Raw genomic sequence first — 144,179 nt, 5'->3', positions numbered from 1 at the left:
TTGAAGCGCTGAAATAAATGTTGTCGTTGTTTTCAAAATCATCACCATCACCTTTGCTTTTTCATACATCACCAATGTAAATAAAGGAAAAATGTAATCTGGTTCCATGTTTTGTGTTAGTGCAGACACAGAGGTTCAAGCCCTCAAATCGCACTGTGTGTTTATATGGGGAGATTTGCTGTGTGTTGGCTAAGATCCCATAAACCTTCACCAGTAATATATTTCTGTAAATTATTCCAAGCATCCAAAAAATTCTCCAGAATAATCATTTGAAAAGCACTTAAGCATTTATCACCTAAATTACTTTTAATAGTTCAGTACAGATAATCTCAGCAATGCTTTTAAACAAAAGTCAATAATGATAATGACCATCGAAAACTCTGAAGCCCGTGTTCTCTACCGAACCAAACTCCGCAGCCTATCACCCAATCCTTGCTCGGCTCCACTGGCTATCCGTCCCTAAGTGGATTCAGTTCACCATCCTTTCCTAGCATCAAATCCCTGCATTACCTCGATTCATGTAGCTTAGTGATTAGAGTGTGAAGTCATCCACCTAGGTAGAAAAAACAGTAGACCGGGTTATTTTTTAGAAGTGGAGAGATTGAAATGTGTAAGCGTCCAGAAGGACTTGGTGTCCTTATACACCAATCACAGAAAGTTAGTCTGCAGGTGCAGCAAGCAATTAGGAAGGCGAATGGTAGTTAGCATTCATTATGAAAGGATTAGAGTATAAGGGTAGGGAAGTCTTGCTTCAACTGTATAGGGCCCTGGTGAAACCACACCTGGAATACTGTGGGCAGTTTTGGTCTCCTTATTTAAGGAACAATGTACTTGCCTTGGAGGGGGTGCAGAGTAGATTTACTAGGTTAGCACCAGGGATGAAGGGGACGAGTTACGAGGATAGGCTGACCAATTTGGGTCTATATTCTCTAGAATATAGACGAATTAGAGGGGATCTTATAGAAACCTATAAGATCATCAAAGGGTATGATACAGTAGATAGTGGGAGATTGTTTCCCCTGGTTGGAGAAACTAAAACCAGGGGTCACAACCTTAAAATCAGAGGCCAGCCCTTTCACACTGAGTTGAGGAAGAACTTCTTCACTCAAAGGGTGGTGAATGTATGGAACTCACTACCCAAAGGGCTGTTGACGCTCAGTCCTTGAACATATTCAAGACTGAGATAGATAGATTTCTTATTGCAAAAGGGATTAAGGGATATGGGGATAGGGCAGGGTTGAGTTAATAGCTGGAGTTAGATTAGAAGATCAGCCATGATTGAATGCCGGGGCAGGCTCGAAGGGCCGAATGGCCTACTCCTGCTCCTACATGTTATGTTACTCCTCGCAAGCGAGAAGACCTGGGTTAGATTCCCAGCAGGGCGAAAGGTTGGGCAAGTTTCCTTACTCCACACACTTCTGTTTACCTAGCAGTAAGTAAGAACTCAGTTGTTAGTCGATTGGCAGATCACTTTTCCAGTGGTAATAATTCCTTCAAAATAAAATAAAAATAATTTGATCATTCAATCTACTACTGTTTGTGGGACACTGCTGTGCGCAATTGTCTGCCGCGTTTCGCCCACAAATTATACAGTCAATTCACTTTACATTATACTCTGTGAAGCACTCTGAGACGTCTCGAAGACATGCTAAGGCGCTATATCAAATTCAAGGATTATTATTATGATGTTGCCATATCCCTACCTCTGTAACCTCCAGCAACCCTATTTTCCAGGCTGCTCCCTCCAGTTAACTAATCTACCTCATTCTCTGGAATTCTGTCCCGCAGTTCGTCCCCCCACATTACCCCCTCCCTTCCCACCTTTAAAGCCCACCTTAAGACCGAGTGTGCTTTCAGTTATGTTTCAACTTGGGCTCCTAGTCAATTGTGTGAAACGCTTTGAGATAATCTCCTGATTTAAAAAGCGCTATGTAAGTTGTTGCTGTGTAATAAGAATCCTTACATTTGATACAATGTCTTATCACATAATTGAAAGGTCTCAAAGTGTTTTCTAGGATTTACTATAAATTATAGTGATTATTGGTAGATGAATTCAGCAGCCAATTTGCACACAGCAATATCCCACAAACAGCCATGAAGTGAGTGGCCAATTTTTATCTGGGGACTGTTGTCCAGAACACAGGGGAAAACTCTCTTCTCTTTTCAAATAGTGCCATGGGATAATGTTTACCTGAACAGGCCAATGGGACCTCGGTTTAATGTCTCATTCGAAGGTGGCACCTCTGACAATGAGGCAGACCCCAGCATTGCACTGAGTGTGAGCTCAAAGTTCCTATACACGGCTTGAACCCACAACTTTCTGACACCGAGGCAAGAATGCTACCAACTGAGCCAAACTGACACCAGACAGTTAATTATAGTAACAGTTGTAGTTCACTTATTAAAAACTACTAAAAACTTAAAAATCTTAAGAGCATGGAATGAGGAAAGGCCATTTGGGGCCTCAGCAGTTCACACATCCCTGTATCCAATGTAGTGTTTGTTATTCAGTCTGTTTTTTTTCCACAAAATATGCAAAATGAGACTTTCTGGTTTCTCAGACAAGCAATATCTGCCGCAAGGGGCCAGGTTGATTAATCGTTGCAAAGTGTTGGCAACTTTTCAAAGGCAGCTGATAATTTTTCTGGAATCGTCCTATCTTAAAAGCATCAATGAGTTCAAGTTTTAATTCAGTTAAGAGGTTCAACTCCTGCCAAAACAACGTTGTGAAGGGAGAAGTGTCGGGGACAGGGAAGCTGCGTAGAATCCCCATTTGTTAGCAAACCATCTGGTGTTGCTATATGGCTCTCCAGAGAATATACGCTCTTAAAGGTGTTAGATTGAAATAAAACCCCAAATGATTGTTGTCCACACCACTAAAATGTTGCTACATCAGGAGTTTTACTATCTCAAGACTGGGTTCTTCAGCATCGCTAAGTGACAGTCTTTTGAAAAAGTTCAAGTTAGTGTAAACAGTGAGGCTGTGGATCAGAGCCTTGTGATGGAGTGTGCAGTCAGCCCCAGGTCATCATTCTGCCATGAAGCTCTGACTGCACACATTGTCAAAGAAAGGTTGAGTCCCACGATCACTTCTCTTATCTGAGCTAAAATGTGCTTTTAAAAAGATTCCAGTCAAACAAATTTATCGTGCAGATACATTAAGTGCTCTCCATTTGGAAACGTAAGTTTCATTTTTTTTGTGTGTGTGTGTAATGCTTGTTTGTTATAGGCTAAATAGTGAAAGATCACTACCTGCGCTTCTACTTAGCAGGTAGTCATTTTAATGCTCTTTAATTTAGAGTCTGCCATAAATTGAAACATATTCATTGTAAAGTGAATTTCATTAAAAGAAGGTTTCAATTAATTTTCAACCAGAAGCCCGTCTTATCCTCAATTTGTTTTTATTGTAATGCAGTTGTTTTACCGTGCTTTTATCAACTTGCACACCATTGTTTCATTTTAAGAATCCAATTGTCCTTCACAACAAATCGGTTTACAAAGGAACTTCATGTTGCTGAGAGCTGTGGTAAAACCCATGAGACATGCAAAGTTGGGCTTCTTGACAAAACTTTTATTACTGCCCTGAATCTCAGAACATCAACAGAAAGAAGCATCCATTCCTTTTGTCAGTCACGCTCTCAACTGGTCAACTGTTGCAGACTGAGTTTTGAGCTTTCCACCACACCACTGGAGCAAAGTGGAAACTATCAATATATATATGTATAATAATAATATTTAATAAATATATATTTGATATTGTGACTTATAAAGTCAACGTCTCATAGCACTGCCCAGAGTTTTTCTTTGAAGTGATATGTTGATATGTGTATTTTGTGACAGTTAAGTTTACACAACAACAACAACAAGATTACATTTGTATAGCGCCTTTCACGTCAGGAGGACGTCCCAACATACACACGGCAGCGTCCCACCAAGAGCCAATTTTAATCTGAGGAAATGTTAGTAAAGATGCCAGGAGAAATTCCCTTCGCGAATATTTAATGTCCACTTGAACAAGCATAAGCAACCTTGATTTAATGTCTCGTCTAAACCAAGGCATGTCTGACAATCCAGCACTCTCCTAGGCCTGTATTGGAGTGTCAATACTGTTGCACTCATAAATAGTGTCTGTATCTGTCGGAGAGCGTCATGCTTTCAGATACCCAAAGCAGCAGATTCAGGATTGTGACTTACAAGTTTAATACACCAAAAAGTATTTCTTTACACAGCGGTTCATCAGTGGCTGAAAAAAGGAAGAAGGGTTGAGGCCAGGAGTATGGGCTACTTTAAGAAACAGCTTAATACTGGAGTGGGAAATGGCAGGGTTGGAATCCTGCAAGGAGAAGGTCAAGGGGCTGAACCATCTGAACCTTTCTCTCGTGTTCTGATAGTTTATGGTTCTGGTGACTTGTCTTGCAAAGCTTAGGATTTATTTTTTCCTCTTGTGTTTTGCAGCAGTGAAGAACTTGCCAAGTTTTTGTTCCAGCTGACGAGACACTGTAGTCAATTGACAGCTTCTGTTCAGAATGCGACAACCCAGATAACAACCAATTCAGAGCTGGTAAGTGTAGAGCAACACGTTCCTCCCTCTATATTGCCTGAACTCCACATTTTGAAGGTTCATATTTCTCAAAACTATTCTTTCGATATGCACCTTTCAGAAACCAAGCCTAGATTAAACGTGGACACCTCACAGGCTATTCTTCTTCCCCCATTGACTTAGAATGTGGGAAACGTTTCAATTTTACAACTTACGTTTATGCATCACCTTTCACGTTGGTAGGACATTTCAAAGTGCTTCACAATGTTGGATGTGCACCTGAGCTGGGGTTGGAAGTGAAGAGGGGTAGGGGGAAAGATAATTGAAAGTGAGGGTACGTTTTGAGACGTTCCTTGAATTAAATTAGATCCCAAAATGTTTGTTTTGATTTTCATTACAAACATCTGATATACCATAATATAACATCTTGCTTATGTAATCCTGGAGAATATTAGGCACATGATGGCTAGAAGACATCATGGCTAATTTTGTCCTTAAAAGTAACTGAGCGAAAAAATGTTCCATCCGTATATAATAATAATCCTTGCATTTGATATAGCGTTTTTCACGTCTTCTAGGCGTCTCAAAGCGCTTCACAGAATATACTGTAAAGTGAATTAATTGTATATTTGTGGGCGAAACGCAGCAGACAATTGTTGGAATTCCAGGTTCTATCATTCTGTCTTTTTATCCAGAGAGTACTAGACCTAGACTCGGACCAAAAATCATCTTTGCTCGCCAGCGACTTGGCCACTTGTGTTGCGAAATTGGAGAAAGAAGTTGGAAGGTTCAGCAAAGTTCTGCTAAAGGTAAAGCAAAGCGCTAAATTTATGCTATGGTTTTTTAAAAAAAAGAAATACAAATTAGTATGGAGATGCTTGTTTAAGCAACAGCTTCCCCTGTAGGCCTAAATAAAACTCTAGGTGTCTTTAAGATATAACCTGGATAACACTAATGTGGTGACAAAAAGATAGTGAGGGTGTGGGAGAGGTCAAGGCTGGATGTTAACACTACATCAGTCATTTGAGAACTAACAACATACAGACAGGGACTTGCCAGAAAGTGTCACTTGAAGTAATTAACTGTTAGAGTGGGAATAGGTTTGCAGAGATCCAGCAAATGGAGTATTAGTGTCAGCAAAGAATCTGTTGCTGAACGAAGCCATGTGGAAATGTAAGGAATCTCTGGATGGAGCCCAGCAAAGGGTGACTTATTATTTAGAATTCCCATATACAAGCCTGCAAGTATGTAAGGCGGCACGGTGCTTAATGGAGCAACGTCTGTGAAAACAGAACCTGCACTGGGAGTGTTTTGTGAAGTGCCTGATTTGGAATGCTTTCATTTTTTTTTAATCTTTCGATGGGGAAGGTGCAATGAATTAGTTCTCATGAAAACTGCCTGAACAGAGAACCACGTTGCTTTGACTGTGGAAGCTTTCGTGTCTATTTCCTTAACTCTTGATTGTTGAGCTTGAAAGGAAGCATCCAGTGTTTCCAGGCAATCATAAAGCCAGAGCAGTGATGATTGGCAACCAAGCCAATCTGCCACATTTTGCACATCAGTGACAGAAGCAGTCATTACTGTCAGCCTGGCTTAATTGGTAGCACTCTCGTCTCTGAATCAGAAGGTTGTGGGTTCAAGACCCATCTGAGGACGTTGAATTCACATTATCTAGGCTGACACTCCAATGCAGTGCTGAGGATACGCTGCGTTATTGGAGGTGCCATTTATGAAATATTAAACCAAAGTCTTGTCTGCCTGTTTAGGTGGACATTAAAGATCTTGTGTCACTATTGGAAAAGGCAGGAAGTTTCTTCTCGTGCCCTGGCCAACAATCACCCAGATAAAATAGGTCATTCACTTCATGACTGTTTGTGGGACATTGCTGTGCATAAATTGCTGTGTTGGCCTACAAAATATATGGTCAATCCATTTTACAGTAAATCCTCTGAAGTACTTTGACACACCTTGCTGATGTGAAAGGCACTTTATTAATTGCAAGGATTTTTTAATTTAGTGGCAGCCAACAGACATTTGTAAGCAGAGCTCAGAACAGTAGTATGCAATGACTGAGTTTGTTCATGTAAACAGTGCTGCGGTTCCTGGTGTGTTGGTGTCTGAGCTTTGCTTAACATTTCTTTGAGGTGAGCTAAACTTTGAATAGTATTCTCCCATTAATACAACAACTTGCACTTATATAGTGCCTTCCACACAGGGTAGCGTCGCAGAGCGCTTAACAGTGGCAGAGCCTTACTCTGAGCTGGAAGGGGAGGTGGCTGTAAGCACGGTCAAAGAGGAAGGTTTTCAGGCGGGACTTGAAAGAGAGGAGAGAGGAGGAAACGCGGAGGGATTGAGGGAGAGTGTTGCAGAGTTTTAGGGCATAGTGGCTGAAAGTGTGACCTCTGATGATGGGGTGGAGGGTGCGAGGGACAAGCAGGAGGCCGGTGCCAGTCGAGCGGAATCGCTGGATGATGGACTGGGGAGTGAGGAGGTGGGAGTGGTAGGGAGGTGCCAGAGAGTGAAGTGATTTGAACACGAGTTTGAGGATCTTGAAGTCGATCCATTTGGTGATGAGGAGCCAGTGGAGCCTGGTCAGAACTGGTGAGATGTGGGTAATGAGTTTAGTCTAGGTAAGTATGCGGGCAGCAGAGTTCTGAATGAATTGGACCTTTTGAATAGTTGAGCTGGGGAGACCGGCGAGGAGGGCGTTTGAGTAATCCAGGCGCGAGGTTACAAATGCATGCACGAGGATTTCGGCTGCATTTGGAGAAAGTTGCAGTTGGAAGCGGGCAATGTGATGGAGGGGCAAGAAGGCAATCCTGGTCAGGGACCGGATGTGGGGGAAGAAGGACAGCTGGAGGTCAAACCGGACTCCTAGATTGCGCACTGGTTCGGTGAGTGTGAGGGAGAGCCCAGGAGTGTTGAGTTCCGATCCGCAGGAGTGAAGACATTGACGGGAACCAAGGAATATGGCTTTCGTCTTGTCCACATTCAGCTGAAGGAAGTTTACACTCATCCAGGCCCTGATGTCTGCCAGACAAGCTAATAGAACATTGGCGGACCTAGAGTTGGTACTAGAGGAGGTAAAGTAGAAAGATGTGAAAAGCGCTATGTCAAATGCAAGGATTATTATTATTATTATTTGTGTGTCATTCGCATACACGTGGAAGTTTACACAGAGTAATGACATTACCCAGAGGGAGTGTTCTCCCACGAGTACCCTCTTGTATAAGACAGTGATGCTACATGGAATAGAGAAAGGAGAGGTAAGTCAATGCAGTACTTTGATATGCCAAGGCAGCAGGACCAGAAGACAGATGGGTTCAGTGCATGTTTAGGACAGACACCAGAACATATTTCTTTACATTGAGGGTAATAGCTGAATCAAGTTACAAGGGCAAGCGGCTAAGGCCAGAGGACTGGACTTGTTCAAGAAACCACTCGATTATTATTACAGTGGAGGATAGCAACATAATGCAATTTACATTTATATAATGCCTTTCACATCATACCTTTCACGTCTCAAAGCTCTTAACAATGCTGGATGGGCATCGGCTGGAGGTGTGAGCCAAGGAGATGGGGAGGGTGAAGATGACCGAAAGCGAGTTAAATAGGAATGTTTTGAGATGTGCCTTGAACAAAGGATGGAAGGGAGTAAGTTGGAGAGACTCTGAGAAACGGTCCCAGAGAGTGGGGCAGAATAGCAAGACCAGGTGAAGTGAAGAGACATTGAGATCAAGTTAAATACATGATCAAGAATATTGTTGCTGATATGATGCTGCAAATCTAGGATTCACAACAGTGACTAGTCTCATCTGCATTTTTGAAACGCTATAGTTACACTAATCCATCTTAGTTGCAGGATGACCAAGAGAGTGTTCCTAGTCGTATTCCGTTGTCACAAGAATATTTTGGTCGCAGTAGCCAATTGATGAAGAAATTAACAATCGTCCTCTTTGGAACTGGGCTCGTCTTTCTCCTCGGAAAACTGCATCTAAGAAATGTTACATTGTAAGCCTTTGGAGTCTTATTTGCCAGTATGTTTCTCTTCCCTTTGATCCAGGTGATTTCAATGTTAAAACTCAACTCAACAATATGCCAAATTCTGGACACTCTGGAATGCTATATTAATAGAGTAAATCTGGACCCGGGTGTAATTTTACATGTAATGATTCAATGTCATTTACATTGCTGCAAATAACTGTTTGTTGGCTTAATATACCTTGGGACAACAGTATGGTGATCACCAGGATTGGCACCTGGAAGTGTACAGTATCCAGGTCATTTGTTACTTGTTGCTGTATGCGAGGGAGCCTGTTCTTAACCATTCTGTAGTCAAGTCTATTCTTACACTACCTGGAGCAGGAGGTATGCTTCCTTGCTTCTGTCAGTTTGACCTATTGATGCTGCTGTGTTTGCAAAGAGGGTGTTCTTGCTTGTGAGGGCCTCTAGGAAGGAGGAAGGAGGTTGCTTTATAATAATAATAATCCTTGCATTTGATATAGTGCTTTTCACATCTTCTCAATGTCTCAAAGCGCTTCACAGAACAGTAAAGTGAATTGACCGTATATTTGTGGGCGAAATGCGACAGCCAATTGCGCACAGCAGTGTCCCACAAACAGTCGTGGATTGAAAATGACCAATTTATTATTGTTTTGTTTGGGAGGGATTATTATTAGGCGTGTGGAGTAAGGAAACTTGCCCAAGGTTTCGCTTTGTTTGTGCTTGAAGGCTGAGCATCACTCACTTCAACTTAGATGCCCTGTAGGTCCTTTATCCATAGGCTATTGGTGGAGGAAGTGGGGTAGCCCTGTAACAGAGAAGCATTCTTTCCTGCTGTCAAGAGTGGGTGTTGAATCAGTCTATGTATTGCAAGGAGTCCTTAATTCCCCAGCAAGCAAAGGAGCGAGTCAGTCTGAAATGTTTGCAACGCCAGTCTGATGACTCAATGTCATGTGAAAGTTTCTTTGGTTCCAAAATCATTTGAATTGAAAATACTTGTTGTGACTTCTATGGTGGAGTCCTGTAGCTTAGTGGTTAGAGCACTCGCTTTGCAATTGAGTGACCGGAGTTCAATTCCAGGCAGTGCGAAACCTTGGGCAAGTTTCCTTACTCCACACGCCTAATAATAATCCCTCCAAAAAACAAAACAATAATAAATTGGTCATTTTCAATCCACGACTGTTTGTGGGACACTGCTGTGCGCAATTGGCTGCCGCGTTCGCCCACAAATATACAGTCAATTCACTTTACAGTATATTCTGTGAAACGCTTTGGGACGTCTAGAAGACGTGAAAAGCGCTATATCAAATGCAAGGATTATTATTATTATGCTACAATACTCCCTTAATGAAGAACAATTACCGAAAATGTTGTTTCATTAGCAATAATGATGTTACAAGTTGTCAAACACATTACATGTCAGACTTATTGATTTATTAAAAACAAAGTTCCTAATCTGAACATTGACTCTGTCCTTTCATGACACTCTTTGAATGTGTTGCTAATCTAAAGAGGGTTTTCATTTGAGTTCATTCAACTTCTGACCCCAAACTGGAAGACTTAGTTTGCCATCATATCTCAGCTAGAGAACAATCATCATGTTCAGGTCTTCTCCACCAGCATTGTAAATATGTTCCCTGGTGATGGGGAAAGGTAAGTGACGTCTCCTTGGACTGTGTTAGAATGTTGGAATTGAGTCAACCCTTCTGTGACTACCTTGATAGTCCAGTTCCTGAGCCAGGGCACCACTGCTGATAGACCAGCCAGCCTGGCTCAGTGTCAGGATTTGTCCTGTAGCATACTGGTTAGAGCACTTGCCTCGCAAGCGAGAGAACCTGGCTTTGATTCCTGGGCAGGACGAACCGTAAGGCAAGTTTCCTTACTCCACACACCTCTGTTTACCTAGCAGTAAGTAGGAACCCAGTTGTTAGTAGATTGGTGATATCCAGGGTTAACAATCCATTAAAATTTAATTTTAAAAAATAATAATTTGGTCACTCAATCCATGACTGTTTGTGGGACACTGCTGTGTGTAATTGGCTTCCAAGTTTCGCCCACAAAATATACAATCAATTCACTTTACAGTATATTCTGTGAAGAGCTTTAAGACATCTCGAAGATATTATAAGGTGCTGTATCAAATGCAAGGATTATTATTATTTGGAGAGACACACCAGTTACTAGATACAGGGATTCTTCCTACTTTGCTCCCATAAACATTTTGTCGTCAAATTATACAGTCAATCCACTTTAGTGTATATTCTGTGAAGCGCTTTGAGACGTCTCAACAACTTGATAAGGCACTATGCTAAATGCAACTATTGCTATTCTTATAAGAAAAAACCCTAATGGGTGGGATGGTCTTAGCTGTCCAAGCAATAGGAAGCTTGCCAGTGCTCTCACTGGCACTCTATGTGGTTTTAGCTAGTTAAACTCCAGCAGTACCCCAACAGACATTCTGGGGTCCCCAAACCTTGGCTCTTGTCAACCAACGCCTGAAACTTGCCAGAAGTTGGGTGTGACCCTATGGGGAAAGAATGCGCATTTCTTTCCAAACATTGAGAAGTTTCCATGCCGAGGAGGTGTACATATGTGGACCTCTGCTTGGTTTGGGTAATCTTAACTATTGTGATGGATTTCATAATGTGTCAGACACCCGGGTGACCACAAACATCCACAAACATTAGTGTAACAATCCAAGCAGAAGCTATGAAGTTTCCACTGTCAGAAGTGCTCTTATTACACCACATGGGGGCGTAACCATACCAAGCCTGCACTGGTTATCTTGTAATGCAGTCCACCTGCAAATGTTTTTGCAAACTAACCACATGAGAGGCCTTGGGAAGTCAGAACATGAGCAGTTAAGCTTACAGGAGAACTCTACAGAGAGTCCTGTAGCTCAGTGGTTAGAGCACTCGCTTTGCAAGCGAGAGACCTGCGTTCAATTCCAGGCAGTGCGAAATCTTGGGTAAGTTTCCTTACTCCACACGCCTAATAATAATCCCTCCAAAACCCAAAACAATAATAAATTGGTCATATTCAATCTAAGACTGTTTGTGGGACATTGCTGTGTGCAATTGGCTGCCGTGTTCGCCCACAAATATACAATCAATTCACTTTACAGTGTGTTCTGTGAAGCGCTTTGGGACGTCCTCCTGATGTGAAAAGCGCTATATCAAATGCAAGGATTATTATATTATTATAAAATGGTGCAAAAATGAGGAAAACTGGGCATGGTTGTCATCAAACCAGGTAAGTACAGCAGCAAATCTCACCCTTCCACTTGGATCACTCAAGCTCAATGGCAGTTCAGAATGAAGCCCCAGATAAATTCTGAGACGGTGGCCCAGGTTTCATTAATGTATTGGAGTTGAAGCACTGAGCTGAAAGTTTCCGTACCAGTACCACTAGAAGCTTTAAACAGCTTGAAGGACTTGATACAACAGCAACAACTTGCGTTTATATAGTGCCCCTCACACAGGGTAGTGTCCCAGAGCACTTTATACTAGGTTTAATTACTGCCAGACCTAACCTGCAAGTCCTGTTGGGTTATTCGGTATTTGTCATTGAGATGAGTGTCAGGATGACCCCCCTCCAACCCCAAATCCCGGAGCCACAGCTACGTTAACATTGTCCATTTCAGCTGGAGTCCTGCTACCAATGTGCGGATTTTGTGGAACGTGCTCTGAAACCAACCATAGCATAGTTTAGGTTAATGGAAATAAAAAACAGGTTGGTGGGTAAAGGCGGTGGTGGTGGATCTGAGGAGATCCTGTTTTACAAGCAGAACCTTTCATCAGAAAATGTCTTTTATTACAAGTTTATCATCACAAGATTGTGTTTTTCCTGAAGCAAGACCTACATAATTCCCTCTGCAGTGACGTGTAGTTGTCGCCCTGCTGCACAAAGATTTACCACTCAGTGCCATACCAATAGATGCTTATGTGATTTTTCCAGGATTTCTTTGTTGTAAAATTAGCTTTGTTTATAGAGTTCATTTGTGAAACCATAGTGAACATCAATCTTAGGCTGGATGTTCTGTTTTTATTAACAGGATTGCAGAAGGCGGGTGAGTATATGATGGGATGAGGGGTGGTGTTGGTAGGGTGTTGTTCAGGACGAGGGAAACCAAATAAAGCTGTTTTGAATTCTGTAATTTTACAATTCTACGTGTTCAGAGAAGTTGGCGATTAACACAGAATTAAAAGATGGATTCCAGTACCTTAGTGAATAGAGGACTTGCCTCGCAAACAAGAGAACCTGGGTTCGATTATAGGGCAAGGTGAAACCTTAGGCAAGTATTCTTACTCTGCACACTCGCCTCTATTTACCTAGCAGAAGTAGGAACCCGCTTGTTAGTCAATTGGTGAATTGCTTTCTGGGGGTAATAATATTCCAAAAAAAAATTATTTGGTCACTCAATCCATGACTGTTTGTAGGACACTGCTGTGCGCAATTGGCTGCCGTGTAGATTCTGTGAAGCGCTTTGAGATGTCTCAAAGATGTGATAAAGAGCTACATCAAATGCATGTATTATAATATCAATCTAAGGAGGTTGATGGCATAGTAGATTTGCAAAGTGATGTCAACTCAAGGGGTTCACTTGTGTATAACCCACTCCACACAGCAGGATTTCTCTTCAGCCAGGAACATAAATAGAGGCTGATCTTGAAGAGTTTTGTTGAGACTTTATGTATTTATTTATTTTGTCAGCCATGAATCTGACGATCACGATGCTTAAGAGTTTCCAAACCAATCTGAGAATTCCATGAGCCGGGTTCGCTCATTTATTAAAAAAAGATTAAAAATTAGTGAATGTTTAACTAGGTTAGATGCTGAGAAGGGTCCCGTCTGTCCAATTTCAGAATGCCAAGGTTCCTCACTGGGATTAATAATAAAGGGTGATAAAACAAGTAGCAGCAGCGTAGATATGATGGGCCGAATGGCCTTTTTATGCTGGAAACATGTTTCTAGTGGTCTGGCATTTCCATGACTGACACCAGTTAACCTGATGCCTGTAGGTCAGATGGTTACCAACAATAGTGACAAACGTGGAACAATTTTTTTTTGGTTGGCACCTGGATGTATAAATGAGAAGAGGAGCCCTGTGTTCAAGCCGGTGTGTTACATTTAACACCTCAGTGTTAAATGTAACTTCACTAAATGTTAAATGTAAATTCACTGTGAGAGAGAGAATACATGATGATTTCAGCTACTGTCAACCCAGGTTAAAACGTTGGGGCTCAGATGAGGATTGAATGGGAGTTGGTCTTTAATGAACTTGTGTGCAAAAGAGGCACACGTCCCACTCTCCAAAACTCTTAAGCCTCAGTCAGTATCGGGACTCGTTCTTTGAAAAAGCAGCTGTTGGTTTGGATTTTGTGACACTGACTTGCGATTCTGTCTCTGCAGTCGGGTTGGAGGGGTTGCAGTATTTTTTTTTAGACCTTGCAATCTTTTTAGCCTCTCTTGTCCAGTGACTTGTTTCATTATCCGATATTAGTTGGACAAGGTGTCATTTGTTTCGAGATTAATGTTGTAGATGATAGTGGGATCGGAGGAGTATTCATTCTCACCCTAGTACAGTAATGTATGTGGGGTTTTTTTTTTGTTACAACATGTGCCCGGTTGGACAGTCGGTAAATACTGGTTGGTTGGTTTAGTAATTTGTTTACCAAAGACATTTGTTTTTTTTTAAAAATCCTTAAAACGTGTGCATTGTTGTTTAACTCAGGTTTAATTTCCATATATCTATATATATCTATAGAGAGAGAGAGAGAGAAAGAGAGAGAGACTCACTCGTCCATCCTTACAAGTGACCACTGTAAAAAGGATCTAAGCAAAGGCCGGTTAATACGGAGTACGAGTGCAGTAAAAAGGGAGAGATAATATAAGGGTCGGGGTCTGGGATGAGTGTGCTATCCGTCTGGGACTAGATCAGAGGATTTAATGCCTCTAATTGGCCTCCGTGTTGCCATGAGCCTCATTTGTCCTGACCAGGACCAGGCACTTAATAAGGTTTAACGTCGTTAATCCTTTAGCGAATGATGTTCCCGACAAACGCTTTCTCCTGGTATTTAATCTGACAAAACCCACCAAGTTCCCGATAGCAGCGCATTGCATTCGCAGCCACTGGAGATTAAAGCGCCCCCAGAAAGGATTGCAGGGTTCAGCCGCTTTCTTTCAGCAGAATGATTATTGCTGCGATTGGGGACATCTCCATCCGGATTGTAACCGTACGATTGAGTGCCCTTAACTTTCAATGTTCCTTTTGCATTTCACAGTGTAGATACAGATCCGATCTGTCACATTGGGAGAACGCGAGAGAAAGAAAGAGAGAGAGAGGGAGAGAGAGAGAGAGGAAAAAGCCCTTGTTGCACGTTACATCTCAATGAGCTTTCTCTTAAGTTATGGCGAGGCAATATGTGCGGTTGTGCGGTCCGAAACATGCGCTGTTCTAAACACTGAATGGAAGAAATCCGACTCGGAGGCAAAACACGCACTGCCACCGACACCGTAAGCCAAGTTACTCTTTGTTAACCACACATATCGCACGATCTCCATCTCCTTTCCAACCTCCACTGTTAGTTAATCGAGAGGCTGGAGGGGTTGGGAATCAAATTCGGAATGGCTGGAACCGGTTTCCTTCTCGACAGTGTCCTTTTACGCGTGTTTTTTTTTTTTTGTTAACGCTTTCATATGTTGCATCTTCAAAAGCACGTCGGAGCTGCTAAAAGTACACCTTCACCACTCAGATTTCCTCTCTCTTTCGCTTTTGATGGGTGTCCGGGACTCCTGTTCTTTGTGCAAAAAANTGTTTGCACATAAATACAACTTGTGATCTGGATGAAAGCGCAGCGCTGCTCGGTTTGAAATGTGCATTCCCTCCAAATATTGCACCTGTTAGTGGATATCACATTAATGCTTGACAGAGGTTGGTAACTCTATTAGTTTAGGGATTCGCTTGTTAAGCCCTTTCGGCTCCCGGAAACTACTAACAAATGTCAAGTTACAACTGAAACGAATTTCACGTCTTGCAGATTTGACGCGGAGTCACTTTGTTTGGGATGAAACATAACGCAGAAGGATTTGGGGGATTTGGGCTGTGAGGAGGGACAGAGATTTTTTGATCAGATATTTATTTCGTTCTGTTAGTGACTCGTGTTAACACAAATGAGATGGGAAATACTTATTTAAACCACTACAGTCCTTTAAATAACAGACAGAAAACTGCCTTCAAAATTAAGGTGTTTTTTTTAATCGCCCAATTTCGTACGCACCAAAATGCAACAAAAAAAAGTAAATCGAGACCGGGTCCGTTTTGTTGCGTTTATGCCTCAGTTTAACTGGAATCTAATGCACTATGTAACATTTTCGTTCCAGGGTAACAAAGTCGAGAGTTTGAGCATTTCTATCCAATGAACGACATTTGAAGAGTGATTTATTTGGCAATTGTATTTGTTTGTAAGTAAGGGTGTTTGGGAATTTGCTGGGAATATAAACTTTCTACATCGCAATAAGGGTTTATTACAATGATCAATTTGGGTGTATATGTCCTTTCCTCGTACATAATTTTGGCATTAAAATGCATAAGGGGGATGACTCCTAACTGCACGATGTGTGTGTCTGGACCTTTCACAAGATAGTCTGAACTACTGTTAAGGACGCTATAGCAGAAGCAGTTGTTTAGCCTTTTACCAGTCACTGGAACTGGTGTGTTACAGTTATTGATCTTTGCCTTTACAAATGGAGCATTAAATTATGCACAAGCGACAGTTTGTGCATAATTTAATCGCGGAGTCCTGTAGCTCAGTGGTTAGAGCAGTCGCCTTGCAAGCGAGAGACTTGGCTTCGATTCCCGGCAGTGCGAAGCTTCCTTACTCCACCACACGCCTGACAATAATCCCTCAAGAAAAAAAAATGAAATAATAATTTTGGTCACTCAATCCACGACTGTTTGTGGGACACTGCTGTGCGCAATTGGCTGCTGCGTTTCGCCCACAAAATATCCAGTTGATTCACTTTACAGTATATTCTGTGAATCGCTTTGAGTCGTCTCGAAGACGTGCAAAGCGCTCTATCAAATCCACGGATTATTATTATTTAACGTGATCCGTGCAGCACACGCAATGAGCTTCTGCTCTGACAAGGGTTGACTTATATTTTATAGATAAGGGAAGGTGCTTATAGAGTATCCCAACAGAGCCTGGATCGACAGAAAACGGTACACGCTTCACCGGGAGAGTGAATCCTAGGGCGAAATCCAAGGCATCATCATCATCATCATCATCGATGGGATCTTGCCAAAGAGTTTTACCCTAATACATCAGAGACCTATGGGGTGGGGCGTAGATTGTTAATAATACAAACAATAAGATGTCTCAAAGCGCTTCACAGAATATACCATAAAGTGATCTTGAGGTGTGCACACCCAGAACTGTTTATAGAATAGGTATTGTTAGCCTGGGGGTATCTCACTTCAGCAAATGTAACTAACACACATGCTTCGACAATGTGCAGATGTACTTTTTACAATGTTGTTCTTTTACAGGACGTTAATTCCCTTCAGGCCGTCTGTGCCTGTTCCTTGCAAATAAGATGTTCAGTGTGAAGTTCTCAGTGCATCGTCAGTGCATCGTTACTGCATTTTCTTTTGGGTGTGATAAACCTCAGATCAGGTGTATAGTATTTGACAACTATTAGCGACAATTGTTAAATCGAATCCTCAAGACCCCCTTCTTAGTGGTTTCTGGGTCTCCTCACACTGGTGGGAAAAGGGAGAGAGAGAAAGAGAAAAAGAAAGCAAAATAAAATTGTTACACACTGGAAAGGTTCCTCTTTATTCCTCAGCCTCGAATAGCTGAGGAATTACTTTCTTCAAGTGTAAAAGAAGGAGAACTGATCGCCTGTTCCCATTCTCTGATTTATTTCCGGGAAATGCGAAGCGGATTCGAAAAAGGTTCGTAGTAACATTGAGTATCTCTGATCTGGAGTCGAGTCTGAATTGCGGGATTCGCTCAGATGCGAATCACACGTTGTAGATGTAGTTTCCAAGAGTGTAAAGTTCTGACCAAGAGCCGGACAGCAACGTGGGTCTGTGCTGTCTGCTGTCTGAATGTTACTTCAAATCTTACATTACTATTGGGTCTCCCAAGTATTGTCTCGATGAAATACTACATTATACTTGAAATACTGCCAAATGACCACTTTGACAGAACATTCATGCAATAGTTTTTTTTTAAAAAGAGCTTGTATAGCTGCACATTTCACCGAGATGTTTGAGGACTGAGTGCTCCTACGTAAAGTAAATGTATGTGCTTCAGTTTAGTTCAAGGCTCGACCTCCCTACACAAGTCTGCTCTTAAGAACACACACAGAAGGACATTCGCCCCATCGTGTCCCTGTTGGTTCTTTTGAAAGAGGGTTCAATGCAGTCCCATTTTCCCCACAGCCCATCAGATTATTTCTGACTGTAACACCACCGATGCCATACAGGCATTGAATCCGTGAAATCATTTCAGCCTTTTAAAAATCCATATCCAGGCCAGCAGATTCAGAATATTTAATCTTAGCTTCATTTAAGATGGTTCTGGGCTGCTCTTGAATTCGCAATAGTGCATGTTTTTTTGTGTGTCGTAATGAGCCGACATGAAGTGTATTTTTTTCTGCAAAAGACCAACAACACCTGCACCGACGCCAATTGCCTTCAGCATGTGATCGACTTCAGTGATCCCAGTGGAAATCGGTGACAGCGCAGTGCTGACACTGTGTGGACGAGAGACACTGTGTGTGTGTGTGTGTGTGTGTGTGTGTATATATATATATATATATCTTTGCTCGTCTGTAACAGATACAAATCTCGTTTCAAAACTCCAGCCGCATTTCACATGCTTTTTTTTGAAAAAAATACGAAAATGACTATTTTTAGTTTATTCTCCGAATTGAGTACATTCTTAAGGGATAGGATATCCTCAGCGTTCACCAAGACATTAGTTATAATCTTGATAAACTTGAAACTTGCGTATTACTGTTTATTTTAAACTGGATTACTCAGCTGTCACATTTGTAAAAAAAAACGAGTTTTAATACAGTACAAGGCTCATGGTTAAAATTCCACGTCGCTGTAATACTTCATTGATTTTATCCAGGAAACCTTTCTTTTAATTAAAAAAACCAGACAATTTGCCTATGTTAAATAGTACCATATTATAATGGGGAACAACCTAACGCAATAACTACGCATCTCTCTCACTGGAGAATATATTAACTCTTGAATTTTGGTGATTGTACGTTGAAATCCCAACAAGTGCAACAGTTTTGTGTTGCTATGTGATCATATTTTAGAAGTGAACGAACGAACCCAGTTGAATTCCCCTGGTTCGGTTTCGGTTTTCCACTTGTGCAATCCAAGGAGCAAATGGAGTAAATCAGACTGTTTTTTGAAAACGTCAAAATAGCTTGATTTAAGTGCAAAATAGTTTGCATGTAAAAATATAAACGCCAAAAATGCACACTTTTGTAAATTGAAGTGCCAACACATGCAAACACCTGCGTATTTTTTTAAAAAAAATCAGCTGGTATTTCAAATGAGTCAGATTCGCGTTTTTGTGGGCGACAGTGTATCTTAAGGTTGTTGGCAAATCAATTCCAGGAATATAACCAGATCCAAACGGCAACGGTGATCCATCCGAGTGAGCAGTTCCCACACTTAAAAGGCCCGCGTCAGGGAAACTGCTCATAAGGCACTTCAGAGAGTTGTTAATGGTTTTGCAAGGAGTACCCTGATGTAGTTTTGATCTCCAGATTATCCCGTGCGCGTCTCTGCCTCTGTCTCTCTGTGTGTGGGTGGCAATGAATTTAACAGTCCGCTCGGTGAGTGTTGTGGACTGGGTGTGATTGGGAAGAAGTGGACACTGATTGACCAGCCTGTTGATCGGGGCTGGCAGGTGACCCTCACCTCCCAGTCTCTCTTCAAGCACCGCACAACTGAACGTTATCCCTTTACGCCAAACTCAGATCAAAGATGTGAACTAATGGATTGCGACAAAACCTCGGGATTTTCTACAAGTTCAAAGGATCCGGCAGATAGTGTTGCCCAGTGACTAGATCTGATGCAGTATCGCCCCCCACCACACTCTTTGACTCTTTATTAGAAAAAAAAATCAACAATATTGGAAGTGCGTTAAATTAAATTAATTCATTCCATAATCTTGAGTTCAGTCATTTTTATTAAGGAAAACAAATATATCCGTATCAGCAAAGTTAGGTACGGATTGTGCGGATCTTGTTCATTACCATGTGCCCTATTAGTCCCCAAATTAGGGATGGAATCGTTTATTTGAAACCTGACCTTTTCGTTTTATTTAAATCCACGTTCATCATTAACAGCACGAGTTTGGTTTATTAATTTGCTGAATGCAAACACGTTCAACGAGTCTCGACAACATCCACAGTTGAGCCCATGTAAATCGTGTGGGTATCTCGTCTCTCTTCCACCCCGAAGCAATGTAATGTACGACTGCAAACGCCAATAAGAAGCGCATTCTTCCCATGATCTTTTTACGAATCGAGCATTAATTCCAAAGGGAGCAATTCAACACACGTTGTTGCTGAACGCGAAATAGTATCAAGACGTCTACGGTTTGGGAGGAAATTTGGGGGGTGGAGGGGGTGGGGGAGGTTAGAGAAGTGAGACTTGTTTAAAGAAGTTGATTGGTTCACCTTTTCTGACTCGCTGTGAAGATCAGATCAGAGGCGGTGAAACTTGGGAAGATGCTGCCCTCACGTCCCTCCTCTGAGGGTGATTGATGGACTGCTGACGACTTGCTCCGTCTTATTGTACCTCGGCTCGTCCACATCATCCCAGCCCGACCCTCCCATCCACCTCGGGGAAGCCCGGACACACCCAGCCCTGTGCCCACCAGGACCCGAAGGCAGCCCCACCTCTGCCACCACACCCACCTGCATCTCCCACCCAAACCCACAAGCGAACTCGGGTCGGCATCTGCAAACCGGATTAGTGGCCTCAAAGCCCTCGGGACACTTTTAACAGAAACCTAAGGGGTGGAGGAAAAAAAAAAGAGAGAGAGATCCGATTTGATGCCAACGCCGATGGGGTCCTTCGGAGACGGGACAAGAGGTCGGAGTTGCCCCCAGTGGCACTTCGCAGTCTGAGAGAGCGATTCCATGGCATTGCTTCTCCCGAACCATGACTGATGTGGTCAGGATCCGGTTTAAAGCGTTGCTAATATGAACTCCGTGCTCTGGGGCCTGTGGCTGCCTCTGCCTTTGATAGTCTTGTGGGTCACACCCCGAGTCTACTCGACATGGTGGTAAGTCACTCGATTTCAGGAATGTTTTTGGAGGGGGAAAAGGCAGAGTCCCAGCAGCTCCAGTGGGGAGGGAGAGCTGCAGTCTATTTGCACTGTAACTTAATTCACAGTTGGGACTACCGGGATCTCCCAATGCTCTCCCATTTCTACGGTGCTGAAAGCACGACGCAGACAACGACAAAAGCGCACAGAATTTACGCCCGATGTCCTTTTTTTTTGGTCTTTTTTTTTAAAAAAAAACACACGAGTTGGGAGATTCCTGTCTGAAAACTCCAGTATTTTCGTCTCACACGTTGCACACTCGCTGCAGAATAAATGCTGTTTGAAGCGCTTTGGGATGTCCTCTCACCCACCCACTCCCACTCCACGACGTGTAAAATACCAAATGTGAGAATGGTTAAATAATAATAATAATATTAATAATATTAACAATCGTTGCATTTCGATTTAGCGCCTTATCACGTCGTTGAAAACTCTTTGGATTTGACCGTATTTTGTGGGCGAAACAGAAATGAAACGAGAATTGTTGCATTGCTCAGGTTTTCGACTTGGGGGGGTGTGGGTGGGTGGGTGGGTGGGTGGTGGGGGTGGGGGGGTCAGCAAACCTTTTGGACAGTGTTGTCAGAGGAAGGTATTGTGGCTTATGCAATTGATGCCCTCCAAATAGGTCCCGCTGTTAATAAATGGTTAACCCGACAGGGAGAAACGACACCCTCCATCATCTCTGGAGCACGATTTGCTGGAAGAAGAGAAAGGGAGTTGGTTGGTGTGCAGTGAGAGTGATTTTACCGAGCGATCAGCATTTGCAGTAGCAGTAACATGGGTTAACTCACCCCAGCTATAGTGGCAGTAAATATCAAGCAACACGAAGGATCGAGAGTGCGAGGCTTTTTGCCTTAAACATTACATGGCGTTTCTTTTTCTTTGCAAGTTCCGAGTTTAAGTGGCAATTCACGGTTGCAAGGGGTCAGTGTAGGGATGGTGCAGACTTGCTGACCGCAAGAGACTCCTCTGTGTCCCGTGAAAACTTCTTCATCCCTGCAAAAAAAAAAGTGAGAATTGATTACAGTTTAAAGGAAATATTTACAAAGCATTTTTTGTTGCTGTTGATATAAAGAATCTGCGTCGAGGATAGCGGTTAAAATAGCGTTCATGAAACAGCTAACTTTCTGTCCACACCCGTCCGCACCCCCCATCACCCCAGTTTCTCAGTGGATTGATGTTTTATTCGTAAATGATATGTTTTTTTAAAAAAAATTATGGGCTCCTAACGGGCGAGTGAGAGATCTAATGCTTCACGTTTTTTTTAAATTGCAACACTTGTCTTTAATTTAAGTGCGACATCTGCAGTACTTTGTATTTAGTCTTTAATTTAATCTGGTCATCGTGCAGATCAAATGCACATTTTATGAAAGCCGTAAATGTGGAGAGAGAGAGTGAGAGGGGAGGAGGAAAAACACGCTTAGATGTCATATTAAATGACCTAAGTTTCATATGCTATGTGGGCAATGCACAAACTAAGCTATGAGACGCTTTATCAGATGCCTCGCACTCTACTTGTGAGCATCGTCCAAGGCGACTGGTTTGCTTTCTCTGGTCTCTCGACTGTCTGATCCGAAGCGACAAAATGTTGAGCAAAATTTTGTAACCCATAAGAAGTTGGTGGTGGGGTGGGGGGTGGTGTGTGGTGGGAATGTGAATTTTGATGAGAAATAAAATGTTCTGCTGTTTGGGGGGGTGGGGGGGTGGGGGGGAGAGAAAATGCTGCAAAACGCTTTAAAACGTATCAGTGAAAATTGATGCTGAATTTAACGAATAACAAACGCTTATAAGTGCATAAGAAGTGGATGCCTCAGTCACGGTGTGCACAAGAAATCTTCGTTTTTATACATGACAACCGCACGGCAGTCACACATTGAACTCGGAATTGAATTCCTTCCCCTCTGCAGTGACTGGACAGTGATTCTGAACCAGGACACTGCGCTGCTTAAACAGATGTGCAACATAATCAATCCAGCGGTGAGATGTGGCTGTTGTCTCATCTGTAGGGACTGGTCTTGTTACTGCCGCTTGTTGCATGAGCTCAGACTTAAAAATCCAAATGTTCGGTTAAACTGTCCCATTGCTGCCAATTACTGAGCGGTCACCGCTGAAAGACACGGTGAAAATACTAATGCAAGGAAAACGGCAGAGGGGATCAGTTCACTAGTTTAGAGGGAGCTGTGATGCACAACAACATTCGCTCTCTCTCTTACATTTTTCCTTTGAATGTGGTGTATTTTCCCTGGAAATCTTAAGAGATTCCCTTTTCCGCCAAAAGTCTTTCTCTTTCCTAAAACTCTTTCTCTCTGATGCTCTCTCATCATCGCCCCCCTCCCTTAACACACATGTATGTTTCACGCTCCTTTTTTTCCCCTTCTGGCCTTTGGCATCCATCTTGTCTGTTATCCCATTAGTTCAAGAGAAGGAGAAGATGTTTGTAACTAGACTCTTTTTGTATTTTCACCCACAAAATATAGTCAATTCGCTTTACAGTATATTCTGTGAAGTGCTTTGAGACATCTCGAAGACTCTATAGCAAATGCAAGGATGATTTTTTTTCTTCTGATGTTCTTGTAAGCACTTTCCTTCCACATCTATTCAGCAATTTAAACATCTCCCACATGATAAGCTAGTAGGACTAGTTTTGGATCAAAGTGATTTGGGTTCCGCCGGTGGAAATGTTGCCCTATTGCATCAGGGGCAATTGCCTTATGGAGCAATGCCAGAGCACTGTAGGTGGAGCTCAGCATTTCAGGCTGTTTTCCCCCGATGAATACATGTCATGTCTTGGCTTCGTATAATCACTGCCTGTGAAGTGCAACAATATTGTGTTCTCTACCATGATTATCCTAGCTCAATTGTAGAAGACCATTCATGTGGTTCTCCCCCCACCCCTTCCTGCTCGGCACCCAACCCTGCCACTGTGAAGTGCTCAGAAGAGCGTGAAGTGCACTAGATAAATGCAAGTTGTTGTTGTCGTTTGTTTTGTTTATAATTCTCTTTAGTATCTCTGACGCAGGTACATGGGTGCCCTTGGAACACGGGTGGTTTGCGACAATATCCCAGGCTTAGTGAGCAGACAGCGACAGCTCTGTCACAAATATCCTGAAGCCATGCAATCAATTGGAGTTGGGGCTAAGGAGTGGATCGCAGAATGCCAGCATCAATTCCGCCATCACCGCTGGAACTGTATCACCCTGGACAGAGACCACTCACTCTTTGGTAGAGTCATGCTGAGAAGTAAGTAGAATTTATCTGAAAGTTTTGTAGTTGTATATTTGGAACATCTATATCCTGTTCGAATTCAGCTGCTGAGCTGTCCTTCGAGATCTCTACAGATTGACAAAATTTGATCCATTCCAAATCCACCTTAATTTGGTCCTTAGTTCAGTCCCCATGATGAGACTTAAACTCATCGCAGTGTGACTGGCTGCCATTCCAATGCCATGCTGAGGGAGTTGTTGACCTTTGGGTGAGATATTAAACTGGGGTAAAGTTGATCTGTTCAGGTTAATGTTAAAGCATTGTTTGGGGCTGGAAAAAAAAGAAAAGGGAGTTTCTCCACTCGACAGTCTGCCAGATGCTATTCACTGTTCTCTTCATGGTTGCTTGTGGGACATTTTTGTGTACAAACTGGCTGCTGCTCTTGCCTGCAAAACACTTTACAGTAAATCATGTGGAACACTTTTGAAACATCGTCCTGACATGAAAGGTGCATATCAAATATTGTTTAATTTCATTCCAATGTTCATTTTAATTTGGTAACATTATAATTTGTGTGTGTGTAACATTATTTATATGTAATGTTTTTACATATTGCATCAAAGCATGGTGTCTAAATTCTCACCATGGATAGAGTAGTATTTTCATTTGATATAATGCCTTATTATCAACTTCTCAATGCATTTCAGAGGATTTTACTTGGCAAGTGTTGACAAATGTGAAAAACTCCCTTTTTTGATTAGTGCCATAAACTGTCTCAACGTCCATCAAGCAGATGGGACCTCAGTTCAACGTCCAATGCAAAGGATGACGCCTCCAGGAATGCAACGCTCCCCCAGCACTGCACTGGAGTCTCAACCTTGACTGACGACAGACATAATTTTCAGCATCTCAAATTCAGTGTAAACCTGTTTTTCATCAAGTGTATCAGTGTCCAGTGTAATGTCAGAGGTCTGAAAGGGAAGCTTGGTAATCAGCAAAGTTACATCTTGCCGTGCCTTAAGGGAGGAAAACTGATGCCCTATTGGTTTTACACCACGGAGAGAAACTATATCTAACTCAAGCACTGTAGCCCATTGAGCTTTATTACTGACTTGAGGTGGATTTGAAGCAGCTTAGATTGGAAACAATTGAGTTCATAAGGTGATCATCATGGATCCATAACATTCTTCTATTTAAATGCAATTTACAAAGCCATTGGGCATGAACTCTGGAAAATAAGTACTTTGGAAAGGGACAGGTACATGTTTTTGATAACTTGTGAAATACACCTAAATTGTAAAAAAATGAATCATGTTTAACTCCATTCAAAACCATTAGAAAAAAGGCTTGGTTTTAAAACCTTCAAAGTATTTAGTGCAGCCTTCCCAGAGTAGTTTAGTAAATACAGCCTTTCAAAATCTCATAATGTCTGTCTGACATATTTTCTCCAGAGGACAGTAAAATCTCCACATTGTCAATAAAAGTTTAATTTATTTCAAGCAACTGTGTGAGTGTTGAAGACAGGGCAGTATATAAGTGAAACAGGATATTGGATAGATTGGATTTGTCATAGCTGTGACCCTCTGCTGTCGCACAGTAACAGAGTGCTTATTTCTTACATTCATAGCCAAACACGAAAACTCATTTGAAAATAATATAAATTTCAGACCTTGTCTTCAGGGACAAAGCAGTGGTTCTTTTTTGTGGGAGAAAAAAATTGTTCATGTGCACTAAACTCACTCTGTCAAACTTTCAACTGCAGGGAAAGTTTTATGCAATGAGATTCCCAACTGAAGACGGACAATCAGAGTTCATTTCTGCCCATTCGTTTCTAAATGGTTCCTGTAGCAAGAGCTACACATTTATATTAGATCATGTTAAAAATAAAAAAGGAGTTATTTTAAAGGTAATGCTCTAGATTCCTTAATTAAAAGAATACTAATTTGGTACATTGTAATGACATCCTGGGCATACGCAACACAACACATGGACACAGCTCTCTTCTGCTTCTACATATAACATAAAAGAGTGTCCTGTTTTTCAATTTGAAGTTCTCTGTACTTTCAGAAAAAAAGTCAGTCTTCATATTCAATTTATTGCTTATATTTTAGGTTCAGACTTTATACAGTATATACTAAGTAACATCTTTTGATAAAAAGTTTGCTCTTGGTTCCGATCAGGATTACACACACATCCATCATATCCATTACTGGATCAAGCTGTTGTTGTGTTGTTTAGTCTTATGTTGAATTCGGAGAAGAAATGTGTTACATCAAGAACGGAGCTCATGTTAGACCAAAACAACTGAAGGGAAAACGTTTAGATAAGTGAAGGAAGATTATAAACAAAACTGGACCTAAAGTCGTGGACAGTTGAGTGATGTTCTGATGTGCGTGTTATGTCACAGTGTGTTTGGGCTTGGCTTCATTCCCACATATCCCGCACTCAGTGAGTCCCGATCACAGACGTGCCAAAGGTGATTCAGACACGCTCCTGGGAACAAATTCTTTAGGAAATCTATGGCTAGAGACCATGGTTGTAATCAGACCTGTTACATCCTTGTTATGATTCTATGCCTGAGTCTTACTCCCGCCTGCTCTCTGATCCACCCACGGGTCTATCTAACTTGTGAGATAGTCATTGAACAGAGATGTATTTTTTTCTCTTATAGCCAATTCTAATACTTCACATTAATTGCTGTTCACTGGTTTTGTAGTAATATGGTGGTACTGTTACAAACTCCACTGTGAAATAGTTTTCTATTATTCCATTACAAGCAGAATAACAGATGTTTTAAATTATTCTTTACATCTGTCTTTCATGAACCGATTACAAGGTTGTATTCCGTACTTTCAGTGAACCCGGACGGACATTGTTCCCAGAGTTTACTCAGTTAAGAGTGCTTCCTGGTATTCTCTTGTCAGTGTTAGCATAGAATTATACAGATCAGAAGGAGGCCATTCAGCCCATCGTGTCTGTGCCAGCTCTTTGAAAAGAGCTATCTAAATCAATCCCACTCCCCAGAGCTCTCCCCATAGCCCTCCAAACATGTTAGACTAATAATGAATAATAATTTGCATTTATATAGAGCTTTTAATGTTAAAATAAACATCGCAAAGCACTTTACAAAATACAATCGATTAGAAATAATATACAGCATAGGGAAACGCAGCAGCTAATCTGCACCAGGACCATCCAATAAAATGATGGATGTTTGTGGGACATTGCTGTGCACAAATTAGCTGTCTCATTCGCCCACAATATACATACAGCCACACCACTTTACATTATATCATGTGAAGTGCTTTGAGATGTCTTGACGTGATTCAGCGCTGTATCAAATGTAAGGACTATGAATATTATTATTATAATGAAAGTAACCAATTGATGTAAATTTGGATAAGAAGGGACGTGTTAACCAGGAGAAAAATTCGGCATTTCTTTGAAATAACAGCAGAGAGGTCTTTTTCCAGCCAATTGAATTGTAAGGTAGATAGAATCTAAAATTAATAATTCAATCAAGGAGTGGAAATAATCTGGAAGTAAAATAGTTTTACAATGCACAGTCAAACCACTTTACAGTATATCCTGTGAAGCGCTTTGAGACATCTCAATGATGTGAAAAGGTGTTATATCAAAAGCAAATAGAATTTATATTTTTATGTAGACAAATACGAAAGACTGCCTTTTTCCTAAAGATGAAGTTTGGGAGAATAAAGTTAGACGTGAAGATATTATTTTACAAAGCAAGCTTTATTTCTTAGTTGATACTCAACTATTTAACCTAATTCAACGACATAACTTGCATTTATAGAGCGCCCTTCACACCGTTCGGCATCTCGGAGCGCTGCAGTTATTTCAAAGCAATGCAGAGTTTTCTCCACCAGTACCCAAATCCACTCTCTGGGGTTCCCAAGCCCTGGCTCTTGCCAACTTGCGCTTAATACTTTCCTGAATTAGGCAAGAAGCATTTGTGAGAGAGTGCTTACCATTTCCAACAATCCATCTCTAGGATTTCCATGTATAGGTGGGATGCATGTCTCAGCTTGGTTTGGATACTCTTATGCATGGTAAGGGTTTCCGCCCGTCAAGACACCTGGCTGACCATATAACAAGTTCTGTCCCTTTCTCCTCTCACCCTACCAACAGCCCCACCCCCCTCCACACATCTCAGAGGCATTCCTGTGTTTAGAATAACATCACCTTACAGCGTTAGTCTAAGGAACTGGTACATTGGACAACAACTTGCATTTGTATAGCATTCTTCATGCAGGCTAGGGCCTCAGATTATTGCACAATGGTGGGTTTGGATACTGAGTGAGTGGGAAGGAAGAGATGTCTGTAGGCGCAGTCGAAGAGGCAAGTCTTAAGGTGGGATTTAGGAGTATCTGTCAAGCTATGACCATGCTTATGGTTTGCAGGACTGGTGACAGTCTGCACCTCCTTATCTCATTGCAATGCCTTGGGTAAGTGTGAACCTGCCAGGCTCATGCCTCCCAGAATAGTGTTGAGCTTTAGCAGGATGAAATGAGAATGAAATGCGAATCTGTACGAACTTGTTGCATGTGTCTTTGGATTGTTTAACCATTTTGTTTTGTGCTCTCTTGCTTCAGGTAGCAGAGAAGCTGCCTTTGTTTATGCCATCTCCTCTGCCGGGGTGGTTTTTGCCATCACCAGAGCTTGCAGTCAGGGAGAACTCGGCTCCTGCTCCTGCGACCCCAAAAAGAAGGGAACCTCCAAGGACAACAAGGGAATGTTTGACTGGGGAGGATGCAGTGACAACATTGACTATGGCATAAGATTTGGGAAAGCGTTTGTGGATGCCAAGGAAAAGAAGGGCAAAGATGCTCGGGCACTGATGAATCTTCATAATAACCGAGCGGGTAGAAAGGTATGCTTCTCTTTACCTCTGGCAAACCCAGACTCCTTCTGTTAAATAGAATAAAAATAATCCTTGCATTTGATATAGCGCCTTATCACATCTTCGAATATACTGTAAAGTGAATTGACTGTATATTTTGTGGCTGAACCACAGCAGCCAACTGCACACAGTAGTGTCCCAAAACAGTCATGGATTGAGTGACCAAATTATTGGGGTTTTTTTGGACGGGAGAGAGGCTAAGGGAGGTAAATGGGTGGGAGGAAGGGGAGAGAGGCTATTTTGGGGCAGTGTTTGGGGAAACCATTTTGCTGAAGGTTTAGTCAGACGTCGTGCCCCATATCTTTTGGAGTATTTGTGCAGAGCAATTGTAATAATCCGAATGAGGGTCTCGGAGCAGCCTGTCAGCTAGTCAATGACACATACCCGGTTCCCGGCAGGATTATATATATCTGCAAATCCAGGGTACGACTCCAACATTTTAAATCCTGATGTTGGAAAATTTAAAAGCGAAGTAGATAAATGTTTGACAGGAAAAAAACATCCAGATTGAAAAATGCAGAAGATGAGGAGTTTCATTGTTTCAAAATGGTTTAAAATTGGTACTTTTGGATCTACCTTTAGTTTAAAATCTAATTTACACTCTTAATAACAATAAATCAATAGTTTTACTAACTGCTTTTTACTTTCCCCTCCTTCCAACTATACTTAGTATTAAGTTCACACGTTGGTGTTGTGGGAAGAATTGATCTCTTGGAAGCGAATATACATCTGACTGTGTTGTAGTAAACATGCCAAGTACAAATCAATTTTACCTTCCATCCACTGGGTGAGCAGAGATCTGCTCCTTCCAAGAAGAGACTATTCTACTTCTCTGGGTGGAGCAGACGCTGATCACCCAGGAGGGAATAACATGGCAGCGGTAATAGTCCTTTTGGTGGTAAGTATTCTGTTCTTTGTGGACATTGCTTGCAGGATTCCAGCGGGAACACTTTACAGTGAAAGATCTATGTTTCAAGAACTTTAGAGACATCATGTCTGTTATTTTTTTCACTCTCTGGTGCAAAGCAATTCCCACCTGGGTCTAGATTTACTCTATTGATGTAGCATTATAGAGCAATTTGGCAAATTCTTAAACACAGCCTCATGTTTTTTAAATAAGTTCTTTTAAGAATGACAAACTACCTTCAAGTTGTGACTGAATTCAATTTACCAAATTCTGGACACTCAAATATTTCATCAAGAGAAAATCTAGATCCAGGTGGAACTTCTCCCCAAATATTGTACTTGATACTCCCTTGCCCAGAGTTTAACTATTTGGATCTGTACTACATCAGCATAAGTCACAATAAGCAAACCTCTGACTAATTCCTACATTCCAAGTCTATGATTAATCCTTAGTACTTGATGAATATAGCCACTACTGCTTATCCTGGCATTGTTTCAGTCACTGTGGTGTATTGAATGTTTTTTTCCCCTCCTCCCCCTCCGTTAGGCTGTAAAGCGCTTCCTCCAGCTTGAGTGCAAATGTCACGGAGTTAGCGGATCGTGTACCTTACGAACTTGCTGGCTGGCCATGCAAGACTTCCAAAAANCCGGCAACTACCTGCGGAGAAAATACAATGGAGCTATTCAAGTCATTATGAACCAAGATGGGACTGGTTTTACCATAGCGAATAAGAACTTTAAAAGGCCAACGAAAAACGACCTGGTGTATTTCGAGAACTCTCCAGATTACTGTGTCGTGGACAGAGAAGCAGGTAAATTTCCTCCATCCTTCAATAGTCTGGTATTTCTGAATTGTAACTCAAGTTCTGTTTGACTATAACCCCATTATTATTGCTGGTGCCCAACAAAGTGTGACCTATACCCAGATTTGACATTCATATAGACATAATACTATGAAGCTGCTCTTCCCTGTAGCATATTGCCAACCCTACAATGCCTTTAACAGCAAACCTTTGAAACAAAGTTAATGTGTTGTCAATATTTGTGGATTGGTACAGAAGGGAAATGCTGTCCCCTTTCCAGTTCTGTGCTATCTGGACTAATTTAGTCCAGGCTGTTAGGACAAATATCTCCTCTCTGTTTTTGTGAGGATTGTAAGCAAAAATTAAGTGGGAACTAGCACATGGCATGAACCACTTGTAATACAACATTAATTGGCATTCTTTGGCAATTTCAGATAATTTCCTCTATTTTACTGTGACAACTTGGGTGGAAAACAGAAGTCGAACAGGATGGGGATAAGCACTAGAGCAAATTTTGCTTTACTATTGCATCTGAATTGAGCCATACCTGAGCAGGGAATAGTTTTGGTGTTGCAATAGAACGCAGAGATTAGCAGACTTTCCCAGATCTTCACTATTTGGTGGGCTGAGCTAGTAAAATGTTCCATTCATTGAGTAGAAATGGTTTTGGAGCCAGAGTTCATGAACTTTTGCTCCAGTTCAGGCTCAGATAGGTCATTTGGCTCCCTGATGAACTGTGGAGATAGTTGTTGTTTGTAATATGAGAGAGAAAAGGTGTCAACAGAGGGAAGCAACAATTCCAAGTTCTCCTATTTAAACTACTTAGACCTGGCTACATTTCTCAATCTACAGCAATTCAATTTCCATCCATTAGTTTACAAATGTTAGATCATTTTCATTCCTGTCATAAAATGTCACTTTAGCAGTTTTCGGAGCACACGGTGATCATCAGGAAAAGCAGAAAAGCTGTAAAGTACAACATGGCTCTTCTCGTCCTGCCTTAATTCCCTTGTCCTAAAGGTCTTGTTGTGAATTGGAATAGTTTATAAGCAGCAGCTTGTATCAGCTGCACCACTTAGTTCTTTGAGTTTACAGTGTCATTCGTGCAAATTCTGAGGAGTTGATCTTGTCCAGATGCAACATTTGTTCATCCCAGATGGTCAAAAGCAAAGTACATTGTCTTCCTCCAGCACAGAAAAGCACTACTAGTGAATATTTTTTAAATACATGGTTGAATTAGATGATGCTAAAGGAAACAAGTTTGCATTCTAATGGCTATTTGTCTCGAGCAAATGTGGGAGGTAGTTTTTTTTGACGGAGGGAGCAGTCTTTCCAACATCGGGTTACGTCCACATAAATCTTGGCAACGGTACTGCATTCAATCATCTCCGAAAATTTTACAGTCCTAAAGCAAACATTAGTGTTCCCTGGCAATGTTTGCATAACATCTTGCAAATCCACACTGTTTTTTTCACACTTTTTGTTGGCATACCTTTGCTTGCTTAATTTGTATGGTTATTCATTTTCCAGCGTGCCAGAATGCAATTAAGCCAAAAGAGGGCAGGAAAATCTTACTTTATTAACATTTTATTATGAGTTTTTTTTGCTACAAACCTGCTCCTATCATAGGTGGCTGACAGTATGCATACCTTTTGCAGCACTGTGGAACATGTAACTATTTATACTGCAGGTAATTATTAGTTAATTATAAAAAGACTATTCGAAGTTAATGAAGATTTATGATATTCAGAAAGATTTGGCATTTGTGCATTTTTTTAAAGTATATGTGTTGACTCGTTTGTGACATCTGTTAGTTTCATTATATACAAATAGTAAATGTGTTGAAAATGAAGAATGTCTGTGGAATATTTCCATCACATCTGCTGATAATTTACCTTTCACTTGACCTGACTGAGCTGTAATGCGTCAAAGGCAAATTTTAGTCAAATCGGCTAGACACCAACACAGCAAAGCTAATGGAAAGGACTGTCAAATTGGCAAGTCTTGTAGTTTTTTTAATATAAAAAAGCTACTGATATGAGTAGGGTGTGCTCTATAGATTCTCTTCCTCACCCCCCCCCCCCACCTCCCCTTTGTGAAAAGAAAATCCCAACATTTGATACAGCTTTTCACGTCAGGAAGATGTCTCAAAGCGCTTCACAGGATTCACTGTAAAGTGTATTTTGTAAAGGAATGGGAGACTCTTTGCCCCCCCCCACCCAATGATGATAAATTAACATCTGAGTTTCTATTGGGGAAAGATAAATATGTGGACTTTATCTAATGTAATATTTGATTGGACACCTGTGTTTTGTCAATTTAACAATTAAATTGTAGTTAAATCTTCTCCACCTCATCAGCTGGGACAAGTTCAATCTCCCATATGCTGCACCCAGTGCTTGATGCTCAAGCTCCCAAGTTCCAGCTGATTTGGATCATCAAAGCTTCCTCCAGAAACTCCAAAGAATAGGGAAGGATTTTTCTTTTGAAAGTGAGAAGTTATATTATGGAAACAGTAACCAGATTTGATGACATGTTTAAGGAAAAAAATTTAGTTTAACAAACCCATCCTTTTTGATGGACTAAATCCAAATTAACTCAATCTCCTCTCTTCAGAAAGATACTTTTTTCTTTCTTTGTCTTGGGTTTTCCTATTGCCAAACCTCTCAATCACTTAAAATAACGTCCTGTACAACTGAAACTTTCTGGTGTAGTTTTCAGGCATGTGGCGTGGTTTATTTTACATAATGGAATTGTGCTGGCCCCTTAATGATCCTTGAATTAAGCAAGCCAAGAGAAAGTTAACATGTTCATTTGGGTCCTGCAGGAATCATGGGTGTAAGTTGTATATTTTAAGAGTGATGGTCTTTTAAAAAACATCCACGATGTTTGACTTGGCCAACTTTTCCCCTCCCTCAGCAAAGGGGAACTATTTAACAACTTCTAATACGTTAGTAGCTTCCTGCTTTTAATGGTAAGTGAAGATATAGCTTGCATTTAATATAGCGTCTATAACATTAACTAGCAAAATGTCTTCTGCTTCACTATTAAACAGAGGTCCTATCTGCCTGTTTAAGTGGTTGTTAAAGATTCCATGGCACTGTTTGAAAAGTGAAGGGAGTTTCCCCTCAGTGTCCTGGTCAACAGTCTTTCTCCCCTCACCCCGCGAAAATTGATCATTCACTTCATTGCTGTTTATGTGGATATGGTCACTACACAATGAATCCCGTGAACCAATTTGGGATGTTCTCCTGATGTGAGAAGCATATAAATACTGTAAATGTGTAGGTGAACACATCAGCCACTTTGCAGAGTAATGTCTCACAAGCAGTTATGAAATGAATGGCATTTTAAATCTGGTGTATTGTTGGTCAGGACACTGATTATATGTGGGAAACGGGCAAAATGCGCCTTTCTTTTTAATTGGCTGCTGCATTTCACCCACAAAATATACAGTCAATTCACTTTATAGCATATTCTATGAAGTGCTTTGAGATGTCTCGAAGACTTACTAAGGCGCTATAGCAAATGCAGGGATTTATTCTTAAATAACTATGAAAAAAAGAATTGTGGATTTAGATCTCAACACTTCTATTTTTTCCCAAACACAAATTGTTTTTCTTTAGATTTCCTATTATCGTGGCTGTCAGATTATTCTCTACAGAACACTGCTCCATATGGGAAGTAAACCATAGGAGGCAGAAAGACTCAATGGATGGGAAAACGTTTTACACAGAATCCAAGGGGTGGATGGTTAAAGTTCTAGGAATAAGCACATGTCCAAACAGTTATATGGCAATAAACCAAGCAAACGCGATGCTGAAATGGATTGCCAAATAAGTGTGTGTTCAAGCACTGGAGTCACAAAATGCAGCTCTGGTTCATGTGACATGGAGAGCAATAGCTTTTAAAATGTGGCTTGTAATGAATTTCAAATCTGGAATACCTTTAAATTGGGGATTTCCAACTTTTTTTGATACCAACCTTTTCTTCTGCAAAAAACAACTTGCATTCATATAGCACCCCTCAAGCAGGATAAAGTCCCAGAGCGCTATAACAAACAGTTTTATGGCAATAGTTATAAACAAACAAAATTCACCAGTTACTCTTCCTCAATGTTCTGCAAATGACCACAATCCTTTGTAAAAAGAGGGCTTCATCAGAAATCATTGCAATGGAAAAGATACAATCCAGTTGAACCACAATGACTGCTATATAATGTAACCAGATACCTTTGTTAGGTCACACGTTTAGAAATAGACTTTATTCAAAAATATTACAGGGTTATTTGGTACAGAATATCATTGTGGATGTGTAACTGTGTGGGTAACGCCAAGCTATTTGAAATGATGGCATGAATGTTGCCACGTGGACTAATAGCTTCTGAGTATCTTCAAGCCTACATCAAAGCCATAGATTTATAACTATTACTTCTTGGATAAGCAAAATTTACATTTCAGTGGAATTCATTTGACCTGACATGAGGTCAAAAGTCAAACAGGTAAAATGCAAATGGCTACAAATCTTCACATAACCTTGTTTAACAAAAAGCTATGGAATTGTTTCTCAGATCCCTTGACTGAAGATGTGTTGTGCATTGGAAATTGCAATAAATTCTTGTATTGCAGTTAATGAAGAGACCATACAAACAGTTCAGGTGCAGCAGCAGAACTTAGCTTCTGATTGTTCCAGTGTGCATTTTTCAATTCAAGGGAGGCTGGATTGTCACAGGTGTCATGTTTTCTAGGACATTAAACTGAGATCCTGTTTGCCTATTCAGGTGGGCATTTAACAATTCCACAGCTCTATTTGGAAAGGGAGTTCTTCCTCGGTATCCTGCCCAACAGATAAAATTGGTCATTCAATTCATGACGGTTTGTGGGCCATTGCTACAATATTAGTCACTGCAGTTAATGGTAAATTCTGCAAAGTGCTTTGAGACATCCTCCCACCATGAAAGGTGCCATGTCAAGTTAGGTTAATTGAAGTTAACTGTGTTATCAACCTGTCCGCTCCCTCTGTTCAGCAGGCTCCAGCCTGCTCCATGCCCCCCACCCTTGCCTCTCTGCCCAAGCCCTTTGGAACTCCATCCCATAATCCCTTTGCCTCCTTCAGGGAACTTCTCAAGACCCTCCTCTTCGACCACACGTTCGGCCACCCTCCTACCCCTAACTAACCCTCCTGAACTCAACCCCCTGCTTGGGTCCAAATCCCTGCGTCTTGGGATGGACGTCCAGCGCCTTGGGACGGACGTCCTCCTGACATGAAAGGTGCAATACAAATGTAATTTGTTGTTTGAGCTGCAGCTCAACTTTAAACCAGTTAACAGGACTTGAGCAACATAACAAAAGCAGAATCCAGCCCGTTTATTTTAATCCTTGCATTGATATAGAGCCTTATCACTTCGTTGAGTCTCAAAGCGCTTCACAGGATATACTGTAAAGTGGATTGACTGTATAGTTTGTGGATGAATTTCATTGACATAAAAACTCTCTGGAAGACAAAGTCTCCACTTACCCACATGATCACAACCCGCACCAATTTTGAATGTTGCATGTTCAGAAAGCAACCCTCCAACATATTATAATATAATATGACATGCTGAACAAATTTCAGCTTAAGAGAGTGATTGCCTGTCCACTGTAATGTTACAATAAGAGTGGAAATGAATTGCCTCATTAATCATTCACAGTTAAATAGAATAGCAAGTCAGTGTTTGATATCTTTGTGAGCTATCATGTATCAGACAGCTGCATACTAATCAGATACTGGACTCTGAACCAGCAGAAATATAATCTTAAGCACCATTCAGTTACGCATTATCTGAATGTTATAGAGAAAATGCCCGTCAATGTTCAGTTGCGCGCTACAGGACAATTAATTTTGATCTCTTTACCAGGCTCCCTGGGCACAGCGGGCAGAGTGTGCAACAGGACCTCTCGAGGGATGGATGGATGTGAAGTGATGTGCTGTGGCCGGGGCTATGACACGACCCGTGTCATGCGAGTGACGAAATGTGAATGTAAATTTCACTGGTGCTGTGTGGTCCGTTGTAAGGAATGCCACCAGATGACCGACGTGCACACGTGCAAAGCTCCCAAGAGTATAGATTGGGTGGAGCGGACATGAATATCCTCTGCAGGGGATGTACGACAAACTGACTAAATCCACCTCCAATCATCCTCAACCATAGGATGTCCTTTTTAACCTCATTTATAAATGTATTGAAGCCTCCCACACTTTCTCCCCGACCCCAATGTATTGTCTTTCCTCCCTTTCTATATAGTCTCCTTTTCATCCACCCCATCACGTTTCCCATGTTCTGTATATGAGCACTCCAAGACGCTATCCTGTGTGAAGGATGCTATATAAATGTAGGTTTAGCTGTCTGTGGGAACTCTCTCCTCCCTCCCCTTGTATTTTCAATACTATTGTGAATCATGTGCCACTTTACAGATTGGGGTAAGAGTGGTCTGTCCCAACAGCACTGTGCACTTGCCAACTCTCTTCTGAAACCAATGTTGGGCACTTAAAAAAAAACAGACAGCTAGCAAGAGTTGTCTTTGAAAGTCATCCCTCTGTTCACTTGGGAGAAAACTATGTCCTCTGGAAGTCTGCTCTTGTGGCTCACCACATTTACTGAACCCCTGAGATGCAGCGAGGAGGAAAAAAATGACTCACGCTGTGCAGGACTGATTGTATTCTCCTCACATCCCTGGACCCTCATTGTACCTCACCATTGAAGAATGAGGTGAGGTGCTGGAGGGTTCCCTCTGCTGTGGAATGGTTGTACAAGCTTCAAGAAAGGAAGTGGAGAAAATGTAAATGCACGTGAGCACAGCAAAAAGTCAAAGTGGAGTTTCAACTAAATATTACAAAGACAATAACTCGACCACAAATTTCGATAGTCCATTTCCATATACTTCACCCTTATCGAGAGTCTGAGATTGAGTGTTTTTTCCTCTCAAGTATAGTGTTGGAGTTCATTTCCGTCTATGGCTCCTGTTTTCTATTGAGCCAGTATAACTGTCTGATGTACAAGTACAGTATACTGTAGTGCCATCTGTCATAAGGATACATGTATGTGTACAAGCTGCTGATATTGTTTTACGTTGTGAATTGTAGCTTGTTGTATTCTGAATAGCAAGTGCTGTAAGTAAACCATACTTTTAAGTATAAATGGCTTTAACTCCTCTCAAGAATCCACACAGGAAACCCTCAATTGATGTTTGTTTCCCTGGAAAAACCACAAGCTTGCATAGGTTTAATTCATTTTAAGTGTGTGAGGGGGAAGGTAAGTGAGCTCAGAGTAAGTTCTAGTAAAATGTTCTATGGGAATATAACTTTAGGGAGCGTCACAACAGGGGATAGAGTTTATCAATTTCTGTGAGAAAAAAAACCTCTTGAACTTCTAATTGAGAATTGCAATTTGGATATTGGTGAGATTTGAGCTCCGCTTTAAAGTCAAGAACACCCTACCACTGAGCCATCCAAACTATCACACCACAACTACTTTGGAACTTATACTTATCATTCAGGTACTGTGGAGGCAACTTCCAAGGTACATCCACAAGAAAAAGCATCAAAACAGAATCAAGCTGTGGCTCAAAACTATAGCCCTTGCCTTAGATTCAAGCTCCCTATATGATCTTTGATCTTAAAAACTTTTAAAAGAAATGGGTTTTGAAGATTTACTTCATGTTTATCTCAATTTGCCAGTAGGGCAAAATGTTGGGCAAGTTTCCTTACTCTACACCCCACTGTTTATCTCACAGTAAGTAGGAACCCGGTTGTTAGTCAATTGGCGGATCGCTTTTCTGTGGGTAATAATTCCTTCAAATTGGTCACTTCAATCACGACTGTATGTGGGACACTGCTGTGCGCAATTGGCTGCAATATTTCACCCACAAAATATACAGTTAATTCACTTTACAGTATATTCTGTGAAGTGCTTTGAGACGTCTCGAAAATGTGATAAGGCGCAATATCAAATGCAAAGATTATTATTATTTTACTCAAATCATTAACAGCTGCTCTCAGGTACACCACAGCAGGATGCTTGTTCCCTTCGCTGAGCGTGCTTCTTTCTTCTTTAAGCCATGGTGCTTGTCTTTCACCAACTTTCCCTCAATTGATAACACACTGTCATGGTCCTTCATCCTCACTGGACACACACCGCAAACTCTATTTAAGTCATGGACCTGCAGTTTTTTATTAAACCTCTTGTAGTCCGTGGACAACTTCAAACACCTCTCCCTCTACTGGGAATATACATCACAGGGCACCAGCAGTGCAGCAACTGGACAAGTTATTGCCCAATTGGGGGCTCCAGTCCAGGTGTGAAGAAAATTACAGATATTTACAATTTTGTAGCTTCTGCTCATCTCAACTCCAAGATGCTATGTACGAGCTCCAGGAAGTAATAGAACAAATGATTGTTCCAAGACACTTACATGCTGAAGCACTGAACAATGACGGAGTTTGATTCCGAGTCAGGGAGGAAAGGGAAGTGACTGTAGGCATTGTCAAAGAGGAAATCTTCAGGTGTGATTTGATGAATGGGCACAACTGAGGGATTAAGACAGGGATTCAGAGGTTCAAGGTGTAGTGGCTGAGGTCATGCCCACACATTCAATAGAGGGTCTGAAATGGGACTAGGAGTAGGAACTCTTGACTGGTTTTCCCCTCAATAACTGCGAAGCCCAAGGTGAATTTAGCTTTCCTATGTAATCCCAGTGTAGCCAAGACACCCAGCATGGACTAGGATTCAAGCCAGTGACATGTTGGTCTGAAAGATACAGCTCTATCCACTAGCTCATCAGGACTACACTCCCCACCCCCCCAAATATCTCTCAGAATGCTTAAATACTTAACTCAGTGCTTTAACATGGTTCAGAAATTGGTCTTTTTCCACAGTTTTTTTTTAAAAAAACAGAAATTTAGTGTATAAATGTATCAAATACTTTATCACATAAATGAGAATCTAACAACTTGCATTTATTTAGCGCCCTTCATGCAGGGTAGCATCTCGGAGCATTTGTACTATATACAGCACCGAACATATACATATGTAACATATACAGCCTCCAATGTGCAACTATATAACTTATATAGTTATATATAACTTATATAATGTTACTATATAACATATATAACGTAAGTAGTTACACGTTAGAAGCTGTATAAGGCACTATTACTGTGTTTCACAGCAGGAGAGCATGGAATTTCAAACAGCTGAATGGGAGCTAGAGCAGGGGAGAACAACAACAACAAAATTACATTTATAGAGCGCCTTTCATGTCGGGAGGACGTTCCAAAGCGCTGAACAGTCAGCTGTCGGGGCCCGAGCATGGGGGAGGAGTGGTGTAGGGGTGAGGGAAGGCAGAGAGGTGGGAGGGAGACCAAAGGCACGGTCGAGGAGAAGGGTCTTGAGAACAGCCTTGAAGGATGCAAGGGAGGAAGTGAAGCGAAGGGACCGTGGGATGGAGTTCCAGAGTGTGGGGGCAGAACACCCTGAAAGTTCACCCACCTATGGTGGGGCAGATTAGGCAGGAGACATTAATTGGTACTTGCTGACAGTGGGAGTGGCTGGGTTGGTGAGATTGTACAAGGTCACACAGTTGGGTGTGGTGGGGGAGAGGAAAGATCTTGAATTCGATCTACTAGGGGACAGGGAGCTGAACAAGGAATGGGGGGCAACAGGCACACAGAGCCCGGTTTGGGAGAGGTCACATTCTGCAGAGTTTGACTGGTTCTGTAGCTTGAGTAGGGAGGAACTTGGGAGTCTGGCAAGCAGGGGAATGAGTAGCATTACATATTGATTATTCCAATGTGTACTGTGCAAAATACCTTTCAAACCCATAAGTCAAAACAGCTATGGGGAGATGGAGGAGGAAGGATAGCTACAAAATTGCTTCCATTGTAAAAATGCTTCCAAAAAAACCCTAGCATCCAAATTCAATTCACAGAATTGGCTGCAACACAGACAAAATTGTCAAACACTAATGCTACATACAGAAATACATCACGAGCATTGTCTTGTGTCGCCATATAGAAATTTCACTTCAAAACATTGGGATCTATACCCCTCGGTATTCAAAAAACAATTCATTGCCGAGTTGTCATATCAGGATAGCAATCCTGTCTCACTAAATATTTTCAGATGTTCTATATTATCAGAACACAAGCTTTCCCTGGAACGTGATCTTAGGCTGATATGCTGTTAATGGAATATCCTGCATATGGTTCTGAACTTTATTAGGTTTGAGAAGATGTTCTTAAATAGATCCAGCTTTGGCCGAGCAGTGCAGCTTAGGCACACCCTGACTGTTTAGTATTATAACTCCTTCCTTCACACCTCAATACTTCAACCGTCCTATCCTGTCCTCATCGCTGTCCAGATCTTTGAATCTCCCATGCTTAGAAGAATGCAGCATCTTGGTTCTTGACACCTTTTAGGTTATTTATTTGATGCCTAATTGTGGGATATTTACTGTTGCTGGGGCCACCATCTGACATACAAGATTCAAAGTACTCGTATTATTCAATACAAAATGTTCACAGACACTAAACATGGATGAAAAAGAAACAAAACTTCTCCTTTGAGTCAAACTAGTTATTTTCCCTTTAAAGCAATTAAATTCACTTACAAAAACAGTCACTACACTTCACAGTAAAATCCTGTGAAGTGGTTCGAGACATCCAAGCAACATAAAAAGCACTTAGTAAAAAAAGAAATCAGCATTATAAATTAGTTATATTGTTTCAGTATTAAGGAACCTGCAGTATCCTCTGCATTGAAACCATTTGATCTACTATTTATATACTATTATTAGGGCTGTGTGTTATCAAGGGAATAGGTAGGGATAGAGAAGCATAACTCACACAGCTACTCAAACTGTCCAGTGTGCTATAAAGCTGGACTTTAAAAGCTACAAGATTTGATTTCTTTCTCTAAGATATAGCATCATCCTGTACCTTGAAAGTTACAGGAAAAAGTAAATGAAGATGAATGAATCCTGTCTTCCTGTGGAGAGATCTGATCTCCTTTGACGTAAATACCCAGGGGCATTTGTTTGAAATTAGATACTTTTCTTTGTGTCCTTCACTCCTGAATTCCAACCTTCCATCTCTTTCATCCACAACAGCATCAGCAAAATCATTGCAAGACGGATGTGAAAGGAATGAGTGGTAAGATGTAATAAACCATGCCAATGTCCATTGGATCACAACAACGTGCATTTAGTACTGCGTTATACAGAACCCTTCACGTGGGGTAGCTTCTCAGAGCGCTTGTCAGGTCATCTCAACACTGGTCAGAAAAATGTGTAAGATTCAACATAATGCATTAAGTTGCATTAAGTTGAGAGTACGTAGGTGTTCTAGTCAACAATCAATCAGGCATTTGTCTTATGCACACAAATTGGCTGCTCTGTTTGCCTGCAAATCCAGTCACTACATGGTACAGTATATCTTGCGAAGCACTTTGTGCCTTATATCACATTAAAATGCTAAACTGAGTCCAGCTCAGAACGGAGAACACAGAACTACACATAAATTTACAATACACGAGAAGGCCATTGGTCACTTTTTCATGCCTTTAAAAGTCCAATCCAGTCAGTCCTGTTTACCTGCCACTCCAGATTATTCCTATTTTGGAATCCTATCTAGTTCATATTTATAATATACGTATATATACATATACTCACACACACAATTATTTTAATCTCTTCCAAACAAGAACAAAGATCTGCTACTCTTTCCAACCAATTTACCGTTAATATCAATCACCTTTTTTTAAAAAAACAAGCCTCCCATGTAGCACCTTATTAAGAGTCTTCTGAAAAATGTACATATAATAATCCCATTTGATTTAGCGCATTATCACGTCACCAAGACATCTGACAGCCCTTAACAGGATGGTACACACTGTAAAGTGGTGTGACAGTGTGTGTTTTGTGGGCCAAGACCTCAGCCTTTCAGTTCCTCTAGTGGTTGCTCATCAGATACAATACCACACCATTAGCTTCATTTATTATTGGTTACACTATCAAACTGTGAGATTGGTCAATCAAGACAATACAATCAAAATTTACATTTACATTGTGTTTTACATGTCAGGAAGATGTCCCAAGGTGTTCAACAATACTGGCTTGGCACCTGAGCTGGGGGTGGGGGTAGAGGTCAGGTGGGGAGGGGAAAGATGACCAAAAGCAAGGTCAAAGAGTAGGTCTTGAGATGGACCTTGAACGAGTTGATGGAGAACTTGCCTTTAACAAGCCCAGGCTGTCTTTCATCAACCCACATATTTGAGTGATTATTATCCCGAACTATGGCCTCTAAAAGTTTGTTCTTTATCATTGTTAAGGTCAATAGTTACTTGGCTCATCAGTGTCCCTTTTTGAACATACAAATCCAGGTTCTCATTCCCAATTGCTCTACTGCAGGAAGTCGTGTCAAACCACTCACATCACCATCAGTAAACAGTCAATTCAAAATATTTATTTTCCAAAGATGCTGACACTTGCTGGGATAAATTTCTCAAAATGCACCCTTCATACCTTACCTCATCACTGTCAGGCATTCCTTTAAGTCAGAGAAACAGAGAATCTAAGAGTGTGGGCTAGAGGATTGGCAAGAGAGACAGATGGACACACGCAAGGATGATTTTGAGTCACTGAGAATATGAATCAGAAACACAGATGGTGGTTAGAGGGAAGAGCTGACTCTGAGCAGTACTATAGTAGAACTCCTGATGTAAGAAGTTGTTTGTTCTGGGTTGTATTTCATGTCATACAAGTACAATAGTACAACTGTTGCCAAATTTTGGAGAAATGCTGAAACTGAAGCCTCATCCAAATGGACAGCTTCAAGTCATTGTTGTACTTTATCCAAAGAGAAGACTACTGTACTAATAAAGGCAACAACCAGCTTCTTTCAGTTTTTAAAAACATATTAGTATAATGTAATAGATTTTTACAATAAAAGACTTGGCTATAAGAAAGCAATTTTTGTATTCTTTCTGTTCAGCTCAATTCTTTCTGTTAAAACAGATTATGTGCCCTCAATTTCTGCATTGCTTTTTAGCAAACAATTCCTTGCACTAGTTGCACCAAATGCAATCTAATTTATACACCACTTTTCTAAATATATTTTACAGGCCAAACCATTTTAGCTCTTTTGAACAACAAAACCCAAAGAATTATACTTACACACTTAGAAAATTCCTTATTGTTAGTCAATGTTAAAGGGACTTCAGTTCCAAATGTGACAGCACTTTTTACACGCTACATAGGACAAAAAAACATTTCTTACCAGGAAAAGACATTCAATGATGTCGTCAGTACACACACTTACCTCTGAAGAAGCTTAAATCATTGGCTCATGAGCCAATTTCACTTGAGTGGTAGGTAACACTCTGTACCTGGTGTAAATTGAATTAAACAACAGCATTAGCACAATATACCTTAAATACTAAAACTAGTCCAAGCTAAGCTGTATAAGTCTACTCTAGGACGCTACAATTGATTCCAGGGTTCATGCACTAGTAGTGCATTTTCAGTGTGACGGGAGCCTCTTTTTAACTGCAGATTTTGGCTTTTAAACAGTACTTTAAAAAATGTTTGTATCAAATACAATGCAAATGTGTCAATACATTTGACTTTTGTACAAATAATGTTGCGATCTTCAAACCAGAATTTACCAATAATACAATATTTAGTTATCAAGCACATTAGACCATTCAAAGTTTTATCCAACTTGTGAAAACACATCTCTAGATTTAATTGTCTGAACAGCTTCAAAGTTAAACGGTGACATCAGCAATGTTTGTTGGTCAATGAGACTTCACCAGCTACAGCACAGGTGCAGACTCACTTACACCTCGCATGTCTTTCATTGGAGGAAACCTTGTCCTTGGCAAGGCAAACCCATGCTAATCCTTAGTAGGCAGTTTAACATACAGAAACAATTCAGAGTATTTGAAGACTCGGTCAGCTAAGGGCCCAGACTAAGGACTGAGCGAACACTGCATTTAAAAAGTACTGCATTGGTTTTCCTATAAATGAAAGCGTTAATGCTTTGCAGTGGCCAATTCTAAATGTGAAGTGTAAGATTAATTTTACACCTCTCATTTCAACTTGGTAAAGCATTCTCCCACTACATCTCAATCCCACATTAGGACTTGATCTTTTAGCCTAGGCTAACATTTGAATGGAGTGCAGCGGTAGTGGGGGGTAGCGCTGTTCTTTCACAACATTAAATCAAGTCCCATCTGCATGTTTTACACAGGGATTTTAAAGGTTCTATGACATTATTCAAAAAAAAGGGCAACATAAAAATATAGTACTTGACTGGTACAGTGCCCAGGGTTTTGAAACACTACGACACAAAGCATTGCAATCACAGGGTAAAACTGCTCTCTCGTTTGGAACTATAGCAGTTGGCACAGCAACTCAGAAAAAGCCGCATGGATCGTCGATGAGAAAAATATTGAGACTGGTAAGGCTGGGATAAGGGAGGAGGGAGGGGGAAGTGCTGAACTGAGGTTGGCATGAAAGCACATTGTTACAGTGAGTTTTAGAAAAGATTGATAGAGAAGGGTTTCTCTGCCAGTGCACACGATTCATTTTTGGGATGCACAAAAAAAAGCAATTTCTCTTCAAACAAATAGGGAAGAGGCTCATAAATTGATCTCAGAGCACACATGGCGCAGGGGTAAACCCTCTCTTCGCATTAAAACAGTGCAAGAAGGAAATACAATACAACAAAAAAAGCCACTATTCCGGTTGTATTACACAAAATTTAAACTTTATTCTGGGGGGGGGGGACGACTTTTTTTTGATTTTGTAGCATTTTAATAAAGGCCCAAAAAATTAAATAAAACAACAACAACTTTCTCTGATACAACAGAAAACATGTTCACGTAAGAACAAACCATAACAGAGAATCTTTAAATCACAGATTTTCATCCCTTTGTTTTGTTTTCATGCTGTCTTGCACTCTGCAAGATGTGAACTTGGCACAAGTTTCTCATGGTAGTCAGTCCAACACAGCTTCTTTCTTCCTAGATTCGAGTCAATTGGTGCCAGAGACTGGAGGGTAAGATGCTCTCAACCTTTTCCATCACAAAGTTCAATGGAGCAAAGAGTGTACTGAGAAACTGGGGAGAAAAGTAGCAAAAAAAACCCCGAGTCACTCATTCAAGAAGAGGATCCAAGACAACAACAAGAAACATGTACATTTACATAGCGCCTTTCCTGTCGGAAGGACATCTCAAAGCGCTTCACACAACAAGAAAGGTCGAAGAGATGGGTCTCGAGTCGAGGTTTGATATGCCTAATAAATACAGAAATTACTTTTAGACATTAATAAAGGTGATCAGATCATGAGAAAATTCCACCAGGGGCTGGAATATTAAAAAAAAACTTCCAACCCATCGAGTCATCTAAACCCTTCTGAACATTACCAAGTCTTTATTTTCACCTGTCAGCTAGCGACAGAGCGTCCCATCATCAAATGTTCATTTCTGTGAGGGAGACGCATCTGTGAATCGTTCACAAATAGCGGAAAGGTCCAAATGGGTTTCATTAAAAAGCACATTAAATTTTGTCACTTAATCCCATTTAAGACACAGCACAGTAATGCTGTGCACATGACAATACAAGATGACCCTGTTAAACTGCGATCTAGTTGAGCTCAGTGTAGGTGTACTGTAGACCTGCACCATACCGGACAGGCGATAAACTCAGCGTCTGACACTAAAAGATTACCAGGCCATTAAATCACCACTGGCATCAACTCCTTCATGCATGCTATACACAGGAAGCACTGTTGGTCAGTGGTGACTGGAGGGAAGTCACCTTTTTAGCACATCCTTATAACATGGTGTTTGAGATACTGAAGCCAAATGGCTGGATTTTGGCTGGCTTGCCCTATACTGACTGCTGAATTAATTTGTGCCAGTTTTCTTACTCCACACAATCTGCTCTTCCTATTCCCTCGTATTCCTATTCCTCTTCCTGTTCCCTTCTCCCTCATACCCATCAAGTTTTAAATACTTTGTTACTTTTTGCTTCTACCACAACTTCCAGGAGGCCACAAGTACCACATTCACTGCATTAAGACGTTCCTCCTGATCTACCTTATATTGATTTTAACTCACCAACAAGTGGAAACAGTCCGTCAACATCCACCTTATCAAATCCTTGCATAATAGCAGTTCCACAAGTAATTTCAGTAATAATATTGACTATAAGGCTATTACATTTTCAGTGGGACCTATGATCTAATGTCTCACTCGCATCTGCTCATACAAATGCCCTGAGACTGGCAGCTATAGATTTCAGAGATTACTCACCTCAAACCGTTTGCTTCATATTGAGCTTGGAAAACGATCAGAATCCCCAAAAACAGAGGTCACTCCTATTGTAAGATTAGGCTAAGGAAAACTTACAGCTGTACAATGCATTTCAAATATAGTGAAAAACAATTTAAACGTGGGACTATTTCAGCTGTGACATCTTGATGGAAATCCACAAAATAAAGAGAGGTTTGCTAGCAGCTGAACTACGATTTGCATCCCCAGAGACTGAGCCTCTTACTCCAGTGAGGAGTGACACTCAACAGCAGCAACGCACACAAGTGATGGGCAGCCAAAGATTGGGAAGTGGTGACCATCCAAAATGCTATCTGCCGTCAAAGCACAAGGTTGGTTTTGTAAAACATCAATTTGCATCAAGCAAATTGGAAGTTGCACGGGTGGGACAAAAGTAATATGCATTGGATGATCTCACCTTCCAGCACATATCACACCAGTTCCAGCCGAGAGCTGGATCACCCGAACGGGTTGATTTCAAGATCCTTGCACTCTTTTTCAAATCCCTTCATGATCTTGCACCTTCCTACCTCTCCGACCTGCTTACCCCACACCCGCTGCCTCCAGTTGACTGGCTCCAGCCTTCTGCATGTCCACGTGACCTCCGTTCCACCATTGGTGGCCGCGCTTTCAGCCACTATGCCCCGAAACTCTGAAACACCTTTCCTCTATCCCATCGCCTTGCCCTTTCCTTTCCCATTTTCACGTCATGCCAACGGTCACCAACCCCACCCCCCTGGCTCGGAGTTGTGCTCCGCCACTGTCAAGCACTCTGGGATGCTACCCTTCGTGAGGGGCGCTATGTAAATGCAAGTTGCTGTTGTCATATTGATAACTTTTGTGCGGGGAGATTGAACTCGCAGTCTAGGCTGACATTCCAATGCAGTGTTGGGGGTATGCTGCATTATCAGAGGCGCAGCCTTTTGGATACGATGTTAAATCAAGGTCCCATCTGACTATTCAGGTGAACATTAAATTTTCCATGGTACTATTCGAGAAGAGAAAGGAGTTTTTCCTCAGTGTTTTGGCCATCAATCTCCCAAGTAACAAAAAAGGTCATTCCCTTCAAGTCTAGTTTGTTGGGACTTTGCTCTGGCTGCTGTGTTTGCCTAAAGGTACACAATCATTACGCTTTACCGTAAATGCTGCAAAGCTCTTTGGAACGTCTGACGTAAAAGGCACTTACATCAAATGCAAAGATAATCTCACTTTCCAGCACGCAACAAATAGCTGCAGCATTGCGCACACTGGTGCTTTTGCATTAGAACCAAACGGAGTTCTGTGTATCAGGTACAAACAACTTTATGGGACAAGCCATCATCAAACAGCACAGCTTCTGCCATGACCTTTGTCGATGCAATTATTGTGCCAATACCGAGGGATCAAACATATTTCCAAAGCTTTCCGTGCCTGGTAACTCAAAACACTCTGTAAATTCCTACAATAAAAAACACCTATTTATTTGGATCATTGTTTTTCAGACACCTGGGCCCATGAGCGTGGGACGTCAACACAAACAGGTTGACATGCAGGCAGTTATGCACAAACAAATCCCAGCCTCAACCTCTCGGAATACGAGCCTCAACTGCAACAATCTCACTCAGACCTATTGACATATTGCACGCCTCCTATACACAAAGCCTTCCCTTATACAGTGTCCACGGGCTTCGGGTTATACAAAGAATACCAGGTTACAAAGCTGGTGGTTTCTTCCTCAACTATTTCAGACACAGATTCTTACAATTTGGTTCCATTCTTGTCATTTTTTGCCAGCTTTTAAATATTAACCTTTACACTGGAGGTTTCCAATGCTCTGCAAACACAAGACCAATGAATACAAGTTCATGCAGTTTAAGATTCAACTTCAGCAAGATTCCCCAAACACAACCAAAACAATTCTATTGTATTGACTCAATGCATATCAACCATAGTAACAACACAATACTTACAGTATTTTAGATGATGAATACCAATCCTACTGCAAATACTTTTTATGATTACTCTAAAATGATAAGGATTCTTTCCTACACTCAACTTCTCAGTATCAGAATTGGAGGTGTACAGGCATTCTACTGTACTAATAATAATCCTTATTTGATAACCTATATTGCTAGAACCTCTCAAAGTGCTTCACAGGTAATTGCTGGGGAGTGACCCTTTATTTTGTAGGATAATTCAGCAGCCAATTTGGACACGCAATGTTCCACAAACACCCATGAATGACCAATCTTTGGGGGGCCAGCACACTGGGACAAAATTCCCTTCACTTTTCGATTAACATCAAAGATCAATGCCAGAAACTGTCACAAAATATAGATGACAAAACACATCACAGAATGCTTCTGAATCATGAAGTAGCGCTGTTCAAAATCACCTACGGGTACCTGTGCACATGAGGTAAGTGCTGTTTCAGAGGCATGGTCAAAATCAAGTGGCACAGCAAGATAAAGGTCAGCTCCAGAAGTCACAAACCGAACTATAATCCCTGCACAAGCGCTTTGATGTGGTTTCCTCAAATCTCCCAATTGTTTCTTCAAAATGTACAAGTGGGTTTTCTGCTGTGGCCCACATTGCGTTAAAAAATTAAAACTCTACACCGTGTCATTTCCGTCTCAACTTATTATTTACTTTGCCACATAAGGGTCACCTCACAAAAATCCTGCTTCTGGTTTGGATAAAACCGATCAGAAAGATAAGATCAAAAAGGACTTGCACCTTAAAGTACTAGTTAATTCTCTTTGCTTGTTTCGATGCAATGCCATTGATCTACAAAGGTTCTATGGCTTGGAAGGTGTGCATTCAAAACCAACAATGTGCACGTCACAGAAGGAAATGTATGAATGCAAAATTCATCTCACGTCTACAGCAAAGTGGCTACTGGTCAACTACATTTTGATCAATTGATTGTCTTTATGTCAGAGCCTTTTCATGTCTCATAAGTTGACGGTAATCTGATCACTCTGTATAATATGCGAGAGTTAGTTACGTGCTTTCTTCACATTGTTGGTCATGATTCAACAGTTATCTTTCGATGCTTGTCAGTGTAAATGACTTCTCCAGTCACACTACTGCAGAATCAGGGCTTACCTGCCTTTACACAAAAGAGAAATTTGTGTTGGAGAATTTTAACCTACTGAAACCTATGCCAAACCAGCCACATTAAGGGTTAAAAAAAGATCAAAGCATGGCGATTGTGATATGTCTACAGTACTCATAGGGACCCTCTGGGCACCCACACACGAACATCATAGTTCTGGAATCAAGGGAACTTCTATCATTAGACTTATTGAGTAACATAATGGGCGCACACGACGGCTGGAGAAGAAAGTCAAAACCTGCACAGCCCTGGCTCAGGTGGCTCAACGCGTTGAGGTCAAACACAGCCTTTCATGTTCGTGACCTGGGTTCAGATCTCAGCAAAACTTTGGACTTCAGAGTACAGCTGTTACTGGACGTCGAAGACTATGTAAAAGGAGTTTGTCACTTCAAGGCTACCCCGGTGCACTGCCGGATCAACAAAGCCACAGATCTGAAATGGCCCTTTGTGATAAACAATTTGGTTTTAAACTTTTCTTTTTTTTTTAACACGCAAGATGTTTCCGAGAAAAATAGTCTTCTGACATTTGGACGTTTTGGAGAGCGCTGAGGTCTAAAGTGGTCCTATTGGGACCAAATAAAATACTTACAGCTTTTGCAAAGACGCCCATGAGCTCCGGGAACTGGTGCGTGAGGAGTGCGAGCATGGCAGTGAAGGAGCACAAGCCTGCTGTGAAGAGGATGAAGAATGGCAGCTCCTTCTTGGGATACACTGAAACTTCATGAAACGCTGGACATGAACAGACAGCATCAGATAGGTAGAGAGAGAAACAAATAATACAGACACAGTGCACACACACACACACACATAAAAAGCCGGAGAACACAACAGAAACAAATAGAAAGACAGAAATAAAGAAAGAAAGAGATAGAAAGAAAAAGAGAGAAATAAAAAGAGAAAGAGAAAAAGAAAAAGAAAAAGACAGACAGACAGACAGACAGACAGACAGAAAGAAAGAAAGAAAGAAAGAAAGAAAGAAAGAAAGAAAGAAAGAAAGAAAGAAAGAAAGAAACAGAAAGAAAAAAAGAAAGACAGACAGACAGACAGAAAGACACATTGCATAATTCCTCCAGTTTAGATTTTCAATTCAGAAACTAAACAAACAGCAAGCTTTCAGGGTTACAAGTGAAAATAATACTAATCAGGAAGGGTGTTGAAGAGATTGTAAAAGGGAAGCCCGTATTTCATTGCTGGGTTTTTATTTGATATAAAATTAGTTCGCTGAATAGCAGTTTCATACTGTGACGGACTCAGGAAGGGACAGGAAAGCTACAGCTTTGCCTATTATTTTCCACTACTTCCAAAATTACAGTCACTTTGTTTGTTCAGATTAAATTAATTTCCAATTATTGATTAGTTTTACTGCCAAAATGTGTCTTTTTATAAGTGTAACAATGACAACTTAAAGAAGGAAAGCGTGGGACTTAAAATCTAGAATTACCAGTCAATTCTGTCTCTGGACCCAATATGGCTGATTTGGAGAATCCAGATACTGGCTGAATGAGTGGCTTTAGGAGTTTCACACATTACAAATATTCACATTAAAAAAGTCAATATGAAGATTTTGAAGCACACTCAGCTATTAAGGACTGAGGTACACGCAAATGCCATTCTTGTCACTAAACTTACATGGCAGCAGTTCTCTGTCTGCAGTCTCTGTGCAGATTGGATATGGATAGAAAAGGTGACCTTTTTCCAAAGGGTAGGGGATCATTCGGAAAGCTGAAGGAAGAAGATTGTATTGAAGTAGTGAATGCATGTTGTGAAAATGCACCAAATTCCCAAACAGTTTACAAAGTCCCTACATCGTGCTCTTAATTTTTGCTCTTAATCTTGCTGTCTTGCATTAATTAGAGTGAGGTTAGTCTGCCTTAACTAGAGCAAGGTTAGCTTTCCTCAGCTAGAGCAAGGTTAGCCTGCCTTAATTAGAGCAAGGTTAGTCTGCCTTTACTAGAGCGAGGGAGCGCATCTTAACTAGAGTGAGGGAGCCCATCATCAGCATGGACTTGAATGTTTCAAGACTTTCCATTTTATCTTCAACCCCCTCCCACTCCACGCCCCACAAAACTTTTTTCCAATGCGATCCACACAACCCAACTCAGTTCCAACCCATTCGAGGAAGCTCATCCCAGGACGTTTCAGAAACGCAACTACTGAATCTTTACAAAGTGACGATTTCGAATGCCGATCAGAACACAGACTGACAAGTAACGTTTCAAGAGGCAGAGCACGCCCACATTTTAAGGCAATAAATTATTTGGAAAAAGGACATTTAAAACATTTGATTTTTCTTTTGTATATGAAGGAGAGATGGTCCTTCTGCTGGTAACTTTACAGCACTGACAAAGTGTGCGCACACACACACACGCACACAATCATCCAAACTGCTACTACAGGCATTGAAGTGTTGAACCGATGCTTCTTCAGCAACAGGGGAGAACACGGGGACTAATTTCAAACCATATGCGCACCAGGACTTTGATGGTGAATGGTTTCATTTTTGAGCTTAGATCAACCAGGTGGTTGATTTAACCAAGCTGGGGGGGGGGGAAGGTGAGCACTAAAGTGACCCAAAAATAATTGGAATGGTTGGGTCGTGGGATTGAGTTCCACAGGATAAATTCAGTTCCAGCTATATAGGGATTTATTTTATGGGGTTAAAGTAGGGAATTAAGTCGATTCAGGATTAGAAATATTCTAAAAGGATAATGGTAAGAGAATTGCACCCAGTACACACTACAGTGTCTCATTATCACTGATGCTGAAGACTGACTTACTGGTTACTCCAGATCCACAAGACAGGCAATCTGCATTGCCACCAAGTGGCGTATAATGGAAAGGCTGGTTTGTGGTATAGGCCGTGCAATTGCACAGAAACACTGGGGACATTGTGACAGGAAAGCACTTAGTGCTAGGTTATATCACTGTCCAGTTTATTTAATGGTATAAAAAGGACAATGTCATTTCTGCCAGGATGTCTCAGTAAACTGGCGTCAGCCTTGCGCTGGTAGCCAGAGCCACATTGAACGAGTGGTAACTGTCTTTCACAAATGGGAAAGTCATAGAAACAGCAGAGAAGTACGCTGGAATGGGAAAGAAGAAGTCAAGTTAAAATGTCCATCAGTGAAAAGCACTTACTTCCTTCCCAGGTACAGTGTAATAGGTTCAGAGCCCCTTCTACTCTCTTCCAGTGTTGAAGGTGAAAGAAGGAGTATGCTATGGCCTCACTATCTCCCCTCTTCAAAATGTGTTCAGGGGGTAGTATTAAACTCTTCATTTCTAATAAGTACTTAACACAAAAGAAAATATGTGTCAACAGAAAGGCAATGCAACAACATAGACCCTCAACTGTCTTTTCTTCCCCACATCCAAGCCATGACCCACTCTGCCTTCCCTCACCTCCGTAACATCGCCCTACTCTGTCACTACCTCACCCCTCAGGCCGCTGAAACTCTTGTTCATGCCTTCATCACCTCCAGGCTCAACTATGCAAATGCCCTGCTTGTCAGCCTTCCCATCTCCTCCCTCCACAGGCTGCAGATAATCCAGAACTCTGCAGCCCATATCCTCTCCCGCACCAAACTCTGTGACCCCATCTCCCCCATTCTCACCCGACTCCATTGGCTCCCTATCCTTCAGAGGATCCAGTTCAAGATCCTGGTCCTCACCTACAAAGTCCTCCATGGCCTCGCCCCACAGTACCTCTGTAACCTTCTAACCCCCACCAACCTGCCTGCTCCCTCTGCTCAGCCGGCTCCGGCCTGCTTCATGTCCCCCGACCCACCATTGGCAGGAGAGCCTTCAGCCACTCTGGCACCAACCTCTGGAATTCCATCCCCCAATCATTCCCCCTCGCCCTCTCCTTAACCTCCTTCAAGTCCCGCCTCAAAACCCTCCTCTTCAACCATGCCATCGGCTACCCCCCTTCCCCTCCCCTCTCCCCACCTGACCCCAGCTCGGGTCTGAAATGCTGTACACTGTCCAGCGCCTTGGGACGTCCTCCCGACGTAAAAGGCGCTATACAAATGTAATCTTGTTGCTGTATTTAGCTCAAAACCTTACACTGGCAGGTCCCTTACCCAAGGTCATCTTCCCCCAGTAATATTAATCTTTATAATAATCCTTGCATTTTGATAAAGTGCCTTATCACGTCTTCTAGACGTCTCAAAGCGCTTCACAGAATATACTGTAAAGTGAATTGACTGTATATTTGTGGGCGAAACGCGGCAACCAATTGTGCACAGCAGTGTCCCACAAACAGTCGTGGATTGAGTGACCAAATTATTATTATTTTTTAAATTCTCATCTCCCATTACCCCCTCCCCCCACCCAAGCTCCGGTGTGTGTTGCAATTTGAGCCTTTGATAAGTTGCTGAGTGTCTTTGGTTCCTCTGTTCTCGGGTCCTTTATTAAAAGTGGGCTGAATAGAATAAATTAGTTTTATTCTGTTCATTGCCCTGAACCCAACAGTAGTGGTGGTAGTTGGAAGGAATATTCCTACGACACTAATAGACACAAATTTAGAAAAATGTGTTTTCTTCCTCCTTTTCACTCTCTCCTCTTTTCTCCCCCCACCCTCCATGTTCCTTCTGCTGCCCAGACTGAAATCAGCTAACTCAATACAGACTTGGGACCTCTGTTTGTATGGTTCATCAACACATTGAAAAGATGCTACCCTTTGGAGGATGCTACCAACATTCCCCTCACCCACCCCAAGCTCCACTGTGTGTTGCACTTTGGACATCCTCCTGACCAGAAAACATTATATCAGTGTTAATTGTGATTGTGTTGATGTTGTTCGCAGAGGGAAAGCTGCCAGAAACGTTTGTGTGTCTGTAGATGATGAGGTTGTGTGTGTCTGTCAATGGTGAGAGAGTTTATGTACAAGCGATGGGTTTGATGGGTTGAATGAACTTTGAATGTCCATGCCTCCTGATGAGATTTTCCAGAGCAATGTCCACAGAATATTTTGACACTTCATTCCCAAAGGAAAAAAACAATCACGCTGAAGACAATGAAGGTAAGAAACACTTACTTTGGGGACATGTGGGTTAAATTCTACTGCCCTGTGTATTGCTTCTACAGCATTCATCTCTGCAGTGCTCAGCCCTCGCCTGGAGGCAGCTTCTGGTGAGAATCTAGGAGAGCGTAAGAAACAATTTCAGTATACAACATGAAACCATGAGGATTGGGCCAGTAGGCAGTAGGTAGTCCTGTGGGTCTGACTGCAATACATGCTAATATTGGGAAATGCTAAACCTTTACAGGAACGGCGAAGCACCTTTAAGTGAAGATCAAAACACGCCGGTGCTCCCTGTGCTATACAGGGGAATGGAACCCCATACTTCACCACACAAACAATTCTCAAAAGGTTTTCATATGTGATAATTCACATTTTGGAGGGCAATGTTAGATGTGCTGTTGGAGTCACCTATTTAAAGTCTAATCCACCAGAGCTGGTAGACCTTCAGTTAAGCAGTCACTGGAGCTGGTAGTTACTCATTAAGCACTGTTTGTCAGACATCCAATACAACATGAGAGGTTGGTGATCAGATTCTGACCTCAACATCTTTACAATGACAGGAGCAATATTCAGAAAACCAGCTCCTACATAGGCTGCAATATATGGAGGCACCTACTTGTCGGAGACAGCTCTCGCCTTCAGTAGCGCTGCTGTGTAGCATATTGTTGCTGACTTGGGTAAGCTGATGTCTGTCACAAAAGAAAGCAGGAAGCCATGAATCCAGGGATGCTGATTGCAACTGAAATATTAATGTCCCTTGTTACTCTGAACAACAAGTAATTTACAAGTATTACAATTATTATTATTGCTATAGAAGCTGTAACCTAACTGCTTCTATTTTAAATGTTAAGCTCTGCAACCCTCCCACTGTTCAGATCTGTTCTTCAAACAGGTTCAAAGCCTGAAAAGGTCAAACCTTCTTTTTCCTGATGGACACTGACCTTCAAGCATCACAGCCCACACGTCACTATTTTGTGATTCACTGTTTCATGCATGACAACAGGTTCGATCAGAGCTGTTGCTTAGCGCTGCACATAGTAACCAGCACAGCAGCAATGTGAGGTCGAATATTTGAAGGTCTGTGACTGGTGCAATTGGTCACATCTATGCTTCCCTGTGCACTGCCACATCACTCATTCAGAAATAGAGCAAAAATGCAACTTGCACCGAAAAGGCCACAAGTAGAAACATAGTGTGTTTCCCCAGATTATATCTGAAATGGGAAGCTGTAGAATTTATGGGGATTTTTAATCTGAAAACTGTACAAGACAGTATCTTCCAATAATTCTGCAACAATTTCAATCTGTAGCTCCCTTAACTAAAGTTTCAGTTTGAAAGCCAATGTAGCTGCAGACACAAAGCCTGCATTGTGTACATGCTTCCCTTTACCTTTTTGTAACATCCCAGCAGTCTAGCGTTGTGTGTGTGTGTGTGAAATAGCTATTTTCCCATTCAATGCAGAGCCTATAACATCGAAACGTCTCAAAGGGCTTAGTAATTTATTGCTGTCAAGTGCAGTGACTGCGCACTTAAAGGCCAAAGCGCCAGCCACCTTACACTCATGGAAGGCCCCCACCAAAGCACAACAGGGTAAAACCCAACAGGGACACCGGCAAATGTTACTGATAAATTATTCTGAATTAACAAGAAGTTACCACTCAAAGACGATACTGCAGAAACTGGACCCGCATTGCACTGAGATCAGAAACATAAACTCCAACTCTTGCTGCACGCATATCAAAGGCTCGAATTCCCCCATAGTCTTAGCTTGAAGATGGAGCAGAATTTTGGAAAAGTGCTCTGAAAGAACTGCAGCTTCCAAATTAAGACCGAATTGGAAAATGTTCCTAAATCTTTAAATCTAAAGTCTTACGGCTGGGAGCAACAAGGCATTTCAGACTCAGATGGACAAACACTGTCCTATGTTGCACTGATACTGCAGAAATATTTGCATTCAAATGTCAGTTTTGTTCCCTTCACAGGGTCAACAAACTTTCATTTGATAAACGCTCACAACTCACCGTCATATTTGGCTAAGACGGCCTGCACATCAGCGTACGCCTGCAGCTCTAACAGTGCCTCCAGTAAGTTTTCGTGGATGTTGAACATGCTGAGGAGAGGGAACTCTTTCATCAGCTGCAAAACAGTCAAATTATCAATTACACGGAGAGGAGTGGAGCTGGAGCATCCGTCCGGTAGCACATGAGAAAAATTTGGGTTAAATTAGAACGCAGAACAGACTGAACTAACAACAAATTACATTTATATGCACACTGTCTCCTTCCTGTAGGATGACTTCTCTGAGCGTTTTCCACTGGGATGTTCAATGCTGAGTTTGGTAGGTGACCACAGATGCAGTTAAAGAAAACTAGGCTTTTTGGCGTGATAGAGAAGGTGGTGAGACACAGAAGTAGAGGGAGTTGCAAAGGGAAAGGGTGGGGGTGTAGTTGTTGGGATTAACACCACTCGCGTTGCAGACAGATCTGAAGCTTGAAATCCCTCAAGGCCACTTAGACTCTCCATTTTCACAGAGCAAACCCTCAGGTTGCCTCGTCTCTTTCTCTTAGGATCCCAGTAGATTGAAAGAAGAGTATCTGACCTCTGGCTTCTGTGCTGCAACTGTCACTCCCAGACCCTACAGCACATACACGCATCGATGACGGTACTGAATAAAATGGGATTGTTTTTACCAGGAGACTGGCTGGCGTCCTCGATACCGGCTCAGTGAATAGTTTAATACCTTCTGACCCAGCATTTTACTCAAACGCCTGAGATGCTGGTTTTAATGCTCGAAGGAAGGAGTCTATTAGAAGGCGTTGCAAACAATATTTTTGTCGCAGTCCAAAAGACAATATTTATAACAATAATCATCCTCGCATTAGATATAGGGCTTCATCATGTGGAAACCGCTTTGAAGCGCTTCACGGAGCTTTTTACTCACGTCTCTCATCATTTTCACTGCTTCTCTTGTCCGCCCCAGCTTGCGTGCACACATTGCCAACCTCCTTTTAATGTAAACTAATACGTTTGTGTCCCGCCCTGAAAGACAGAACAAGCATCGCTTGGTCAACACGGTGCAGGAGAGGAATAGCAATAGTTCACCTCACTCGTCGCTTCTGGTTCAAGTACGCCCCAAAAAAGTAACATTTTTACAACGTCTTAGTTTGATGTACGCCTTGTCACATCGTCGAGACACCTCAAAGTGCTTCACAAGGTTTTGCTGTAAAGTGTAATAACTGTGTATTCTGTAGGTGAACACCTAGTTGAAGTTTATTGGAATTAACTTTTGATGTATTGAAGGGTCTTTCTAACCTTCTCTGCCTTTCATGTCAAGAAGATATAATAATAATAATCCTTGTATTTGATATAATGCCTTATCACGTCTTTGAGACGTCTCAAAGCGCTTCATAGAATATACTGCAAAGTGAATTGACTGTATATTTTGTGGGTGAAACGCGGCAGCCAATTGCACACAGCAGTGTCCCACAAACAGTCTGGGATGGAGGGAACAAATTTTTTTTTTTGAAGGAATTATTATCCCCAGAAAAGCAATCTGCCAATCGACTAACAAAGCAGAGGCGTATAGAGAAGGAAATTTGCCCAACGTTTCGCCCTGCTGATAATCGAACCCAGGTCTCGCTTGCAAGGCGAGTGCTCTAACCACTCCATAAAGTGCTTGACACTACTGGATAGGCACCCTAGCAGGGTTGGGGGGAAGGGGATGTGTGTGTCCCTGTGTGTGTGTGTGTGTGTGTGCATTAGGGAGGGCAGTGTGTGAGTGGGTCTGTGGTCTTGTGTGAGTGTTTGGGTGCGGGGGAGAGGGAGGGAAAGGAGGAGAAGAACATTCGTCACCTTCACACCACTCCCAACAGGATTTAAATATTCCATTGCACTGGTTGATAAACCAGGCCACTCCCAGAGCATGTGTGTTTGTAGCTCTATAGCTCACTGCGTTATGTGATCTTGGAAATGCCTCGTTCACTTATGCACTGAAAGAAAAGTTCTTTTTCTCTTTCATTTCTGTACGACAGCTCAGCTGTAAAAGCAGAAACTAAGATCCTCGTCCCTTGCCCCTCAGCTCACAGTCTGGCTCTCACAACCTGTTCAACCAGCAAAATCAATAATAATAACCAGGTACTAGACATGAACCCCATCCAAGTGGAGGATTTGGCCTGGCTGAGGAGCAGATACTTACTGTGCTGCGCTTCGTACTGGGTTCCATGGTGCTGCAGTTGCTGGCTACGTCTGTAACAAACCTCCCCTGCTTTCAGAGCTTGTTTAAAAAGTCTCTCTGCCTCCACAATGGTGGTAGCCTCCTCCTCAGCCAAAAGAATGTAGGCAGTGGCACACCTGCAAGAGACAAGCAGTTTGACAAACATTCACAGATCACCAAAGCCAGTAAACATTATTTCCCTACAGTTCCTGTTGGACTTAAACGTCCACTATCCATTGGTAAAGTGATGGGGATGTGGATGGTCTTGATTCGTAATGGGAGAAATTCGCAAAAGAAACATTAGGTTACATTAAGATGTTGACGCAAATACCTATGTATTTACTACACCTGATTCCACAGACAAAAACCCTAAAGAGACACTCACTCGTTTAATTCCAAGGCTTCGTGTGCCGCTGAAATTCTCGCTTGTGGGTTCCTTTCTCTCCAAGCTTTCTGCATTACTGTGCAAACAAGAGGGTTTTATTTAAAGAAAAGGTTAGTGTCCAGATAGAAATGAATAGTCGACAAGATAATAAGAATCGTAGAGTTTTTCGCCATAGAATCCTGCCAGCCTGTGCTGGCTCTCTGTAAGATCTTTCTGAGGTAATATCCTAGGCTCAAAACTCCACCTAGTCTTAGCCTACAAGAACATTTGGCTTTAAATCTAAGACCATGCCACAATTTATTTCACGAATTACTGAGTCAAGTTACTGAGTGATATTGTAGGCTATCGCACCAGCTATTTGCCCACAAAACTGGCATGTGCTGACTGACTAATTAATTTCCCCACCCCCTCAGCTCCCTCCGCCTGCCCAACCCCAAAGTTTAGATAACCAGTCAGCTGCACAAAAAACCTTTGAGGCATCCTCTCAACGTGAAAGGCGCTGCAGAATTGCAATCTGGAGGATTAGACGGAGTATAACGCAGGTAACCAGGGAGTGACCCCGAGAGGGTCGTGGTGCAATTTAAGCATTTTCCCTGATCTCTGAAGTTACTTTACTGCTTGAAATCATTACACTGCCCACTTAAAGAAACCTCGCTCTATTGATGTAATGGGAGCTCTGGCATCAGCTGGCAGAACCTCATAGTCTCCTTTAAAATATGGTGCGCCGCTAATGGGTAAGGCAACTAGGGAAAGCTCATCCAAAACACATTTGCACTGACTTCCTGGGGGAGTGGCTTAGCCAGTTAATATTATTAGGCAGAATCGGAATAACCCAGGGAAGTATCTGGCCCATTTTAAATAAACATCACAGTGATTCCGCACACGACTGATCAATGCCTCCTTGCACACTGCACACAAATTAATTCCACGTTGGGTGCAATCACAGCAAAATGGGTTCATTCGCTTTAACTCACTAACAGGAATGAACACACCCAGTTCCTTCCATCTAGCTTCTATCCGGTCTGTAACAGAGGCAAGAGACTAGAGTGCCACTTACATTGGGTAGACGTTCACAAGATCAGTGCGGTCCATCTGATCTCATCTTTCCATCCTCCCATCACAGCATCAAGCTTTTTTTTAAAAAAGAGTCCAATGTCCTGCTCTCAACCATCTTTCCTGGCAATCTATTTCAGTCAATGATTACCATAAGTGACGGGTGAAAATATTCTTTGGGGGAGACTGAGTAAAACTCAATTGAAGGGTCAGTCCCCTTCAAGTCAGGCAAGCCGTTGGCTTGACTGATGGGTCCGTTAGTTAATCAGAGGTGAAGTCGCCTTGACGAGCGACCCACTGGACTGGAAGTGGGTGGGCGCCGATGATGTATTGAGAGAGTGACAAGAGGGGGTCAACGGGTCCCACGGATAGAGGTTGCTTGGAGGAATGGCTGTGGTCCTCCTCAGAGCCTTCCCCTTCCAACTCCCCTTAAAGTGGCGAGCTGTAGATATATTTGGGGCGGGAGGGGCGGCTGAGCCCCCTCGACCCCTCGCCACCTGCCGCCTATGTCAATTACACTGTTTTGGCAAGGCGCATTCCACGATAAATGGGATTTCGGCACTAAGTGAACAATCGGTGCTGCCTTGTCACTTCTTTTTAAGGGAGACATTTATTTCAGCAAACCTTTTACAAATATGGTCCCCACTGAGAAAAGTTCAGGTGGATGTTAAGGACCCTATGGCAAGTAGTTTTCCTCCCAGTGTTCTAGCCAACAATCCCCCCCCCCACTAATAAATCATCAGTCAGGTACTACTGTGTGCAGACTGCCTGCTGCGGTTGCCTGCAAATACACAGTCACTACAATGGACAGCAATTCCCCTGAGATGCCACTTCGAGATGTGTCAGCATAATAGGAGCTATGACCAAAACAAGGATCATTATTAAGACGGCCCATGGGTTTGTTTTAAGCTGATTCCTCAATGCTGAGACTCCAGCACTCTGGCACCAACCAATGCCAGGAACACAGAATTAACTCATAAATATTTATTTGGCAGTGCAGACCGGCCTTCATGCTGCAGAATAAATTAGTAGCTTTAGTGCAGAGACGCAGCAAAACAGAATCAATATACTGAGAGATAAACTCCCAGCAGGGAGGACTGCATACTTTCAGTCCTGAATAATTCTGCGATCTGTTTGCACGCAAGCGGCATTGGAAACACAAAGGTGATCCAATTTCATTTGTCATGTCAAAGATAAGTAAATGTCACCAATGTCAGCTAGTCCAGATTCACATTAAGTTGCACAGACATAATAGATTTTAAAAAATAAGTGACAGTGTCCTGCTGTGTTTTTCTACTCTTGTAAATACATTGCCCTTTGTGGTTCACAGGGTGAAAGGTATTTTTTAAGATTCTCTACCAAGAACGATTCTCTGTCACAACCTCAAGCAAAATAAACAATCCACCGAGATCAAAATGGTCACAGTTATCAACTCATGTGGAGCAGATTATATTTGTGGTGTTGGATCAAAATATATATATATAATATATATAGACAAACACACATGCATATACACACCCGTGGGTGCTCAGGCACACACAAGATTTCATTTGGATAAAAAAACAATATTGGGAACAATGGAAATTTCATGCAACAAAATAAAATCATCAATCTTAACAAGGAGGAGGAGGAGGCAGCAGTTAACTGTGCCCCTTGGACACCCAAATTAAAAAAAAACAATCAGAGGAACCCCTAATATAGGGTTGTACAATTTTATCGTTTTTCTAAGGGTGCAGGAACGGTGCACCTTTAGATGGCTGGATCTATAAATCAAAATGGCAAACTGGTTTCCTTTTCCTTGACTTTATTTTGTTATAAATAGTTATTCTGTAGCTTTGATCTCTGTAAATCAATTCCCACATGTGTCAGCAGATAGTAAAGGCAGAACATGGAATTTGATAGGATTCTGAGAACAAGTAGGGGTGAACCAAGAGATCAGAGTTCTGACTTCCTTTAAGGGCTGTAGTGGAAACGAGTCAATTTGTGTTAGTTTAACTCAAATGAACAAGATTTCAAGATTGGGCTTGGATGAAGAGGGCCTTTTTACCCATCTGATCTCATCTTATTTTTAAAAAAAAACGAATCCAGAGTCCTGGCCTCAACCACCCTTCCTGGCAACCTGTTCTATATGTTAATTACCCGCAGATTAAAGAAATACTTTCTGCTGTCTGTCCTGAAATCGCCCTTTGCAAATCTTGTTCTAATGTTTTGGTGCATCCTAAATTATTGTTCTGGGTTTACTTCAGTGCAATCCTATTTCAAATTAGCTATGCCCCTGGGAGGTCCCCACTTTTTCTAAGTTGTCCACTCTCAAGACTGACCCTGACTTGAAACAAATATCAGAGTTGACACTGGAAGATTAGAGTTGCACGGACAGAGAGAAAAAGGGGTAGCAACAAACAAAATGAGTTTTAAAACAGACTGACAAACATAAAACCAACAAAATCACGAAGATACAAATAATGAATGGTAGTGAAAGGCGATGCTGATCCTCAAAGAGGAAATGAAAGCTCAGATCTGCTTGAAGGCACGTAAGGTGCTTCTGATTTTAGGATAGGAAAAAACAAAGCAAGACATGATCTTTTATAAAACTCCTGAATTTTGGATTTGGAGATTCTCCTTACTGGCATCTGATGGTCGCAAGTGATCGGTTTCACACGTGAAGAAAGTCTGGTGGTCCTGTGCGGAGAGATTCATGTCATAATACGTGAGAGGTTCCCTTCCTGTTACCCACGTATACCTTCAAAGGAATGGAACACCAGAATAAAACGGAACGACGAACAGGACACACTGCGTTACAACAGTATAACAGCTCGAACCTGACACTCCCCACAACCCACACAAGGGAGGGATGGAAGAGAGCGAAAGAGAGCGAGGAGAGAGAGAGAGAGAGAGAGACAGAAATAGAGAGATAGTAAGAGAGAACGAAAGGGAAGTCCCTCTGGTTGTAAAATTAAACAGAGAAAGGCCTCCAGATCAATAATAATAATAAAGGAAACATCATCAATTATTTTGCTTCCTGACTGTTTTGTAGAAACTGTAGCTCATGCAATCGATACAAGTAGCCCATAAACAAAAAGTCCCTCCCTCTTCCCTCATGATAATGATAAACATAATAAATAAATAGAATGAAAGTCCAAAATAAACTAGATAGATGTTGGATCAGTAGGAAAGGTTCCAAAGAGGAGATATTAGGCAAATCCTTGGCTCTTTCCTATAGACTGATAAAGAAGGATCTGAGCCCAGCTTCCCACAAACAGACCTTCCAGGAGGGGAAGTGCTAGCAATTCAAGTAATATTGTTGTTGTTGGGTTGGTACAACCCTCTAAGGGGTGATGATAAATGTCATGCTCAGCTCAATAAAAGATAGTCAGTGTAAAATGAAATCAAAGCTTGCACCGACCGGGTTGCTTGGCTTAAATAGGTGACAGGGAATTACAGTACTTACCGATTGTACTCTGCTCCTCGGAATAGATTTAGTGGATTTCGCCACACCTTGCACTCTGTCAGAGTGAACAGAAGACAATTAATGGTTTGTCCTTCACTGCTCGGGAATGAACACAACACAAAACGTTTCATTTCAATTCTTTATTCGGGGACCTGGGTTCGATTCCCGGACAGGGCAAAATGTTAGGCGTAAATTTCCTTACTATTCGCCTCTGTTTACCTAGCAGTAGGTAGGAACCCGGTTGTTAATCGATTGGTAGACTGTTTTTCCGGGGGTTAATAATCCCTTCAAAATTAAATAAATAAAATAATAATAATAACTTGGTCACTCAATCCATAACTGTTTGTGAAACACTGCTGTGTGCAATTGACTGCAGGGTTTTGCCCACAAAATATACAGTCAATTCATTTTACAGTATATTCTGTGAAGTGCTTTGAGACGTCTTGAAGACATGATAAGTGCATGGAGATGGTGCATCAAGCAAAGGTGACATTGGGCAGGTTTAGGAGAAACAGAACCCTTTTCTTCTGAATATCTCTTCCCCCTCCACATCCTGCAGACCACCCATTCACTCCAGTAAAGAAAGCGAGAAGGAATGAGAAGAAAGGGAGAAGGAATGAGAAGAAAGGGAGAAGGAATGAGAAGAAAGGCAGATTAAATACTGAATCCTTGATTCAAGAACTGCAAGTCAAGACTCACAACTCTTTCTGTGGGCTGCGTTAACCTCAATTATTCAAGGCAATTGGCTTTGGGCAAATTCGTAATTACGAGTCTTTATCTGCTACACAAACTGAACTCCTTCAAATAATGAAGTAAGGGATAAGCCAACTCATCTCTTAACAATCACTCCTCTGAGGAACTAATTTGCTATCGAGCACTTGTGCATTGAATGGGCTTCGAGTATCACGGCCTCACCAACGCAACATAATTGGACCTGGAGCAGCCTCTTCATTGACGAGAGACTCGCCGGGTCATTCACTAAGTTACAAAAGCACCTGCGCCATTCAAGCCATCCTGCATAATCTTTGCCAGAATTATTTCTACACTATAAGTTACTTCACATTATCTCCCCACACCCCCCACCCACACGCCCCAACCCCTCTTCACTTTACTTGAATGTAAATCTGGATTTGAAGGATTAAACAGATTTAGAAGATTAAAGGTGATCAATGTGAAAATCACGGGCTGCTGGTAAAAGCGCACGGATCAGGCTGCCTGTTTGGAGACGTGATGGTCCCCTTTTCTGTCCCTCAACTCACCCGACTCTTCCACTCATTCAGGAACTCAAGAATCAATTGGACTTTCGTAATCTTAAACAAAACGAAAAGGCTCGGCTCTGTCAGTGAGTTACCAGAGAGAAAAAACGAAGACCTCGAACAGCCTCACAGGCACATCCTACTCTAACACTGCAATGCCGAGTGGAATTTGCAACAGTTACATTACGGCCCTCTAAATAAGAGCATTTGACTGATCGCAATGGACCTACTGTAAGGTTCGCTAAATTAAAAGTACATTTGTTTTGATTTTAAAAGTAAAATCTTTTAAATCCGTTCACAGCAGCGTTTTAAGCCACAAAGTGAACAGAGGAAAAGCAGCTCTCATCTGAATCCTTATGTTGCCTCTCACAGCAATAACGCACAGTTTCACTACTAATGTTCCCTTGTTCCACTGCAAGTTACGCTACACTAAGGAAGATCCTATGCATTTTCAATGCTAAAAGGAATCCAAAGCAGATTGATTTAAATTCCTTCTGATCCTGCTATTTTCTGCTTTGCAAACATGTTAAACTCCTACTTTGAGAACAGCACAGTATTGAGTAGGTCCTAGTGGGTACTCCGCTAAGCATCCTATTGACCAGCTATCTTCATGACTTTTAGGAAGGACCTTACTCACAAGCCTGATCTTCACACCAGTTTTCTAAAATGCTCCTGATAATAATAATAATCCTTGCATTTGATATAGTGCTTTTCACGTATTCTAGACGATCCAAAGCGCTTCACAAAATATACTGTAAAGTGAATTGACTGTATATTTGTGGGCGAACACGGCAGCCAATTGCGCACAGCAATGTCCCACAAACAGTCATGGATTTGAAAATGACCAATTTTATTATTGTTTTTGTTTTTTTGGAGGGATTATTATGGAGGGATAAACTGTGCTCTTGCAGCACGGAAGGAGGTAGTTTGGTCCATCATGCCTGGCGCTGGCTCTCTCAAAGAGCCATTGGTTTCCGGACGTCTGCTCAGTGACTGGAGTTCAAACCTCAGGTGTTGAACTGATATCAGTGCACAAGCTCCCCCTTGTGGGCACGGAGGATGGTGTGCGCTGGTTATCCAATTCACTGTTTTTGCCCAGTGTATTAATTACATCACATGAATTCAGACAGCGGAAGGCTAGACATGGTAGAAATTAAAGCACAACGGTCACTGCATCAAACTAAATGCTGGTTCGCTGCCTGATCCGTCCCAGTGCATTTTAAACCCGCCTTGAACATAGGCGACTCCCAAAACTGATCAGGTTCCTGTCCCAAGTTTTAGATCCTGCGAACGCACGGACGTGTGCACACTGGCGGCTAACGTCACAGCCCGGAGACTCGGAAATGAAACTAAAAGCACAGACAGACGTTTAAAGCTACTCGGACGATCATCTGATCGTGCCCGAGCGAGCGTAAGTGACGTTGCTCACCTGACACGCTCTGTCTGTTGGAGTCAGAATCTCCGTTGTTGGAAGTGGAGTGGCTCGGTGTGGTGTTGTCCACTCCGCCCAGCAAGGGCCGCAGGTGGCTGACCGATACCTGCTCAATAAACGACGTGCCATACTTTCGGAAGTACCACCATTCAAATATCTGCAACAACAAATTACATTTGTATATAGCGTCTCTCAAGTCCGGAGGATGTCCCAAGGCGCTGGATAGTTAGGGAATTGGACCCAAGCTGGAGGTGGAGAGCAGGGAGGGTAGAGGTAGGAGGATTTCTGAAGAGGAGGATCTCGGGAGGGGCCTTGAAGGAGGCGAGGGAGGGAGACGAAGGGATGGAGTTCCAAAGGATGGGGGCGGAGAGGCTGATGGTGGTGCAGGTCAGGTGGAGGATATGGAGGAGCCCGGAGCCTGCTGAGCGGAAGGAGTGGACAGGCTGATATGGTGTTAGCAGGTCACAGAGGTAGGGAGGAGCAAGGCCACGGAGGGCTTTGAAGGCGAAGATGAGGATTTTTAACTATCCTCTAGGGGATGGAGAGCTTGTTGAGCCGGGCCAGGATGGGGTTGATAGGATCGTGGAGCCTGGTACGGGAGAGGATACAACCTGCAGAGATTTGATCTACAGCTTGTGGAGGGAAGACTTGGGAAGGCCGACAAGCAGGTAGTTAGCGTAGTCAAGCCTAGATGTAATAAATGTGTGGATGAGGGTCTCGGCGGCCTGAGGGGTGAGGCAGTGGCGGAAGCGGGCAGTGTTGCGGAGGTGGGGGAAGGCAGGAACGGATCATGGCACGAATGTGGAGTAGAAAGGACAGTTGAGGGTCAAACAAGACACCAAGGTTCCGTCCTGGCTCAGTGTGGCGCAAAGGACAAAGAAACGAAAGCCGATGCGTGAGAATCTGACAAGGCTCCCCAACAAAATGCACAGTGGATACGCTTTACAGTAAATCACATGAAGCATTCTGAGATGGCTTCCTGAGGTGAAAGGCGCTGTGTAAAATGTAAGAATTATTTTCAAGAACAACAAAATATACAGAGCCACAAAAATGGTTTTACATTTTTTTTAAAATGCATCTTTTTTTTTAGAAAACAAGTTATTTACTCAAAGAGGAGAATACAAGACAACAACTTTCATAGTGGCTTTCATGTCAGGAGGACATCACAAAGCGCTTCAAACGGTTGAAGGTTTTAAAAGGCTTTACTTCCTCTCGTTGCAACATAGGATCATTATATTAATAACAATAAACCTTGCATTTGATTTGGCACCTTATCACCTCATTAAGACAAGAGTCAGAATGTTTAGTTTCAGCACCAGAAGAAATGTTGATTTCTGTTACACAGCAGGCTGGAATGCAGAATCCATTTCCACAAATGATTGTGGAAGTCACATTCATAATACATTTAAACACCACATTTACACAGCAGGAGAACAGGAAGACTTTTCCAAAATTCACAGTCGCTAATTTTAGTCCATCATGTGAAGCGCTTTGAGACATTCTCCAAACGTGGAAGGCACCATATTAAATACAAGGATTACTATGATAATGCCCGATTACATCTAATAGCAGCTCACAAGTGTGGAAAAACAGTGTTATAAACAAAATATACTCTTCTGCGCACAAGTAGGCACATCACACATCCCACACCTGCCGGCTCCGGACCATAAGTCTGAGTGTAAGCCACTCACCATGAACTATTTCATGGTGATACGCAAAGTGAGTCGGCAGCACAAAGAGTCTTAATCTCAAAGGGCAAGAGATAATAGCACTAAATAGTCGAATGAAACACCCCCAGCTCCAATGGAACGAGAATCAGAACTGTCTGTACCCCACAAATTTCTGTTAGCAGCATCGCAGTAACTGAGCCCAAAACAGGCTAGTGGAGAATGTCATAGGCAACATCTGAGTCACTGCTTTGGCTGATACAAAGTCTTTGGTAACTGAATTCCTAAAATCTCGCTTTTCTTCCCCCTCCCCCACTTACCATGTCTGCCCTGTTAGAAACCAAAGGGATAAAAGGGAATCGTACAATGTCAACTCCATTCTCGACAGGGGCTCCACAACTTTAGAACAAATTTTTTTGTTTCTGTACACGAGGCAACGCCCCCCCACTCCCAACCTCCCCGATCTGAACTAGGTAGTGCACATCAATAAACAAACACATTATAAATAATTACTCACACGGCACTTAGGCTCTTTAATCAGAAGGACGTCCACTTACCAGAATAAGCCCCGAGATCAGGGATGACGTGCCCGTTAGGGCGACGTAGAATTTGGGGGTTAAAGTATTCAAAAACATGCTCACTGCAAAACAAAAAGAAAGGTAAACGTCAGTAAGATTCACCTTCGGATCACAAAGATGAGGTTCTGCAATACTTGGGGGATAAACACCCGGAAACTCGATCCACCTTCAGCAAAGTCAAAAGAATCCAGTTAAAATTCCTGTCAACTCTTGGGAACATGGCTCCGGAAGTAGATTGTGAAGTCTCAATTTGCACAACTCGCATCCGTTATTAAGGGATTTGTTTAAGAACCCCCGCAAGTTAAGCCCCTGTATCTCTGTCAGTTTACAGAATACACACCATAGACTTTACTGTACTTTACTTGCCATTTACAAACACTTAGGCTCTTTGCAGCATTTGAGCTGCCTGCAGAGATCCCAAGATTGGTTATGAAGAAGGCCCTTCAGCCCATTTGATCTAATCCTCCCAGAATACCAGACTACCCTCTTCCAGAATACCAGCCTAACCTCCTCCCATCACAGCATTGAGGTGTCTTGTTTAAAATGGGTCTAGTGTCCTGGGCTCAATCACCTTTTCTGGTATCTTGTTCCAGTTATTGGTGTTTGTCCTGAAATTGCCCTTTGCAACTCTAAACCTATGTCCTATGTATGCTTCTGGGTCTACTTTTTTCAATCCCATTTAAAATCTCTTATACCTCTATAAGATTCCCTCTGCAAAGTCTCATTTTAAGACTGAAGAGCCCCAGGTTGTCTAATTGTTGCTCATAACTCATTCCATTAACACTGGGGATCATCTTTGTTGCTCTTTTGTGCCCTGTCTCTAGGGCCCTGTGCAACTATAATTGAATAGCGGAAATTAGCTGTTCACATATACACACACACACACAAATACACGTGCTATAGGGTGCATTGAGCTTCCACTTTATGTTATGAAGAACTTAGTTAATTCACACATCTGGGAGTTCAGGTCTTCCTGTGTGATTGCAATTTATCAGCAGGAACCCTTTAGCATGTTTTCAAATCATTTGCAGAGTTTGCTAAACATTGCATTTTAATTTTTTTGCTTCATCACACCCACGTTGTATAAATACTCCCTCAGGAATCCCTGCAGAATGTGCTTCACTCCCAAGTGACCACCCTCAAGGGAAAAAATCATCTATTTTTCTCTAAATATCACGTGTCCCCAGACTCACTCCACCCATTGCAACATCAAAGACGCTTTTTAAACCAACTCCAGTGGACCCGCTGCTCAGACAGTATTCCATCCTTACAGCCCTGGTGAGGAAGACTGTCAATGCTGCTTTGTCATGTGTGTTTGTGCTCACCAGATTGTCCATCTGGCTTCAGAGCCCAGCCGGCGACAGAGCTAGGAAACTGACATTTGATTTGTCTGAGCTTGATTCAAACCCAGGTTTGCAGTAGCGAGGAGTTTATAAATAAATTAATATACAGTAAATTTGATATAGCGCCTTATCACATTCTCAGAATCTCTTGAAGCGCTTTGCAGGATTTATTGTGTAGTAATTTGGATGTTCTATGTGAACGGATATAAATTTGTCCACTGCAAAGTCTCACAAAACAGTCACAAAGTAAGTGTTATCAATTATAGTTGGGAGATTGTTGGCCAGGACAACAAGAAAACCTCCCTTCTCTTCTCAAATAGTGCCATGGGAGTCTTGAACATCGACCTGAACAGGCAGATGGGAACTCGGGTTAACATCTCATCCGAAGGATAGCACCTCCAACAATGAAACATACTCCCAGTATTGGAGTGTCAGCCCAGACTGTGAGATCAGAGTCCTGACATGGGGCTTGAATCCACAACCTTCTATCTCAGAGGCGTGTGTGCTGGCAACTGAGCCAGGCTGAGATGTGTACTTTGTAGGCAAGCTCGTTCTGCAGGCTAGATTTTGCGTGGTCAATGCACCACGTTATCTAACCAAGAAACACAGATATTATCAGAGAGATCAGTAACTAACACAGTACCACAATTATTTAAGGCACAATCAAATACATTTACATCAAATGAAAAGTGCTTTGCATGAAGCTCATGCGTTTAAACAGCTGATATCTCTTTATCGCTTTCAAACGCAACTGCAAACGCAATGGCCAGGACAACAAGAAAACCTCCCTTCTCTTTTCAAATAGTGCCATGTGGGTCTTAAACATCGACCTGAACAGGCAGATGGGAACTCAGATTAACATCTTGTGGAAAGGATAGCGCCTCCAACAATGAAACACACTCCCAGTACTGGAGTGTCAGCCCAGACTGGGTTGAACAGTCTTGGTTAGAACTTATTGCAATTGCTTTGCAGTTTTTCTCCTCCTCTCCTTCCTCAGAGCTGCTTTGTCCCAGGGATTGTGACTCTGGGCAATTCCTGCAAACATACACTTGCTGTACTCCAGTGTGAATGAGGAGTTACTGGTTCTCTGGCAAGCACAAAACACTAACTCTGTCAATTACCGTACTCTTCTGTGTGTATGTGCAGTGTGATGTTTCAGTGGAAAATTATCAAACCCGCTGCATGTGTGAGAGAGACATCTTGACAATGTGATAGGCGCTATGTTAAATGCAAGGATAATTATTATATGGCAAATGTGTAAAGTGATGACAACAGCTGTGTCAAGTGATGACGGCTATGTCAAGTGATGGATAATTATATTTGTACATTACCCAAATGGTAATGTTTTGGTAATGTACAACTGACAAGAGAAATGAGCACGGTTACAGGGCACTTCTGATAGGACAATCCCAAGATTGCATCTTAGTAGCCTCTTAAGCTCTAAACCAATCTTTCCATTTGATATAGTCATTACAACATCTAAAACTTTTAGAGTAATTACAGTTACATGTAGTGACTATGTATTTGTAGGCGAATGCAGCCAGCCAATTTGTGCGCAGTATCCTCTCCATCAATCCCCCAAATAAAATTGTGTCACACATTTCATGGCTGTTTGTGAGAATTGCTGGGTGCAAATTGACTGCCAAATTCACCCACACATATACAGTTACTCCACTTTACAGGATGCCTTGTGAGATGCTTTGTGAAGTTTCAGGACTTGATAAGGTGTTATTATCAAATGCAGGACTTATTATTTTTAGTATCGTGACTGCTGCAGACTTCCTCCTCACAGCCTTCAGAAGAGGGATAAAATACAACAGATGAAAGTAAAGAATAAAGAAGTAAATATTTGATGGATAGAGTTTCCTGGGTCTGCCTGCACCATCCAGGTGCTTCATTTAGTTGTCTTATATTCTCCCTCTCGCCCCGAGACAGGGATTTGGCAGATATACCCAATGGTCTGTGTTAAGTGATGGAGGTATTGCAATACCATCTCTTCACCTAACTGTACAGCCACATTACCCAGAGAATAATCATCAACAACAACTTGCATTTATATAGTGCCCTACATGTGGGGTAGTATCCCGGAGTAAACGCCTACTCTTTCCTAATCACACTGTCACTTTCTTAAGATCTCTTCACCTAACTGTACTTTGACCATTCCACAGAGGGACACTGTGGGTTAAACAACATCATTACACTGAGATGCATGTACTTTTTTTTCTTCAAAGAGAACATGCTTGGGTTCAAAATCAGGAAGCTCAGGTTAATAAACCTGCTAATTGTATCAAGACCAAAGATGGAGCACAGTTCCAAGCAGCATTTCAGCTTTCTTCAACAGAGGAAATTAGCTATGTATTGCCATCTGTTTCAGGTTAGATGGGTGTCTGCAGAGGGGTGTGGGAAAAATGTTTACCGCTTGATGGATGCTTGTTATTCTTGGACTGTATTTTTCTCCATAGATGCAAAGCCAAATCAGATACATCTACAGAATGGAATTTGAGGAAATAGCTTGGATGGCAGAGAGAAGAGTGCTCCATTTTTGGTTTTGGTCTTGTTTCAATTATAAGCAGCTTTAATAACCCAAGCTTCCTGATTTTGAAATCATTCATGTTCCCTTTGAAGAAAAAAAATGTACATGAATTCTCTGTGCAATGACGTTGCTTGATCCACAGTGTCCCTCTGTGGAATGGTCAAAGTCGCTCTGGAGTTAACACTACACTGGCAATGTTGAAAGATAAAAACGTCAGGAAGCTTTAGATGGATTCTGAGGAAATGCTGGCAGATATTCAGTGATTATAACAACTCTGTGAAGTAACCGTCTAAACAAGCACATTTGGATTATGGATCAATTCACAAGCCCCTGTTATTTCATACTTTCACCCCGCAACAACAAACATCTCACAATTATTTAGCGGTATTTAATATAGTGCCTGCCTTACTACATTGTTGAAACGTTTCAAAAATGTTCACAGGATTTACAATCGTGACTGTATATAAGCAGGCAAACTACAGCCCAATTTGCGTACAGCAATGTCCCACAAACAACCATTAAGTAAACAACCAACTTTATTTGAGAGATTTTTGGCAAGACTCCAGGGGAATGTTGCAATTCTGACAAAGTTGCATTCTCCCCAGCACTGCACTGGAGTGTTGGCCAAGACTGAAAACGCTGTGTCCTAACATGGGGTTTGAACCCACAACCTTCTGACTCAGAGCCAAGAGTGCTACCAACTGAGCCAGCCTGGTACCGGCAAAAACATTACAAAGATCTCAACTATTATTTCCTCCAGTATAATGAAGGTAATCATTGGAAACCTGATCCACAGTAAGCCAATTACATCATTAGATTAACTGATTTAGGCAGATAGAAGATTTACCTGGAGAATGAAGCCTTTAAGGACTGTCCTGAGACTCAACACACAAAATAATTTTTGAAAGCCTTGTTCAGATGGTACCATCAATTAAGAAATGTTGTGTAATTTAAGGTTAACTGAACCTTTCCTCCAATCTACAAATGATAATCTTTTCAGAGCTTCACAGAGAGCAAATGAATACTCAGCAAACACTGTCAGTGTTTTGATATCCCATGTGGGCTCTGCGCTTTGAACGCCCAGAATACACATCTCTTCAGGAAGCAGGGTTATCCAGATCAAAATGAGAACCTCAAAAGTTCAGAAATAGGGTAAAAAAAAGCACGCTCACATTTCTGATGTCTGGAATGGATCACTGTTTTTTGAGTGATTGCTAGTTGGCAAATTCTTTGTGAAATTGTGGTTCTTCAATGTTTGCAATAGGATATGGGGACTGGTGCTGACTTGGGAGTTTCTCACAGCATCTTGGTCAACAACCTCCATATAAAACTGAACGTACATCTCAGTTGTTTCCAGTACATTGCTGTGCACAAATTGGCTGCCACATTGGTCTGTAAGTACATAGTCAGTACACAGGAAATCCTGCAAAGCGCTCTGAGACGTTTCGAAAACCTGATAAGGCGCTGTACCAAATGTTTGTTTATTTTGCTTATAAACTCTTCGCTGCAGCGAACCTGGGTTTGAATCAAGCTCAGACCAATCAAATGTCAGGTTCCTAGCTTTGACGGTGGCTAGATGGGCAATCTCAACCCATTTGCTAGCGAGCACAAACACACGCGACAAAACCACAATGTGGCATACGTCGGCGGTCTCCCTCAGCTGGGCTGTAACAATGGAATTCGGAGTGGGCTACAAGTCTACCTGTACACCAGCTGGGCTAATCTACATTGTTAGGAAAAAACTATATAATCCCAGACTACCCTTGTCTTCAACACTTTAATTTATGACTATATTAGTGCCTCTAATACACCTCTATGGAGCACTACCTGGCTGGTGGAGAATTCTCATAACTAGCTTTCTTCAAAGTGAAGTACAAAACACACTATATTTTACCATTCGGCTGCTGCGTGCAAAATGGTTGCTTTGCTTGGCCATGAAACAAAACAGTCACTATAATTTCCAGTAATTATTAATGAAGCACCTCAGAGATGCTTTGATGTGCTAAGAGTCTGCAGGACAGGAAAAAATACGTTTAAAAAAAATTATTATTTGCAGTGTTTATAATAAGATTTTGTGCATTTGATATAACTACTTTTCATGTCATCAAGATGTATCAAAGCACTGCCTAGGATTCACTAAAGTGTAGCGACTGTGCATTTTGTGGGTGAACACGCCAGATAATTTGGGCACACCAAAGTCTCACACAATCATGAAGTTACTGGTAAGGCAGATGGGCCATAATCAATTGAGTAGTCATGAACCTGTGAACAGCATTGAGGTAATTTATTATTTCTCTTACCTCTTGAAAGACTAAGAGAAGAGAATTGCAGTGCGACTGTGAGCTCAGTGAGTGATGCACAGTATTGGCACCTAGCGAATCAATGCTTTATTTTAAAAAAAACACAGAAGAAAGCGTCTGACCTTTCACAGCCTGGCGACATTGTGGAATACTAGCCTGCATCAACTACAGGGCTTGCCTTTAGTAGCAGGACACTCATTTTGGTACATTTATTTTTAGTATAAAGAGCTGACAAGTTACTATGCTACACTTCCTACTGGACTCTCACATATCAAGAGTATTCAGCACAGCAATTATTTTAAAGCAGTTTTAGGCTGTAGACAGAATGCACTTCCCATACAGAATAGAAAAGTTCCCTCAAAGGAAGCACCGAAGATGCCAAAATATCAATCCTTTATTCACAAAATATTTCTTTGCATTATTGCTTAAGCACCTCAAACCACAGACAATGAATCCAGTTTCAGTACTGATTCCAGCAGGTGCTTTGCTGCGACCGGTACAGGGCTGAAGAACTGTCCTCAAGGACGTCTATTGTGGCACACAATATAGTGAAGAATGCACCGCGTGCATAATAAATGTGGTACACACATTATCCTGCGACTGTGCTGAGGGTTTCAACCCAACAGCCAGTTAATAACTGCATACATGAGGCAGCAGGGAATAGAAGCATATGGGAGAATGAACAGGAGGGATGGAGGGAGTATAAAGGAAGGCAGGCAACGAGCATGTATGCTGCCTTTAATATTAATCAAACGCATCTCGTTGAATACAATTGACTCAGAGCCAGACAGGTGATGCTTCGGTCGGTCACTGTTGGAAACAATGGGAAAGTCTGGAGCCATAGAACCACAATTGGTCCAAATGGCTTGTTTCCATGCAGTAATGTTCTACATAATTCTATGCTAAATGAACGAACAAGATATCCATTTCTCCTCACCTCCCCACTGCTATACTTCTTGTCTGCCTGTTCAATTTGTTTCAGTCATTTAAAATTCTTCCCTTATTCTAAAAATCGAGTGCTCCCACAAGCCTTCAGTACCCCTCTCATACTGAGATTCCAAAACAACAATTTGCATTTATATAGCACCCTTCATGCTGGATTATGTCTTGTGGGCGCTAAGAATAATCCTTGCATTGGATATAGCAACTTTCACTTCACAAGATTTACTGAAATGTTAGTAACTGTGCATTTTGTAGGCAAACACGGCATCCAATTTGCAGACAGCAACGCCCTGCAAACAGCCATGAAGTGAACTGACCAATTTTATTTTAGGGGATTGTTAGCCTGGACACCAGGAAAAACTTCCTTCTCTTTTCAAATATTGCCATGGATCTTTCATGTCCACTTGAACAGACAGATAGGGACTCGGTTTAACATCTCAGCCAAGGAATAGGTTCAGATCGGGCTTCTTCTGATTCAACTGTACCCTGGACGTTGAGCAGGAAGTATTGCAGCACAACTGAAACCACCTGCTCAGTATTTTTAATCTGACCTGTTGCTAGAAGGATTAAACCTGCAGCCTATATATTGCACTTTCAAATTTCAAAACAGCTGCAAATTGGAGTAAATCCTGTGTAAATACTGTCCTGCATGAAGGGTGCTATATAAATGCAAGTTGTTGTTGCATAAAGGAAGGCAGGCAATGAGCACGTAAGATGCATTTAATATTAACGTTTTGTATCTCATTGTATAGAAGAGACTGAACAGCATGGGTTGAGCCAGACAGGTGATGCTTCAGTCACTTTTGGAGGTGATGGAAAGTCCAGAGCCAGAGAACCACAGAAGTTTACACCATAGAAGATGCAGGTCACCCAGCCCATGCTGTCTGTGCTGGCTCTTTGAAAGAGTCATCTTATCATTCCCTACTACCTGATTTTCCCTACCCCCTTCATATCCCTACAAATTATTCCTTGTATGAATGGCACAACATTTTTGGTTAAAATAAATAAATGGAGATATAAGTGCAAAATCGAGTGTGAGAGTAATAGTTACATACAGTAAACTGATAACTTTCCTGACTTAACTTGTCCTACCACTTAAGTCACCATGGTGTCAATATCCTGGCGGCATTTATTTATGTATTTATACTTGCCACTCCTGGTCACTTGTTGTTGAGCCCCTTTCCTTTGGAGGGAAGAGTTATCAGGGGCTTACTGTAGTTGCATAGAGTGATATGGGTGCAGAAGCACAAACAGTCGATTGAGCCCCGACCCCTCCTATCCCTTTCTCCCTAATGTATACATCACGTTTTCACTTAAACACATAGATGTGACTTGAACAATTGGCAATGGACAAATACTTTCAAGGGAAATATTATTTGGAACTGAATTATACAAATCTAAGGTCTGAGCATCTGCTCACACCAAAAAGGGGGTAGAACTTTGTTGGGTATGCTGACAGAAGCTTTAGTTAAAGCTGACCACTGCTCTACGGAATTAAAAGGGTTAAGTTCGCACTCATAAACCAGTATTGATTGCAAGCTGGGTGGCTGTCAAATTGCTTTTACCAATGAAGTGTGAAGTTTATGGCTATGAGTGGAAATAAATTCTCAAAGTGGTTTTACAACATCACAACAAAGTAAAATTCTTTTTTCAAAAGAAAACAAAGATATTATTGCTTCATATGGATATACATATTGGATGGAGCCTTTTCTTTTAAGGAGTTGAGATATGAAAAGGGAAGTATATATGTGATAGGTTTCTGCAATGGATGGTGCATTTCTAATGGTTTGAGACATTTCACAACCATCTGTATACTGAGGAAATATTGCTCTGCTGAAAGTAAAACACACATAGAACACTGATACACACACGCACAGAACACGAATACATACAGAAGATGTGACTGTAGGAGGAAGTAAACACAACGGTCTAGAATGGGGGGGGGGGGGGGAGGAGGGGGTGATCTACTATATGCTGATCACTAAGAATACAGTGCCAATCTTTTTTGTTTGGTGTTGAATCCCAATTAGAACGGAATTGGTGTTTCATTGACTCCGGCATCTCAATGCTGCAGCACAAAGCTAGTAATGGAATGCCAGTGGTAATACATATTACTGAATTTGCAGTAATTACAGGATATAATATTATATATATATGTAGATATAGATATAGCGCATTGGGAAAAATAGCCACTGAGTGTGCAATGCGAATGCTGCACTGAGCCACAGTCAGCTCAGCCTCAGTAGTGAGAAGGGGGTGAAGACTTGTCGAGGGAGAAAGTTTTTTGAGGGAGAAAATTAACACTGTGGAAGTTGAGGGTGAAAATAAATGACCTGACTACTATCCAAGTAATTCTGCAGGAAGGAGCATGAAGAATAATACTTGCAAGCAGTATAGCACATGAAACGTCAGGAGGACATCCCAAAGTGCTTCTCAGGATGTACTGCGCAGGAGTAGTGACTGTGTATTTGTTGGACAACCCAGCAGCCAACTTACATGCAGCAATGTTCCTCAAACAGTTATGAATTGAACGACCAGGACACTGGGAGAAATTCCCTTCTCCTTTCGAACATTGCTGTTGGATCTTTTAACGTCCACCTGAACAGGCAGTTGGGTCTCACCCAAAGAGGACGATCGATACCTCTGACAATGCAACAAACCTCCCGCATTGCAATGGAGTGTCAACTTAGATTACATGAGTTCAAGTCGCAACATGAGGCTTGAACCCACAACCTTCTGACTCAGAGGCAAGAATGATATCAACTGAGCCAGGCTGCCACAAAAGTCTTCAGGGGGACTTTGAAAGTGACAAGTCAGAAAGCAAGACCCAATACCTAGACTGCTTGACGTCTGAAAGATGCCAATTGAGCTGAGCACAGGCTATGAGAAAATAATTCTCTTGAATATAAAGGTAAGTGCATGGCAGGCTACTTGCCAAAGGAACAAAACAAAGGCGTCTACACCAGAACTAGCCATTTCTGACGCTGGTCTTGTTCTTTTTTTTGCAGCAGTTATCAATTTCAGGTTGTCTTGGGTCACGTGCTCAGCACCACTGACCTCTGCCCTTCGCCCCAGAATTCATATGAGTCAAAGAGCAAGAATTGGGGAGCGAGGGGCAGAGGTCAGCAGATGGCACAAGTACCAGGTGGCTGTCCTTACCGTCTGTCTGCGTGCTGGGCATGCAGCAACTAATATGAGGCACTGCAGCTTCAGTTATTTCTCATCGACTGAAAAACGAAGGGACAGCGGAAAAAGGCATGGAGCAACCAGCCACCCCACCAACACTGAACCAAGTACAATGGTTGACGTGACCAGGCACCTGTACAGACCACCTCAGAGGCCACCTTGTTTCTGGCAGACACTATAGGACCGAAAACACACTCAATTCACAGCTTCACATAAGGCAGGACAGGAAAAGACCACTGCAGTCAATCTAGCAAATACCAATGTTTCATACTACATCCAACACACATACACCTCAACAACAACAACAACAACAAGATTCCATTTATAGAGCGCCTTTCACGTCAGGAGGACGTCCCAAGGCGCTGCACAGTTGGGTCATGACCCGAGCAGGGGGGAAATGGTCAGGATGAGGGGAGGGAAGGGAGGGAGAGAGGAGGGGGGAAATGGTCAGGGTGAGGGGAGGGAAGGGAGGGAGCGAGGAGGAGGAAGAGAGTCGAGAGGGGAGCTGAAGGCACGGTCAAAGAGAAAATAATAATCCTTGCATTTGATATAGCGCTTTTCACGTCGGGAGGACGTCCCAAAGCGCTTCACAGAATATACTGTAAAGTGAGTTGACTGTATATTTGTGGGCGAACGCGGCAGCCAATTGCGCACAGCAATGTCCCACAAACAGTTATAGATTGAAAATGACCAATTTAATTATTGTTTTTGTTTTTTGGAGGGATTATTATTAGGCTCTGTGTGGAGTAAGGAAACTTGCCCAAGGTTTCGCCCTGCCTGGAATTGAACTCAGGTCTCTCGCTTGCAAAGCGAGTGCTCTAACCTCATCCCCTCGATAACCTCACCTCAACCCCCAATAACTACACTCCATACATGGTTCCATGAATTAATAAAGTTATAGAGTTTCATTTCATTCAGCACTGGAGATTAACATCTCACTATATTTGCACTGGTAAATCACTGAAGCAGCCTTCACATGGAGCAGCCTCCATATAGTGCAGTGAAGCATTTTACAGAAATATAGTGCAGGCCTGAGCAAGGTAAGGGAAACAGAGGACTGGGAGCTAAATTAACACAGGTGCAGTTGAAGAAGTGGATTTTTTGGAGAGTTATGCAGGCAGAGGGAGAATGCAAGAGGCAGGAGGATTCTGGTAGAGCTGCAGAGAACGGGGGTGATCATGAATAAAAGCTTAGGCACTGAGAACCTGCATTCAGATGTAGAGATCCAGGCGGATGGAGGCTTGGTTCACAAGGTTCGACTATTAAAATACCAAGGGTCCCAGGAGGGAAGCAGTTTTCCACACATCGAGTGCCAGGTTAACATTGTTGTAAGACACAGCAATCACTTCTCACCAGGGAAGCTCACAGAAGTGCTTATTTAACCCTGTCACATGCTGGCTGATTTCTCCAGAGGTGCACATTACCGTCTTATTGTTTCATACAGAAGGTTCCTCAAGGTTTATTCATTAACACATGGTGCGATGACAACGGTGCTGCTCAATACAATTTCACAGTCTGCTGTACCCTCCCTTCTCTGCTTCTCTTTTCCTCTCCTTCTATCTCTACCCTGCACTCCCCACTTATTTGCTCTATCACCCTTAGACCTAACCCTACTCACTGGATTTTCTTTTCAATCACACACTCCCTTTGTCTAGCGCTCACATTCAACTTTGCCAAAAAAAGCTCTTCTGATGTAACATTTACAGTATATTCTGTGAAGCGCTTTGAAAGGTTTCAATGACGTCATAAGGTGCTTTATCAAATGCAAGGATTATTATTATTATCCACTTGTTAAAATGCTGCTGGGAAGTGTCGAGTTGAGCTGAACTTTCAGTTTCTGGTAGAAAGATCTAACTGGAAGACGCACCTGTTAAATGGTTTGATACCGAGCCTGTGATCAGCTCATCACTTTTTTAAATGTTACTGATTATTAATTCATTTTAAAATGATACACACAGGACAGAAAAACAACTTGAATTTATATAGATTTTCTAAATAGGATAACGTCATGTTATCTCATGCTGCACAGTGAGGGGGTTGGATGCCGAACAAGGTAGAAGGAGGAGGGGAAAATCACAATAACACTGCATACTTTTGTCTCCACATTTTTCTGGAAGGAGAGAAGTCTGTAATGCATTTTGAGCATGGCTTTTTCCAATATTTCTCTGTGTATCGCTATTTATGCAACTCATTATTCTGATGTACAGCACATAATGGTGGGCTGATCCTATCTTTTGCTTATACTGTACTTGCAGGAGCAAACATCTGAGCTGTGAATCTGCTGTAATACAATATGGCTCAGGGTATGCATATAGTTCAGAAGGGTGATATTATAGATAATACTTGCATTTGATATAGCACCTTATCACATCATAAAAATACCTCCAAGTGCTTCACAGGATTTAATGTAATGTGCAGTGATTGCAAATTTGTAGACCAACATGACAGCCAACTTAGTACACAGTGCAAATGTCCCACAAATCAAGTAAATTACCATTTTTATTTGGGGGAAATGACTGGAGGGTCAGCCGAGACTATGAGCTCAATATCCTGACATGGGGCTTCAACTCACTAGTTCCTGGCTCCGACGTGAGACTGCTGCCAACTGAGCCAGGCTGACACCTAAATATATTAACCCTATTATTATATGAATAAAAATAAAGACTTTAATTCTTACAAAATTCACACATCTCAATTTACAAAATACCCCTATTAAAAATAAAGTGGGCTTGGTAGAGAGGTAAACACGGAGCTATTTTGTGGCCAAAGTCACATGAACGATGAGATGAGCATACAATTAACTTGAGTTTGTGGGGGCATTTGGATTTGGAGGGGAATAGAAAATAGGATAATAGTGAGAAAGATTCCACTTTTTTTGAGTTAGCGATGGCAGGAAAAATGGTTTGAGTGCATGGTTTGAGTCACTAAATTGCCTGTGTTTATTTCTATAAATCTCGATATACAAGAGACTAAGGGTCGACTTTGGGTCGTGGTCGGAAAAAACAACAAATTTAAATATCTAAATTATATAATATCTCAGGATACAATATATAGTTTGGGAAACAACATGTCATGCGACTGCCAGGATGGTGGAAGGTGAACTGGATGGACCTTGGTCTTCTTTCCCCTAGCAAATTCTTATGTTCTAAAACTTTGGGCGGAAAAGGCACAAAAGCAACAAATAAAATGCATCCTAAAAAAAATCCCACAGGACGCAGCAAAAGATCAGCGTCCCATGTTTCAATCCTTTGTACTGTTTTGCTGCATTCTTCTAGAAATAACCAGAATAATGCAGTGAGTAAGTGAAAGAACTTGTGTTTTTATAGCTCCCAATCACATCAAAACATTTCAAAGCCTCACAGCGGCTCTACTTCAACAAACATGGCAGCCATTTTCTGCGCAACAATGTCCCAAAACCAACCATGAAGTGGACGAACAATTTATCCAGAAACTCTAGCAGAAACTCCCTTCTCTTTTCGAATAGTGCCATAAGATCATTAATGCCCAATTTAAGAACAGGCAGACGGAATCTCGGTTTAAGAACTCACATGAAGGACGGCACCTGTGACAATGCAGCAATCTGCTGGAACTTTAGTCCAGACTCTGTGATCAGCTCATCCCAAGATGTGGCTTAAACTCACAACCTTCCGACCTAAAGCTGAAATTTCTACAAATTTCTACAAGTTGACATCTATCAGTTCAGAATTAAAGTACAGCTATTCATGGCCTCAGTGCCAGTTTTGTTCAATCGTTTCCTCAAACTATCAGACTAAATTCAAAACTACTGTATAAACTAATGCGGCTCTGGTCCTCTGTTTCCTTTAACAACTACATGAAACTCCCTGGTTCCTACATGAAGCCCATTAAGCAGGAGCTGCTGTAGATGAAGCAGGGCTTTAAATGGGAAGTGCATGGGTTGAAAGGGAATATAGTAACTTTCCGTTTGGATAATAAAAGATAAAACAGAGCTGTCAGCTTCAAGCACTGTCTGAATTTTCAGTCCACTGATGGGAAACAGTCCTCGTGTTTAATCCTATGAGCACCAAGTGCATGTTACTGCTTTTGTTTTTTTTTAAAAATCCTGCTTCTTTCGCCATCACTCTCAAACCATCAGCAAAACCCATTTGGTGCAAATCTGTAATGCTTAACGTTCAATAAGGCAGAGTTACAGACGGGTAACAAACCACACAGTAACTAGTCATTAATGGTACTAAAAGCAAACCAATACAAATTGCCACTTGCTCTCTATAATCCTTGTTGGAGGGGGGAGGGGACTGGGAGAGGGGGGGCTGGTGGGGAGGGGGGATGGGGCCGGGGGAGGGGGTGAATGCAAGGGGGCGTGGGACGAGGGCTTTAATTTTAGACGTTAAAACCTCTCTGCGGATCCTCTATCTCAATTAGCTGACGTAGAATTTAAAATATTGAAAAGCGATCGCTAAATTGTCTTAACCTCAGTTTACATCATAGCCCAAAATATTTCAGTGTAATAGGTTGTGATCAACATTTTTCATGTTATTCTGCAATGGCAAGCAAATTCTATTTCTATAATCTTGATGTACGGCACATCAAACTGGCAGACCGATTTACTCTTGCTGTATGAAAGCCTAAGGCAATTTAACACCCACAGACTCCATCAAAAGCCCATACTTACTATGCCAGCTTGTAAGCGATATCAATTTTCAGCCATCACAATCTGGTAACCACGGCAGCAGGAGACACTGGCAAACACAAGGGTGAACCGAGTAAAGCATCAGCAGCTTCATCAAACAAGGGAGCCCAGTAAATAACAGCTCACACTCCCCGATAACACACTGTCCTCCTGCCTCATGCAAGCCATCTTTCTAATGCAGACAGATCACCAGCAATACCTAAATTCAGCAGCAATTTAGCTGCCCGAATGTTTCAGTGAGAAGAGTGCAGCTCAGCACTGAGGTATCTCATCAGACAGACAGACTCACACACAAACACACACACATACACAGACACACACAAATACAGGACCAAATGCATCCAGCAACTGTATTTAGTCTCTAGATTTCCTCTGCCACTCATATTGCGAATAAAACATTGGATAGAAAGGCCGGGCTAGCTAAGGGTAATCGATTCTCATCTAAGCACAAGTTTCGTGCTGAGGCCGTGCAGGTTTGTGGAGAGGTTTTATTATAATGATGTTTAAACTGGATGAAGTCCACTGCAGTCCCCCTCTGGGCCTAGCGATGTCTGATAAAATGCACATTCATGCATTATTTGCCAAAAAAGAATCGCTGTCCTAATCTTCGAGCAATGTCTGGATTCTGTTATAAATGCGACCATTTCATTCCCAGGGCCAGAATTTATTGTCACTTACTAGAAAGGCCTTCTTTCTGTCATTGTTTCCCCCGAGACGAACGCATCGGTTACAAGAATCACCTCGAATCACATATATAGATTTCCCCATCACAGTCACGGACACAGCCATGGGGATATTCAGAATCGGCCTCGCACAGAATTAGATTCTAACAAGAGCAGGGTTTCATTGTGTGAAGTGTCTTAGCCTATAGCCTGGACACTGCACGGTGAAACAAAGCTCCAGCTTGAAGCGAAAGATGCTACTTAAATCGGCAAATTGGTCAATTGTGGTGATGTACTTACATGAAGACTCGGTGCCGAACATGGCCGGTTCAGATGCCGCAAAAAAGATGAGGCAGCTACACAGCGGGGGTCATGAAGCCAGACAATGAGCTAGTGCTCTGCGGATGCCAGCTGCCTTGTTCAAGTCTGAAAGATGAAGCGCTAAACAGCGGCCCTCAGCAGAACACTGCTTATCCTTTTCCTTGCAAGTGAAAGCCAAAGCTTGCGTTGAAATTCAGCAGCAGCGAATCTGAAGCGATTCCTTCCCTTGGTGCAGTAAGCCCGAGTGAGGAGCTGAGACCAGGCGCTGCAACACACACAGTGCAGCTCAGAGTAAGACAATAGCACAGGCTGCATACATTGGGTGACGTCAAAGGCACTTACTGCAAAGACTCATTCCTGCTAACCAGGACTGGCAGCAGAACGAATGAATGGGAGAGGGGTTTCAGAAGGGAGTCTTTTGTTGCAGAATGCAAAGCCCACATATTCCTCCCAAGGAACCTTTGCACCACCGGAGACAACTTGAACTTTGTATTTTGTCACTAATACACCCACCCTGCAAATAGAGACTGCAATTTGAAGCAACATATACAAACATTAACATTTAACGTTAACATTTAAGAGAAGAACCTGCATGAAGACAGCAACCCACAACTGTAAGAGTTTCAAAGCTCCTTTTCAAAAGAGGCATTCCTGTCACTTTTACAATGTGCACATCATTTTATAAAATAGCAAAGCAAATACTTTTCTTTCTACAAAAGAAAGCAATTCCAAGATTTCATATCAGTTGATTTTAAAAAGGTTAATCTCTTTCCTCAGACAGGAACAATAAGAGCGTTTTACTTACTTCAACTCTAATAGATAAGCAGCTAAACTGAACGAACGGCTTGCAAAGAGGCTTCACAGCTCACGTACGCAATGTGGAGCTGCTAAACATACTACTAAGTGAGCATAACACAAAAATACATGACACCAAAATGCACTTCTGCAAAAAAAAAAGGCCTGCTCAGAACGCAGGAATGAGGTTTACATATTGAATCTAAAGTGACACAACCCATGTTTATTCGAATCAATGCTTCTAAACAAGATATTATTGTATCAGAGGAATTCCCATGTGTAAGTGGGATCCATAGAAATCTGTCTGGTTTGGACACTTTGAAGCTGGCCAGTTGTTGGTCTCTGGAACATGACAGGTCTCAGGGGTCAGACATAATAGGACACTCAGGGGGTACAACAACAACTTCCACTTACATCTCAAATCTAATTAATAAGGCATTAAATACAATTAACACCGAGAAGAAACAAGGGCAACACAGAGAGGATTTAAGAGACTTTATGAACCAGGACCCCTGGATTAGAAGCTAGATCACAGCATGCCATAACCCACTGCATTTATGTGAGAGATGCACTGAAGCAGGCAATTGAGGATAAAATAATGAATTAGAAATGTATCAGCCTGGCTCAGCCGGTTGTTTTCTTGCCTCTAAGTCAGAAGGCTGTTAGTTCAATCTCCAAATCGAGTCTTTGGCTCTAGTTCAGGCTGATTTGGCTCAAAATACAAGTCCTTTCTTTCTGTTGCATTACCAATGTCCTTACATCCACTACAGAAGCTTCACTTAGACCTTCACACCTGAATGCGGGTGATTTTTCAGCATCTTCAACCAATTGATCCTTAATACCCACCATCTCATCACTACCTCCAGGGAGTTTAATATCAGAAGCCAAAACAACTGGCTTGCATAGGATCACAAGTGTGTGGTGGACATGCCATTGAATAACAAGACTGTGTCCTTCTCACCTTCTAAGCTTAGTTGGAGGTTAGTTAATGAACATTTCATTACTTGAAACATTGCTTGGACACAATTAACTTGATATAATAATAATAATCCTTGCATTTGATATAGCGCTTTTCACGTCTTCTAGACATCTCAAAGCGCTTCACAGAATATGCTGTAAAGTGAATTGACTGTATATTTGTGGGCGAAACGCGGCAGCCAATTGCACACAGCAGTGTCCCACAAACAGTCGTGGATTGAAAATGACCAATTTATTATTGTTTTGTTTTGGAGGGATTATTATTGGGCGCGTGGAGTAAGGAAACTTGCCCAAGGTTTCGCCTTGCCTGGATATCCCTTGTCCCAGAGTTGGCCTGTGTTGGTGGAATGCATTGAACATTGGGAAAAGGGGGTATATTTCCAACACAAAGTTGTTGTTTGTGGTACTTCAGCCTCTGAGTCAGAAGATGGTGATTTCAAGCCCCTTTAATGATTCTTTAAACTCACAGTCTAGGCTGACACTCCAGGGCAGTGTCGGGGTAGGGGGCGATGCTGCATTGCTGTCTTTTAGATGAGACGCCAAACCAAAGTCCTGTCTGCCTGTTCAGCTGGACATTAAAATTAAAAGAGAAGGGAGTTACTCCTGGTTCCTCCTGGCCAACAATCCCCCAAATAAAATTAATCATTCACTTCATGGCTACTTGTAGGACATTGCAATACGCAAATTGGTTGCTGTATTCACCTACAAAACACCCACTCAATGCACTGGGTGAATCCTGTAAAGTGCCTTGGGACATCCTCCCGACACCATCTTTCAACCCACCCCCAGCTTGGAGTTGGTCTCATAACATTATGAGGGAGGGACCAGGAAACATTAATGATGAAATGCACATTTTCAAATCTAGAGAAGATAATGGAATTAAAAGATCTGCCAAGATTCAAAAAACTGGTGGAACAAGACCGATGAGCTGGATGGCCTCCCCTTGCTTCTGTTTTCCTATGTTTCTACACTGGACTATGAACAATGAACAGCATGTGGGGGTGGACAGAATACAATAGCAAAGCTATGTGTGAGATACAGAGCTTGCCCTTACCTAGAGCCTTAGGAAAATCTTAGACAATAGTTAGAAGCACAACATGTAGCTTAGACTACGAATCCAGAAATAAGACTTGCAATTAAATTTAACAAGACAAGAGAGATTTGAAAGAATTTCGAGACTCGGTGCAGTGGACGTTGGAAACAGATTACAGATTCCCCATGTGGAGCGCTTTATACCTCTGTGTTGAATAACTGGTACAAAGAGAAATAGACACGAATCTGCTTGTGAACAGCATTTAGAGGCGCTAAAACTGCAGAGTTCCAAATCTAGCCTCACAAGTCACCAATCATATCACCAATCATATACAGGTTAGCCAGATGCCCTTGAAATGCAGCCAGTATTTGATTACCTTTGTTGACAGTAGCTTCACATCGACAGGAAACCTTCAGCAAAGGATCAATAGTCACATCCAAATCCCTTTCCTCCTCTGCCTCTGCTAACGCCCCACCCCCACCCCATTTCACTATATACGTTTGCAGCCCTAATATGTATTGCTTTATTTTTATCTACATTAAAATCCATCTCTCGCTGCTGAAATAATCCAGAATGTCCTGACGATATTTATCCTGCTATTTCAGCGCCTTGGGACGTCCTCCCGACATGAAAGGCTCTATACAAATGTAACCTTGTTGTTGTTGTCGTTCTCTCTCACGTAGCAATGGTATTATTGGCCAATCCTATTCTGATAGACTTTAAAACGGACGGAGGTCGCCTTCTGCGATAAGAATTTCTATGTATGATACGTTCATCTTCACATAATTTCTGAATAGTGCGGACCCAGAACAGACCCCAAACAAAGGAACATTTTTTTATTTATCAATCACTTTCACGCCTACAACCACGTCCTCCTCCCCAAGCCCCTCTCTTTCTCCCTCCCCCACTCCCTTGCTTGGTATCTGTTCTAGTTCTTTGTGAAGTGCAGCTCCCTGAGACATTACCCTACGTGAAGGGTTCTATATAAATGCAAGTTGTTGTTGCTTGCCATTATTAAGACAGTGTGCAATTGAGATAGATAGTTACAGTATATTCAATGAGGGGGTAAAAAGAAGTTAGGAACAAAGAGAAATAAAGTGAGGGAATATAGATTGTCATCTTCCCATTTGGTATTAGAATAAAAACACAACAGCTGTATCCCTCGATGACAAACAAATAAACAGTACAATGTATTCACACTGGAGATAAACAGCTCTGCTTACCCAATGTCAGTTAGGATCTTCTTGGCAATTGCTGGACAGTATTTAAATGCACGGCAAACAGGAAAACCATCACAGGATCCACAAAACGATGTCCACTTAATCTGAGCCTGCAGCAGGGCAATGTGCAGCCCAAAATAGTTCAAGTGCAAATGTTGACAAACTGATATCGGGATATGCTGTATATTGATTTCAGTGAAGAATTACATTCTCGTGTCCGCCCATTTTGAAACTCATATCCTCCACTCCGCCAATTGTAACGTGAGCATTCATTTATCCCCATGGTCTAACTAGTGACATTTCTTAATGGGTAAGGAATTTCAACGGCAGTCCCACCAGATCTATAGCAAAGCCGGCCCAAAATTGATTGTGTCGGATTGAAGTTACCACGGGTCGGAATGACACACTTGTAGTGGCTCGGATTCCTTACTAAGGAATTCCATTAAGAAATCCTGCAAGATAGACTTTTTCCACCCCCCTCCCTCCCATATCTCAAAGTCTGCACAGATTGGTATTATAGATAACTCACAAATACGGTCAATGTACAGTGTTAGATTTTGAGTAATAGGTTTCTAAATAACCAATATCTTTATGAAGGGAATGAAGGAAATGGTTTCCTAATTGTCAGATAATGATACAACAACAACAAAATTACATTTGTTTAGCGCCTTTCACATCAGGAAAACGTCCCAAGGAGCTGGAGAGTCAGTGTTTCGTACCCGAGCTGGGGGTTGGGATTGGGGAGAGTGGAAGGCAGGGGGCGGGTAAGGAGGGTGATCGAAAACACGGTCGAAGAGGAGGGTCTTGAGATGGGGCTTGAAGGATGCAAAGGATAGGGCGAGGTGGAGGGACTGCGGGATGGAGTTCCAGAGAGTAGGGGCAGAGTGGCAGAAAGCCCGCCAGCCTAAGTTGTGCAGGCGGTGACGGGAGCCAATCAGGAAAGTTCGGTCTTGTTGACGTTCAAATGAAGAAAGTTAACTCTCGTCCAGGACTTGATATCTGACAGACATTCTGACAGGACAACAGTGGTTCTGGCGTCAAGGGTGGAGGCAGAGAGGTAAAGTTGGGTGTCATCTGCATACATGTGGAAGTTGACCCCATGTTTGCAGATGATATCACCAAGAGGGAGCATGTAGATATTGAAAAGGAGGGGACCAAGAAAAGAGAAAGAAATTTCTCTTTCCCAATGCCCTTGCCATTAATCCCCCAGATAAAATTGGTCACTCAATCATTGGCTGTTTGTGGGAAACTGCTGTGTGCAAACTGGCTGCCGCGTTTCACCCAGAAAATACATAGTCAATCTACTGTACAGTATATTCTGTGAAGCACTATGGGGTGCCTTGACGGGGTGATAAGGCGCTATATCAAATGCAAGGATTATTATTGTATCAAATGCAATTTTTATTACATATCAAACAATTTCAGTAAAACCCCTTTTAAATTCCTTTGAAAGGTCCTTTAAAGTTCCAGAATAACAAATTTAATTTACCTTTATTCCTCAGGAGGTTACGCAGTCTGAACAGTAGGTTTGAATAATTTGGTAAGTTAGCTCCCCAGGGCAGTTCAGCTTTACTCTGGATCAGCTGTAAGGAGGAGTTGCAGTCGTGAGCATCTGTCATTGCGCCACATGTTGCCTGGGGCAGAGGGTTAGGAATCCCAACCAACGAGTTCCTCAGCTCTGCAACCAGCTGGGCGACAGAGAGCAAGAACACTGCTACCACAGTGAGCTTTTTAACAACGTGGCAGTCGTACGATTGAACAACACCACTGAGCGAAACTCAAGGCTTCAAGGAAACACTCAGTTAATGAAACGTGCAGTTCAACTGTGTACACTCGGAAAAAGAATATCCTGTGCCACGTGTGGTGGAACAGGGGCTATTTATCAATGAGGCTGTAGTAAAAAGAATAACTTAGGAAACCTGCATGTGAAAGAAATGCAGCGATTAGAATTGTGACTCCCCCAAGCTGAGTACTGTCAAAACTCCTTCCTCTGTGACCGATTCCGAACCACATTTCAACAAGGCACCCTTGAAATAACTGCTGCAGAAATATAACAACAATAGCCCAAAAAGGGTGCTTTTTAAGAAGTCAAAATTCTGCTGTTTAGGAGTAAAATGCTCCCCCCTCCACCAACAAAATAGCTTGTTCTGCATGAGCGTAATTCAGCACAGCATCATATCAGGCAACATATCCCATGTTAGATGTGCTGCTTATACTCTGTTTCTCAAGTTACATTATAATTTCTTCTCGTCCTCTTTTCCTCCTCAAGCCTCTGCATAAAGGAAGTGCATTCATTTTACCCAAGGGATAATCTACGTTTCAACAACAACAATAAATTGCATTTATTTAGCGATTTTCACATCAAGAAGATGTCCCAAAGCACTGAACAGTCAAAGGTGTGCACTCCAGCTGGGGTTTGGAATCAAGAGGGGTGGAGGGTGAAAGGTGGTGGGATAGGCACGGTCAAAGAGGAAGGTCTGATGCGTCTCTTCACAGATCAACAAAAAAGCGAGCGACATAATGTAATGAGTTATGGAGCAGAATGGTTTAGTACTGAGGCCCCAATGTTGAAGAGATCAGGGATTTTCCTCCTGTTTTTCAGGAATAACCAATACCGTGAGCTAAAATGCTCATCGGTCATTAGCGGAAGAGTTACTGGGTTTGTTTGGGAACAAATGTCTTCCTGCGGAGGAGTTGTTAGAACATGGATTTTTTCGCAATCAGTAGCTATTGAGGCTGAAATCACAATATTTGAAAGGAAACTGGATAAACGTTTGAAAAGGAGTTCAATACAACATTATTCAGCATCATTAATACCATCTACTTCATGGCTGTTTGCGAGATGTTGCTATGGGCAAATCAGCTACTACATTCGCGTCCAACTACACAGTGACTGGACTTTACAATAATTCTTGGAAGTTGCTTTGAGACATCTCGACAATCTCATTAGGCATTACATCAAATGCAAGAATCGTTATATTATTATTCTGTTATAATAATAAAAGGGGGCAAGGAAAAAGCAGAAAATTGGGATTAGAGGAGCTCCAGTGGAGAAGTTGGCACTAGTGTAGTTCAATTATCTGAATGGTTTCCTTGTGTCGTTTCCACGATCCTGTTGCAGGAATGAATGACTACCCTTCAGTTTTAATCAACTGCTGTCAAATTTGATGTTTTTTTTAATTCTGACAGTTTCCCTGCCACACTTTACACACATTAAACATCTGCCTACACAGGGCAGATGTTTACATACACACCTGTCTATTTAGGGTTTTGGAACCCTTGCTGGACTCTTCTTTTAAACCATGGGTGGAAAGAAGCTCAACACACATGTGCTCAACTTGATAAGTAAAACTAGTTACTCCCTTCACGGATGTTTGAAAGTCATTGTTATCCACAAATTGGCTGCTATGCTCGCCTACAAAATACACTGTCACTACACTTGTCGGAGAATTTTGTTTTGAAGCATGTGCTTTGAGACAACAACAACAAGATTTCATTTATAGAGCGCCTTTCATGTCAGGAGGACGTCCCAAGGCGCTGGACAGTTGGGTCGGGACCCGAGCAGGGGGGAAATGGTCAGGGTGAGGGGAGGGAAGGGAGGGGGCGAGGAGGGGGTAGAGAGTCGAGAGGGGAGCTGAAGGCATGGTCAAAGAGAAAGGTCTTGAGACCGGCCTTGAAGGAGGAAAGGGAGGAGGCAGCGAAGGCACTGGGGGATGGAGTTCCACAGCCTAGGGGCTGAGAGGCTGAAGGCCCGGCCACCGATGGTAGGGCGGTTGGGGCGGGGGATGTGGAGCAGACCAGAGCCAGAGGAACAGAGGGTACGGGCGGGTAAGTAGGGGGATAGTAGGTCGGAGAGGTAGGAGGGAGCAAGGTCGTGAATGGCCTTGTAGGTGAGGATGAGGATCTTGAATTCGAGACAATTGGACAATTGACATTATAGGCCCTGCATCAAATGTAAAGATTATTAGGCATTATTATAATGATCCTGTTAGTGGCTTCTTCCACTTCTCATACGTGCATCACTTTCCTCTCATTAAATGCAGCATCTGAATGTCCACAAAGCCCATAAAGCTTGGCTTCAGTATCTGGCCTCCTTCCCATAACACGATACCTTGTTAATCAAATTACTGCTGGTCTTTATGGCTGCAATTCAAGGATTTAAAACGGATAATCCAGGCTGCATATTAAAGATTAAACCCAGGATTTACTCATAATCCAACCCCGAGTCTACAATTCCCCTGTATTTTTGTGTTTGCCCCTTTTTTAATTGTCCTGACCAACAATCTGTTGCTGTTGTCTTTGCCTACAAAGCAAGTCAGCACATTTGACAGTAAATTACTTTGAAGTGCTTTCAGACGTTTCAGTGCTTCAGAATACAAGTTTTCTTACTTAAAGTTTACATCCCAGCCACTCACGTCAGGAGAACGACTCATAAAGCACACAACACTGCTGGCTGGGCACCCCAAGTTGGGAGTGGGGCGGGGCAGCGAGGGGGAAAGAATACCAAAAGCGTGGTCAAAGAGGCAACACAATATACTTGACCGAAAGTATCCTGACGCACAAAGTTGCTGTGCCCTACAGTCACTGAACGGAAACTACAAATATTTAATGGTAGAACATTTGGGAACCACTCTGTCCTGTGAACTGTTTGCTTTTAATGAACCCTGATCTCTTTGCTGTCTCAAGTGCACATTGAAAATGCAGTATCAGGTTGGCAAATGGCAGCTTCAGCGTTCTCAAGCACTGATATGGTTCAGCTACTGTCTTATTGCAACTAAAATACGGGCGATCCAGCAGGATCAGCTTTTTCTCTGGCCAAATAAGAAAGCATTTTAAGAGAACTTTATTAAATACTGTATTCAGTCCTGGTCAGACACATTCTGCTCTCAATACGATCTGGCTTCTCAGCTTCCTACAGCTTTTGGACTGATGTAAAACATTGACACTTTTGCAATACCAGGTAATGCAACATTGTTACAATCTTTTTGTTAAAAAACAAATCTAACAATTCCTTGAACAAATATAATAAAAATGGTATAGCACCTTTCACATCAGGAGGATGTCTCAAAGCACTTCAAATTCACTGTACTGAACTTTGTAGGCTAGCACTGCAGCCAATTTGCGCGCAGCAAAGTGTCACAAACAAGCATGAGGTGAATGACCAATCTTGTCTGGTAGATTGTTGGCCAAGACACCCAGACAAACTCCCTTCTCTTTTCACGTAGTGCCACAGGATCTTTAATGAACAGTGTGATGAGTCCTTAAGGTCTCATCTAAAAGGAAGTATCTTCAACAATTAGACAATTCAACAATTCACCCCCCCACCCCCACAAAAAAATACCCAGCACTGCATTGCAATGTCAGCCAAGACTGTACACCTGCAAAGTCCTAACATGCAGTTTGAATACACATCTTTTCGAATCAGAGGCAGGAGTGCTGCCAACCAAGACAGGCTATATTTCTAGGAGCAGACAATTCCTCGAAGAGCTAAGTTATCTCAGAGTGACAAGGTGTCATTCTCACATTCTCAGCTGGCAAATTGGAAGAGACAATAGAAGGTCTTCAGTGTACAGAAGAATGGAATCGTGTGGCATACTTGCCACATCATATCACATCGCACACTTCTGCATTTCGTTAAGGCAGAATGACAGCTGGCCCAAACCACCCAAATAAATGGAGCAAAAAATGACACTAATTTCACCTCTTTTTTTCAAAAAATTGGATTTGTAATTTTTATTCAAATTCATCTCAGGAACAAGAGGCCTCCACGTCTCAGTAAATCTGCAATGTGACCTACCCCAAATTGCTCCCGCTACAAATTCTAGCTCAATAAACGTTTCCACAATACCTTGTGCCATCTTAAAGAGACACGTACCTGGCAATTGAAGCTGTCTTGTTGGGATATAGATGAAAGGCCATGAATTTAAATGCAGCTCGGTAGTTGCAATACAAAATCCAGCTGATGACCTTTGCTACATGAACCTACACAGATTGTGCATTTTACACTATCAGATCACAAGATGTTTGGGATGCTCAGTGCTAGCTGAGAGCACAGCACTTAAACCGAGAGTGCAGTAGTTAAGATGAGAGCAACTAATTGTTCCACATTTCTCTCCCAGCACCTGATCTGAATCCATCATTTAAGACTCAGGCAGATGCATCTCATGAATAGACAGAGTTGGCCAATTTAAGATTTGGCAAGGGATGGGAGACAAGAGAAAGGAGTTTACCCCCGGATACCAGGAGAGAAACATTAAAATTAGAAACTTAACATGTCAACATTGAGCAGGAACTTTGGCTAATCACCCCCAAAAAGCCCTACAGCCTTCTCACTGTGCTGCTCATTGTGCAAGGTGGCAGGCCACTCATTGTGCGACTGTTCTCGCTGCTGCTGTCATTTCCAACCACTGTTTGTTCTGAAGCCTTTGCAGCCGGTGTTCACTCAGGCAGAACTGGACAAAGCCCACGACTGTCGGAGACCGTGCTACTGAGAAGGGGCCCTGCGCTGGGCCGGAGTGTTGAGTCTGAGCAGCCCAGACCCGCAACTCTCACTCTGATAATGAAGAGTCTGCTCAAGCTGCAGCCCAACGCTTTGAAAGAGAAGCAGGCGAGAGAGAAGCCAAGAAAATCCAGCTCCTGCAGAGCAGTGCCCAAGGCCTGTGATAACCCCCAACATCCCCTCCCCACATCCTCTCCCCATAGCAACACAACCCGGAGGCTGCAGGAATTGCCAACCACGTTGCCATGGAGGTTGGACACTGCTCAAAAGCAGCAGATGGCCTGCACAAAGGCGCTGCAATGACAGCTTTTCAGAGAACCTTACTTTCCGCAGCACAAATAAAGAGGGAGGTTTAAGCACTCATTTGCAGCAATAGCTACTTATCAACTGCTTCTTTGAAAGCAGTTTGACGTCCAGACCAATTTAATAGAGATTAAATGAACCTTCTGCACTTTATTTCCACTGCAAAATCAAACTTTTTTTGATTTTTAAAAAAAGGTAATACCTGGGATGAAACTATCTAATCCTTGCATTGGATATTCCGTTTTATTGTTGTGTCGAGACGTCTCAAAGCGCTTCACATGATTTTGCTTTGAAGAGTAGTGTCTGTGTATTTGTAGGCGAACGCAGCAGCCAAGTTCCACAAACACCCACAAAGTGAATGACCGACAATGGGGGATTGTTGGTCAGGACACTGGGAGAAACTCCATTCTTTTTTCAAATAGTACCACGGGATCTTTAATGTGCATTTGAACAGGCAGACAGGACCTCAGTTTCACATCTGATCTGAAGGATGCACCTCCATAAAAAAAGCAAACCAGACATTGGGGTTCATTTCTAGAGGGACAGAAATGAAAAGCAGGGAAGTTATGGTAAACCTCTATAGAACCTTGGTTAGACCACACTTAGAATACTGTGTGCAGTTCTGGTCCCCACATTATAGGAGGGATGTCGAGGCACTGGAGAGGGTGAAAAGGAGATTCACAACGATGATTCCAGAACTGAGAGGTTATACCTATCAGGAAAGGCTGTACATACTTGAGACTCTTTTCTTTGAAAAGAGGAGGGTAAGAGGTGACCTGATGGAAGTCTTTAAAATGATGAAAGATTTTGATAGGGTAGACATAGGGAAGATGTTTCCACTTGTGGGGGAAACCAAAACTAGGAGCCATCAGTATAAAATAATATAAAACAAATAGATCAAATAGGGAAGTTAGAAGAAATTTCTTCACACAGAGAGTATTGGGAACATGGAACATGCTACTACAAGGAGTTGTTGAGGCAAATAGCATAGATGTATTTAAGGGAAAGCTAGATAGGTACATGAGGGAGAAAGAAATAGAAGGTTATGCTTGAAGGCTTAGTTTAGGAAGGGCAGGAGGAGGCTCATGTGGAGCATAAACACCGGCATAGACCAGTTGGGCCGAATGGCCTGTTTCTGTGCTGTATATTCTAATGTATTCTAACAATGCAGCGTACCCCCAGCACTGAGGTGTCAGCATAGAAAGTCATTTGAAAGTCCTGATGTGAGGCTTGAACCCCCAACCTTATGACTTAAGAGTCAAGACAATACAATCTGATAGGGTGCACTGTACTGCATAATAATAATAATCCTGCATTTGATATACGCATTATCACGTTGTCGCGATGTCGCAAAGAGCCTCGCAGGATTTACTGTAAAGTGGTGTGACTGTGTGTATTTTGTGGGCAAAATAAAAATTGTCTATTGTTGGCTACAGGGAATGAATCTGGCCAATACTGGGCTAGATAATTAGCAGACATCCCATTAGCAGATATGAGTGAATGCATTAAGTGACGCATGCATTAATAACTCAGAAAATGATGCATTTCCTTGCTGCAAGCATTCCTTGTAATGGATTGGGCACATTATTCTACCTCGATCCTCTCTGGAATGTGCACACATTACATAATGCATTGAATTGTACTGTTACTAATTTCTGACCAGTAGCAGAAATTGAAGTGTGGATGTCCAATTGGTTCCATTGCGTGAAAAGGAAATTGTTTACAAAAGGTGACATCCTAATCTTTTCATACCAAGAAACGTATTAAGGAAGGGCAATTGGTTAACTGAGCCAAGGCTATTTGTTTGAGGTTAAAAGATTAAAGAAATTGTGGGACGTGATGTGTTAATCATCAATGGTGATACTTAAGCGCTCTGAGACGCCGTCCGGTGGAGGGCGCTATATAAATCCAAGTTGTTGTTGTAACACATTATATATCTCAATTTGTGGCTCATAATCTTCACTTGACTTCTTTCTACCTGAGGGAACTGTGGATTATTTGGCGTAGCTATGCAACAGCTTGATGTTAAGTAATCTAAAATTGGTCACTCACTTCCTAGCAGTTTGTGGGACACTGCTGAGTGCAAATTGGCTGTCGCATTCACTGTATACTACATAGTCGCTACACTTTACAGTAACATCTGTGCTGCACTTAAGAGATATATTCCCAGCGTGAAGGATGCTATCTCAAATGCAACGATTATCATATTATTGATTTATAAAAGTGCTGTTTAGTGACAGTGAAGCTGAGAAGTGAGGATGAAAAGCACGGAAGCAATGCCAAGCGATAAGCATGGTTTCAATGAACCACATGAAACTATGGGATAGAAATCCATTTAAAAATTACTCCTTCAAGGAAGGTACTAATCATTGCCTAGACGGTAAAATGTGGTAAAAATTATGTTTAATCTATCACATTACTCATGATATTATGAACGTTAAGTTCAAGAAACAAAAATCATTCATTTGGTCGATATGAAGATTCTTTCTAACTTAACTTATAATTACATTTTCTCTTAAAGAATAATTGGTATAATTCTCGGCATGAGGCTTTCTTACGTGACAGGCCAATATGTGTAAAAAGCTGAGAAAGCAATCAATAGGCATGATCTTATATAAATGGTCATCCTAGGATTATGGGAGCAGGTTAAAAATGAAGAATTATTATCTTTACATTTCATACAGTGCCTTATCATGCAAAATGTTTCAAAGTGCTTCACATTCTTCTGTAAAATGTCGTGACTGTGTACTTTGTAGGCGAATGCGGCAGCGAATTTGCACAGCTCAGCATCCCGCAAACAGCCATGAAGCGAACAACTAATTTTATCTGGGGGATTGGTGGCCAGGACACCGGGAGAAACTCCCTTTTCTTTTCAAATGGTGCTGCCATGGGATCTTTAACATCCACCTAATTAGGGAGATAAGGGTTGATTGTGAACTCAAAGGCTTGATGTGGAGTTTGAACCCACACCTTCTAACTCAGAGGCAAGATGCTACCAACTAAGCCAGGCTCAGCCACCTATACACAGTACTGCCTTCACAGCCTTTGTGGGTGAAATTCCCAATGAATCATTCTTGTAATTCTGGACAAAACAATCAAGCTTCCCTCACCACAGTCAAAACATCAAATATTTTGCCCTTTTCTCTCTTTCCTTATTTTTCCAGACTTTCTGCCTCAGGCACATCTCTCCATGAACAGGCTTGAGTGTGTTTAAGACTAATGAGAGCTGACAGGTTTGCTCTGGGAACTGGGAGGGAACAAACAGATTCATTCGGGCAGCTTCGGTGGGAAAGAGGCTGCAGCCAAGGGTTGAAGATGTCATTGCCGGACTAAATGGGCAGCTTGGCTCATCTACTGTTCCTTTTGTAACCTGGGACCAAGGAATGGGAGCGAGACCCTGGAAAAAGAAACTTCCTGTCCGGTGAAGGTGCAGGACACCATTGGCCAGAAAATCACAGGCACAACAGCCGAGGCTTGCTCCACAACAAGTAGCGCGGGAACACTTGGTCGTTTTCCCTCAAGGCCCACATAACACTACTTTGAGAATTAAGCTGTGGAACTTCGTGGCATGAACTCGACAACAAGCAGATTCTGCTTTAACACTCAACTCAATCCGTGAAGGTCACCAGCTGCCAGAATGCTGTATGCTCATTATCGAGAGTTATCTAGTTTTCAGCGTCAGATTTGTGCAGTGGCTGTTAATTTGCCAGTATGTTGTGCTGATAGACTAATTGATGCAGAAAGCAGCTATAACCCGACTCCTCCTTACCCCAGGCTCAGTGAAGATGAAGGGGGTTGCTTCTTGCACTAAGTTACAAAACATGTCCAGATGTAGCCATTCGGATTAAATATATATTTAGTGCTATTGATATCACCAAAGCATGGTGCTTGCCCAGCTAGAACCGTCATCCCCATTAGGCCTTTGGTTGAGGACATGTCTAGACGTTGTGTTCTGTTCCTTGGAGCCAATTTAACCCCATTAGAGGAGCCTTTTCCCCTCCCCCCTTTAAATATAGTGCTCATTTCATTCACTGGATGAAAAACTACGTTGGTCCACTGGGAATCAAACCTAGAATCACCATAAAAGGCACTGTATCAAATGCAAGGATTAATTATTGCTATAGTAAGTTGCATTTATTTAGTGCCCCTCATGTAGTATAACACCTCAGAGCTCTTTGCAGAGACAAAGTTGCACAGAAAATAAGGGAGAGGGAGGAAGGGACTATAAGCACGGTCAAAGATGTAGTTTTTTGGGGTGGAATTTAAAGACAGATAGGGAGGTGTGGGAGGAGTTCCAGAGGCCAGGAGCGTAGCAGCTGAAGGCTTAGCCACCGATGGCTGGAGAACAGTTGGAGGGTGCACAGCAGGCATGAGATAGCCGAGCAGAGGGGGCGAGCAGAAGAGTGGGGTAGGGGGAAGGTCACAGAGATAGGCAGGTGCGAGTGTGCAAAGGGATTTATAGTTTAGGCTGAGGACCTCAAAGTCGATTTGTTAATAGAGTAAATCTAAAGGCAAGTGGAATTTTGCCCCATGGTATTAATAAAAAGTGGATTAGATAGCACAGCCGCACAGAGATCTCATGTTGCACCCAACAGCTCAATCCGTCCAACACATAAATGTGTTACTGAAAGTTAAAGGTAAGTGAATCCAGGGAACTCTCACATGCCACATAGCCTTGGTACAAAAGCACCTTTGGTCACTCGAGGAATTAAAACAGAGTACCTTTTAGAAATGAAAGCCTTTAAACGCTTTATCCTTGCTGTATAGAAACCAGTAACATAAATATATGAATCTGCATTCACATAGTAATTCAGTATGAATGCTTCACAGTTGCTGATCCCGGTTCAAGGTCTACCTACGCATCAAAAGAAATGATCCAAACTGAAAAGAATCATTCCCGTGCTTTTCCCAACAGTTTTCAGCCACTCCGACGAAAAGATCTGACTTCAGTTGTGGCGCGACATTGCCTTATAGTAACAATAATCCTTGCATTTGATATTGTGCCTTATCACATCTTCAAGACGTATCAAAGCCCTTCACAGGACATACTGTAAAGTGAATTGACTGTATGTTTTGTTGGGCGAAACACGGCAGCCAATTGCACACAGCAGTGTTCCAGAAAGATTGGGACAATTTTTTTGGAAGGGATTTTTACCCCGGAAAAGCGATTTGCCAATCTATTAACAACTCGGTTCCTGCTTACTGCTCGATAACCAGAGGCGTGCGGTGTAAAGAAATTTTCCTATTGTCCGGGAATCAAACCCAGGTCCACTAGCTTGCGAGGCGAGTGCTCTAACCAATACGCTACAGGACTCCACTTCTTAAAGTCTGACCCATAGAGTTGCTACACTTTGACAGGATGGTCTAAGGGCAAGCGCACACTGTTAATAGGATCCACGTATTTGCCATTGGTTGTGAAAACACCATGATGCGCAGTGTGCTGCTCGCAAGTAAATCCAAGCCTTCCAGCTCCTGGGACTTGTGCTCCTAAAACCATAGAAATTTATAGCGCAGAAGAAGGCCACTCAGCCAATCATGTCTGTGCTGGCTCTTTTGAAGAGCAATTCTTTCAGTCTCACTTACCTCCCCTTTTCCCATATCCCTGTAGTTGACTCCTTTTTAGGTATTTCCCAGTTCCCTTATTTCCACAGACTAAATAAAAATGGTAACCGTTTGATGAAGTGAAGAATGATTTGAATATAAAACAAATGACTGTCTGAATCTGATAACACACTTCAAGTATGAATACTGCAATGCCACAGGATTAGATCTACATAACTAAACATGGTCATTTACATACCAGCTCCAGAGGAGCCAGAGGCTTGTAAAAAATAAGTGGCAGCCAGAAACAGTTCCTCACCAGAATGCTTTCTTTTTCTGGAATTTTATTAAGTTTACTGAAGTGCCTGTGGTTTACTTTTAAGATCTCTCTGATCCTCCAGCGTTCAGTTAAATGTTCTACAATGTACATCAATGAAGGAGCGTGATTTTGGGGACGGCAAAGCGTTATAGTCTTACAGTGCATCATTGGGCACCCACATCTGGGGAAGCTCTTCTAGAAACTCTGGCCATGAGATAGACGAAAGCTTTTCATATAAATCGATGATCCTTCTCCCCTGCGTTTTACATTTGGTTTTGTATCTGCAAATCGGCATGGAGATTGTTGTGAACCATTCACGTACTTTATACAGTGAATCTCCCCACCTCCTCACTCTGCTACCCCACCCAATGTAATTTACATTTATTGAGGCACCTTTCACACCGGGAAGACGTCTTCACCTCTAGCCTCTGTGTCTCGCTTTCTGGACTTTGTTTTGCAGAGAGCAGCACACTCTGAATTCTCCTGATGTGTTTTTCCCAAAGCTCCCAAAACGCCACCAGTGCATGCTCATCCTCCAAAACTCACTGCGTCATCACGAGCTGCAGCTCCTCACTCTTTCCTCCCTCCTACATTCTACAGAGCCACCTGTGAGACCGAAGAAGCACTTACATGGGAAGATTGCGGAGTAAAGGGTGTCTCGGGAAGTTGAGCGTGGGGTAAAGTAATTTACACCGACTCATTGGAGCTCTACTGAGAGGGTATCTTGGATCAAAGCAGAGTCCTCGCAGGCCAGGGTGACATAGGAACAAAGGAAAATAGCAAAACAGCCCATCAAACTTGTTCCGCCAGTTGGCAGATTTTTTAATGCTCTACCTTTTAATAGCTCTTCTACCCAAATCTGTTTCTGGCTTAAACATTCCTACCGATTCAACTTCTACAGCTTTCTGGGACAGAGCATTCCACACCTTTACAACCCTTCTGTGCAAAGAAACACTTACCTGACCTCAGTTCTGAGTCACGTGTGTTTGTGGGATATTGCAGTGCACTCATTTGCTGGTGCGATTGCCTACAGAATAACGACAACAACTTGCATTTATATGGAGCCCCTCATGCAGGGTAGCAACCCAGAGCATCTACAGAATACACATTCACTCCACTTTAGAGAAAATCCTGCAAAGTGCTTTGAGACGTGCTCCTGACATGAAAGGCGCTATATCAAATGCAAGGATTATTATTGGCGGTGTGGATGTGTTGAAGTGCTGAACTTTACTGTAAAGCACACAACTACCTCAGCCTCCTTTAAAATCTCCCAACTACTAGAAGTCCTTTTTAATGCAGTGAGTTTCTGTGGAGCCACAGCACATTTGTGAAAAACGTGTAAATTTCACAGAAAAATAGAACACCCAGAGGAAGGACACTAAAAGCATGTTTTAAAGGGGTGACTGGTGGGGGAGATAAAAGACAAATAATCATAAAAGTTTCCCGTGCAATTTCTGTAGCTCCCCTCTCTTTGAAAGTGAAACTCCATGTTAGAGAGCCAGTAATCCTCAAATGCATTACTGCATTGAAGGGAACCGGGGCTAATGGGAGGCAGTTAAACAAAAGCTGTGATTACCATAATAATCCTTGCATTTGATGCAGTGCCTTTTCCACCAGGAGGACGTCTCAAAACACTTCACAGGTTATACTGTATAGTGTGGTGACTGCATATAGTACACGCAATTTGGGCACAGCAGTGCCTCACAAACAGCCAGAAAGTGAATGACCAATTTTATCTGAGAATTGTTACAACGTAACAACAACAGTTAATAACAAACTTATATTTATATAGCATCCTTCACGTGGGTAGTATCTTGGAGCGTTTAACAAAGACAGGATCCAAGTCTTTTAGAGGGCAGGAACATTATAAATTATCTTTTAATTTCTTCGAATGTCTAGTCTTGACTTATTCTCCTCTTCCAGGCCCGTGTGGGATCCTCCAGCAGGCATTACAGTTACAATGAAGGGCAACACCCAAAACCGTCCCCTATTGTATCATTGCTGCAGATGACAACCGAGCTGCTGTGAATGTCAAGCATCCACACGGCTTAATTTGTCTTAAAAATATGCAGGCCTATTGTTTATTGTTCCCAATTTATTACATTTGTGTTTTGCATCATTGACTCCAATTGTTGTGCTACTTAGGGGTATATATATATATACACACACACACTTCGGTATATATGTATATATATGTATATATAGGTATATATGTGCACATATATATATTACAGTAAAGTTGTGAAAACAGGGATTTCACGAAATACCAGAAACGTTCAGTAAAACTGTGAAACCATGAAATCGCTGAATTTAGGAGTCAAGGAATTTGTGAAAAAGTGATTATTTCATCATATTCATAACCTTGCCTGGACACTTGTTAGCATTATCAACAAAGAAATAACACATTATGAAAAATAATATTTTATTCACTGCAAACTTCAAGTGACATTCTCACTAAAGAGTTTGAGTCCCTGGGGTCAAGTTGATCTCATTGATATGCAGTCTATGTCATACTCAAACTTCAAGTTGATTATGGTGTACCAGGAATATCTCACCAAGTTCTGTGTACTGAGGCCTCTCACAACACACATCAACAACTTGGCGTTTTAACAGAATAGCACGCTTGAACTGTCGACTTAAGTGACGGGGGGAAAAGACACATGAAAGCTTGACCATGCTTCCCACGAGCTTTGAAGTAATTCAGGCAGCTCGGGCTGGGTTTCAGGCGTGTAAAGCATGCAAATATTAACTTTACTTGTTTACAGGTATAACCAAACAATGATGATCAGAACTACAACTTCATCACAAAGAGACTATTCCCAGCATTGTCCAGCTTTTCTGTAATGCACCAAGAATGCACAGTCGCTACACTCAACAGCAATTACCTATATTTCCACAATACAAGGGCTATGTCAAATGCAAGGATTATAACCCTTGCAAGGTAGATATTATTCTACCTTTTAGTTTAAAGATAAGGGGACCATTGTACGGCAAGCTAAAGGCAGTTTAAGACAATACAAATCTGCTTTCAAAAAAACTGATTGTTTTAAAGTGGCACTCATAGTTTAGACTAAAGCTAAATAACTGGACAAACTTGAGTATAGGGTCGTGTGGGAACACAATAAATTCCACTGTGCAAAACAGCGCACCAAGAGACCCAACAGTACAAGTATTTAGAGAACTCTGTGTTGGCTTCAGTAATTGTATTGTAAGAGAAAGTGAGAACCAAATGCACACAATCATCACACTTTAACTCCCAACCTTGTCAAGTTATTTTACAGCAGCTCATTCCTGACCAAATAAAACACCTACACACCTGCAAGCAGTTCTCTCCAGAGACAAACACACATAGCTGGATGTCCACTGTACTACATAAAATCCTGAACTAAGGTCATTGCAGTTATAATAATCCTTTCATTGGTATAGTGCTCTTTACGTCAGGAGAAAGTCTCAAAGCGCTTCACTGAATATACTGTACAGTGGAGTGACCGTGTATTTTGTAGGCGAACGCGGCAGCCAATTTGCACACAGCGATGTCCCACAAAAACAACTGAGGGCGAGAAAACATATCAGGATGTTAACATATCACCTGAAGCATGACACCTCTGACAATGCAGGCTCCCCTAGCCCTGCACGGCCAGCCGAGGAGATAATAATAATAATAATAATCCATTCATTCAATATAGGGCTTTATCATGTCTTTGAGACGTCTCAAAGCGCTTCACAGAATATACTGTAAAGTGAATGGCTGTATATTATGTGGATTGAGTGATTATTACCTCCGGAAAAGCATCCGCCAATCGACTAAATCGGTTCCTATTTACTGCTAGGCAAACAAAGGCATGTGGAGTAAGGAAACTTGCCCAACGTTTCGCCCTCGCGGGAATTGCGAAGCGAGTGCTCTAACCACTAAGCTACAGGACTCCACAATATGAGCTCAAAGTCCCCCCAGGGGTCTTGGGCCCACAACCTTCTGACGTAGAAGCGAGGATGCTACCAAATAAGCCAGGCTGACACCTAAGACAGCGGCAATGGCGGTCTAAATCATTAATGGGCACGAGCTCTAATCTGTATCACTGGTCTAACGGAACTACAACTAGTAATGATGGGAAGATGCAATAAGCATGACAGAAGCTCTCACATCGCTGTGGGAGATCTGTGAGGCATGCTAGGTCAAACTGAGCTGGGAAGCCTCTGAATAAAGTGAGACGGCAGTCGAGAAAGTGAAAGAACAGCAGGGTTCCAGGGAAGGAGAAATGCACTGCATGGCGGGGCCGAAAGGTGGAAGCAACAAAAAAATTAAAAGAATGGAGCCAGAGAAAATACGCCAGCTAAATTACAGCCCCAAGAGAAGCTGCTTCTTCGAACGTTACTCGATTCTCACCCATACCTCTCGGTCACCAGGTGCCGTCTCATTCAGTTTCATCCTCGTTCATTAATTTATTATCTTCGCTTTTGAGCTTGCTCGCAATGAGTGGTTTTTCCTCAGTGGAAATTGTGCCGACGCTCTCTCCTAACGGCATGCTGCCCCCGAGCGTCTCAGGTTCCCCTTTCAGCAGCAGAGTAGGCGGTGAGCACACTGTGTAAACGTATTTGCACAGGTGGAGCAATGACGTGAGCAGTGGGGCCGTCATCTGGAACCAGCTCTAACAGACCAGTGCAAGCAGAGAGAGCAAGTGGCTGGCTTTATAGTTGCTGATATTTGAACTGCTTAGATTTCAAATACATGGCTGCTGCTACCCTTCTCCTGACCCTGTGCAACGCCACCATTTGGGGACTATTTAGGCATTTGCAGTTCATGGAAAAATTCAGCTTTCAGCTTCACTCAAGCCACAGATACCACTTTATAACATTCACCATAAGGCAGCTTATTGCCAATAAATATTACAGATAGGATACAGCCAGTTCCTTTGTGTACTTCAAACTGCAAAGGGCCCTTCAGGAATTAATGTGTTAAATCCCAACACATGGTTAACTGTACCGCACTTCTTCCTAGTAGTGAGGCTGCCATATGGCTAACTAAGGCCTCTCCTGGGTTAGTGAAATATGCAAGTTCTGTTTATACCAAGAAGGACCAAGCTGAACTTAGCAGCTGTGACAAGCAAACACGCTGCAAACAGAAATCAGTCAGTGCTCACTGAAATGAGCTCACTTAGATACACCAGTAAATTCATATAGTACAAGACAGATGGTGACAAGATGGGTTTCATATTGCTGAACAGGGGACAACCCCACAAAGACTTCAAGGGAGGAGAGCAAACTGCTGGTGAGCTTGAGTTCAGAGGTTGTGCTTCTCCAATGGCTCAGTGAGTTTATCCAGTCTCCAGTCAGCAGCTGAGCTGCACAGTTATGTGGAACAGAGTCCCAACACAAATAATAATAATTTGGTCACTCAACCCACGACTGTTTGTGGGACACTGCTGTGCGCAATTGTCTGCTGCATTTCGCCCACAAAATATACTGTCAATTCACTTTACAGTATATTCTGTGGAGTGCTTTGAGGCGTCTTGAAGACGTGATAAGGCAGGCACTACATCAAATGCAAGGAGTATTATTATTATTAACACAAGCAGGCAATGCAGAGTGAGTGAAATCCTTTAGATAAAAAAAGGGAAAGTATTTATCTACTGGAGATCAGCAATAACAATATTTGCGTTTGACACACAGTTTATTATGTCGTTGAGATGCCCCAAAGCTCTTCACAGAATATATTGTAAAGTGTAGTGACCTCTAAGAATTCAAGTAAACGTATGTTGCTACCCTCCTCCTGGCTAGTGACTGAGCAGATGGTGACTGTGTATTTTCTCAGAGAGAAACGGCAACTAAATTGTTCTCAGCAATATCCCACAAACAGCTGTGGAGTGAATTTCCAGATAATATCTCATGGTCTCAAAGGACGCCACTTCCAAGAATGCAGCATACCCCTAGTGCTGCTCCAGAGTATCAGCCTAGATAATCCTTGCATTTGATGTAGCGCCTTACTACATCTTTGAGACGTCTCAAAGCGCTTCACAGAAAATACTGCAAAGTGAATTGACTGTATATTTTGTGGGCAAAATGCAGCAGCCAATTGCACACAGCAGATGAGTTCCAAGTCCCAACATGTGGCTTGAACCCACAACGTTCTGACTCAAGAGAGAGTGCTACCAACTGTGTCAGGTTGACACACATCTGATGAATGATATTCAATCTTGTATAAACCAGGGGGAATGAGCTTGTGACCAGCACAATACACAGTAATAATACTTAATTGACGCACTGAGGTATGGTGTAAAGAATAAAAGGTCCCTTACCTTTCCTGCATCTGACTGGGCAATTTTCCAGAGTTAATCATGTGAGCTAGTAATAGTCATCCGAAATACAAAATTCTAGGAAGTATCATTATGTTTGCAGCACGTGTCAAAGAAGGCAAGCAGATAAAGACAAGAACCTCAGGCACGAATGAAAAGAAATGTAGTTCCATTTAAGGTTTGGCATAACTGAAGCTCTGGTCCACACATATAAACACATTAGAGACCAAGCTCTCTACTTACCAAACTGCAGCTAGCCCTCCAAGTAACAGAAAAAGCAATGCGAATGTTAATACTTTGAGCGCTTTCAATGACAAGCTGTGTGGGTTTAGTTGGTTAAACTCTAGCAGTACCCAAAGCACTCCCTGGGATCCTAAAGCCTTGCCTCTCACCAGCCTGATGCTCCCCAGATTTAGGAAAGCAGGAAGCGTCCCTTCAGGGAAAGAGTACGCATTCCATTCCAGATACGGGAATTTCCATGTGTAGGTGGGATCCACAGAACTCTCCATTTGGATTGGATACCCTCAAGCATAGTGATGCGTTTCCTCATGTGTCAGACATCCTGGGTTAGTACTGTACGTTGCCGGTTCAACTCTTGGATTTTGAGGTTAAATCCAGCCCAGTGTGGAAGGATGATAGATAGTTTAGAAAAGGTCTTGTTGAAACTCAGTATTTGTCAAATGTGCACAGCACAAGACTGGCTATAGTTCAGCCCACTTCTGCATTGAACTTGAGGTCAGACACATTTCATGAAGAAACTGAGCCAAGCTGGTCCCTGACACTGATAAAGCTGAGAAACGCTGCTTTATTCTAACTGAGCACAATTCAGCAATTTATGTAGCATTCAACTGGCCCAGAATCATGGCCAGTGCTGTTGTGTTATTGTACAGAGCCAAGTATCAGTAAAATTAAAAGCGATTCAGCAGCCAACTTTCTGGCTCCACACCCCCCCACCCTCCCCTTCCCGATTAGGAAGTGAGCACAACAGCCAGTGGCCACAATCCAAAAACTCAACATTTAGCAATATCTAATAAGACCTTTGACACATGGGAGATCAAGTGAATTGTCGTCAACTCTTGCTCACCATCTTCTGCGCGTGAAAGAATACCAGCAGCACATCAGCAAAACCCTCTATTATAGTTATTCCATACAGCATTACAGGATTCACTTTACGCACTATATCGAATGCAAGGATTATTATTATTATTATTATTATTAAAGAAAAGTTATTCCAACTACTTTGCAAGCTGGAACTCAATATTTATTGTTTTTTTAAAAACAATGTTATTTCAGTGCAACATTTGGTGAAACACACATCAAATAACGACAACAATTTATGTTTCAGCCTTTCACGCCAGGAAGACGTGTCTCAAAATGCTTCATGAGGCTGACTGGGAGCCTGAGCTGGGAGGAGGGAGAAATGTGACCGAAGGCACGGTTGAAAAAATAGGTCATTTGATCACCGACATCAACAAAACAAAACAAACCAGAAGCTAATTGTAAACCAAACAAAACGGACCAGACTGAAAGACGGACGGACGGACAGATACATACAGTCGAGATGCATTCCGCTTGCAAACTATGACCTTAGCCCCAAACCACTCAACAATAACAAGCTCACACTGAAATAGAGCCCTTCACGCGGGTTGTGTCCAGGAGCTTAACAGTGGCGGAGCTTAACGTGGAGCCGAGAGAGAGAGAGCGGAGGTGCCCCCCACACCTGACCTTATTTCCCTCCCCACCAGGCGCGCACACACACACACACACACATGCCACAGAGTCAAAGAGTATTATTTGGAGGGAAGGAGAGGACTTGAAACAAGAGCAGGAGACCTTTAGGACCCAGAGAGAGAGAGAGAGAGAGAGCTGCACAGTGGTACGCAACAACTTGCATGAAATTGCCTAAGTGTGTGTGTTGTGGGTTCGCCCCCACCCACAACCCCCTCCTCTCCCCCCAAAAAAATTTTTTTTTAAAAAATAAACTTTTCTTGCAAAAAAAAGCAAAGAGTTTTGCAAACAGTGCGGGGGCTCCGGGGGTGGGGGTGGGGGGGGGGGGAGCTGGGCTGACAATTCCGGAGATGTGTCTCACTTTCTCAACAATAACATAAACAAAAAAGACAGATCAAGTTTACCAGAGGTGCTCAGCCCTCCAACACCAGCCCCCCCCCCCCCACCAGCCCCCCCCCCCCCACACCAGCCCCCCCCACACCAGCCCCCCCCCACCAGCCCCCCCCACCCAGCCCCCCCCCCCCCCCACCAGCCCCCCCCCCCCACACCAGCCCCCCCCCCACACCAGCCCACCCCCCCCCCACACCAGCCCCCCCCCCCACACCAGCCCCCCCCCCCCCACACCAGCCCCCCCCCCCCCCACCAGCCCCCCCCCCCGACACCAGCCCCCCCCCCACACCAGCCCCCCCCCCCACCGCCCCCCCCCACACCAGCCCCCCCCCCCCACCAGCCCCCCCCCACACCAGCCCCCCCCCACCAGCCCCCCCCACACCAGCCCCCCCCCCCCCCCACACCAGCCCCCCCCCCACACCAGCCCCCCCCCCACACCAGCCCCCCCCCCACACCAGCCCCCCCCACACCAGCCCCCCCCCCCCCCCACACCAGCCCTCCCAACACCAACCCCCCCCCACACCAGCCCCCCCCCCAACACCATCCCCCCCAACACCATCCCCCCCCAACACCAGCCCCCCCCCACACCAGCCCCCCACACCAACCCCCAACACACAACCCCCCACACACCCCCCAGCACACAGCCCCCCACACCAGACCCCAACACCACCCCCCAGCACACAGCCCCCCAGCACACAGCCCCCAGCCCCCAGGACCCCCAGCCCCAGCCCCCAGGACCCCCAGCCCAGCCCCCCCCAGCCCCAGCCCCCAGGACCCCCAGCCCCAGGACCCCCCCAGCCCCAGGACCCCCAGTCCCAGCCCCCAGGACCCCCCAGCCCCAGCCCCCCCCAGCCCCAGCCCCCAGGACCCCCCAGCCCCCCCAGTCCCAGCCCCCAGGACCCCCCAGCCCCAGCCCCCCCCAGCCCCAGCCCCCAGGACCCCCCAGCCCCAGCCCCCAGGACCCCCAGCCCCAGCCCCCAGGACCCCCCAGCCCCAGCCCCCAGGACCCCCCAGCCCCAGCCCCCAGGACCTCCCAGCCCCAGCCCCCAGGACCCCCCAGCCCCAGCCCCAGGACCCCCAGGACCCCCCAGCCCCAGCCCCCAGGACCCCCCAGCCCCAGGACCCCCAGCCCCAGCCCCCAGGACCCCCAGCCCCAGCCCCCCCAGGACCCCCCAGCCCCCCAGCCCCAGCCCCCAGGACCCCCCAGCCCCAGCCCCCAGGACCCCCCAGCCCCAGCCCCCAGGACCCCCCAGCCCCCAGGCCCCAGCCCCCAGGACCCCCCAGCCCCAGCCCCCAGGACCCCCCCAGCCCCAGCCCCCAGGACCCCCCAGCCCCAGCCCCCCCCCCCCCAGGACCCCCCAGCCCCAGCCCCCAGGACCCCCCAGCCCCAGCCCCCAGGACCCCCAGCCCCAGCCCCCAGCCCCAGCCCCCAGGACCCCCCAGCCCCCAGCCTCACCTGTGCTCAGATTATCGTTGATCTTCAGGGGGACCCGCAGGATGTAAACGAGGAAAAGCATCAGGAAAAACCACAGGGTCCACAAGTAGGTCCAGGACCAGACGATGCAGGATTTGAGCTGCTCCAGGAAGCCCGTCCCCACCTCAGCCATGTTTCAGCTGCTGCTGCTGTCAGATCACAGGCTCTCAGTGTATTGTGGGATCAGAGACCTGCCTCCCCACCCAGGAGAGCCGACCGGCCACTGCAGCTCACTCACTCACTCACACAGAGAGGGGAGGGGGGGGGACTCACTCACACAGAGAGGGGGGAGAGCTTCATACAATGCACAGAGAGGGGGAGCGTGAGAGCTGCTTCCAGTGCCCACAGAGAGTGTGTGAGAGCTGCACACAGTGCCCACAGAGAGTGTGTGAGAGCTGCACACAGTGCACACAGAGAGTGTGTGAGAGCTGGACACAGTGCACACAGAGTGTGTGAGAGCTGCACACAGTGCACACAGAGAGTGTGTGAGAGCTGCACACAGTGCCCACAGAGAGTGTGTGAGAGCTGCACACAGTGCCCACAGAGTGTGTGAGAGCTGCACACAGAGAGTGTGTGAGAGCTGCACACAGTGCCCACAGAGAGTGTGTGAGAGCTGCACACAGTGCCCACAGAGAGTGTGTGAGAGCTGCACACAGAGAGTGTGTGAGAGCTGCACACAGTGCCCACAGAGAGTGTGTGAGAGCTGCACACAGTGCCCACAGAGAGTGTGTGAGAGCCGCACACAGTGCACACTGAGAGTGTGTGAGAGCTGCACACAGTGCACACAGAGAGTGTGTGAGAGCTGCACACAGTGCACACAGTGTGTGAAAGCTGCATACAGTGCACAGAGAGTGTGTGAGAGCTGCACACAGTGCCCACAGAGAGTGTGTGAGAGCTGCACACAGTGCCCACAGAGAGTGTGTGAGAGCTGCACACAGTGCCCACAGAGAGTGTGTGAGAGCTGCACACAGAGAGTGTGTGAGAGTTGCACACAGAGAGTGTGTGAGAGCTGCACACAGTGCACACAGAGTGTGTGAGAGCTGCACAGTGCACACAGTGCACACAGAGTGTGTGAGAGCTGCACACAGTGCACAGAGTGTGTGAGAGCTGCACACAGTGCACACAGAGTGTGAGAGCTGCACACAGTGCACACAGAGAGTGTGAGAGCTGCATACAGTGCACAGAGTGTGTGAGAGCTGCATACAGTGCACACAGAGTGTGTGAGAGCTGCATACAGTGCCCACAGAGTGTGTGAGAGCTGCACAGTGCACAGAGTGTGTGAGAGCTGCACACAGTGCCCACAGAGTGTGTGAGAGCTGCATACAGTGCACACAGAGTGTGTGTGAGAGCTGCATACAGTGCACACAGTGTGTGTGAGAGCTGCACACAGTGAGTGTGAGAGCTGCTTACAGTGCACACAGAGGGAGTGTGAGAGCTACTTACAGTGCACAGAGAGAGGGATTGTGAGAGCTGCTTACAGTGCACACAGAGGGAGTGTGAGAGCTACTTACAGTGCACACAGAGAGAGGGAGTGTGAGCTGCTTACAATGCACAGACAGAGGGAGTGTGAGAGCTGCTTACAGTACAGAGAGAGGGAGTGTGAGCTGCTTACAGTGCACACAGAGGAGTCATAACAATCAACTGCACACAGGGAGGAAGCTGATTCAGTGCACAGAGGGAGTGCACACAGAGAGGGAGTGTGAGAGCTGCTCTGCTCTACAATGTACACAGAGAGGGAGTGAGATAACTAAGGGAAATGCATCAAAATTGACACAGAGCTGCATACAGAGCACAGAATGCTACAGATGCAGTGTATAGAGAGCAAAACATACTGATTAGAGAGTGCTGTATATATACAATAAGCGTTGCACATACAACAACAACTTGGATTTTTATAGCGCCCTCCACGCCGGACGGCGTCTCAGAGCACTTCACAGTAATGGATCCCGTGGCTGAGCCAGGGGAGGAAGGTGACCAAAGGTGCTGTCGAAAAGTGTACAGTGAACAGTGATGCAGATACAGTATATAGAGTGAGAGTTGACCATAATGATTAGAGATCTGCCTATACAGTGTACAGAGTGAGAATTGCACATACAGTGAACATTGTGCTGCACATAATAATACTTTCATTTGATATCTTCACTTCTCAAGGAACTTCACAAACATACTGAAAAGTGAATTGACTGCATATTCTGTGGGCAACATGGGCAGCCAATTGAACACAGTGGTGTCCCACAAACAGTCCAAATTGAGTAACTAAATTATATTTGAAAATGTATTTTTTTGAAGGGATTATTGCCTCCAGAAAGGCGATCTACCAATCAACTAACTTACTTAGGGTTCCTACTTACTGCTAGGTAAACAGAGGGGTGTGGAATAAGGAAACTTGCCTCATGTTTTGCCCTGCCTGGGAATCCGGGAATCGAACCCTGGTCCTCTTGCTTGCAAAGCGAGTGCTCTAACCAATATGCTACAGTACTCCACATTGAAGTTGCGGCTTCTACCACATAGAATGAAGAAGCTGCAACTTCACACAGACACAGAGAGGGAGCTGTAGCTTCACATATGCAACAGCATTAAAAAAATCTTTTAAGTTCCAGATGCTCTACTCGCTCATCTGCATGGTATAGTGATTCATGCCCCTGCCCACTCCACCTCACAATCAGCCACTTTGCCCCCTCCCTCTGGAATTCTCTTCATAAATCCTTTCGCTGCACCCCTCCCTTTCTGCTTTCAAATCTTGCTGGAAGATTCATCTCTTTGACTGCATTTTTGGCAACCTCTCCCAACTCCGCTCCTGCTCAGCCATTGTAAAGTGCTTCAAGACTTTTTTTCCCCCAACATAAAAGTCTATGTAAAGAATAAATTGTTGTTGAAACAAATTATATCCAGGAATTATGACCCGTTAACATTGCCATGTTTTATTCATATAGTTCTGTTTATTTTATGTATGTGAATTATAAATGAAAGGTTATAAAAAAATTCAAAAGTTATCAGGAACGAAACACAATTTATTGTAATAATGAGCTGATGTTAGTATGTGTGTTGAGCAGAGATAATCTCTAAAGTGCTCCACTGGCAATATCATTAACCCTGTCGGTCTAACAAAAGTTTATTTCACCCGCTGGCTGGCACAGCTTTCTTTTACTTCACAATAACAAAACACGGGAGAATTAATTATATAGCTATAACAAACTTCTGTTTTACAGTACATTCAGCCTCTGTTATTTATTATCTGTACACCTCTAATAGTTGTACAGTTAACATTTCAAAAAATTGTGAACACGTAACTTCCTCATTGTAGTGGTGGCTGACATTCACAGAGTATTGTACTCTTTTGGAAAGTGATTACTGCTAAGAAGCTGTGGCATTCTCAGCACCCATGGAAATGTTTTATAAAACCCTTCATATTTGTAAACTGAGCACACAGTGATACATTTGGTATCAGACTGCAAAAGTAATTTACAGTCATTCAAATGTAATGTAAACAAAAGGGATTTACACTTCAATTTAAATTCGATGTTAACAAAGGAATTGGAGTTTGTGCGGCAGTTGATATATTGACTGCTGTGCAGTTTTCCCTGGTGCCCAACAGGGAGCCTTTGACTTGTTTACAGAATAAACTATTCAAGATACTTGGCCCCCCTGAAAGCTTCCCAATACAGTAATAATATTGCTTTAAATAGAGTCTTACGTGATGATCTGTTATTTTTGGAGACTGCTCTCGCCAGTGGAATCTGCTGAACTTGTGACATAAATCAGTGTCCCCTACCAGAATTGCTGCCAAGGTACTGTGGGAACGAATGCTTCTTTGTACATCTCATAGCATTAACCAACCATTGCTTAATACAAGTCATAAAGTGAGGAAGTGCCATTCGGCCCATCAAGGCCGCTCCTCCCATGGAAATGGACCTGCGCAAAATTGGCTGTTGCATTTGCCTGCAAGTACAGTTCCAAAAACCCCTGACTGTCCAGCACCCTGGGACATCTTTCCGATGTGAAGGGTGCTATACAAGTGTCATTTGTTGTTGTACTACAGTTTAGTAAAATTCTGTGAAGTGCTGCGAGATGTCCTCCTGACATGAAGGGTGCTATGCCAAATGCAAGTATTATTATTACTCTGTCACAAGGAATGAATATCAGTATTGATATTCTCTCCTCAGACAAAGCATCTTCTTGTTGAGCAAATGGTTGAAATGCCAGATAGACAATTGGATAATAATTAATCATATAAGCTGCTCATGCTTTTTCAAGCTCCTTTGTCAGGGCCCAACTCTTACTAACATACAGCGAGTTACAATCCAGGATTGATCTGCTGAGTCATTTCTATTTGAACCAAAGTAAATGAGGTAATCAACTTCTTCACTTCATGACTTCACTGCGGAGTCTAAGATATTTGTCACAAGCAGTAGTTTGTGGTAAGCATGTTTTCTAATGTTTACCGTTGAGCTGATCAGGATCAGCAAGATGCTGTTAGCGCCATTGCAGTTTGATTATTTCTCTGCATCGACACCGGGGCTCATAACTGCTGATTTTGGAGCATGTTGTGTGCCAATTCATAATATTCAGTGTAATGTGCTCCAAGTCTTGCAGTGGCCTTACTGGTGACAAGGATAGCAACTTGACAAATTAGGGATTGTAGGTCCCCAAAACTGTTCCATTGTCTGGGGAAGTGCATTGCCTTCCTTTGTTCCCATTTAGGGAACTAGCTGTCTATCTACCTCCATCAACTCGCTGTAAAAATACATCTGTGAACTGGAATTACCCAACTAGAAAGCTTTTATCTTCACCGCATTTTGGACATTATCAGCAGCATACAGTTTATGTCTTTACAACACTGACCTCTGAGTTCTGGCGCTGATAACTGACAGGAACCAGAATCCAAATTGTGGGGTGCTGCAACTCAAAAGATTATGTTACTCAAAAAGCAAGTTGATGCTTAGACCCACACTTCTTACATCTAGGTTTGACTACGACAACTCCTTACTTGTCAACCTTCCCAACTCTTCCCTCCACAGGCTGCAGATCAGCATGAACTCTGCAGCTCATGTCCTCTCCCGCTCCAGACTCCGTGACCCTATCAATCCCACCCTCGCCCGGCTCCACTGGATACTCCACTCCATCTTCCTGGGGGATTCAGTTCAAAATCCTCATCCTCACCTTCAAAGCCCTCCATCACCTTGTTCCTTCCTACCTCTGTGACTTGCTAACCCCATATCGACCTATCCGCTCCCTCCACTCAGCAGTCTGCTCCATATCCCCCGTCCAGCCTGCACTACCATCGGCGGTTGGTCCTTCAGTCTCTCTGCCCCACCCTTTGGAATTCTGTCCCACAATCCCTTCACCTCTCTCCCTTCCTTGCCTCCTTCAAGACCCTCTCTTCGACTATGCCTTCCACCATTCCCCTACCCCTATCTTTCCTGCCCTCCAGCCCTCCTGATTCCCTGCTCGGGTCCAAATCCAACGTCTTGGGTTGTCCTCCCAACGTGAAAGCTTCTATTGAATTTTAATTTGTTGTTGTTCTGAAAATGTGGTAATTGATAGGTTGCACAAGCCAATGCCACTTCATTTACAAAGCTGCCAACATTTTCAAGATCAGTACACCATTTTTTTCCCCCTCATTCAGATATTAAAAGCCTGAAAGATCATTTAACTGGAATAGATTCCAGTCATTTGGAAAGGCTTGGGGAGGTTGGGAATGTGAAAAGGTACAAATCACTTGTTAAATTCTGCGACTTTCCATAGCAACTTCACCATTGCAGGCACATGGGCTTCATTTCTTTCCTCCATGTCCTTCATTCCATGCCATTTATTCATTCTACATGTATTCAAGTGTTCATCCAATTTGTTTTTAAAGAGGTGCTTTGCTTTGTTTCAAAGCCACCTTCAGCAAGACTCTCTGCATCTTACCAACTCCTATTAAAAAATGCTCACTTCTGGAGAAAGCATAAGAGACTGAAAAGGCAAATTTTCGTAATTCTGTAATATAAAGCTTTAAAAAGTTTTATGCATTATATATAGAGAGAATTGTAATTACAATAGCCTCAGTAATTAATTAGCACAGAAGAAATCTTTCAGGTGACAAATTTGAGAATATTCTGAAGATAATTTTATTTTCTGTTGGATTATTAAAGGGAAAAACTATCTGTTTGTGTCTGAACATGCTTAGATGCACATCTCAAAGTATGGTCACACCTCTGCACATTCTTGTGCCTCAAGTAATACATAGGGTTGCCAGCTGATACGTTTGTTCTTTGAATAAGCTCAACATGTACAGACAAAAGCAAACATTTGTGGTATCAGTCCGTGATAAATTAATAGTTGCCACATAGCTTTTGAGTGCCTTCTTCAAATTAACCTTTTCATGTTAAGTAAAGCAGACCCATTGGCTCAGTTGGTAAAACTCTAAGAGTTAAAACCTAGTTTTGAAGAAATGGAAGATCCAATTGGTAGAGTTCAGCTATCAGACTACATCTGATCTATGCAGCGCAGAGCTAGAGAAGTAAAAGAATTAGCCAGGTTTCGTGCTCCTAATTCCTATCAAGCGTGGATGCCTTGTGGCTATAGAGGTAATACATTGAGGGTAGATAGTGAATACAGAACGCTTCTCATTTTAGGAAAGCCTCAATAAAAATATATTTAGCATGATCAGGGGAATATGAAAACACAAATTCAAGTGGTTTCTTCAGCCATCTACAGATTAACATTTTGTACATTTACATAGGAACATAAAATGCACAGGACTAGAAAAAAAACATGGCTGTTATGGTAAATGAATTGCAGTTGCCACCCACAGCCAAAATAATTGCATTTAAGATTACAAAAAATAATCTTGACGGCTTTTGTGCTGTAAATTGGGAATGCTTATGACCAACTCAAATATTGAGACCATGTAGTGCTAGTTATATTGTGACAGTGCTGAGCACATTCTTAGTCATTCATGCATAAAATTCCCTTAGCCAGAGATTTTAAGAGTAGGAAATAAAAAGCCATTTCCTGCTCTAAATCTTTGGAAGGAATATCCCTCCAGTAGGATAAATAAGGTATTAATCTCCTGCTCTTTCAAAGTACCCAGTTACAGGAAACAATCAAGATTATAATTTAGCTTTGCTAAAGGTCAATGTCAGGACCAGGCTGAAGAAGAAGAATGTAATGCAATGTTGGGATCATAAAGTCCCAAACCCATTCTTTGAAATCAGTTTCAAGAAGTCAGCACTTGATTGCTGTAACTAAAATGGTTAATTTCTCCTTGTCAAACTGTCCATTTGTCAGTGATCATTGATAAATAACAATAAAATGTACAATAAACAAGATGTCACTATACAAAAGTGTATTTGTTGTACCTGTATTCCTGTATTAGTTGCTGCTAAAGCGTACAGGCATTTGAATTAAGATTCCACATTTACATTTGAGACTAAATTGGGAGAACATTAAGTTTACCATTAGAAATGATCACAGTTTATGCTCTTTAATTAAGTACTGGAATAATATTGTAAAATATACAAATGAACGTGTGCGAGTATGAAGAGTCTTATTTAGATTTGTACATTGTGTTTTAGAAGCACTGCGAATGCCCTGTATTAATTTCAGTAGTCACTGTAGGAGTTACTGATCTCTAAAATATATACAAAACATTGGATTTAATTGCAACATGAAGGCACAATACACTTGACCGAAAAGGGAAAATAAACAAGCTGACACAGAAATTACTGAATACAGGTTTATATTACAATTCTGGTACAGTTGTGTCTGCTTCATAAAAAATAATTCATGGGTAACTTTAATACACAGCTCATTGAAGGAGTTTATGTGGGCACAAAGCATTAACTGCATTTTGTGTATATTCTTTGCAAAAAATATTAACTACATCTGAGTCAGTGCCATGTCAGTAAAGCATTAACATTACTAACCACATTAAATTATTTACCCATCAATTCTTGGTGAATTTCTGCCCACATAATTTTGCCCTTTAAATATAATAACCACCTCTCTATAAAGAAGGCAAGTTCAGAAATTAATGTGGAAGTAACTGCTATCTATGAAGGGATACATTTTAAATAGAAACAATTAGTAACTATTCTTCTAAATAAAGGAATGGGGAAGAAATAGATCCTTAGCCAACATATTTGCCACTAAGCAAGAACAGGTTATAATTATTCTTCCACACACAAAAAGAGTAAAAGGCATGGTCTCACCATGTAAACGTAAATATGGCAACTAAACACATGATGGCTGTATCAAGTCATATTTTACAAAGTCGACATACATTATAGTGGAATCAACCACCAAGTGAATAAAATAAAATTCGAACTATTTTAGTACAAATTGTTAGAAAGAGAAAATGTCATCCTATGCAGGCTGAATTGAATAAAGAACTGCTAATGATGTTCAACTTAAGTGTATTTTAAAAAAAGGGTTCTATGAGGCAATCTCCCAAATTATTTGTGCATGTAATTCATAAAGTTCACAGTTGTGAGACCAGACCTTTTTAAAAACAGACACTAAACGTATCCAGTCACGCAAAATTTCCTTTAAATATTTTGCATTTCCTTGCCAATCTTGTAGCCCAGGATTCTATTCCAATCAACCTTAGTGCGTATGACTGGCAGCCATCGACGCAAGGCTTTAAATGTGGTGTCCGACATAGTCTGATAGTTCTCACTGATGGCCATCTGGGAGGGGGAAGGAAGAAAGAGACATTCAGCATATGATAAGGAAGAACAAGCGCTCTGAGACGCTACTCTGCGTGAAGGGCGCTATATAAATGCAAGTTATTGTTGAACAAATGCTGCAAGCAAACAATCAGCTAGGAACTCTTGAAAGACTGCTGAGTGAACCAGACACCTCAGTTTAAATTAGCCAACTTGCAAAATGCATTAGGTTTGGAAGGAGAGAGAAAGGGGGGGAGGGAGAAAGACCACACAGTGTACTAGTTTGTGTACTAGTCTCGTAAACAAAGATCTCATTCTATAGAGCAAAATAAACTAAATATGATGCCTTACATAATCCTTCCAGTACATCCTCTCCACAAGCCAGTGCCTACACTTCTTTATATGGACCATGGTTTACATGGTCCATTTCATAGCTTGGAGCGTTAAAATCTATCAGCAATTCTGTTTACCAATTTGTCTTCATAATTAATGCTAAAACAAAATGACCTGCCTTTCATCAAATACAGCAACTACAATTAACTCTCAGTCTGAACATATTTTGAGTGGCCTTGGATTGTGAATCAGCATGCCTGAACTGTCAGAACAAGCCTGCATTGTATGCCTTCTTTCATTTTGAAATCATTTCATTGCTTAACTTCAACTACAAAACTGTAGCCTGAAAAGCAAGCCAAAAAGAAAGCGGCTCAACTAAATCACATCAAATCATCCATCCGAGACCCGAGAGAATGGGGACCAAGAAAGCAGTCTTTATTAACAAGATAAAGTAATGCTCACTTTTAGGTGCAACATTTCTTTATCTTAATGTACACTTCATATTTGCATGGTCGAGTTGAAATTAAAAAATGTACAAAGTTGAAGGAGGCAGTTAAGCAGATAGATACAGGCACAACAGATGGATTTTAATGTTGCTAAATGTATGGGAATGCCTCATTAAAACAGCAAATTGCAAAGGTGTAGGCAATTGAGGATTTTCAATTAGCAAAGGAGGAAAAACATTCGGTTGCAATAATTTCACAGGAGCACAAGCGAGGTCCAGACAAGGAGGCCCTTCGGCCCCTTTGATCTCATCCTTCTAGGATATCGATTCAACTTTTCCAATGCTGTTCACCTCCTCAGCTCCAGACCATCCAGAACAACCCACGTATGCTAGATCATCCCAATCCTTGTCTGGCTCCCTATCTCACATCAGTTAAACTTTAAGATTCTCACCCTGACTCTCGAATGCCTTGCATTGCTTTGTCTCCCCCCAACTCTGCAATCTCCCAGCTACTCCCTCCACTCAGCCAACTCTACTCTCGTTAAAAATACCTCTGCCTTGCCTCTACCCGTCTGTTTTATAAACCCATCTAAAGAATTCTTGGATTGTACCTTTAGCCACCTCCCTTAATGCTCCCATCTTTTTCCCAGCTCAAGTTCCCTCTCAAAAGTGCTTGGGAGAAACTATCTATGTGAAAGATGTTCACCTCCCCAGTTTCCCAGTGCAAACTACTGCTGCTGTTGTGTATGTCCTGAAATTGCCAGTTGCTATCCTGAACTTGTGAATTTGTCATGCTCTGAAAATTTCCAGTCAATGTAAAGCAGTGATCAATGTTAATCATCTCAATGGCATCCAACTAAAAGATAAACAAAAGTAATTTTTCTATAAAAAAGCAGCGAAGCAGATTTAGAATACTGAATGCAGATTTGGGCACCTACCTTGAAATAGACATTATAATAATATAATAATAATCCTTGCATTTGATATAGCGCTTTTCACGTCTTCGAGACGTTTCAAAGCGCTTCACAGAATATGCTGTAAAGTGAATTGACTGTATATTTGTGGGCGAAACGCGGCAGCCAATTGCGCACAGCAGTGTCCCACAAACAGTCGTGGATTGAAAATGGCCAATTTATTATTGTTTTGGAGGGATTAGTATTAGGCGTCTGGAGTAAGGAAACTTGCCCAAGGTTTCACTCTGCCTGGAATTGAACCCAGGCCTCTCGCTTACATTGATACACTGGAAAGGAATCGGTGAAAACAGACCATCCAGTACTAAAATGATTTTAGGGGGCACTTAGGTCTTTCAATGCTGATTTCTAGTTATAGATAAAAGCAGGCTACTTGACTTCACTTGGATTATAAAACTAGAGGGCACATGTTTAAAATGAACATGCCTCAGCAAATACATCATTTCTACCCACAACGTGGCAAGCATGTGGAATGAACTCTGTTAACCACTTTAAAAGAGACAAATAGATATTAGATTGGAAATAATAAATAGAGTCATGTAGCTCAGTGATTAGAGCACTTGCTTTGCAAGCGAGAGACCTGGGTTCAATTCCCAGCAGGGTGAAACCTTGGGTAAGTTTCCTTACTCCACAAGCCTGATAATAATCCCTCCAAAAAAAATAAAAAATTGGTCATTTCAATCCACGACTGTTTGTGGGACGCTGCTGTGCGCAATTGGCTGCCGACATTTCGCCCACAAATATACATTCAATTCAGTCTATTCTGTGAAGTGCTTCGAGACGTCTAGAAGACGTGAAAAGCGCTATATCAAATGCAAGGACTATTATTATTATTGTAGGCGTACATTTGTAAATCCAGAGAAACACTTAAATAACTATAAAATACAACAGGCTAATCTCAAAAGGTAGATTACAAGCAAATTAAAGTAGTTTAACAGTTAGGTTTATTCCTTTCCTTCAACTGAATATTTCTCACTTGACAAATTAGCATGCTTGAGGCACCCAAAACATTTGTGTATTAAATATATTTACTTATCATTGCATACAAACACAGAATCAGAATACCGTTCGACCATCAAAATAATCCGCCCAAAAGTTAACTAGCATGATTATTATTCATTCAAGCATTCATACCTGGTATCCATTTTCTACTGATTCTATAAGTTTTGTAAACTCTTTTGCCATCTGAGCTTCATTCTGCAAAAAGAAAAGGAACATGTCACAAAAGTAAAATCTCAAATCCAATTAAGATGAAAGACTCCTCCTTCTCCCTCCCTCCCTCATAGGACATCACTTGTACACAGATAAGGGTGAAACAAACCAACCACATGGACTTTCATTACGTTTAAAATTCTTATCAGTTAATAAAGATAAGTGCCGCACCCAGAAATCTGGCAAATTTAAATCTATTGTGGAATATAGGTCAAATGGTATAGTTTTGCATTAAATAGGTTAAATCAGGGAATAAAGAGAGCTAATCTAACTCAGTGGTATTTGCATCCCTCCTCCCCTTCACCTGTGGCCCTCGGCTGCTTCATGTGCCTCTGGGCCTCCATTCACAGCCTGCGAGGCTGTGGGATGTTGACCGAGCTGAGCTTTTCCTCTTCTTGCTCTGCAATTGGCAAGGGAATGCTATTAGGAGGCAGTGGTTTTCCAGCTTCCATAAAGCAAGTGATAAGGTCCCAGTTTAAGAAGAACCATTTACAATAATACAACTATTGGTCTAATTGATTTACCCACCCCTTCCCTCCCTTCCTGCCTAGTGGGCACGTATCTGGCCTCCACCCAACACTGCTATTATTTAAATCAGGACCTCACTGTGTGGGGAATCACAAGCATATCCATACAACTCATCACTCTGTGACATAATATATTGCAGCATTACTGAAAGTGGACCTGGAGCGGGGCATTGGTTGGAACTGTGGCTCTTGACAAACATGATGAGCAATGTCGATCCAACCATCTCAGAGGGACAAGGGGTGCCCGTACTTACACCAACAGACAATGTTTCCTGTACATCTTTATGGCTGACTAGTTGAACATTGCCATCTTCATAATAATGAACCTGAAAACAAACATTTGATAAGTGGTTTGGACATGTAATTAAAATATAAATTATACTGAAAAACAACAAAACCACAAATTAGCATTCTTAGCAAACAGACCACTTAAAAAAAAGTTTGTTTTTTGGATATTCTGGGAAGTGGTGATGGGATGGGTTTCCACATGTGTTAGACCTGCTAGCCGCCCCCCAAAAAAAGTGTGGAAAGCTGAAGTACAAATGTCACCACAGCCTAGTTGGGCTGAATGGCCTGTTTTTAATCTGTACAGTCTATGCAATTCTACGTAAGAGGAATGAAAAATAAAGCAACCAAGCTATTTAATTTGGAGTACAAGTAGAAATTTATCATGGCTCAATCCAGATGAAGAGCAATCGCTCCAGATTATGGGTACGTGGTAATGTGTCAAATACATTTTGCAACAAAAGCTGGTTAGCAGCACAAGACTTATAGATGTAACTGAATGTTGTGTGGAACAGGATGGTAATATAATCCTTGCATTTGATATAACGCCTCATCACGTCTTCAAGACATCTCAAAGTACTTCACAGAATATACTGCAAAGTGTAGTGACTGTGTATTTTGGGACAAAACACAGCAGTCAATTGCACACAGCAATGTCCCACCAATAGTCATGGAGTGAGTGACCAATTATTATTATATTTTTTGAAGGGATTACTGAAAGGATATGGTATTGAGCCGTTGCGACCAAGGAAGATACAAATAATCTATTTTTTAAATTGATCATCTGCATTTTTTGCAGTTATTCCTCAGGAAATGAAACCTTATCATAGTGGTGAGAGTGGATAGTACATAATCTGTGAAAGGATGACTCTTAATGGATTGAATGACTTCTCACTGAAAGCTTTATGGTGTTGTAGATATTGGAGTATTTGAATGACTACTCTTAAGATTTTTTTTAAGTGGGGAAGATCTAAATTATTTCAAAACTGTGGGCTTTGTTTTCTGGCTCACCAGTTTTTAATAAAATAAATTACTCTCTCCTTTCCGCTCTGACTTTCTTTATAAAGTCCTTACTAGAGAAAAAAAAACACTCAAAACTGGTTTAAGAATACACACAATCCATAACACTCTGCAGTTTAGGAGTTACCAACCTGAATCTTTAAAACACCCTCCACTTGAGTTGCTGAAGGAGTGATGATAAACTTCCACTCTGATCGCCAACGCCCATTCCTTCATTCAAACGGTAAACAATTTAATGAAGTATTGAAAACAAAATGTGATTATTGAGACAACTGTGTAATTACATCATTACATCTGGTACACCTTTTGTCAAGAGAAACAGCAGGATAATTTAGGCAGTGCAACAAATTCAGCAACTGTAATTTGATACAATTGAGACCCTTGAAAGAGTTTGCTTTCAAATAAACCTCATCAACACCCCAGTAAAAACAGAACATAATCGAAAGCGATAGACGATTGAGTTTACTCAGGAAAAATAATCTAATGGTATCTAAAGAGCCTGAAGACAGAAAACATATAAAGATGCATTTAAAATTAAGTGGTGATAAAATGTTAATGGTAGGAACTTACAAATAAAACATATTTGGGACATATGGATGAGGCTACATGAAAACACTTATGGATGAAAGTCCACTGGTTGATAAAGTTCCAACTTTAGTGATATGCGCTAACCATTGGAATTTCATGCTCTCAGTACATTTAAAAAAAAGTACATTACTTTCAGTTTAAAGTTTGTAAGATACATTTCAATGCTACAAAAGCAAAACATTGTGTGCTTAATTAGGGGTGAAATGAAGTCTTCAGATTGGGAGCTCAAAACTGTTCATTACTTCCTCTGATCCAAACATTTTTCATTTGGTAGGTTTTGAATTTGATTTTGCTCCTCATCCACATTCTTAAAAAGGATTTATTAATTTATTTGGGAATATGGAATATTTGTATGAATGTCACATGCCATTAATCCAATCTTCATCAGAAATGGAATGAATCACAATTTTCTACAATTAAAAATACTGCAAATTTATATCTGTCACTGTCCTTTTAATTGCTTCGGAGGATTATATGTTTAAAATATTAACTTCTTTATAATTACTTCTCTTTGCTTGTTCGGGCATCATTTGCCTTCAAATCCTACAAAACGGAACCTAATCCTTCTGACAAAGAGACTACCCATGGCACAACTGTACATCAGCAGCTGAAATAACATTTGTTTTTCATTTTTAGTAAAAAAATTGCATTTGTTGCTTAAGTCATCTGCAGCGACGTTGTTTTATTCCTGCCTACCACCATCTACATTTATTCATTTGTGCATCAATTTAGCTCTGACCCTTGGGCATAAATCATATATTATGGATCTCCACAATGCGTTTTTTATGCTCTACGCAGTCTCAGTAAATAACTATTTTCTCTACCTTCCTTATTGGGCTTGAACTCTTATAACTTAGACAAGGTCAGTATTTTCCACAATAACAAATACCAACATAAATTGACAATTGGACAGGTGTCATCTTGTTTGTGACTAAAATATCTTTCTAAGCTTCTGATAACTCTGTTTAAGAAAGCAAAATTCTTCCAAAAACTATTACAGTAATAGCATTCCAACCTACCAGAAATTTTTAGGTTGGAATTGATGGCTCTCGATGCATATCATGATGGTTTGATGTCCGTCAATAATTTTCCCATATACCTAGAAAAAGATTTATAAGCCCGTGTTTTATAATCCCGAGGTGTGTAACATCTAAATGATAAAATTACACTGAACAATTATTTGATTGAAGCATCAGTGGTCTGCTACAACTCAAACCTGGGTCTCTCCTTGTAGCTGAGACATCCTGTAGGGCAAGAATATTCTCCTACAAAATACACAGTCAATCCTGAAGTGCATTGAGACATCTCAACAATATAAGGCGCTACATCAAATGTAATAATTAATATTATAATAAAAGTCACAAAGGTACTATCTTGCCATCACAGCACTAGAGTTGTCTGCAGCATACAATATGCAACAAACTATGACCTAGATACAGCAAACGACTGCAGTCTGCTGCTGTAGCAATGGATGATTCTAAGGATTTCATAGGTGACAACAAAGGGCCTATTTTCAAACTATTTTGCCACTATTAGCTGTTGACGACGAAGTGCTATTTTAAAGAAACATATTTGTTGAATACTGCATATTCATAATAGATCAAGAATTTCAAACAACAGCAACAAACAACAAATTACATTTGTAAAGCCTTTCACTTCAGGAGGATGTCTCAAGGTGCTGAACGGTCAGGGATTTGGAATCAGGAGGGGTGGAGGGCAGGGAGGGTAGGGGTAGGGGTAGGTGGCCGAAGGCGCAGTCGACAAAGAGCATCTTGAGACGTGCTTTGAAGGAGACAAGGGAGGGAGCTAGGTGAAGGGACTGTGGGATGGAGTTCCAAAGGGTCGGGACAGGGAGGCTGAAGGACCGACCGCCAATTGTGGGTCATGGCACGCATGTGGGGCAGAAAGGACAGTTGAGGGTCAAACAAGAAGATGCCAAGACTGGCTCAGTAAGGTGGAGTGTGCATCCATGGATGGTGATGCACGCAGTACCTGAGCTGTGGAGGTGCTGACAGGAGCCAATCAGGATGGCTTTGGTCTTGTTGATGTTCAACTGGAGAAAGTTAGCTCTCATCCAGGACTTGATGTCTGACAGACATTCTGTCAGGACAGCAGTGGTCCGGGAGTCAAGCGTGGAGGCAGAAATAAGAGTTTGGTGTCATTCACATACATGTGGAAGATGACCCCATGTCTACGGATGACGTCACCAAGAGGGAACATGTACATGTTGAAACTTACAGTACAGATACCATCCGGGTAATGTTCTTTTACATATGCCCTCACAGCAATATCCACAGCACTTCTCCAAGACTCCAATGCATTGTCAACATCATGAGGTCTGGGATCACTTGCTTCTTTCCGTAAATGATCAAATTTAAACGAGATCTTGTTCTTAGGATCCAAAAATCTACCACTGCCAAGGTCTCCATGCTCTGTTATTAAGACCTGTAACCAAATGTTATTAAAAATTACAATCTAGTCCAGAGAACAAAAATCATCTCATTTTGTAAACGCTTCTGAAACAGAAGCTCATGGTAAAATTATACCACTATCTTACATTCAATATCTCCAAGATCTTGATTCATATGCACATTGGACAAAAGATTGCTTCAGTCACTTTCACTGCTACTTTGTAAACACTTGTAACTTTTATAAATCATACAACTAATAAACATCAAATGGAATTAAGTCAGAATTACATTGCGTTTTACAAATCTGGAAACTGATCGTTTTGCCTTGTTTAGAATGCTTGTTCCCAAAGTAGTATTTAAAGGTGCTACATCTTATCCGTGATTACAAAATTAATTTTATATTTTAGTATTTTAATATTGCAAACCCATTGGAAAAAGCAACAAATTTACTTTGCAAAATGTTTAGCAAATGAGCAACAGAATACAAATCAATTTTAAAAAGCCCTATCAGCCGCTTGTGACTAACAAAATTACAGATGGCACCAATTCCTCTTCCTACAGGACGACAGAATTATTAGCAAGCTACATCAGGAATGGCTTAAACATCACCTTTCTCATTAAGTTAACAAGAGATAAGCATTGCTTTATTTTTACTCCCTTTTCTTGAGCTGAAAATTTCCTGCAGGAACATTTTTTTTAAACAAAGCATCACTATCCTACTGAAACATGTAACTGACCCAGTATAATGATCCCGGATTCGGACCTCACCATATAGAAAACATAGGCTTCTATACATATAAAAGGTAACCAACCATTGGTTATTAGACAGCCATTCTTACTTACCTACAGTAATATTAGAAATTACTTTCCCTTTCTCACCCGAGCCCTCCCACAATGAAATGCAGCATCTGAACTTGCTTTAGAAAGTACAGCATGACAGAAATACAACCCTATCATCAATGGTAGTACATATTTTTACAGGTCTGTTTAAATATCCTTTTTTGTTAACATTTGGTAACTAATAAGATACGATTCCGTACCTGATCGTCATACCCATCAATTTTTGCTGGAGTAAACTGGTCCACATTATACTGTGCAAATGCACTAGAAAGAGAGATTAATAATGGAAATTAAAAATCTGAATATCACTCCAGGATATACCAGATGGAAGATGGTTCCTAAAATGTCAAAACTACTCAACAGAATTTCAACATAGGATGTGGGCTTAAAGTACTTAAAAATCAACAAACCCTTACCCCCCAGCAATAATGTTTTGGTGTGTTAACTAGAATATTAGCACTTTTTTGAAGTATGGGATTCAGAAAACAATTTAACAATTTGTTAGAACATTATTGAAATCTCCATTTCTTATGTTAAAAATAGTTAAGTCCATTGCAAAATTGCGGTCACAGATTTGATTTCAGATTGCCTGACATGTTAGTCAGTTATTCTAGATTATGAGGATTTATTCTTATTAATTTGCTGCTTCACAACACACATTGCCTCATCAGAGGAGATCAATAGCATTACATACAACACAGTCTAGACAATGGTGCAAAACAAAAACATGCACAAATTCAATTACAGCTCCAAGCTCCTAAATTATACAAGAGTTTTGCCGACTTTCTGGAAACCAGTCACATGCACTGCATTTATTACTTCCCAGTACTGTAGAAGAAGGACGGACAAATATTCAATCAATTGCATAATTTTAAGACTTGTACTTTTTGCAGAGGTTTTACTGCAAACCAATCAGAGTTCTTGCAAGAACAAGATTACTCCACTGTCCCTATTGGCCCCAGAGCGAAAGCAACATTTTTTGGGGCTGGGAGAACGTCACCAAGCCCTGGATGAACAAGTAATAATGGAAAGAGCACAGAAAACTTTCAAAACAGTTTGTTTGAAAGCTTGTACAGTTGTTAATGTATTTAGTGTTAATCAAATTTTGAACTGAAAGTTTACAAATATTCAGGGTCAGAATATCTTTTCAGGGATTATTTCTATAGTTACTGCAGAATGAAAAGCTTTAGAAATTGTACTTACTGTGCTGTACTCTCCCTGAGAAGATTGTCATCATTAAGTAGCAACCGCACATCTGCAGGAAAATAAAAGCCGTGCTGGAGTTAGTGAAAGACAATAAATCAGTTGGATATCGTAGACAGATTATGCAAATTGCTGACATAAAAAAAATCATCCTTGCATTTGATAAAATGTCTTTCACATCAGAGGACGTCTCAAAGCATTTCACAGGATAGATACTGTGAAGTGCAATAACTATTTTATAGGCGATGCCTACAACACCTTCATCCACCTACCTACATGCATCAACCCTTCATATTTCTATTGTTAAATCACACATATCTAAAGGTTAAAAAATCTGCTTCACTATATTCATCCTTCAACAGAACTTTAGTACTTTTGGAATTGAGATTAATTTTAAATCAATAAAATTAAGAAGCCACTTTGGAATATGACCACTTGAAACAGTTAGTGAATTAAGATGTGTTGTAAGATGGTGATTACATTGCTCTTCATATGAGCAGGAATTACAGATAGGTGCAATTTTAAGATGTTTTCTGTGCATCTAACTGTCAAGGGTGATTCAGAAAGTGAGTAAAAAGGAAGAAAATGAGAATCAAACTACAAGTGCAAACAAATTTATTGGGCACCATTTAATAAGACATTTAAATCAGATTTTTTATATCAACTGAATCCTAGCATCTAATAAGATTAGAATTCATTGGAATCAAACCTAGAAAGGAGTCCCTGCTCTACTTGGCACTTCTACAAATAGCCAGATTGAGACTGGGAACTCACCATTGATGAACTTGTTCGTGTAGTAGTACGGTATAATGTGCTAATCCACAAACTTCCTTTACCAAGCTGTTTGATTTGTGGTAACTAGAGAAGAGGTAATGTACTAGTCTCCAGGTGTCTTTGTTCATTAACTCTCAACCATATTTAATCGTTAAAATAATAAGTGCTCATCAAGCTTTAGCGTAATGAATAAAGAAAATGAAAGCCTCTGTATTCTAAGTAATGTAACTGAACTTACCATTGAAAACTTCATTGAATTCCCCCGGCGGAGCGTGAATAATGAAGTTCGCCGCTATGCGTACCTGTAATTAAAAGACTTTGTAATTACAGTTCATTGAAAATCTCCAGTAACTGCTTTTAAAAATATCTTAACATCAGTTTATAGATATTCATCCAAATGATGACAGGGTCTGCTAATATTATACAGTACTTAACCTTAAATTGAATGGTACATCTGTATAACATTTTAGAATTTTCACACAGTTAAAGCCTCGAACTTTATAATCATCCTCTCCCAAAAAATCAAACATCTACAATGTCTTTGACACACATGGAAAAAGGATAGGGGAGTTAAAATTCTCTGCGATGGTCATTTCTTCGATGAAGAATGTTCCAGGTCTGGCTCCTCTTGAATTAGCTCATTTTACTCAGAAGGGCAATGGGAATGTTAAAATTGATCTTAATATCCCAAAGCTGTGTGTATGTGATGGTGATGGCTGGGGGAAGGAGGGGGTGGGGGCGAAGTGTAAGTAATCAATTGAGCTCTATTCTCACTCATGATTGCTATTTCTACTCAAAATGTAGAAGCAACAACAGAACGGACAAGGAAACTATATTTTAAGCTCAAATTCAGGGCAGTGCATTATGCCATTAATAAACAAATAAAACTAATTGATAACAACAAAATATCCCAGTTGTAGGCTTGCCGAATAGGCAGTGGGTAAGCCCATTTTCACTACCTGCTGCTGTAGCAGTTAGCCATAGGGGACAGTAGGAAGCTTCAATCTATGCCATATTTGGAATTCGCTGAAGTGGTGGGACACTATAATTAGTCTGCACTGTATCTGAAGGCTAAAATGGGAGAAGGGGGATGGGAGAAAATGGTCTTGCAGAAAAATAAGTCAAGAGGCCAACTCCTGATCACTACTAAATGAGGTGAGATTAAGCTCTGTTGTAAAGCCCCTCCATGAATGCACTGCACTTGCAGTCCTGGCTCACAAATTAAGAATGACCACTTGAGCAAAGTATTGGAGGACAGCCAGTGCCCTTGCAATCATTCCTGATCTTCAATCAGCCTTCCCTAGAATAAATAACAACACTGGGGAAAAACTCATTTTTTATCATCACCTTTTGTGTGACATTTCAGTTTCCCCCACATATGTTAAATCAGCAATAGCAAGTAGCAATCTTTGATAACACATTACTATACTAATGATCTCTCGAAGGTCTCACATTTGCAATGCAATATTTGTTAGTGGCAAGCTACAACAGAGAACTGGATGTCGAGAAATACTTAAGCCTTAACTAGGAATGTAATATCTCTCTCCACCATTGCTCTCTTTCACTGTTGCAGGTATTAATTTATCCTGAATCCACAAAGTTGAGGCTACTTTCAGGACATTTGATTTATGCAGTTATATAAAATAACTTTGCATTTCAAATAGCAACTTTCTCATTGGAAGGATGTCTCAAAGCACTTCACAATATTTACTGTAGAAAGTAGTTACTGTGCATTTTTTGAAGGCTGTTCTTGACCCTCCATATTGAACGCTATTAACCCTGGATATTGGCTCATGATTGCATTTTTTGCCAAGAGAAAGCTGTTCCAACAAATCAGCCGCTCACTACTTTCAAGAAAAGCAATGTGAAACATGAGAATCGACTAAAACCAATTCGCCACTGCTAATCCAAGTAGTCTAATAAGGACACCTCACAGTACTTCAGTTCTAAATATACAAGTGTGCACTATTGGCCTCGGGCAATCATGTGCACATGATGGCAATACGCAAGACAGGTCTGAATTCTCTACCATTCGTAATTGCTGTAACAAATTCAGAACAAAATGGAGAGCAATGTTTTGATGTAATGTACTTGTATCTTCTATTGTCAGATGAAATAATCATTGACATTAATGCAACTGTCATTTTGACATAACAAGGAAGGGTTGTCAATTAGTGGACTGCGAAATAGTAGCTGATATCCCCAAATCAGAATTTGAATTCAACATCAAAGATCATAGTTAAGATGCACTATGAAAGCTTCAATGATTAATTAAAATGTCACCCAACTATAACAAGCTGAAAACAAATTCTTCTTCCACATACTTCAAATCTGCATTAAACAACCAATTTTAAGGCAATTTAATAGTTTGATCAAATTTTAAGTCTCCCATTTCCTTTCTTTTCTCCCCCTCTCTCTCCCTCTCTCTCTTCATCTCTTCAATTCCCAGAATATTGAAAGTTTGACCAAACATAAAATTACCCAAAACAAGTGGATGCCATTCAATGTTCAGTCACACTACTGCAATAGCGCAAATGTATTTTTCAGAAACTGGGTCAACAATGTTCAGCAGGACAGAGGGTATCACATGATGCATATCAGACATGACATAAAATACTGTTTTCTTACTATGAACTGAAAGTTGTTGTAAGAAATTACATCTAGTAGAAAAATAAATATTCCTAACATCTCTATCAATAAATGGCCAGGGAGAGAGAATATACAGTACCTAATAAAGAGTTCCTACAATTACAGAAGAGGGCTAAGGGTCCTACTGTTAAATGTGGAGTCCTGTACTCAGTGATTAGAGCACTCGCCTCGCAAGCCAGATACCTGGGTTCGATTCTTAGCAGGGCGAAACCTTGTGTAAGTTTCCTAACTCCACACACCTGATAATAATCCCTCAAGAAAAAAAACAATAATCATTTAGTTATTCAATCTACGACTGTTTGTGGGACACTGCTGCGTGCAATTGTCTGCCGTGTTTCGCCTACAAAATATACAGTCAATTAACTTTACAGTATATTCTGTGAAGCGCTTTGAGACGTCTAGAAGACGTGAAAAGCGCTATATCAAATGCAAGGATTATTATTGTTATTAAATGGTACCCTAACTAAGAGAACATTTTTGTTCTTTGCTATTTCGATAACTATATTTAGATCTTTATATCTGACTAGCTGTCCCCGTTGCAGCTACGCTTGCAAACAAAGTATCCAATATGGAATGTAGATTTCAGTGATACCACTCACAAACCATGTAACATGCCATCAACACTGTGTGTACACCTTAAGCAAAACGATTGTAGATACTCCATAATTTTTGTATGCTCATTGTTAGAGCTCGCATTTTCAGTGGTACCACTCATAAACCATTTTACATGCCATAAACCCTGTGTGCACATCTTAAGCAAAACTGCCATACATGTGTGATGAGTTTGTTTAGGTCATAGCTCATCAATGATAGGAGATCCCCACCCCACCAAAATATGCCCATGACACTCCCCCATCCCAGACCTTTCTGATGAGGTATAAATTATGTCTCTACGTCAATCGGTTATTGAGTTCTTGGCTGACACACAAGACAGACATTACGCCTTATTAGTATGTATGGGTGGATGGATAGATGGATAGATAGAAAGAAATAGTGCCTATCATACCAAAACATTTCTAAGTGCTTCACTGATTAATTTCTCTCAAGCAAAGTAACTCCTTCGTTTAACAGGCTAATTCGGAAGGCCACAGTTCCAACAACGCAGCTTTCCCCCAGTACTGTATGGGTGTGAATAAGCCTGGACTATGAGCCCAAGTACTGACTTGATGCTTGACCTACAACCTTTGACACAGAGGTGGGAGTGCTACAAACTGAGTGAAGCTGATACCAAATTTATTCATAACACTGTGAAGGTCAGATCATGAAAGTCACTTGGAACAGCGGTTTTGAACTGAAGGATACATAATTTAAAAGGCTATTAAATGTAGAAGTATGGACACCAATTTTCAGTGTTAAATTATATGTGCAGGCCAACTTCAACGGTTCACTTCAAGCTTATAATGCCTGGACTACTGCAGGCTTAACTTGAAAGTAACAAAAATGCAATAAATTCATGTAAAGATGCTTAATGTTGAACTGGTATCCTGAGAAGCTGAAGTATTTGTCCATTTTAACATATGTCATCAGGTTCCAAGTCTTCAACTTTCAATATGTTCAAAACTAAATGGAATTGAATATGAAGAACAGTATCATCTGTTTAGAATTGTCAAATTCAGCATTGAACATATTTTCTTTCCCCAAATTACCACAAAACACTAAACATGAATAAACCAGAGATTGAGAAACTAATTCTGACAGATGAAATGGGGATATAGAGAACCTGCTGAGATGTGCAATTTATAACATTTCAGCGCAACAGGACAATTTTAGACAAATTTGATTTTATCAATCAATACTTCTGATAGTAGAATTAGGTCTACACCCACCACTCATAAAAAAAGGCAATTATAAATAAACCTTAGGGTCTAGTCATAATCTTCTTACAATATAAAAACTCCCTTTTCAGAAAGTAAAAACACATTTGTGTCACTTGACCTATAACGTTTCTGCATTAAATAACCGATTTTAAAGGTAATTTCAACATTGTTCCCACACTTAAAATAGTGGTGTGATCTAATATCATCTCTCCATTCATACTGACTGATACAAAGCTTATCGCATGCATCAATGAGTAAAAACTTCAATATACAGTATCCTATGACTTAAGAGTGGTTTCACTCATTACATATGGGTAAACAATACCTCCATTAGTATGAAGCCAATTCTTAGCATATGGGTAATGTCAACAACATACCTTGCATTTGATATTTCACCTATAACATTGATATGTCTCAAAGAGCTTCATAGGGAATTGCTGTTAAGTGTAGTAATTGTCTTTGTAGGCAAAGGAGGCAACTAATTTGTGGACAGCAAGGCACTACAAACAGCTATGAAATAAATGACCAATTTATATGGAATATTGTTAGCCAGGATACCAGGAGAAACTCTCCATTTTAGTCATAGTATTAATAGGATCTTTAATGTCCACTTAAACTGGGCACGTTGCTTTAACTTCTCATCTTCTCATCCAAAGGACGAGTAAACAGGGAGAGAAAGAGTATAAACAGTATAAAAAATGGGGGGAAAATAAAGCAGGTACTTCACCTCAGGTGTTGACACCGACTACTGTACTATTTACTGAAATGCTTGACAACCCTGCTGTAAATATTGCACCATAGATGGTTTTCTTACAAGTGGATGTTCCAGCTACCGAAAAAATTCCCAGTGATCCAATTGCACCAATCACAAAGGAGAATAACTGATAACAAAGTAAATATTTAAGAAAACCAACAACCTGTTTTACTTCAGGTAACTGCAAGTCATTATAATTAGTCATAATATAAATTCCAAAGCAAAAATATTATCTCCCATACAGTCCACAAAAAATCAAAGCTCATAAAACATTCAGAAATATTGGTCTATTAGCTTCATTTTAATAACAAAGGCATCAATTATATTAGAACCAACAATCTTAAATTATTTTAATAACAAACTGCTTGGATCACCTTTGGAGACACTACTATATCAAGCTCTCCCTCTCTTCTTCCTGCTGCAAATTGCGGGGGGAAAAATTCAAAGTGAGGTGAGCCACCAAATAATCTGGAGAATTATTCACTAGGATGTGCAGGGGAAAACATCTGGTTGTTTCACGGGAACTTTAATGTTTCTCTTGAAACAGCCAGTCTGTATAAAACAAATAGCTTGACAATTTCAATTGGTGCGATTTATTTCAGTGCTACTTGTTTAATCTTTCAAATTCTGCACACAAATGTTCTGGAGATGTGAGATCACTCTAGAATCCAGCAGTCAAACTGAAATTAGTAAATATATACAGTACCATCTTATGGCGCTCTTCTGTGTGTAACATTTTCCCATTTCTATTTACCACGAGCAATAGAAACAAAAACCCTACATCACTGTGATATACAAAAAAAAGAGAGAAAGGGGGTGGAGTGGGAGCTGCAAACCAGGATGTTTACTTCAGTGTTCACTGAAACTAAACAATCCAATGACCTAGAGCAAAATAATCTTGCAGTACATAGTCAAAATCAGTCCCTAAGCCTCCACCCCTCCTCAAAAATGACAAAACTCGGGCTTTAAAAAATCTACTTCCATATATTTATGCAAGGATTATTATTGTGGTTGACAACTGGGAGGAGGGGGGGGGGGAGGTAGCAAGTTCCCTTAAAGCAAAGAGACCGGGGCTCACAAGGGCTGACTGATTGTTCATCTTCTACAAACAAAATCCATGACAGTTTGTGGGACACAAACAAACAAACAAACAAACAAAAACTGACGCGTTTCGCCCACAAAATATGCAGTCAATTCACTTTACAGGACATTTCTGTGAAGCGCTTTGAGATGTCTCAACGATATGATAAGGAACAATATCCAATGCAAGGATTTTTATCAGCAATGGTACACATGGGGAAGTCTACACGTTGCCGCAGATCACTGGCGATGAAGCGCTTTGAGACGTCTCGAAGAGGCGATAGAGGCTTTAAGTCAAACGCAAGGATTATTATTATTTAACCAGATCACAAATGTAACCACTTGTAATAAGGGTGTGTGTGTGTGTGTGTGTGTGTGTGGGTGGGAGGGGGTATTAAAGGAGAGGAAAGGGCACTGACTGAAGGTGTTGTTGATGTCCTTATGGGGGGGGGGGGGTCTGGCTGGACTTCAGTCACTTTATTTAAAGACATTAAAGAGGAGTCCGGAGCTGTGTAGCCCCGCGGGGGGGGGGGGGGGGGAGGAGGCACCGTGCGGCCGAGAGAAGAGGATAAGACCCCCCCCACCTGCCCCGGGTCCCCTCCGTCCTCCTCCCCCACCCCAGGGGGTGAGAGTGTCAGACCCTGGAGCCGGGCCCCGGGGTAAAGCCCCCCCTCCCCCACCCACCCCGCCTGTGCGGCCAGCGGGCGGCTCGCCTCATCCCTCCTCACCCCCCAAGCGGGGAGGGGGGGGGAGGGGGAGGGGATGGCGCCGGGGCCGACACCGGCCCCTACAAGGACAGAGTGTGTGAGAGAGAGAGAGAGAGAGAGGGGTCCGGGGCCGCTGTGTGTGTCTCTGGGTCTGGCGGCCGGACAACCAACGGCTAAAAATAACCCCCTTCCCCCCTCTCTCTCTCTCTCCCCCCTTCTCTCTCTCTCCGCTCCCCCCTTCTCTCTCTCTCCCCCCCTTCTCTCTCTCTCCCCCCCTTCTCCCTCCCCACACACGCGCGGCGAGGCCGGTAGGGAGTGAGCGCGGACACCTCCTTGCCCGGTGGTGGGTGCCGCCGCGCCGCCGCCGCCTCTCACCTTCTCCTCCTCCGATACCTGCTCCTCGTGATCCGCCATCTTGGCCGAGGCTGGGAATGACTGGCCTTGAGCACGCGCGGCGCCGCCCCGCCCCGTCCCTCTCCTCCCTCCTTCCCTCCGTCCGTGCGCGCCCCCGCTGCTCCCCTCCCTCCGTGCGCGCCCCGATGCTCCCCTCCCTCCCTCCCTCCCTCCGTGGGCGTCCACGCCGCCGCACTCCTTCACCTCGTGCGCGTCCCCGCCACAGCCATCCTACACCCCCCCCACCCCCCGTCCTCCTTCACCCCCTCTCCCTCCTGCGCCTTCTCCTCCCCCACCATCCCCACACCTCCACCTCCCCCACCATCCCCACCATCCCCCCCCATCCCCCACCATCCCCCACATCCCCACCTCCCCCACCATCCCCCCTCCCCACCATCCCCCACCATCCCCCACCATCCCCCACCATCCCCCACCATCCCCCACCATCCCCCACCATCCCCCACCATCCCCCACCATCCCCCACCATCCCCCACCATCCCCCACCATCCCCCACCATCCCCCACCATCCCCCACCATCCCCCACCATCCCCCACCATCCCCCACCATCCCCCACCATCCCCCACCATCCCCCACCATCCCCCACCATCCCCCACCATCCCCCACCATCCCCCACCATCCCCCACCATCCCCCACCATCCCCCACCATCCCCCACCATCCCCCACCATCCCCCACCATCCCCCACCATCCCCCACCATCCCCCACCATCCCCACCATCCCCCACCATCCCCCACCATCCCCCACCATCCCCCACCATCCCCCACCATCCCCCACCATCCCCCACCATCCCCCACCATCCCCCACCATCCCCCACCATCCCCCACCATCCCCCACCATCCCCCACCATCCCCCACCATCCCCCACCATCCCCCACCATCCCCACCATCCCCCACCATCCCCCACCATCCCCCACCATCCCCCACCATCCCCCACCATCCCCCACCATCCCCCACCATCCCCCACCATCCCCCACCATCCCCCACCATCCCCCACCATCCCCCACCATCCCCCACCATCCCCCACCATCCCCACCATCCCCCACCATCCCCCACCATCCCCCACCATCCCCCACCATCCCCACCATCCCCCACCATCCCCCACCATCCCCCACCATCCCCCACCATCCCCCATCCCCCACCATCCCCCACCATCCCCCACCATCCCCCACCATCCCCCACCATCCCCCACCATCCCCCACCATCCCCCACCATCCCCCACCATCCCCCACCATCCCCCACCATCCCCCACCATCCCCCACCATCCCCCACCATCCCCCACCATCCCCCACCATCCCCCACCATCCCCCACCATCCCCCACCATCCCCCACCATCCCCCACCATCCCCCACCATCCCCCACCATCCCCCACCATCCCCCACCATCCCCCACCATCCCCCACCATCCCCCACCATCCCCCACCATCCCCCACCATCCCCCACCATCCCCCACCATCCCCCACCATCCCCCACCATCCCCCACCATCCCCCACCATCCCCCACCATCCCCCACCATCCCCCACCATCCCCCACCATCCCCCACCATCCCCCACCATCCCCCACCATCCCCCACCATCCCCCACCATCCCCCACCATCCCCCACCTCCCCCACCATCCCCCACCATCCCCCACCATCCCCCACCATCCCCCACCATCCCCCACCATCCCCCACCATCCCCCACCATCCCCCACCATCCCCCACCATCCCCCACCATCCCCCACCATCCCCCACCATCCCCCACCATCCCCCACCATCCCCCACCATCCCCCACCATCCCCCACCATCCCCCACCATCCCCCACCATCCCCCCCCCCCACCATCCCCCACCATCCCCCACCATCCCCCACCATCCCCCACCATCCCCCACCATCCCCCACCATCCCCCACCATCCCCCACCATCCCCCACCATCCCCCACCATCCCCCACCATCCCCCACCATCCCCCACCATCCCCCACCATCCCCCACCATCCCCCACCATCCCCCACCATCCCCCACCATCCCCCACCATCCCCCACCATCCCCCACCATCCCCCACCATCCCCCACCATCCCCCACCATCCCCACCATCCCCACCATCCCCACCATCCCCACCATCCCCACCATCCCCACCATCCCCACATCCCCCCTCCCCACCATCCCCACCATCCCCCCCATCCCCCACCATCCCCACACCCCCCTCCCCACCATCCCCACATCCCCCCACCCACCATCCCCACATCCCCTCTCACCCACCATCCCCACATCCCCCCTCACCCACCATCCCCACATCCCACCATCCCCACATTCCCTCTCACCCACCATCCCCACATCCCCCCACAATCCCCACATCCCCTATGTGTCACCACAGCCTCTTCCTTCTCCCCCCTCCCCTCGCCTCCTGTGACACTCCTCCAACTGCCCATTCCTCCCTGCATGGCTCCCCACGGCTTCTTCCGCACGCGCCCGTCACTGAACTGTTGGCGCGACACGTGCCAATTTGCAGACTGGGTGAGGTGGGCTGATGCCAGGACCCGCACTCGCTTACAGTAATTGGAATGCCTAGATTTTTGGTGGGGGTAGGGAAGAGGAGAAGAATTCAGGGGTCGCCAGCCTCAGGCTCCGTGGTCATAATCCTTAGGTTCTTGGTCACTAGCATCAGAATTGGGTTCACCAGAACTGGCTCGGGAATCACCAGAACTGGCTCGGGAATCACCAGAACTGGCTCGGGAATCACCAGTCCTGTTACCAATGGTGCTCTTGTCTCTGCCAGAGAAAGCCATGGGTTCAAGTCTCGTTTTGTGGACTTTAAGCTAACACTTCGATGCAGTGCTTGGGGAGTGTTGCATTGTCAGAAGTGTTGTCCTTAGGATGAGATGTTAACTGAAGTCTTCTGCTTTTTGCATACATTAAAGATCCTAGAGCAGTATTTTAAAAGAGAAGTAAGCATTCAATGAGACCAAACTTTCAGATTCTGTGTCTCTAACCGTTGCAATTCCATTCTTCTAAGCTTCTGTCTTGCCCTCTCTTTATCTTAAAACGTACCTCTTCGACCACATCTATGGTCACCTCCCCCATTCCCCTCCCTTTCCCCTGCTTGGTGTCCACTCCTAACATTGTAAAGCTTTATCTTCATGAAGGGCGCTATATAAGTGCAACTTGCTGTCTTAGTTGAAGCTTCTTAAGTTATACAGTATCCAGCACCTTGGGATATTCTCCTGATGTGAAAGGCTCTATACAAATGTAATATTGTTGTTATACTCATGTCTTCTGATACTGCGCGCTAAGCCCAAATTAAATTATCATGCTTAGACCCATATTATCCTTTCAGGCCTTTCATATTGGGAGGACATCTCAAAGTACTTCACATAGGAGTAAAGTGGTGTGGCTACTGCGTTTTGTGGGCAAATCCCAATGTGGGGAATTGTAAACATGAGGCTACCAATTTGCCAGAGCTCCAATATACTGTGCTATCACACCTTTTGCATAGTATGATTTCAAACGAATTGTGTGTTTACTGTTCTGTTGCTGAGATGATATATGAGCTGCATGCCACCGCAAATCAGTGAGCTTCCAGCTCACCCCGTCATTACATTCTCTTCAGTGGAAACCAATGGATTTGTGAGCACAGTAACATAATGGCTTTGGGACCTTTATGAATGTAATTACATTCCTATTGATTCAGTAGGAGAAAAATGCACCATTGGACATGGGAGTGACTAAACGGACCGACTACTTTTTTATTGGCTTACAACAACAACTTGCATTTATATAGTACCCTTCACGCGGGGCAGTGGCTTGGAGCGCTTCACAGTGGTGGAACCTGACAACGAGCTGGGGGAGGGAGGAGGTGACTGTGAGCACTATCGAAGAGGAAGGTGTTCAGTCAAGATCTAAAAGAAAGGGCATGAGGGATTGGGAGAGAGAGTTCCAAAACTTTGGGGCACAGTGGCTGAAAAGCACGCCGACTGTAGAGCGGAGGGTACGATGGACAAGTGGTAGTGAAGTGGGGAGAAAGCAGGTCAAAAATGTAGGGAGATGCCAGGGCGTGAAGAGATTTGTAGACAACTTGCACTTACCCAGAGGTTGATGTCTCAAAGCACTTTGGAGAGAATGGAACAGATCACTGAGCAAGGAGGATAAGGTATAAGGATGTTGTTTGAAAGCCGAGTCAAATAGTTTTTTGGGGAGGGTTTTGAAGGCAGGGAGAACAGGTTTACGGTTAAAAAAAATCTTCTAACCTTAACTTTTGTTTTCGCCTGTTTTTAGGGATAGATTCTAGTATTTGTGTTTCACTGGCACGCCGTAATGATAAACTATTAAAATATGTATCTACCCAATGCCTCATAATTGGATTGGTGATTAAGTTGAGGATACTTGCCAGACACATGTAGCAATGAATCAATAATACAGACACCATCTGGTGGTCATTTCTGTGCAAAGCAGTTCTGCTTTCCTGTGTGACGCTGGAGTTTGATAGAAACAGTTCAGTTTGAAGTGACTCGAGAGGGACAGTATTGCTGTGAACACATAGTTCCATCAAGTTACATAGAGTAATACGGCTTCGAACAGGCAATTATGCACACCTAGTTTGTGCTGCTGTTTATACTCCATACGAGCCCCCAACACTCTTATTCCCCTTCTCCCTCATGTACACGGGATAATTTTGCAGAAAATATCAGTGGGCGTTTCACAAGTCGAAATTTTATTACAAAACTTTCAACTGTTCAACCACAAAATACATGCTGTCACATCACTTTGCCATATATCCTGTGAAGCACTTTGAGACGTCTGGATGATATGATAAGGCACGAGATCAAAAGCAAGGAACGTTATTATGTTTCACATAATGAAACAGAGGGGAGGTGAGGGAGAAATCTTTTCGCACAGTGAGTTGTTCAGATCTGGAATGCATTGCCTAAAAGGGTGGGGGAAGCAGATTAGATAACAACTTTTAAGAGACAGGTAGATAATTATTTGGGGAGGACAAGCTTGCAGGGCTATGAGGAAAGACAGGGAAGTGGGATTGATTTGGATAGCTTTTTTCAACACAGACCTCCTTCGAATGGCCTCCTTCTGTGTTGTATATTTCTATGATTCTCACTTCTAGGTCATTGCCTGCGCAGAGCATATTTTATCACACATGCACTTCGACTCTCTGATGCGGTGGTGGTAGTGGTGAAGCCAGTGGGGGGAGTGGTTAGAAGGGCTCATACCCCACCTCCCCCAATTGCTTTGAACTTAGCCACAATCAGCCAAATCTGACGATTTACCTGTACTTGTTTGCATCATGTTGCTGTTTTTAACCACCCACTGACTGGCAGCACTGGTCTACCAATTACAGCCACTCACCCCACTCACTCACTGACAGGCAACTGCCAAATAAAGTCCAGACATTGCCCACAGCACACCCACTGACTGTCTGGCAGTCTGCAGAAGGGTAATAATAATAATCCTTTCATTTGACATAACACCTTATGTCTTTGAGATGTCTCAAAGGACTTCGCAGAATATACTGTAAAGTGAATTGACTGTAGTATTTTGTGGGCAAAACTTGGGTAGAGCCAAATCAACCAAATCCTGACTTTAACCACCACCCCAATCCTTCGACCCTAGATCTATCCCTGGTTAGTGGGTAAAGATATAATCTGGTTTAGCACTAAATGTATAGGTAATAATAAATAATAATCATTGCATTTGATATAGCGCTTTCCACATCTTCT

At 42.6% G+C, this 144,179-nt stretch overlaps 4 protein-coding genes across 10 annotated transcripts in view; 2 read left to right on the top strand and 2 right to left on the bottom strand.

Annotated features, from left to right (window-relative positions):
- Positions 1-9,015, top strand: part of asz1 (ankyrin repeat, SAM and basic leucine zipper domain containing 1) — a 42,015-nt gene extending 33,000 nt beyond the window's left edge. For both annotated transcript variants that reach the window (XM_042335587.1, XM_042335588.1), the window contains 3 exons: positions 4,456-4,561; positions 5,236-5,349; positions 8,397-9,015. In XM_042335587.1, coding sequence (XP_042191521.1) covers positions 4,456-4,561; positions 5,236-5,349; positions 8,397-8,555 — 379 coding nt within the window. In that variant the 3' untranslated portion in view covers positions 8,556-9,015. The remainder of the gene's footprint in view (positions 1-4,455; positions 4,562-5,235; positions 5,350-8,396) is intronic.
- Positions 9,016-20,517: 11,502 nt separating this feature from the next.
- On the top strand, positions 20,518-37,132 carry wnt2 (wingless-type MMTV integration site family member 2). Its single transcript, XM_007894593.2, has 5 exons — positions 20,518-20,874; positions 23,936-24,156; positions 28,734-29,011; positions 30,495-30,759; positions 36,650-37,132. The coding sequence occupies exons 1-5, from the start codon at positions 20,792-20,794 to the stop codon at positions 36,877-36,879; spliced, it is 1,077 nt and encodes a 358-aa protein (XP_007892784.2). The 5' UTR covers positions 20,518-20,791; the 3' UTR covers positions 36,880-37,132.
- Positions 37,133-45,548: 8,416 nt separating this feature from the next.
- LOC103179359 (suppressor of tumorigenicity 7 protein homolog) lies at positions 45,549-112,046 on the bottom strand. Of its 6 annotated transcripts, XM_042335490.1 has the most exons (17): positions 111,786-111,808; positions 85,213-85,498; positions 84,233-84,299; positions 69,257-69,339; positions 67,030-67,189; positions 64,345-64,399; positions 63,521-63,636; positions 59,844-59,928; positions 59,441-59,595; positions 58,187-58,284; positions 57,267-57,381; positions 55,862-55,934; positions 55,258-55,360; positions 53,361-53,511; positions 51,852-51,944; positions 50,812-50,951; positions 45,549-45,910 (listed from the first exon to the last, which is right to left on the bottom strand). In XM_042335490.1, coding segments are annotated over exons 3-17 (1,524 nt in total). In that variant the 5' UTR covers positions 84,234-84,299; positions 85,213-85,498; positions 111,786-111,808; the 3' UTR covers positions 45,549-45,814. The 6 variants fall into 6 exon arrangements, with proteins under 6 accessions (XP_042191424.1, XP_042191423.1, XP_042191420.1 ...); XM_042335489.1 differs by lacking the exon at positions 84,233-84,299 and having other exon boundaries at positions 111,786-111,809; XM_042335486.1 differs by lacking the exons at positions 84,233-84,299; positions 85,213-85,498 and having other exon boundaries at positions 111,786-112,046.
- A 7,465-nt stretch (positions 112,047-119,511) lies between these two features.
- On the bottom strand, positions 119,512-138,507 carry capza2 (capping actin protein of muscle Z-line subunit alpha 2). Its single transcript, NM_001292439.1, is given in 10 exon segments — positions 119,512-120,475; positions 123,338-123,400; positions 124,197-124,268; positions 125,379-125,457; positions 126,855-126,934; positions 128,074-128,280; positions 129,287-129,350; positions 130,290-130,341; positions 131,302-131,365; positions 138,446-138,507. Coding segments are annotated over 10 exon segments (861 nt in total). The 5' UTR covers positions 138,485-138,507; the 3' UTR covers positions 119,512-120,334.
- Between the last annotated feature and the right edge of the window lie 5,672 nt (positions 138,508-144,179).

Source organism: Callorhinchus milii, unplaced genomic scaffold, assembly GCF_018977255.1.
Source record: "Callorhinchus milii isolate IMCB2004 unplaced genomic scaffold, IMCB_Cmil_1.0 Scaffold5, whole genome shotgun sequence".
Taxonomy (NCBI): domain Eukaryota; kingdom Metazoa; phylum Chordata; class Chondrichthyes; order Chimaeriformes; family Callorhinchidae; genus Callorhinchus; species Callorhinchus milii.
This window is presented reverse-complemented; position numbering and strand designations above follow the sequence as displayed.

Bases quoted from the DNA above. Each gene is read 5' to 3' on its own strand.
- LOC103179359 (XM_042335486.1), bottom strand. From the start codon at position 111,936: ATGGCTGAGGTGGGGACGGGCTTCCTGGAGCAGCTCAAATCCTGCATC. The intron at 64,400-67,029 runs GTGAGCAACGTC...TCACTCTGACAG, and splicing joins CAACAGACAGAGCGTGTCAG to AGTGCAAGGTGTGGCGAAAT. The intron at 51,945-53,360 runs GTAAGTGCTTTT...TTCTTCCTTCAG, and splicing joins ACACTGTACCTGGGAAGGAA to CTTTCCGAATGATCCCCTAC.